At 38.2% G+C, this 144179-nt stretch overlaps 1 non-coding gene and 1 pseudogene across 1 annotated transcript; one reads left to right on the plus strand and one right to left on the minus strand.

Annotated features, from left to right (window-relative positions):
- Nucleotides 1-37757: 37757 nt before the first annotated feature.
- LOC142461086 (lysM and putative peptidoglycan-binding domain-containing protein 2 pseudogene) lies at nt 37758-95494 on the plus strand (annotated as a pseudogene).
- On the minus strand, nt 59447-59507 carry LOC142461965 (U7 small nuclear RNA). Its single transcript, XR_012787124.1, has one exon. It is a non-coding gene; the product is annotated as a U7 small nuclear RNA (small nuclear RNA).
- Nucleotides 95495-144179: the final 48685 nt, after the last annotated feature.

The raw sequence follows: 144179 nt of genomic DNA on the forward strand, positions 1-144179 counted from the left end.
CTGGGATTGAAAGTCTTCCTATATATATATATATATATATATATATATATATATATATATATATATATATATATATATACACTAGGGTGAATAAAACACTAGTTTTCTTTTGTTTCCAGATAAATTGGTAGTTAATTTACCCATTTCCAAAACGAAAACTGGATCTTACCTTTAACAGAGTGAAACAGGGGCCATATCTCACACTATGCACAAACATGAACTCAAGATGGAAAAAGTATCTAAATATAAATCACATAGTTATAAATATCAATTAAAAATATGGACAATTTTACGACCCTTATACAAGTATTTATATTTTGGGTATTTTTTGTTATTTTTTTTGTACATTTGGTACTACTATAAGAGTCTGTAAATACATTACAGAACACAATGGAAAATAGCCACTGTATTGACGACACACTAAAGGACTTGAAGCACTTGCTGATTGAGATCAAAGGCTGCAGCCTCCAGTGTGGATTACAATTCAATGTAAAGACTACAATGTTTAGTCTGCCTATCCGGGAACATGGCAGCTTGTTCCACCTGTTTCTTTAGGCTTCTCAAATGAATGTATTAGTGTTTACCTAGTATAATTCTATTGTTTCTCTGGTGAAATTGATTCCTTAATAGTTTATCAAAAATTACCGATTTATATACCATTCTCTGTATCTCCTTTCTCACGTGTATTATCATTTCATGTGCTTATTCAATATGTACCTTTCTTCTTAGCAGTGTATTTTACTTTGGCCAGTGTACTGAGTCATAGTAAGCAAATGCTTCATAATTGCTTACATGTCTAGGCTTGTCTCTTCTTACATACCTATTTTTTAGTCAGGAGAAATCCTTGCCTTAATTATCTACTGGTAAAAAGATGTGAGTGGCATGTAGAACAGATATGATACCCAAACTTGGAACTAATTCCTAAGAAGTTTAGACAATATGAAATGAGTACCTGACCACAGACTGGAAATAAAGAAAATATTACTGCCATTGATTTCCATGGTGAATTCATTTGAAGTAATTGAAGCAGCTATTAATTTGCTTTCTGTGTAAGGACTGTGAGTTCTTGTGTGCCTTCAAGTCAGCTCCCATAGTTACCCTATGTACCCCAACAAACAAACAAACACTGTCTTATACTTATGGGTGGTAGTTACATAATCTATTGTCAATTTGAGACTTCAGAGTGAAGATTGACTTAAGGGTCAATCAGGTCACAGTTTGATTATCTCATTTGAAGGTGCCACGGAGATAAATAGGTCTCTGGATGTGGGACACAGGCACACTCCCTGGGAGTTATTCCAACTGATAAGATACATAAAGCTACACTAGTGTCCTGAGCTGCAGGAGCCACATGGAGACCCCTGGCAGCGCTGAGATGCTTACAACACCACTGGATCCACAAGACTTCCCACCCACTGGCCTGTGATCTTCTTGCATCTGGAGTCATTTTGTGCGTTTCATGAGTCTGAAGAGGACTTTATAGATTGGTATCAGACATATGGGCTAATATCGGACTTATGAGCTTGATCTGGACTGGTCTGGGATCTTTGCTCAATATTCAATTGATCTTGTATATAAAGTTCTTTCTTATACGCATATGCGTGTCTCCATGAACTTGATTCTCTAGTCTACCCAGACTAATACAGCCTCTGTCCTTACAACTATTATGTTTCTGTCCATTAAGACCTTCACTATGTCAATCCATAGTGTTTAGGATCTTCCTCGTTTCCTCTGACCCTCACCTTTTCCCAGCAAGATATCCTTTTCCAGGACCTGGTTTCTCCTGATAATGTGTGCTGATTAGCACAGTTTAAAAGATACAATTGCAGTTATACCTCAGATATATTGAGGATTTAATTCCAGATCTTGTAAATAGTTGAATAGAGCTAATTAAATGTATTTTTTCTCGTGCATATAAAATTGTTAATTTCTCTATACTATCGTCTATTAAATGGGCAAAGCTTGAAAATTTATGATAACTTCCAAAATGTGATATAGAGAGGAAATGGGGACATGCTACTTGGAAAATGGGAGACAGTGAAACTGGCAAGACCCAGTGAGACAGGTGTATGGTAGTCAGAGCCTTGGAGCTGAAGGATCCACTTTAGACCCCTGTCAGTGCTGAGATGCCCCTACTGCCCCTTCATCCACAATACTTTCCAACCACTGGTCTGTGATTGCCCTGCATTTGGCATCATTGCATGTGTTTCGTAAGTCTGAAGAGGAATTTATAGATTGGTATGAGATATATGAGCTTATACCGGATTTATGGACTTGATCTGGACTGGCCTAGGATGTTTTCTCAATATTCAATTGCTGTTGCACATAATGCTCTTTCTAATACACATGTGAGTGTCTACGAATTTGTTTCTCTAGCTAACACAGACTAACACAGAGGGTATATGTATACATTTTTACTTATTCAAACATTCACTATTTCTAGGCTAGTTATCCATTATTCCACCTGAACAGTCAAATACTATGACATCATGAGACCCAATCAGGTTATTTCTTTAAACCCAGGACTAGAAATAGTTCTAAGCGTAGAATCCATCACTGATTATCAGTTGTTAAATGATAGTTTTTGTTTGAATAATTAACTCGAATTATTTTTACTTTGCCAGAGTAATTTCTCTGCTGGTGTTGGGCTTTTGGAGATTTTTGCCAATATTTAACTCTTTGGGAGAACTCATGTGTTCTTGGGGACATTTTCATATTAGCTAGTTAGAGATAGCGCTGTCCAATTTCTGTCTATTTTGATGTGGATGACATGCAATAAAGAAAATGAGACTGAAAAGCAAATGAAAATGATAGTAAAAAGTGAAATGATAAGGAAAACAGTAGTTCCCGAGGAGATTGAGATTAAAGCTCACAGTTGTGTTTTAAGAAAATTACATTAAATATTTATATTCTTCATTATATTGAATGACAAATCCTTCTCAGGAACACACATGAAAATAATAAACCATTAAAATATCTTCAATGAGTTAAAAATGGTTCCTTTATCTTCCGTTGTAATGGTAACTAGGTAGGGTGAGCATAATTGCTATGAAAACATTTTTGTGACTATGTTGAAGGATTGAAAATGACACAAACTTCCATTTGTAAGACATTCTTTCTTACCTGAGGAAATGCACTTTGTGGTATTAGTTTACTTGAAAGAGCTACAATATACTTTTAATTATATTACCTTATCTTTTATATTTGTCTCAGATTTAACAAATGATAGATTAAATGTGATAATTGAAGAATACTCACTACATGCATATTTTAAATTAAATAATTGTTCCATTTTATTTGACTTGGTTTATGGTAACCGATATACCGTTTATCATTAAGTGAATATGCATTAGTTTATATGACTTTACAAAATGTCGCACGTGGATTCATTAGCTCCGAATAAATTAAATTGAGTGTGAACAACTAGCAACATTTTGTAGATTGTCCTTTGAAATACAAATGGTATATTTATCTCTTCGCTCTACATGCTATTTTTTTTCTTGATAATCAAAGTGAAGTCCAGTCATCAAAGTGCAGCTTGTTTATACATAAATTCATGCTATTTACGGACAGTATGACTTGCTTTGATATCACACCCCGCAAAAGCAATCTATTTAAATGTAATGTTCTTTCAATACTGTTAAAATAATTGCTTTTTGCACAAAATTAAATTTAAGTATTTTAGGAAGAGATAAAGACATTATTGAGGACTTGCACATATGATTAAAGGGAATTAAATAGCAAATGAAGCAGATAGTACACTATACACATGTGACTGAATTGAGTAATAAAGTGTCCACTTTTAAAGAAATGTTAACCTAAATTTTCATTCTATTCAAAAGATTTATCTGAAATTCTTCAATATGAAACAGCATGTGGCCTTGAAAGGAAAGCCAGATCTCGGGGAGCTTAGATCTCTGTAAAACATATCATGGGCTAGCTAGATCCAATTAAATTGAAGCCTTTGAGAACAAGTTACCCCAGCCTCAAAGGAACAGTATGCCCTACATACAGCTAGTTTTGTTTTTTTTTTAACGAGAAGAAAAGTAGGAAAATGTTTAGAAATGTAAAGCAGATTAGGAAGTGTATAAAATAATTAAATAGGAATTTGAAGCATTTACCAAGTATTGCAATATTTTTCAAATATGCGTTGTGTTCCTCAGATGTCCATTAATTATTTGATATTTTGGTGCATTGAAAAATACACTTACATTGCTGATGATTAGGAGCTGATGGCAGGCTGGTAAAATACTATTTACACGTAGAAAATGCATACAATTGCTGCGCTAATAAATAAGCACGGCAAAACCAGAATCACAGGAAAACTCACAAATGAGGATCTAGCTGCAGGGAAAAAAAACACGTAAGAGATGAATGCCCCTGTTAGGCTGACAGAATGCTAACGAAAATGAACTTCTTTGAAAGCCTGTCTCCTATGGAGGAGATACGGATTTTATAATTCAGTGTGAGTGGCATTCATCTGAGACTTCTCAGGACCCATTGTAGTGTATACCTGCGCCGTTGCCTCACTGCATGGAGTGTATGTAACAATTTTATCGTCGAGTGTAAGTAACTTTATAAGGAGATGTCTTTTTTGCTGTAAGTTTTAATATTTTTATTAATATAGGGAAGAATTCCCCTTCTCATTCACAGTTCATAAGTACTATGATTGAGATGAACAATAATTTTTATTTTGGATACTGATTACCCTTGTCCCTTTGTAGTTAACTTTTCCCTCGCTATTTTATTGATATCTATAAATTTGTTTGTGGACCAATATTTTTCTCTTTGGAAGGCTATCCTATACAAATTCCATGTGGAACTATTGAATATGACCACTGGCACATATATGTGACATATTGTTGTTGTTAGGTGCCATCCACACTGACTCTATGTACAACAGAAGACAACACTGCCCAGTCCTGCCTCATCCTCACAACTGTTGCTATGCAGAAGCCCGTGGTTGCAGCCCCTGTGTCAATCTAATTTGTCAAGGACCTCCCTCTTTTTCTCCACCTCTCCACTGGACAAAAAGTGATTAGTTTCCTCTGACAATGTGTCCAAAGTGTAAGGCAAAATCTTGCTGTCCTTGCCTTTAAGGAGCAATGTGGCCTTACTTCTTGCAATAGGGATCTGTTTGTCCTTTAGCAGTGGTCCTTTCAATGTTACCCTACACTGAAATTCAAGTGCATTCACTCTTCTATGGTAGTTCTTATTCAATGCCCAACTTTCATATGCATACGATGCAGTAGAGAGTACCATGGCTTGGGTCAGGCACACTTTAGTCCTCAAAGTAACATCTTGCCCTTCAATATGCTGAAGAGGTGTTGTGCAGCAGATTTACCTAATGAAAGATATATTTTGATCTATTGATTTTGATCTATTGATTGGATGAGCATTGATTGTGTATCCAAGCAAGGGAAAATCCCTGACAACTTCCATTTTTTTCTCGATTTAGCATATTACCCATTGGTCCAATTGTGAGGATACGGTTTTCATTATAAGGCATTTTACTCCATAGAGAAGGCTATAATCCTTGATCTTTGCAACCAAGTGCATGAATTCCTCCTCATCTTCAGCAAGCAAGGTTGGGTAAACTGTCTATCACAAGTTGTTTATTAACTTTCCTGACACTGCACTCGTCTTCATATAATCCAGCTGTGATAGTTACATCATTTCATTTCAACATGATAAATAAGTGCAGGGTTAGGGGATAGCCTGTCAATCAGGTCACAAACTGATGAAGCCTCCTGGTGGGTGTGGAATTCTCATGAACTCTGGGACCTTCCACCCTTTCTACCTGGATGTGGGCCACACTCTCTGCTTTACCTTCCTGTGGAGGAGCCACACCCAGAGAGCTGGGGGAGGGAACCACATGGAGACCTGCACCAGCGCTGAGATGCTTGCACTGCTACTGGATCCAAAAGACTTCACCCATCATTCTATGGTCTTTCTGTATTCGGCATCGTTGGATGTGCTGTGTGAGTCTGAAGAGGAATTTATAGACGAGATTGGACATAGGGGCTAATATTGGACTACGGAGTTGACCTAGACTGGGCTGGGATGTTTTCTCAATATGCAATTGCTCTTTGATATAAAGCTGTCTCTTACACATATATGAGTGTCTCTGAATTTTTCTCTAGTCAACACAGACTAACACACCAGCTTCTCTGATACTTTGCTAAGCATATAGATTGAACAAATATACTGAAAATATACTACCATGGCATTCACCTTTCATGATATTAAACTATGCAATAAGACCTTGCTCTGTTCTTACAACTGCCTCTTTTCCATGTACATATTCTATGTGGAAATTACCTAATCTGTTGTCTATCTGAGAGGATTCAGAATAAAGGGGTGGAGTCTAGCATGTCCATCAGGTCACAGCTTGATCACCTCATTTGGAGGCATTCAGAGATAAATAGCTTGCTTTCGGAGGGGGGGGGGGCTCACAGGTTCTCTGCACAAGAAATACTTGCTGGAAAGACACATGGAGCTAAGCTAGAACTCTGGAGCCAGAGGAGCCATGTGAAGACCCCTGCCATCGTGGGGCTGCTTCCACCATCACTGGATCCACAAGACTTCCACCCACTGGCCCGTGATCTTCCTGCATTGGGAGTCGTTGTATGTGTTTAGTGAATCTGAATAGGGCTTTACAGATTGGTATTGGATATATGGGCCAAGATCAAACTTATGGACTTTTTCTGGACGGGGCTGAGATGTTTTCGCAATGTTAAACTGCTCTTGTATAGCAAGCTCTTTCATAAACACATATGAGTGTCTATGAGTTTGTTTATCTAGTGTACTCAGACTAACACATTCCACATGAGTACAATGAATTGTTCTGGAATTCTTATTCTTCTCATTGTTTTCCACAGCTTATTAGGGCCCACAAAATAACATTCCTTTTCATAAAAATGAAATATAAGAACATTGTTCTGGTAATCTCTGCCCCGAAGTAGGATCCATCTGACATTGGCAATGATTTCTCTTATTTTACTTCCTCTTCTCAATCTGGCCTGCACTTCTGGCAGTTGCCTGTCAGTGTGTTGTTGCAACCATTGTTAGATGACCTTGAGCAAGCTTGTCCTTGTGTGAGATATTTTGAGCATCATTCTGTTGGGTTACCTATCTTTGGAATGGACACAAATATGGCTACCTTCCAGTATGTTGGCCAAGCAACTGTCTCCCAAATTTTCTGGAATATAGGAGTTAGTGCTTCCAGGCTTCTTCAGCTTGCTGAAACATTTCAATGGGATTTCATTCATTCCTGGGGTTTTGCTTTTCGGCTAATGCATTCAGTGCAATTTGAACTTCTTTCAGCCATTGGCTCTTACACATATGCTGCCTCCTGCATAGTGGACTCTCAACTAATTATTTCCGGTACAGTAACTCTGTGCATTGGTTCCATCTCCTCTTGATGGTTCCTGTATCACTCAATATTTTGCCTATCGAGGATTTCCAAAATGTTAACTAGAGGCTTGAAATTTTCTTAGTTCTTCTTTTTTTAAACATTTTATTAGGGGCTCCTACGTCTCTTATCACAAACAATACATACATCAATTGTGTAAAGCATCTGTACATTCTTTGCCCTCATCATTTTCAAAGCATTTGCTCTCCACTTAAGCCCTTTGCATCAGGTCCTCTTTTTTTCCCCCTCCCTCCCCATTCCCTCCTCCTTCATGAGCCCTTGATAATTTATAAATCATTATTTTGTCATATCTTGCCCTGTCCAACATCTCCCTTCACCCCCTTTTCTGTTGTCCATCCCCCTGGGCGGAAGTCACGTGTAGATCCTTGTAATTGGTTTCCTCTTTCCAACCCACTCACCCTCTACCCTCCCAGTATCACCACTCACACCCCTGTTCCTGAAGGTATCATCCGCCCTGGATTCCCTGTGCCTCCAGCTCCTATCTGCACCAGTGTACATACCTCTGCTCTATCCAGACATGCAAGGTAAAATTTGTATCATCATAGTGGGTGGGGGAGGAAGCATTTAGGAACTGGAGGAAAGTTGTATTCTTCACCAGTGCTACATAGCACCCCAACTGACTCATCTCCTCCTCTAGACCCCTCTGCAAGGGGATCTCCAGTGGCCGACAAATGGGCTTTGGTTCTCCGCTCTGCACTTCCCCCTTCATTCACTCCGGTAAGATGTTTTTTTGTTCTGAAGATGCCTTATATCTGATCCTTTCATCACCTCGTGATCACACAGGTTGGTGTGTTTCTTCCATGTGGGCTTTGTTGCTTCTGAGCTAGATGATTGCTTGTTTATCTTCAAGCCTTTAGGACCCCAGACGCTATCTCTTTTGATAGCTGGCAGAAATGCTGAGCATGCTCTTCCTTTTTGGTTTTCTATTTCTTGGTCCTTGCACATTCTGGTATAATATTTATTGGGCTTTGGCTTCTGAAGCTGCCCTTTGAAATTTTCTATTCATCCTTTTTTCCCAGTTGCTTTAGCTACTCTATGATTGATATGATTCCGAGTATCTTCTGACATCCCTTTTCATCTTCTCTTTCTTTCCTGTCGTTTCCATGGCATTTTGCTTTCTGTGTGAATGATGGTCTTAATGTCCTCTGGCAGCTTATCACGTCTGCTGTCATTAGTGCCCAATGTCTCAATTCTGTTCTTGAGATGTTCTCAAAAGATGAGTGGAACAGACTCAAGGTCGTATGTTGGCTCCTGTGGACTTGTTTCTATTTCCTTCACCTTTATCCTGAACTTGCATGCGAGGCGTTTATTGTCTGTTCCACAGTTGGCCCATGCTCTGTTTGAACTGCTGCTACGGAGCTTCTCTATTCTGTCTTCCCACCGATGTAGTCAATTCGATTTCTGGGGAAATCCACGTGTATAATTGCCTTTCCTGTGTTGAAAAAATGTTACTACTATGAACAAATCATTGGTTTTGCAAAATTCTATCATGAGATCTCCAGCTTCATTTCTATCACCGAGTTCATATTTTCCATCTACTTCTCCTTTTTCCTTGTTTATAAACTTTTACATTCAAGTCACCAATAGTTTTTAATGCATCTCGATTGCATAATGGATCCATTTCTGACTGAAGTCCTTGGTAGAATTCTTCAATTTCTTCCTCAATAGCTTTTGTGGCTGGCCTATAAAGTTGAATTATAGTTGTGTTATAAATTGGATTTCCTGGAAGCAAATAGATATAATCGGATCATAGATAGCATTGTACTTCATGATGTATTTTGCAAGATTCTTTCTGACAATGAATGCCACGCCATTCCTCTCGATCCCAGCATAGTAAATCATATGACACTGTGATTCAAAATAGCCAGTAGCTGTCACTTTCAGATCAATAATGCCTAGGAAAGCCATCTTCATGTGTTCCATTTCATTTTCACCAATTCTGATTTTTGTAAATCAATAATTTATGCATTCAAGTTCCAATCACTAGAATATTTTTTCCCATCTGTTTTTCTGTCCCTTGATTTCTTCCCATCAGCAAACAAAGATTCCAAAGGCTCCGCTCCCACAGGCTTTGCCTGACTCGTGTCACGATGGCCAACTGCCCTCCAGGAAATCAGCTTTCCTCAGTCATTTTTTGAGTGGCCTCCAAGATGAAGGGCCCATATTTCTGCAATATCTCCAAAAGCGTTTTGTCTCCTTTCTTGAGGCATTTAGTATTTGAAAATGCTTCAAACTATGCATAACATTTTAAGTGGCTTCTTCCCCTGAAACGGGAGCTGAGTATTTCTTCTTTGTCTGCTCTTTGTCTGGATGCTCCACGGAAAGCACTTCACTTTGGGTGACCCTGCTGCCATTTGAAATACCAGTGACTTAGCTTTTAGCAATAGAGCGACACAAAAGCCACCACGATACATTAAAATATTGCACATTCTTATTTAAATGTTAATAATTTTTACTCAATGAGAAAGGGGCGTAGTGACTGCCGATGAGGAAACGATTCCTTGCACCTATTCATTTAGTATGTATCAACCTTATTTTGATGTACTCTCTCTAAACCTTATTTTTCCCCACACAGCCTTTTCACCCCTTCCTAAATCTTAAGATATAGAAATAGCTTCGCGCATGAAATCTCTCTTCATAAAGATAATTACGAAAATTTATAGTTGTTTCATCTTCTGGAGTACTAGGGCCAATTTGCCTTTTCTCTTGACCATTGTTTTTAAGTCCTTTCTTGTCCTAAGTATGTGATAATTATTTTCTACTTCAAGATTAGATCACTGTGATGGGTTTATAGTGCCAACTAGGCTTCCATAGGAACATGTGGATTGATTCAATCAGGTCGCAACTTGATTCCAGGGCAACTAGATAAATGGCTTTCGAGGGCTAGACCCCTGGTCTTCTTTCTCCCTGGGGATTGGACCAGTGTGCTGCTGCTTGAGCACCTGTGCTTGATTACCTATGGACTGAACCAACCTGCGGATCGTGTTGCCTTGCTGTGCATCCCTAGGGCTTGTGGCTCCTTCCAGGCCTGCTTCACCAGTGGTGGATCGCATCATCTGTTTAGCTAAGCTCCCTTGATACTGACTGTTGCTTCTCCACTCTGTTGTCTGCTATCTGGGGGCCAGCTCCAATGGTCTTGCCTGAGGACGGACTCCACTGTCTACCTCTTTGACCTTGGACCACAAGAATGACTTGATGGTTACCAGATAAAGGGAAGTCAAGGGATGAAGGGAAAAACATGGACTAGAGGGTATGCAGGTCTGAATTTGGGTGAAAGGAAAGGCAATGTACAGAGGGGGGTTGGCAAAATTATAATGGAAGCAGGGGAAGATACTTGGTAATTTGAAAGAGGTAAAAGCAACAGAGGCAAATGCTGTAAATAACAGCTTGCACTAGTGCTGATAAACAAGAAGATGCTTGAGCATGCATGCAGGCTGAACAAGGAGAGTGATAATTATATATATATATATATATATATATATATTCTGACAAAGTGTCCTTGTATATGTTCTTCAAGCATATTCCTGTATATGATGGAGCATTCAGAGGTCACAATTACAAAAATTTCTTAGACATAATCAAAGTTTGACAGCAGTCACCTAAAATACTATTATTAGTCTCTTCCTGCTCAAAGCAAAGATGTGTGATGAAACCGTCAAAAATTAGTGCAGTGCACTGATGGATCATGCATACATGGATCACCGCGACACTGAGACTAAAAGAACTAGATGTTTCCTGGCTACTACTACCAAGTTCTCTGAAAAGAATCACATGAGAAGGCCCTGGGTAGAGTGGGAGAAGAGTGTGTCACACCATCCTAAATCATACAAGCGAGGAGGCTCATAGGTCTGACGGAAAACTGTGGTACTTCTGAGACGATGGCCTTCAGTCACCTTTCAATTTGGGGAATGAATTCAGCAAGTGTTAGAATAATCAATATAAAATAAAAAAGAAAGCCCTTACACAAGCGAAGTATTTGATGAGAATCTCTTCTGTATATTTTCTCCAAATTCAAAATAAAAATTTTAAACAGGAAAAGAATGGTGAGGCAAGATATAAGCATGGGAAAATAGATAGAGAGCATGTACCGGGCTCTCTCGGGTTTAAAATGATAATTAGTTGTTTTTCAGCCTTCCTGGTCACAGTTTGTTCTATTTGTCTCATTTCACCATCAGGGGGAGGGTCCCTGGTCTTCTCTGTTTGAGGTCCTTGTTCAGATCCCAAGACAGAGAGCAGTAAAGGAGGAATGGCACACAACATCATCCTAGGCCGACCTCTGTATAGCAGTCAATTTAAATGGCTTGATGTGGAAATATAAAGATTTTATTTTTTTAATATGATGTTGACCAATATGCAGTAAAATTAATGTGGCATGCAGTGTTTTAAACTAATTGTTCTATATCCCAGCAAAATGATTTTCTTTCCTTTAGCTGAAATAAGTCACAAGAGAAATCAAATTTCTACTTGAACAATTTGTGTCTGTACTGAAATATTAATTAAAACCGAGATAAATAATCATCCATCCAAAATTTCTCTCCCTTTGTTTAAAGTTTAAATTGTTAAGCTACATATAAGGTCACAAAACTAGTTAAATAGGGTTCTTTTACAGTTTAATAATTAAAATTACAAGTGCAACCTTTCAGATTAAACTTTAACTCAAATCCATTTCAATGACGAATTATGGAGTTATAATTCTGAATAAGAATATGCACTATCAAACAATTTGACCTTCCACAGTTTCAATATATATATTCAAAATATTTTTGAGGTGTCAATATAACATAGAAATATAATGAGGATTATTAAGAAAGTGTTGTTCATCAGTGGTGGAAACTTATAAAGTAATTTAATCTGTTATTTACAAGTTATTTCATTTTATTGATGCAACAAATGCTTGTATGAGAAACAATATACTAGAAATTAGGCAAAAAATATAAAGCACAATCTTTATACACAAAACTTCGCAAGCAAGTGGGGAAAATAGATATTAAGATAACAATCTATTGAGTGAAATAAGATTAATGTATAAGGCATACAATCCTATTTCTTTAATTTGAATAAATTTTCTTAACATCTGCCCCCTCAAAAAAATATGCACTATCAAGATCATTAAACTTTAATAGGTCTGTGTGTAACTCTACTATATATTATTATTCCTGTTGTAGTTCTTAAGGCTTAGCGGGGTAAGAAAAGAAAGGAAATAAACATAAAATTTGATATGCGGCAGACTTTTTGATTTGGCACAGTGATAAAATAGGTACTGTTATAAATACCTAACATTTGCTTAGAAAGTCAGGTAAATTACTATCTAAACTTTTATTTTAGAAAATGTAAAGACAATTATGTATGTGTATTTACAGTAAGTGTAAATGCTTAGTGTTCTATAACTATATTCTACCAAATTTAAAGTAACATGGCAAATTATATATCTTTCTTGCAGTTCTATGTAGTAAGCATTGCTAAGCTCAATTATTTGGAAATTATCAAGTTTGAGACCTTCCATTTGAAAATAGAACACTGGTTTCATACTATCATTCATCGCCTTTCATTTGCACCACTGGCTCCTGAAGTGGACAATACTGCCCCCTGGAGTAATCCTCTTGGGCAATGGTACACAATTTTTAGTTGCCAGGGTGGCGCTGAGCGATTCTTTCCTTACAAAGGGAGTGGTAGGTCAAATAAGTCAGTGAATCAATACTGTACATTATTGAGTTCTAAAAGGAGTGGAGTGAGACAAGGAAACAAAATTAAAAAGAAGAATGAAAATATGATAAAACCATAAAAAGTAAAAAAAATACTTTAACAACTTTATGTATTGAAAGTCAAAAATGTCTAGGTGTTTCTAATTATTTGAGCAGGTAAGAGGGACAGGGGCAAGGGAAGGAGAAGAGAGTATTGGTCATTAGATATTGTGGCAACTACACACTCTTGGTGTGGGTCCTGAGTTCATCCAGTCGATCAAGTAGAAACTTGAAGCCACCTCCTTGGAAGTGTGGCCTTTTGTGAAAGAGCAAGATCAAATGGAGACTGTTATTGTCTGCCACTGCACCTTTCGAACTTCACTCACTGAAACTCGGTGTGGCTTCCAGGGTGCCCATTGGAGCCACCCACATCTGAGAGCAGCCAGTGTCCTACCGACTTTCCACCAACCTTGATTCACTTGTGTGCACTCACTGTCTTGTGAGATCCCTGCTTCCTGTTTCACCTTTAGGAGCCATCTGTCTGTAGCTATGGGAGTATGAAGACGGTCTTGGCTAGCATTGGCCCTGAGGACTTGAATGGAACTGGGCTAGGGTCCACCTGAAGTGTCCATCTTCTTGATGCGCACTTGCTTCTTGATATCAAGCTCTTTGTTGTACATAGCTGACTGTCACTAGTCTGTTTTTCTCCCATCCAGCTTAGCAGGAGAGCCATGTGGAGTTTTTAGATAGTAACAGCATATTTCCTCAGAATAGGTATTTTTTTTATTTGATTGAATACTGGCCAAATGTTTCTTGCTGAGGCAGCAGCATTCTATAATAGAAAGCTTTTTTAAAAAGAGCAAATATTATCTTGTAAGACATTAGTGTGCAGTTGGTATCACACTGAGTCATAAAAAATTTGTGGAGAATACTTGACCTTTGAATGTATGAATACTTGACCTTTGACCTAAATGTACATCCTATTACTTACTGGCATTATTTTGTATTCTATACTTTCAGTAGCAAAAATAATTTTGATTCAAAAAATGTTATATCCCTAATGTTGTCTTATTTGCTATGTTCCAAATAGATAGTCTCTTGAGAAATGAATAAATTCAATTCAGCAATGAATGCAATGCTTGTAGGATCAGTAAGATCTGCTTCTTTGCTGGCATGCCATTTGCTCATAGACGTAAGTTATACTCTTCTCTTTAGCTCTAGATATGATTCCTGTTTTACAAAGTTAATTATAATATTAGAGGGACTTTTGTTCCTTAAACAGCCTCAAATTTTGATTTATTCAAAAGATAAATTAAATTATATTTTGAGTATATATTTGGTTCTATTTTGAGAGTAATTTGAAAGTAGAAAGTGATCTTATTGAGAGACAGATACGTAGATATAAGTGGTCAAGTGATAGATGATACCCCTATGATACGTAGATGAACCACCACGTATATTGTAGCAAGTGAATCACTCTTTATTGCCAATGAACATATTGAAAATTTTAAAAGTTGCTTTCCATATTGTATACCTTGGCAATACGTGGTTTAGGAGACTATCCATCTGAGATGTTTGGAGGGTGAGCACATGGAACATTGTATGTACACGTTAGCACTTACCTGTGTAGTTCTCTCCGTACTATCATACTGAGAGAGTAAGAGTCTCCAGGTGAATTTCTTCTGATTCTAGTTCTCTATTTAAACAATATATATATATATATTTTTTTTTAACAAGCTAGCATATATATATATATATATATATATATATATATATATATATATATATATATATATATATATATACAGAGAGAGAGAGAGAGAGAGAAAGAGAGAGAGAGAGGGAAGCTACCCTGTAAAATAAAACTAATATTTATTACCCATAAGGGAACAAAATATGGCAACTGATTGAAATTCAATATTAAAGATTACAAAAACTCACTTGGAATGAGGTCAAGAAAGTAAGGAGCCTAGGATAAGGGATGCATGCTGTTTGTTTGTTTTTTGTTGTTGTTTTATCGCCCAGAACTGGCTCACTGAGTGAGCAGGTACATTGCTTTGGTGGCAAAACCAGTCCGGGGTCTGCCACAAACCACGACGTTTTTTGTAGCACACGATTACACAATCTTTTCAGAACCTCTAAATTGAAAGCGTGATGAAGAGTCTGACCTGGTGGAATGAACTGCACATGCACCACCAGTCAACATTTTCATCCATTTGGGAAGTTAACAGACATCCAGAACGAGGTTTATCATCAAATATTTCACCCTTTTTGAAATGAGAACACCCACTCATACACTTGTGTTTTTCCCATAGCGCTGTCCTTGTAAACGCTGTTCAACATCAACACGGATTCGGTGGTATTTTTCTTGAGAGTGAATCAAATTTTATAGCTGCGCGCTTTTCTCTTAAACTGGTCCGAATGAAAAAAGAGGTTTGAGCGAAACTGCTTTGTATGAAAAAATGCACTGTGACCAGAGAGCACTTTCCCAGGCGACACGACTGGGTGCGCTAATTCTGCGGGAGTTGCTGGATACAGGCCTAGAGGGGAAAATGCATACAATGAAAACTCTGCTCCTTCTGGGGTTTTTTAGGGGTAGCCCCTCGTAGTTCATTGCGGTGTCACTGTAGATCAACTCACAAGGGGAAAATTGAGCTCTTCCCCATCGTTCAGCATTAAAGAATACCACAGAGATAAATTAAACCTATGCCCATGCCAGTTCATACTTGTAGAAATACAGGAAATGTCTCTTAGACACTGTCTGTTTGTTTTTAATTAGCTTGGGGAAATGCGATTTCCCATTGGCATAGCCTTTAATGGTCTTTTAAAATGATTTTATGGTCACGGGTCTATTTAAATAAAGGGATCTTCACTGATCCAGGGTCTCTGATCTTCTCACAGACTATTAATAACTATGTAATGTGTCTGATTTATGTCTGACATTTCTCCACAAATTTAATGTTCAAGGACCAATTAAAAATATTCACCACCATTTTAATATTACTAAGATTCTACATAGTATGTACCAATTCATCATTGCTCTCTAGCTTACTCTACTCTCTGACACACACACGCGCGCGCGCACACGCGCGCACACACACGCGCGCACACACACGTGCACACACACATTGATTTTTCAGATTGAATAGTTATGTTCCATTTATTAGACCAAGGGTCAATAATGACCAAGGGTTTTATAAATTTAGGACTAAGTGAAATGGCATTCTTCCTAAGAAATTAACGTTTTCAGCTTAAATGTAACATTTTAAAATACATTTTATGTTTCTCCATGTTCACTTTTCAAGTGAAGTCTAAATCGGGTGGTGATAAAGCTCGTTTGTTTTTAGTTACATAACTGGACACTTGTACTATTAAATAATACATTCTCAAACATGCCTTTGCATATTTACTTGTTTTGCATATTGTTATTTTCCTGAGACGATCTGCCTGCTGCATTCATTCCTAAATATTATATGTTAAATACCTAAAGTGAACAAATTACGTTACACCAACTTTCAATGGCAGGAGCAGTGGTGGTATACTAGGTTATTTAGCATATTAATTAATTAATTGATTGACTGATTGATTAATTTCCAGGCCAGTAATTCAGAACCACCACAAAGAAAGAGGAGGCTTGCTGCTTCAGTCAAAAACTGGAGACTTGGAAGTCCTCAGGGGAGTGGCCCTGGGGGAGGGGTGCTAATCTGTCCTCCATGGTCACTGTGAGTTAGAATGGACTCAGTAACAATACAGGAGAATTGTCAGGCACTGTGACAAATGCAGAAGGCATTCCATGTAAGCTTAGCTCACAACTTAGCCACACAAAGGCTTTTCTATTGAGAGAGAAGTGCCTGTGTGTCTTCCCAATGTATCCCATAGGATAGTAAAAGGCAGTTTGCTCAGTATCTAGGACACACACACACACACACACACACACACGCACGCACGCACACACACACATATACACACATATATGCATACATATTTTAAGGACACTTTTAAGTGAAACTGCCATTCTCCTTCTGGGATGCTTAACGAATACGAGTAGACTTATTTGGTGATACTCTCTCGCTACATACTGCTAGAACTTTTGCCTATCCCTGTTTTGGCAGCTCCCGTGCAAATGTGGAAAGATACAAATGTTATTAAGACTTTATAAGGAAAACGGAGTTGAGCAAGAACCCTGGGGAATGTCTTCCAGGCAGCTGTGCATTTCCGGACGCCATGATAAGACCCCTTCTGCAGGCCTGTGATGCTTGACTGCTGTGTACCTGTGCTTTCTCAGGACCTCTTTCCTTCCCAGTCAGTGTATCCTCTCTGGCAGCCATGCGCTTTCACTCCTTGAATTCCCCAGGTGTTTTAAGTTCATCATCCGCTCTCTAATCACCTGGTAGCATCCTTCTGATTGTTTCCTTACACTAGGATCCGTCTTTGGTAACCGTGTCACAATCTCAGTGGAATAAGAAAAAGAGACCTACTTCTTGCAAAAACCCAGTTTCTTTAATAGTACCTGCCACTCCAGGGTCATTGCCCTCCGTGTGAAGAGTCATTGTTTCTGGCTGCTTTCTGGTGTTGCAGTGCCTGTCAGTGTTGGCTGGGGAGACTGATGGGGGAAGGAAAGAAAGTGGCAGATTTTGCACGGACCAGTAAGGCTCTTAGACTAGAGTCCCTTTCATTATTCCTACCACTTACCCATTAGGTGGAGTTGATCTGAATTTATCTCAGAGTTAAATGCCATGTACTCATAGAAGGCAAGGAGGATTTTAAGGACACCAGGTGATTTTATCACATCAGCATTTGCTCATGATTACATGTTTTTTAAATTCTTGTACGTACCGGACGGACATTTATTTACTTATGACTTAAATATTTGTGATAACTGATTTAAAAAATCCTTATCTTCGCTCCATCAAGGAGATAGAAATGATGAGTCATATCATCAAATACGCTGACGGCTGCAAGGTCTGCACCCGGGTGACCGATGGTCCTGAGATGCTGTGCTGGGAGAGGTGAACATGTTCACTGCCATCACTTGGGGGAAGTCCCTAGCCTTCGCAGCGCAATCTCGGGGGAGCCAGGTGATTAAGTCAAATTCTGGTGCTATAAAGAGCTTGGGAAATGCATAAAGAGCGTATAATTACAGAGTCCTTTTAATGAAGTTGGGGGATACTTTAAAGATTTTTCTCAAGGAAAACCAAGATTCCTAAGGCACCGCGTTTGAAAGGATGAGAGGGTGGGCATGGCAGAAAGTAACTAAAATGCCAACAAAATAAAGGCTGCTTTCCCTTTGTTGGTCATTGTCATTTTTGGTGGAATGCCAGTTTCCAGATACTAAAGAAATTATTTATTTAGAATGAAAGGCTTTCTCCCTATTCAGTGTAGGGTAAGTATGCTGAACATGAACCTGAATGTCAAATCCCTGGTTTACTTTGATCATGGAAGGGGCATTGTTTGGCAAAGCAATTTGAAGTTTCAACTCTCAGCAGAGCTCCCTGCTGAAAGAAGAGGTGTATGGTCTCCCTTCAGGCAAACAACAGGGGAGTTTTTGTGTAAGGCCACATAAGCATAAAAATGGCAGGTGCCCTCACTTTAAGCAGCTTAAAGTGTTCCCTCAGAACAAAGCCTTCATCATTAAGCTCACAAAGAAGACTTCTAGATGTCAAAGGAAGAGATGGCTGGATGATTAGGGTGTCCTTTCATCAAACTATTAACTAGCTTTATTCCCTTGCAGTATAATTGTCCTTTTTTCCCTTACATGTTCAAGAGCCTATCTTCATTTTCAAAAAAACAAAGAATAAAGCCTTTGACTTTAAGTACCACATCTATTCATTATACAAAAGGAGAAAATAAATAAGCTCATAAATAGTTCGTTAAAATGATACCAATAAATAAAGGTTACTTTTACTTTGCTATTAAAGAGAATTTTATAAGTGAAAGTATCTTTATTGGAGTTATGTGTAAATATTTTTAATATAACCTTGTCCAATATTACAGAGTAATGGCTGTATGCGATTTGACAATCCCCCCAAAAAAGAACACATATACACAGATAACAATTGACATGGCTCAACTATGATATCATAAATCCCTTTATATAAGTACCTGTTTTTAAAAATCCAAATGTTTATGTGTGGATAGATTTTTATAGACTTTCATTTCAGTAGAATGAGAATTTATGCATTTATTTTCTGTGACCCCTTCAAGGGTGGGGGGGGCATGGGGGGGGGAGTGGGGATGATGGAAGAAATCACTCATGATTTAAATTGATGGGGACTGACTTTTTTATTATTTCTGAAGAATAGTAACTACTTATATAGCTATAGCCATTGTTCAGTTTGTCTTTGATCTCAAATGTCATGAAACTCATTCTATATGATGATTTTTCAACCAAGTTATTACATAATATTGAGGCTTAAATTATGTCTGTCCATATATGCTCCAACTTGCTGGGATATGGTGTTTCCATGGTTTGGCAGTTATGTAATGTAATCAGATGAAAACTAACTAATGAAAGCATCCTCCTGTGATGTGATCTGATGTGGTCAATTGTCACGTTACAATTCTGATATAAGTGGAGTTTCCTTGTTGTGTAATCAGCATTTCTTTTTATCTTAATGAGACTAAAAGAAAGATCAGCTATCAAAGAGGAAGGGTACTGGCTACCACCAATCAAGAAGGGCCCATAGTTCAGCACATGTCTTGAGACCCCCATAGCTCCACAGGAAGGTTGATACCAAGATATATGCATTTAGAATTCCAAGGTAAACATGGTTCACAAATACTGACAAGAGACAAAGACCTCCCAGCACCCACTAAGCGTTCTTTGAAAACAGGCATGATGAATTTAAAATGATGATTTCCCAGAATGTCAGCTTCTGAGTGCCTGCCTGTTAAACCATCTACTTGTGATATTTCTATTACAGCAGCACTTGACAAGAAAGACAACTGGTAAAGTACCGAATCAGCAAAAAAATGCAAAATCTTTTTTGCTCAATACGATTGATTAGAAAAATGACTTTAACGATGAACTCAAATATATGAATAGTTTGATGGTATCTATAAACCAACAGACAACATCATGATAAATGGAGACAACATCATGATAAACATCATGATAAATGGAGAAAAGATTGAACTTTTCAAGATTTTAATTTTCCTTGGATCCACCATTATTGCTTAGGGAAGTGGAAGTAGCAGTCAAAATATCAAATTGCATAGCTCTTTCAGCAAATCTGCTGCATGAAAACCCTATAATGCTTTGAATAACAAAGATGCACTTTGGGGACTAAGGCATGCCTGACCCAAGCTATTGTTTCTTCTATCACCTCATTGGAATGTAAACGTTTGAAAATGAATTAGGAAGGGCTAAGAAAAATTGATGAATTTGAGTTATGGTGCTGTTAAAATATTGAAAATACCATAGGTTCCCAGATGTATGAACAAATCTATCACAGAAGTACATTGAGAATCCTCCTTAGAAGAAAGGATGGAGAGACTTTGTCTCACACGCGTGGACATGCTATCAGGAGGCACCAGTCCCTTGAAAAGGATGTCATGGTTTGTAGACTAGAAGGTCCATGAAAAACACGACTGTGAAGGAGATGGATCGATATAGAGCCTGTAACAGTGGGCTCAAGTATAAAAATTGCAAGGACGATGGTTTCCTTTTGCTGTACCCAAGGTACAGCAGACTCAAAGACAACAACAACAATACGCTATTTCATAAAAAAAATATTTTGAGTACAGATTGAACAAAACATGCCCCCCCCAGATATATCAGATAGATATGATAGATGACAGATAGATAGATATGATGGATAGATAGATAAGCTAGATGGATGGATAGGTATGATAGATGGATGGATGGATAGATATGTGCAGTTGCTTTAGTTTAAGGTGACCAGATTTTAACATTGGTAAAGCAAGACACCATTGACGAGGGGTGGACAGTGGGGGGGTTTCTTGATTAACAATTTGGTTTATATGGAGCAACAAAAAATTTCATAGAACACAAAAATAGCATTGTAATATATATTTTTTTAATTTCAAGGCAAGTACAATTTACAAATATAAAACATTATAAAATTATGTATAGCATTTTATTCTTTGGCATATTTCTCATTTGAGTGATGTTTTTAGTAGATTGCTGTCGTTGTTTAAGAGGTCATGAAATTTTTCACAAGAATTTGTTTAATTATATTTCACACAGAAAATGGCTTTCAAAGTCTCAACACTTAATTGTTATTTTTCTGATGTCCACACTTTATTTACCATAGAAAAAACTTGTTCAGATGCAGCATTAATTCCTGGTAAGGACAGTGCGTATTCCACAATTTTTAGTGCATTATTGTATGGAACATGGTTTGTTTCAAAATGATGAAATATTTCTAACCATTTGTTCTCTATTGTGATTTTTGCTGATCCCCAAGATTTAATCTTTTCCTATCAATATATATATTTTAATAATGATACCAATGAAAAAGATCATTTTCAGAAATATTACTATATGGGAAATTTTGAGTGATATGATCGAGTGATATTTGCACATCATTCCGATAAGTTCTTGTTTTAATGTAACCCAATGAAAATGTTCAATATCATTGTAATGTACCGTCCACTCTTCTAAATAATCTATGCAGTTACTACAGAACTTTTTAATGTACTTCATGATATCTACACGATGTATTGCACCTTGTTCTTCTAGCTGGCTTATACTATTATGAATAGTTAATGGAAGAAAATTATTTTCTAACAGCTCTTGACTCTGAAATTTTAAATTATTAACTTCATTTGCTACTTTGATTATCGAAATGCTGTCACCTTCAATAAGTTTTATAGCCTTTTGGAAAAGAGCTGCTTGATTGTGTACAAACTCTAGCCAAATTTTTAAAGATTCTTTTCCAAAAAACTCCTCTAAAATTCTAGGATATTGATCCTGTGATAGAAAGTAGCATTTCAAAGGATTGTATATTTTAAAAATTCTTTCTACAGCTGGCAAAAGAGCTAACCAGCGTGTTTTACTGTATCCTAAAAATATATCTTAATAGCAATATTTTCCACATCTATGGGCAACAAATCAGCAGCTGTTTGAATGGCGTTATATATTATGTATATTCCCTTCTCGTTCTCCCGCCGTTCCCTAGCTTGTTGTGCATTCTTTGCAAAAATCGGGACTTTTTAAAAAACGCCTTGGGATGTAGGACAAATTGTTAAAAATCAGAACTGTCCCGCCAAAAGCCGGACGTCTGGTCACCTTATTTTAGTTGCCAGTTGGATCTGACTCATAGCGACCCTGAGTAACCAGAACAAAACACCACTTGGCCTAACAATGGCTGCCATGTTCGAGGTCGTTGCTGCAGCCACTGTGTGGATCCATCGCATAGAGGGCTTTCCACTGTCACTGCCCTTCCGCTTCTCCAAGTGTGATGTCTCACCATCCTTATCTCAAAGGAGCATCCTGAGCATATTGCTTCCAAAACAGCATATGTGTGTATGCATGTGTGTGCACAGCTGTATGAAGAAACAGGAGGATTTCTACTTCTGCAGAGTTGAAGTAGTATTGGAAACTCACTGGGGTAGTTGGACTGTGTCCATAGAATCACTATGAGTCATAAATGGTTCCATGGTTGTGAGTTCTTTGATTTTGAGTGCATATATATCTTTGATTTTTTTTAAGTGCTAATACAGAATTATGCCTTGACTCACCATTGCTTCTTGTGTTATTTTAGAAATTTGCATGGTGATATCACTCTAATTGCACAGATGTGTATTCATATTCTGAATGTTATACTTACTAATTTGGAATAAATTATGTAATTTTATATAAAAAGTATTCTTTTAAAAAAATTGTATTGGGGCTCGTACAATTATTATCACAATCCATACATACAACCATTGTGTCAAGCACATTTGTACATTTGTTGCCATCATCATTCTCAAAACATTTGCCTTCTACTTGAGCCCTTGATATCAGCTTCTTATTTGCCCCCCTTCCTCCCTGCTCCCCCTTCCCTCATTAACCCTTCCTAATTTATAAAGTATTATTATTTTGTCATATCTTACACTGTGTGGCATCTCCCTTCACTCACTTTTCTCTTGTCCATCCCCCAGGGAGGAGGTTATATGTAGTTCCTTGTAATCGGTTGCCTCTTTCTACCCCACGTTTCCTCCACCCTCCCGGTATGGCCACTCTCACCACTGTTGCTGCAGAGATCATCTATCCTACATTCTCTGTGTTTCCAGTTCCTATCTGTACCAGTGTACATCCTCTGGTCTAGCCAGATTTGTAAGGTAGAATTGGGATCATGATAGGGGATGTGGGGGGGAGGAAGCATTTAAGAACTAGAGGTAAGTTGTATGTTTCATCTTTGCTACACTGCACCCTGACTGGCTTGTCTCTTCCCTGTGACCCTCCTGTAAGGGGATGCCCAGTTGCCTACAAATGGGTTTGGGGTCTCCAATCTGCATTTCTCCTCATTCACAATGATATGATTTTGTGTTCTTTGATGACTGATACCTGATCCCTTAGACAACTCATGATCACATAGGATGGTGTGCTTATATATTTGCATATGTACATGTATTTATATAGACCTTTATAAATTCCCTTTGCCTCCCAGTTCTTTTCTCTATTTCCCTTGACTTTCCTCCTGTCCCACTATTATGCTCAGTCCCCACCTGGGTTTCAGCAATTCCTCTTGGTTACATTATCCTTGATCATGCCCCTACCATGCCTCCCACACCCTCCTCACCACCGATTTGGATCACTTGTTCCCTTGTCCCTGGGTTTGTTAAGACCATTACCTTTCCTCCCACCTCCCCATCTCCCATGTTCCCCGGAACTATCAGTCCAGTTGTTTTCTCGTCCAGATTGTTCATCCAGTCTATATTATTTAGATAGACCTGTGGAGATAATAACATGCACAAAAATAAGACAGAGCAAAACCAAGCAACAATATACAACAAAACAGCAACAACAAACCAATGGCAACAAAACAAAACACAATAAGAAAGAAAAGCTTGTAGTTAGTTCAAGGATTGTTTGTTGCCCTTTAGGAGTGTTTTCCACTCCAGTCTGTTGGGGCACCACGCCCTGGCCCCAAAATCCACCGTCAGCATTCCCTGGGGATCTCGCCGCTCCATGCCCTTGCTGTTCTGTTGCACCCTTTTAGTGTTTTGCCTTGGCATGGAGGGTACAGATCGGGTGCAATTCCCACACTGTGTCTCCGGTGTTGTCCCCTGTAGGGCTATGGGTCAGTGAGGAGTGTCGTGTCTCATAGTGGGGCTGGCCATTTGGTCCTCTCTGTGGACTGTCTGCTCTAATTGGGAAGATCATCCTCATGGCCTGGTGGGCCAGGGGGTGCTCCACTCTCTCATCTTCCCCCTTCATCTGTACCCATGTGCACCAATCAGATATGTCCCTCTCCTGGAGCTTCAGATTCAATGCCTTCCTTTAAATGAATTATTCTTGGGGGAGGGGTCAAAATCTCCTTATAGCCCCAACTGTCTTTGCAATTGTGTTAGGCTGAGTTGACCAGAGAAACAAATCCAGTGATACTCATGTGTGTAATAAGAGAGCTTTATATCAAAGAGCAGCTATATATTGAAAAAAGATCCCAGCCCAGACCAGATCAAGCACATAAGTCTGATATTAGCCCATATGCCCAATACTAATCCATTAATTCCTCCTTGCACTTATGCAGCATATGCAACGATGCTGAATGCAGGAAGATCACAGGCCATTGAGGGAGCCAGTGGTGGTGGAAGCTTCTCACCCTAGGGGCGGGTCTCCACAGGGCTCCTCCATCTCCAGTGCTCTGCCTGTCCTCAGTATGGCTCCATGTGGCTTGTCTACAGGAATTTGAAGCAGAGAGCGAGTATGTGTCCTGCCTCCAGGGAGAAAGAGAGGAAAACTCCCAGCATCCTCAGGAGAAGGCCATGCCCACAAGTAGGCATCAATCAGGCTGTGACCTGATTGACAGGCTCGGCTCCACCCCTGTAGCATAACAAGTTGACTTGAGATTATGTAACTACCACAGCCATGGAGTAGATGCTGTCTTATAGTGACCTTATCGTGACTCTGGTGAACAGATTTAAACTCCCTGTGTGTGTTTCTGAAACTTTACTTCTTTACTGGAGTAGCCTGCCTCCTCTTTGTCCTAGAGAGTAGAAAGAGTGTTTGAACTGCTGTCCATATCATTAGCAGCTCACTGTACAGCCTATTCCATATTGACTGCCCAGATTCCAAATGCATATGAGACAGTGAAAGATACTAGTATTTACATGTGGAACACTCTCACCTTCAAAATGACATCTTTTTATTTACTATTTTAACGAGATCTTTTGCAGCAGATTTGTGAAATAAAATGCACCTTGACATTCCTTAAATGTTGATTGTGGATACAAACTAAAGGAATTCCTTAGCAACGTTAATTTGCTTTTTTCTGTTTACCGTGATAGAGTTTCTAGGTCCAGTGGTGAGGATGTTTGCTTCACACTGAGGTTTAACCCATTCGGAAAGCTAGAGCCCTCCATCTGCATGGCCAAGTGCTTCAAGTCCTCCCCCCATTCCAGAAACAAGAGTGTGTCATCTGTATGTTGCAAGTTTTCACTGAGTCTTCTTCCAATCCTCATGCCAGATTCTTCTTCACATAGTCCCTCTTCTCTGATTCTCAGATGCTGCTACATTTTCTTCAGACAGTTTTTTCTACCCTTTAAAAATATTCAGGTACAATTTTTGAGAAGGGAAAAAAATTCTCTATGCATTTTTATGACCTTTTTGCTCTAATGTAATTTTCAATTTTCTTAAATATCTTCATATTAAACTGTAAATGTAACTGGCCAAACAAATCTCATTGGAAGCCAGTTTTGAATATAAGCACGTTAGGGAGCTGAAATCAAGGGAATGTGTACGAACCTGATTTGATTACAAAGTCATGTTCCAACTTTTTTTATTTGGAATAAAACCATGCACTGGTAAAATGATTTCAATAATTGGCAATGATTTTTATTTACCCTCATGTGTTTCTAACAAATATTTGAAAAGAATATTACATTCTTTTTAATGTAAGTGCTATTATATATTTAAACATGTAAATTTAATTTTAACAATCTTATTCTGCTAAATGTATCATAACTATCTACAAAATACATGTATTCAGGTCAAACTTTGCTATAAAAACTCTTATGTCTCATATACCATTTTTGAAGACCATTCCTAAACAGGACAGAATTTCTTTTCTTTGAAAAAATCATCCGAATTTATTCTTGCTAGAAAAGTATTTATTACATAGTAGAAGGCATATACTTTTGAACTGCATTGTGACATCTGAAATTCTATATGACATTGAATTATAGAAATGAAAGCATTTTTTCAGTAACCTGTTATGGTACCGATAGCCATATTAAAGACAGATATCCTAATTTTCTTTTTCTGATAAAATCCAGACTTATTTTTTTAGATGATAAAATTCAGACTATAATAGTGTGATGCTATCTCAGTCATCAAGAAGGGAAGTCCTTTCAGAAATATAATGAGGCATAGCTCTCATTTTCAGACTAGTTCTATTTTGGGGGGAAAATGTTGTTCTCACTGTACTTTTAAAATGTAAAGGCTTCTATTGTGAAATGTATCACCAAACTCTGTAAGTTTGTATCCTCCATGTACAGCTCCAACATCTCTAAAAACAACCATAAATAAAAAGAATAATAATAGCTACATGGTGACCATCAGTTTCAAGCTGTACAATTCTACTTTTTAACTAACATATCAGCAATGGCAAACAAATGAAAACAGATGGAATATGATTCTATATAAGCATGCATAAAGCTAGTATAACTAAGGCTTATCAGCCTGAAATCCTCAAGCACATTGTATAAATGAACCTTAGACAAATTAATTTAATGTAGGATTTCATGCATAGTATATTATTTATGACTTTACTATTGGGTTGATAGCGTTCATTGAATTTCAGTAGGTTAAAGCCTTACTGAAATCATAGCGTACAATAAAACAGCATTTTTTCTTAACATTTTGATAAATCAAACCAAACCAGTTGGCCTAGAGTCCATTCCAATTCATAGCTGACATCCTTATTTTCTAGAATTGTGCCGCACGGGGTTCAAATAGCTGACTTTTAAGAAGTAGATGACCGTTCATTCTCTCTCTCTCTCTCTCTCTCTCTCTCTCTCTCTCTCTCTCTCTCTCTCTCTCTCTCTTTTTCTCTCTCCTTTTTCTTAACCAATTCTGGATGAATTCAAATCATCCACCTTTTACTTAGTAGTGGATGCCCTACGGCGCCGCTCAGGTTTCCTAGCTTTTACAAATACATGGTTTAAACTTGAACTACAAAAGCCATCTTGCTGCTCTTGAGTCTTTAGACCAGTCTTTACAGACAGGCCAGTTAGAGCACACTATAAAGTTTATGAGAAAGGGCTGCTGCTCTGTTTCTGAAAACTAGCCCACATGTTCCACATTATAACGTGCAACCGCTGCATTTCCGTTGGTGTAAGTGGGTCACCATGATCTGGGCTGACTTGAGGACAGAAAACAACAATGTCTTAATGTTATGACAAGAAAGCACAGTTGGAGCACACCTGGGTACGGTTCATCCAGAAGAGGAACACACTTGAAGTGTCTGATGTTTTTTGCCTGCAAGGTAGCTTGATATGAAATCATGATTTAGGTAAACGTTTCCTAACTGTTCATTGATCCAAATGTTCAGATGAAGAAAGGAAATGGGATTTTCGAATACTTGAACAAGTAGAATGAACTGCCATGGCTGTGGCTTCCATCTGCTGAGCACGTGGTCTGACCTTTCGGTACATTACCAAGGCATCTTTCAAAATGCTAGGAACTGCTATTTCACAACTCATTCACCAAGGGTTGTTTTTGAAGAAAGTAAAATTTATCTCTTGGAATTAGACATCATAATATGATTATGATTTGTAAGCAAATGGGATGAGTCCTGGTGCTGTTGGACGGCCAACTGCAAGGTCAGCAATTAGAGGAAGCTTCTCTGCAGGAGAGAGATGAAGTGCTCTGCTCACATAAAGATTCACAACGACAGAGCCTCAAAGAGGCAGCTCTACCCTGTCTTACAGGGTCACCATAAGCCAGAATGGACTCGATGACAATGTGTTTGAGACAAAAAAAAATCAGCCTAGAGAAGTATCAGTTATATGAACCAGTTGTAACAGCAAATTCACAAAGGTGCTCAATTGCTTTGAACGCACACGCCAATTCTCCCCTTTTGTTCATAAGCACTAGATACACACAATTAATTATACGCACACTAAAATAACTATAGCGTACTGCCACGAGTCAGGTCCAGAGCATAGTGACCCTATCAGATAGAATAGAACTGTCCCTGGGAAAATGTAGCCACTCATAAGAAGTTATTCTTTAAAATTATGGTCTTGTGTACTTTTTCTATTTGGGATAAGCATTAGTATTACCATCTGTGCATACAATTATCTAAATGAGTTCCCACATTAATCTATTTGTTGTCATAATTCTTCTGGTGTAAAGGTGTGCTATCATTTTTGTTTAATAATTCTAGGGACATTGTCAAAGTACAACACATAAATAAAACTGAATTTGAAAACAAAGTATCTTATTGTTAGCTTCTTTGATAATCTATGCATTTTGCTTTGTTAATTAATGCAGAATATATATATATATAAATAAATTTTAAAACTAGTGAGCATTAATAGTTAACTTTGAAAGCTTTATTAAATTCAAGATCCATCCTCGCCTTCAGGGACCTTTGAACTTAAAGGAAATTCAATTAAGATCTGTGCCATGAGTTTATTCTGACTCATAGCTAACATTGAGGAAGGGTGAAACTCTATGGGAGTGTTTCCAAGACAGTACTGTTCACAGAGCAGAGAGCCACGTTGGTTCAATGCCTCGGACCTTTCAGTTAAGCAATCAAGCACTTCACTGCTGCGCCACCTGAACATTGTGTATACCCCGGATAGTCGTCATTGTGTGGTTCTGTGCTGTTGAGCCAGCTCCCACTCACAGGGACCCTCTGCCCAACAGAACCAATCACAGCCTCACGATTGCTGCAGCCAGTCTCAATCTTCCGCTGACAGTCTTCCTCCTTTTTACTGACCTTCCTCTTTGCTAGGCATCGTGCTCTTTTCCGTGCACTCATTTCTCCTGACAACAAGTCCAAGGGATGCCTGGAAGGGTAGAGATATAGCTGGATCTTCACTTATTAGTTGATGACTTATAGAATAACTGTGATAGAATGTTATAAATATAATATTCATGTTTTCCTAGAAGAGTGGTCTGGTTGTTCCCAGTATATATACGAAGCAAGTTACTATGTATGCTATCCAAATTGTTCTCCAAAACATAAACCAGAGGTTCTGTTGGGTATATATTTAGTAGTAGAAATGAAAGCTCATAAATTTAGTGGATTAACTAATCAACACAAAAAGATAATGCTATTTATTCTGATGTAATTCCATGAATTTGAAAATTCATCAGAAATGTATAAGATATTCCTATTGACTCTCCAAAACTTAGTATTGTGAACTATGTTTTACAATTCTATTTCAAAAACTTAGCAGTGTGAATTTTATCTAGTTCATTTCCATAGTCAGAAAACTAATTTGTATATAAATGCAGAGACAAACAAATTTATAGGCCAAGTTGCATAAAAATATGTACAGCAGTTATATATGAAAAACAACACATTATAAAATGTCATGTACTTATATTCCTTTAAAAAATCATTTTATTAGGGGACCATACAACTCCTATCACAATCCACACATACAACAATTGTGTAAAGCACATCTGTACAGTCATTGCCCTCACTATTCTCAAAACATCCGCTCTCCACCCAAGCCCTTGGCATCAGCTCCTCATTTTTCCCCTCCCCTCTCCCCGCTCCCCCTTCTCGCATAAACCCTTGATAATTTACAAATCATTATTTTGTCATGTCTTACACTGTCCGACGTCTCCCTTCATCCACTTTTCTGTTGTCCGTCCCCAGGGAGGAGGCTATATGTAGATCCTTATAATTGGTTCCCTCTTTCCAGCCCATCCTCCCTCGATCCTCCCAGTATCGCCACTGGTCCTAAAGAGATAATCTGCCCTGGATTCCCTGTTTCCAGTTCCTATCTGTACCAGTGCATGGATATTATTTCATATAAAATAACTAGGCAACAATTGTTGGCATTAAAATTCAGTTTGCCTGGATAGATTTTGAAGAGGAGCTAATAAGAAGGTAGTTTTATTTGTCCTCATTGATTACATGTTTAATATTATCAAATATCTGTAAATTTCGAACTTAAAACAGTCAAAAGAAAAAATAAATTTAGGGTGCATATTATATTCTAATATGCCTATATTACATATAGACATACAACTCCCCTGCCATTGAATCTATTTGGATGCACAGTGAGCCTCTTGGGGAGGGTAGAGCTGCCTCCGTGAGTTTCTAATATCATATATCTGTATTGGAGCTGCAAGCTCCCTGTTTCTCCACGGAGCAGCTGGTGGAGTTTAGTTACTGACTCTGGTTTGCAGTCCACCCTGGGAGTCACCACTCTACTGGGCTCCCTCGAGGACATGCCCTGCAACGTACTTAAACCTCTGCCAACCGAATGTGATTCTTTGAAGTGCATTCAATGATGCCACTTTTAGTTCAGGGCCCAGTAAAAGAGAAAATAAAAAGAAGTCCTTTTTAAAAACTAAGTTCCAAGTAATTATTGTGCTAAAATTAGATAAATTACATTATAGATCAATCTTAAAGTCTCACTGAATGTCAAATGAGATCATACAATCCATTTGGGATAGCTAAATGTGCGTTATGCTACAAACTACTGAGGCTAAAAGTTCACATTAGTTCAGAGTCAATTATTCATTCTTTTCCTTGACTAGAATTTCATTTCGTATATGTTTCATAGTAGATTATGATAAATTAATTTATTTGTTGGGTTATTTTCAGAGAATAAAACTAAATATGTAATTAAAATATTAAATATATTTATCTTTTACACATATTTATTTTATTATATTAAGCAAAATTTTTGAGTATTTTGTTAAAATTGCTCATCTTATTTTAAATGCCAACATTGCTAAGAAAAATGGAACTTAAGAAATATTTTAGAATTATAATCTATTCAGTTAGTCTACATGTACTATAGTCCAGAAAATTATCTGATACCCTTTGATGTGTGTGCTAGAAGTCTTAAGTTATCCAGATTCACTTAACACAACATCTGGTTTTCTTATAGTGTCCTAATTGTGCACACACTACTGTAATTGATTATGCTCAGGTCGAAAATATACCAAGGATTATTTTTATAGTTGAGCATTTCAACCTTTTAATTATACAGTTTCCCTTCATAATAAAGGGAAAATACAATAAAATTGAGTTTCTGTTAAAAACATTTTAAGAAGATGACTTCAGTGAGTTTATTCTGAGGCAGTCTTTTGTTACATTTGCGAGCAATGAATCAGATTGTGGTTTGTTGATTGGCTGAAAATGCAAAAATAGGTTCAGAGAAGGTAATGTTATGACCGTGTTAAAAATAGATAGCTTTCAAAAAAGGAATACTTAAATCACAGCACAAGTTTTACTGCTGAAATGAATCAAACATTATTCCAACACTTACTCTCCTCTAAATATGTAGTGTAGAAACTGTACTCTCAGTGAAAGTTGACATTAAAATTTCAAATGATATGTAGTGTTATTACAAGCTATATAAGATGAACTATTTTACTTTTTTCACCATGTATTTATATAATATGGGTATTTTTACTTTGCCCTTTCTCTATTCAGTTTGGAGGGAATCTGATTTTATGGTCTCAAAAAGTGATGACATGGGAAAAATAAAGAAGAAACTCATTTGCAAAGGAGTCAATTCATAGAGACGATATTTGTAAGCCTCTACTGGTGAATGTGGCAAAGTCTGGAAGCCCAAGAACCCAGAATATAATTTCTTCCTGAAACTGAATAGAAAAAAGGGAATAGTTAATGGGAAATACAAAGGAGGTCCCCAATAAGGAATTCATCCTGGACAAAAGCAAGTCGAGACAAAGCCTGGCTCTTACCATCAAAGTAGGCAGCCTGGTGGTGTCCTGGCTGGGAGTTGGCTGTGACCTGCATGCTGGCAGTTCAAAACCACCAGCAGCTCCACAAGAGAAACTCCAGGCTTTCTACTCCCATAAACAGTTCAGTCCCCCAAATTCCTAGGAGGCATCACTGTGCGGTAGCCTTGACTGGAGGGCAGTGTGTTTTGTTTTGATTTTTAATCATCATCAAGATTCTCATTATGCATTATGCAAAGCCATGTAGAAACTAAGTGCCCACGTGGTCTCTATTCTAAGGCCTGTTGTTTACCATTTGTCCTAAAATTTTACCTTCATTGCCTTCCACTTACACCCTCCTTTCACAGTAACCAGTAAATCATCACTTGCCCAAACAGGAGCCACGTGCATCCAGGCACACAAATTCTGTGCCTTTGGTAAACAACAACAACAACAACAACAAAACCCTCTGTCTTCAAGTCAGTGCTGACTCAAAAGGACACCATAGGGCAGGATAGAATTCCCCTTGTGGATTTCAACGAGCCTTTACAAGCATCGAAAGCCACCTATTGCTCTGGCAGAGCCAGTCACTGGTGGCTTCAAACTACTGACCATGAAGATCCCAGCCAAACTCGTAATGATGATACCACCAGAGCCCTTTGTGCCTTTGACAGATTATGAAAAATGCTGTCTTACTCAGCTCTGCAGTCTAAAATACCATCGCAGAATGCTTCACTTAGTGGCCTGATGGTTTAAAAGAGAAATCCCTGATTTCCTATTTTTGAGTCTAGGGTCAATAAAAACTGTACATCGCCATCTTTCCATGATACACTTCCTACAATGTGAAGTGTACTCCAATCAATGAGTGCTCAGCATTGGCTCTTTAAGATGAATGTACATAACAATTACCTGATCAGTTTCTTTGCACAATAATGTTCTCAGGCTTTGCTTCTAAAGCTTTTGACTCAGTAAATTAGGCATCATCTTTGGTATCTAGTGGTGCTATAATGGAAATACCACTGATTGATGGTTTTATCACACAGCAATTTGATCAGAACAAAATGGCACGAATTCCCATGCGTTATGGGAGTGGCAATGTTGCTGGAACACCTAACCTGCAGCTAGTCTTCTTGATCAGCCAGCCCACTTAGATATAGAAGAAGTCCAATCTACCAAAATAGATTCCAAACTAGGACACCCTGTTCACACTCCTAACTAGATAGATTAAAATAAAGAGTCCAGTTTTCATAAATCAATATATAATCAACCAATAAATTCAATAGCTTCAAACTGTGTCAGACAACAGACAACTTCACATCAAACAAATAGAATAAAGTGGTAGAGCAAGTGGCCAAAATAGAGAAATTTAAAATTTCCCAGGGAAAGACAGATGCTGTAGCTAGCAAAACAAAGTGAAGAAAAGCATAAACAAGCCCAGAGATATTTGGAAAGCAGTACATGAGCAAATGAACAAAATAAATGTAGATTTAGAAACCATATGTCAGCAATTAGAAATTCATATGATTAACCCTAAATTTCCAGAGAAGGATAATGCCCTGGAAGGACAAAAGAATAGGATACAATCAACTAAAGAACAGAGTGGTGAATGGGAAAATTACAAAATGAAAAAAAACAAACAAAAGAAAGCACCAAAATTACATCAAACTGCATCCACAGGAAGAAATTCTGTGTGATCGGGATTCTAAACAAGAGGAGGCAAGCTTGTGTGGTCAGACAAGACAACATTGTAAAGTCAATTATGGTAGCTGGAGTTAAGTCAAAATATAGTACATTATCATTTGATCTCCCTTTTGATGCATTTTAAAGCTATATCAGTTAAAAAAATGAAGGGAAAATACATTTTATAAAGCCCCTTGTGAATTCCTTTTGACTATACAACAGAGAGGTGAGCAGTCGTACTATCATGCACAATGTATTGGAAAGTGGATTATTACAGATGTAAAGTTAAAATCCAATCCCCCTCATAGTCCACTTAATTTTTTCTAGTTTTAAGTATTTTCTGTTTTATTTTTGATGGCATTTTTATGTCTACTTTGTTATTCTTGATAGTTTTTTTTAATGATTTTCTGTATATGTAATTCAGGATAGGTAAATCTATAGAAACAGCAACTGGATCGGTGTTTTCTTGGGTTTCGGCACGGAAGGTTGTGAGCAGGGATGGGCACTAATAAAGGTGAGTACAAATGAAGAAAATATTCTAAAACTGACTGTGGTGATGATTATGCAATTCTGCCTGATGTTATTAAACTATTGAAAAGTATGATGTGTGAATCATATGTCAATAAAACTGTTGAAGAAAAGAAGGAAAAATAACTTTATATATAGTTATTTGTATATATTAAACTCAGAAAATTGTAGATGATTTTGTAGCAGAAAATTTCCCCAATAGCATGAGACAAAAAGTATTCTAGCCCAAAATTTTAATGAAAACCATAAAGACAGACCTCAAATAAAGTCATTAAGATATATTAAGTTATATATTAAGATACAACTTCATATTCAAAGATAAAGAATCTTGAGAACAGCTTGAAAAAATGAATTGCTTTTTGCAAATTGTAAGCAATAAGGCTGTTTTATTTTCTCAGCAGAAATTATGCTTTGACGGAAATGCTGTGATATACATAAAAAACTAGACAGAAAAACATATATATATATATATATAAAATAAAGTTTAGAAGGTTAAAAGTAGAGAACCAAAGGAATAAATCTTAAATTACAACTTCAAAGAAAAAGAGGGAATAGTTATATAATTTCAGAACCCCCAATGGATAAGTAAATCAGGACATATCAAAATAGAATATACTATTAAGACTCAAGAGGATGAAAAAAAGTATAGAATAATCATGAAGAAAGATACTACATTTCAATCCAAAATAAAATAGAAAATAATAAAAATGAGTAAATACAAAATCAACAGTAATTAAACATTTGTAAACAAAATCTGATAAAAATAAATTAGCATAGAAAAAATTATTAAACAAAGAAATTATCTCCACAACAGTAAAAACCACAAAAGAATGACAACAATAAAATGTATCTATGTCATTAATTAGTTTGAATATAACCAGGATACATGCCCCTATCAAATAAATGAGTGGTAAAATAGACCAGACAACAGGAGCCATCAATAATCTCCTTATAATAGAGGCCAAAGACAGAAATAAACTGAAAATCAAAGGGTGGAAAGAAATGTGTCAATCACCCTGTACCCAAAACAGAATAGAAGAAACATTAAAATCTCATAAATTAAAGGAAAAGAACACCAAAAGAGATAGACATGTTAATCTTTCAAGATGATGAACCATACTCAATATATAAGCATGGGATAAATGAATCTTAAAGACATAAATAATGCATTAATGTAATTGGTGTATTGAAAAGAAAAATAGACAACTCCATAAAATAGTAGGAGGTTGTTAGCCATCACTGGTGTATAAATACAGAATAACTAGAAAGAAACTCAATAAAGATACCGAAAATCTCAATAACACAATCAATCAACTTGACGTTATAAACATTTGACATCACGAAAGAAATAGTTCCCACAACAAAGACTAAATAAACATTATTTTACAGTATCTGTGGATCAGTCTTCAGAGTAGATCAAGTATTAGATGAAAAAGTGGGTCTCAATACTTTTAACAGCAGTGAAATAATACAAAACATAAACAAAGAATATAGTGCTATAAAATTGAATATCAATAATAGGAAGACCAGCAGGGATAAAAAAAATCAGTTACATAAAAACTTAATATCATCTTCAACAAAAGTTACTGGGTACTACAACCAATGAAATGTGAAATTTTTAAAATTCCAAGAGGAAAAATGAATTAAAGCACAAATTCTAAAACCATGCAACATAGCAAAAGCGGTGCTCAGAGGCCACTTTATAGCAATAATCATTTAATTTAAAAAGTAGAAAGAAGTCAAATCTATACAGTAGCTCAACAATTCCAAACTGAGAAAAAGGACAAGGGAAAAAAATGGAATTATCAAGGTGAAAGAAAATAATAGTGGGGGGAGCAGAAGTAAATGAAACAGAAAACTGGTAAATAACAGCAAGAATAAAGAAGTTGGTTCTTCGATAAGATTAATAATATTGACAAACCATGGACAAATTTATTATTGGGAGTAGGAATTCTTTTTCCTTTCTGCTGACATTTAAGCACTTTAAAGGGTAAAATAGAATCAAGAATGACTGCTACAGAAGGAAGATATCCAACCTGCAAAAAACAAGCCGCCTATAATTGACAGAGTAGAATTTGAAAAAGAGAGTGAAATTTTTCCACATCACGATGATGCCCTGAGAGCAACCACGCACCTGCCAAGACATCTGGAAGTGGTCGATATTTGTATCCATCCCAAAGAAAGGTGAACCGATATGACGTGGAAATTATTACACAATGTGATATGCCAGGAAATTTTTACTGAAGCGCATTCGATGATGATTGCAGCCATTTTAAAAGAACCTGCCAGAAATGCAAGTCTGATTCGGAAGACGACATGGAACAACGGATATCACTGCTGCTGTCAGATGCGTCTTGGCTTAAAGCAGATGATACCAGAAAGATGTTTAGTTGTGTTTTGTTGTTTATGCAAAAACATGCAATTGTGTGTGGATCATCATAAACGGAATATTACTGAGAAGCATTGGAATTCCAGAACACTTCACTGTGTTCACGAGACACTTGTACATGGATTAAGAATCAATTCTCCAAATAGAAAAAGGAAATACTGCATCATTTAAAATTAGGAAAGGCAAGCCACCAGGGTTATAGTCTTTCACCATATTTATTCAAATTGTTTGTTGAGCAAATAAATGAAAACTTGGATTACATGAAGAAGATTGAGGCATCCAAATAGGTCTTCTGCACACTTTGTGGTATGCAGATGACACAATCTTGCTTGTTGAAGACATGCAGGACGTGAAGCACTTACAACAGCACTGCAGGCTTCCATGTGTTCTGTGATGCAGTGTAAACAAAAAATAAATTTCACATCTGGACCAATAGTCTATGTTATAGTCGAAGGAGAATACATGAAACTTCTCAGGGATTTCCACTTGCTTGACTCCACAGTCAATGTTCACAGAAGCAGCAGTCAGGAAATAAACGTTTCAAAAAAGCACTGCACTGGTCAAATATACTTTACAAGTCCTCTTTAAAATGTTTAGGAGCGAAGACATATCGCTCTGAGGACTAAGGAGCACTTGACACACAACCATGGTATTTAAATCACCTCGCAGGCATAAGAATTTGGACTTTGAATAAGGAAGATTGCAGAAGAATCATTATATTTGAATTATAGTGCTGGCAGAGAGTACTGAACATGATAAGAACTGACTGAAGAATTAACACATCCATCTTGGGTGAAGTACAGCCAGAATGTTCCTTGAAAGCATGGACTTTGGTCATGTTATTAGGAGAAACGGGTCTCTGGAGAAAGGCAGCATATGTGGTACAGTGGAGGGGCATTGAAAAAGAGGAATGTCCTCCACAAACTGGAACCACAGTGTATGCCAATATTGAAGGGGCACCATATGCCCCGGGTAAAAACTCAGAAGGCAAAAATGGATAGAGAAGATCAAATGGAAATGTTAGATGTGGAGCAAATGGAGATTGAAGAACATGCGCAGAGTGACATCGCATTGCGGGGACTAGAACCTCAGTGTCATGAAATCACAATGTATATGAATTAACGAGTGAAAAACTAAGTTCACATTACCAAACAAAGCTTTAAAATCCCTCAAACGAGAATTAATCTCTCACAGTTTTGATACTCCAAATCTGAATTCAGAGTGACTGACTCTCAGAGAACACTTTCTCTGTGTGACAGCTCTGGAGGAAACCCCCTGTCTCTTGCGAAATCTGTGTATCTACTGCTCTCTGAAGATGTCCATGTTTCTTCCTAAAATAATTCCAAGCTGTGACCTGAGAAAGGGGGGGTCATCCCTATTCATCCTGTCTCATTAACATAGTGAACACAAACTGAACATGCCTCTCTATCACCTCACAAAACAGGCAGAGATGAGAATTTACAACACATTACACCTGCAATTTAAATACTGAATTTCAAAACCAAATAACTAACTAAATAAATGCATATTTGGGAACACAACCAAGCCAATTTGACACATCTTTTTTTGGGGGGTGGCACAATTTAATTCCTGACAGGTTATTGTAATCATTGTGTCCATAATATGGGTCCTAACCACTATATTTATAATATTCTACTGTGCTATATACATTACATACAATTAGAATTTCAGGTTAAATTTACTCTAAAATGTGCTGCCCTTTCAGAATATCTGAGTCAGGGACTGCTCAACAATTCAGGAGTCAAATTACCAAACTAAGTAAAACTGTGGCACATATACATAATTACAAGTTTAAAGAAAAACAAAATTCTTTTGAGACAAGGCAAGCAACAATTTTCTGTGACTTGCTGGCGAGCACCTGATGAATTTCCACCCTGCTGTGTCCTTGGCAAAGTTTACTTTCAAAGTTGTCTTCAAGAAAATGACAGAGAGGAGAGGAATCCAAAGCCAAGTTCAGCTTCAAGAATGCTGAAATAATATAGACAAGTACATTTGATCATAAAAATCCTTCTAAAGCCTTATTGTAACGGTCATTCTTACCTTTGCACGGAGTCTGAATGCCCCCTTTAACTGCTGCAGGGCCCAATTACCATTTGTGTATAGTTTTAGGAAATTTTTTTCAGGAAAAATAATTTTTGTTTGTTATGCTTCACCTCTTAAATAAATAAATGTTCCTTCATTGTTTATTTTAAGAACAGAGAATTTTTAAAAAATTCACACACTATAAAATAGAACAAGAGTCCTGGGGTACTGGGCTACACTCTGGGTTGCTGACTACAAGGTCAATAATGAACTAGGAAAATAGTAAACAAGATCTCTGGATAATTTCCACACATTTTATAATAGTCTGCTTACAAATTTGATTTTCGGCATAGATTTTGGTCAAGCTTCAGAGGTTCAGCTATGCCACAATAACCACTACAGAAAGGCACACGCAGAATGAGGTCAAAGAAAAACCTAGATATGAATTGGATCACTGAAAGTTGGCTACCCAATGTGTAAGAGCACAGCTACTTAATAGGATTTTCTTGACCATAATTTTTGGAGGCAATTACCAGGTCTTTCTTCTTCAGAGCCCAGATGGGTTCCTAGCACCAACCATTTAGTTAAGCGGCAGTGTAACAATTAGCTGTGCCATCAAGGTTTCTTAAAAGGAACTATCTGTTGTTATGTCTGCATATGCATTTGTAACTATATTTTGGATATATGCATGTGTATGCATTAACTATGTTTACACAAACAAGTGTATGTATTTGTAGATATAAATATACATGGTGCACAGATGCTTTACTTTTGGATCCAGCTACAAAATTTGTTTGCATGGATTTCTTAATAAAGTTCATAACATTTTTTAAACATTTTATTAGGGGCTCATACAACTCTTATCACAATCCCATTCATATACACACACCAATTGCATAAAGCACATCCATACATTCTCTGCCCTAATCACTCTCAAAGCATTTGCTCTCCACTTAAGCCCTCTGCATCAGGTCCTCTTTTTTCCCTCCTCCCTCCCTGCTCCCCCCTCCTCATGAGCCCTTGATAATCCACAGACTGTTATTTTGTCATATCTTTCCCTATCCGGAGTTTCCCTTCCCCCCCTTCTCTGCCGTCCATCTCCCAGGGAGGAGGTCACATGTGGATCCTTTTAATCAGTTCCCCCTTTCCAACCCACTCACCCTCCACTCTCCCAGCCTCATCCCTCACACCCCTGGTCCTAAAGGTATCGTCGACCCTGGTTTCCCTGTGCCTCCAGCTCCAATATGCACCAATGTACAATCTCTGCCCTATCGAGTCCTGCAAGGTAGAATTTGTATCATGGTAGTTGTGGGGAGGAAGCATCCAGGATCTGGGGGAAAGCTGTGTTCATCGGTACTACCTCGCACCCTGACTGACCCATCTCCTCTCCTAAACCCCTCTATGAGGGGATCTCCAGTGGCCGACACTTGGGCCCTGGGTCTCCACTCTGCACTTCCCCCTTCATTCACTATGGTGTGTGTGTGTGTGTACACACACACACACACACACACACACACACATATACATATATGCATATATATATATTCTTTTTTTGCATGATGCATTGAAACAAATAAAACTCCGAATGGGAAAAAAGTTCATAACATTTTACTAACACTTTAAAATAAATTAGGCCTATACTTGAACAGATCCATGACATAATCTATATATATGGAAAGATTTATGATGAGTAATGCAGTGTAGAAATGAAGCATTTATACAAGATTAAAAAGTATGTGTGTGTACTACTCAAAGCTAAAGAAAGTTATTTTAAAATAAAATTTATCCATAAGTGTTTAAGATTGACATCCACATGGTTAAGATAAAGTTAACAACTGTTGTAGTTCTGTGCCCTAATATCACTGTGCAAATATGCCACTTAATTGTTAGTATGTGTCAAATATATAAGGATATTTAAACCCAAAGCCAGTGGTTCAAAGCCACAAGTCTCTGTAGGACAAAGATGAGACAGTGGGCTTCCAAAATGATTTAATTAAAGAATGGCATGGGGGTGGCATGGGGAGCATCTTGCCTTCTTCTATGACATAAGGGGGAAGGAGAATCCAACTCTTCAACCCAAAACTAATTTCTGTGTCAAACATCTTTCCGCACTCCGACTTATTTTTTTAACCATTTCTTACACTATCTGACCTTCCCACAACATACTCTTATTTCTCTTCTGGGCCTAATACTTTGTTGCAAAGGGCATACAAAAATCAGACAGAACAAATGCGTATGGGATTTATCATGAAAGTTAATAAGTTACAATTCAGAATCAGCAACGCTCACTAAACATTTTCCTTGCAATCAGGACAATTATTTTCAGGTCTCTCGGTGGTCCTCAGCTTCAGTCAGTGGCCCTTTGGTGTCTACTATGCTCAGGAAGTGTTATGAGACTATAGCAAAGTACATGCCTTTCTATTATAGGTTTCAACCCAAAGACGGACAGCTCTCATTCTGTGGGTCAGACCATTTAGCAACTCCAGCAAAGTGCCTGGAGGCACCTACTTCACTACAAGCTTCCGGTAAAGACACTCATCTCTACTTACATGAGGAACCAAGAAGCCGGCCACCTGTCTCCTGCGCTGCCTCCTTATTTCCTGCTGTTCACATTCTTCTATTACTCTTCGCTAGTCCTCGGGAGTTACAACTGTCTGACTCCAGGGCTGAGTCTGTGCACCGCACGGTTCTCATGGTCCAAAGAATGAGCTTTTCGCATGGCTCCTTTTTCTGTCCAGTAGAGAGATCTTCTACTTATTTGTAAAGTTGCTAGGAACCTGAATGGTTTGTGTTAGTTTAGATGGTGCAGAATGGAAGAACATATTTGTGTTGATATAAGGTCCATAACTCACTATAGATTTAGAACCGACAGGCAAGATAACCCTTTATCTGATTACATGAAAGGTTAACTCAGAAGGGATACCAGCCTGGTGAATTGGATGGAATTTTTAGCGATCCGGTCAGCCTGAAGAAGGAAACTGTCCCTCTTCACCTCTGAATACCTAATGGAGCATGCAGGAGGAAGCAGTTAGTGTGCTGCCTCTGGAAACAATGTTGGAATGGATTTCTGATGTCAGGATGTTTATCTAATGAGCATGTCTTTTGTACAGGTAATGGAAAATCTATTAATAAATGGATCCTCATTAATCAAGGGCAACCCATGTAACCTTATGTAAAACAAATCACAATCTCAGAAGACACGTCAGATTTGGAGGCACACCTTCCAAAAATGGGTTTTATAGATGACAAAACACTTCAGGATAATTCATAGAATACCGTGAAGAATCAATTAGTTAAAACAAACAAAAAGCATATCCCAGCGGGACAGCAAATGTTTTGCATGTTTACCAAGTATTGAGATCAATATAATGATCCTTGGCAGAGTTGATGCAAAGGTTCTAATGCAGTCCTGTGTGAGGTCTGGCGGCACAGTGAAAACTTCTGCTAGTTCCCCAAATGTAAAAGAGAAGATATTTTTTTAATTCTATTTTTTCCACCAAGTGATGAGAATTCTTGCCCAACACCTATGATGCGAAGAGTGGCAGCTATTGAATCAAGATGAAGACTGATTTTTTGGCTCAGAGACTAATAGAGGACATGGTGCCATATGCATGAGTGTGGATACAATGGCCAGGGGTGGGGAAGAAAATTTCTTGGGGTTCATGCACACAAAAATTCTAATTTCATAACCTATGATAAAAATGTAAAGGTGCTGCCTATGTTTAAATTGGGGAATTTGGAGCTGAAATGATTGATGCAACTAAAGTGACTATTTAGATAACAATCAGAAGAGCTAAGTACTTATTGCATGAGGCAGTTACATCTTCCTTAAGCATATACTCTATCTAATATTGTAAAATTGAAGGCAGCATTTATTGGTCGCTTTAAAAATGTTGGACCAAAAGAGATGGCTGTTTTTACTGCTTTTATTAAAGACAAACTAAATGCTAAATTCTTGATGCCAACACATTCTCTGTAGAGTCCGTGAAAATGGCAAATGGCTTAAGGAGGTTAGAAGTAGACTATAGAGGCCTAAACGAAGCTTTGTTAACTTGTGACTTCCGCTGTTCCAGATAGAGCATCAATGGTACAGAAAAGACAACAGACTGAAGGAGATAAGCATTCAGTAATTGATCCTGAACATTTATTTTCCTCTATATTGGGGGTGGGGGTGGGGCGCTTCAGTTTGCTTTGACTCTGAAAGAATCATACTTTACTCTCCGTATGTTGCCAGTTATTAGAATTCACTGGATTTAGGTCATAGTATTAGGAGACACTTGGACTTGATGGAGATCTCAAGGGTAGAGGTACACATGAATAAAACCCTAAAGACTCTCTACAATTGAGTCAAGTCCACCTTATAGCCACCCCAGTGGATAGGTTAGAGCTTTCTCTGTGGGTTTCCAAGATTGTAACTTTTTGTGGGAATAGAAAGCCTCATATTTGTTGTTCTTATCACAACAAACTAAACTATGTATAAAATTTTGAGTAGCTAATATTTCAGAACACTTCATTTTGTTCTTTTTTAGAAAAGTCATTTTATTGGGGGCTTATATAATTCTTATCACAATCCATACATACATCCATTGTGTCAAGCACATGTACATTTGTTGCCATCATCATTCTCAAAATATTTGCTTTCTACTTGAGCCCTTAATATCAGCTGCTCATTTTCCCCCTCCCTCCCCACTTCCTCCACCTCATGAATTCTTCATAATTCACAAATTATTATTATTTTGTCCTTCAGTTTGTTCTTGCAAAATGTGTACACAAACGAAAATACAATCTTTTGAACATAACACAGGTGTACAAAGTCGTTTAAAATCAGGAAAAGTATGTGTCAGGGCTGTGTCCTGTCAACAATTATGTTGAATTTTATGCTGAAATAATCTAATAAATTGGGCTGTATAAAGATGAACCCAGCATCAAGATTGGAGGAAGGCTTACTATCGACGTGTGACACGGAGGACACTAGTGTGCTTGGTAAAGGTAAGTAGTACTGAATTACTTGCTAATGAAGAAAAAGAACCATATGGATTGTAACTCAATGTAAAGAAAACTGAAATCTTCACAGTTAGACCAATATATGACATCGTGATAGATGGAGGAAAATATTGAAGTTGTCAAGAATTTAATTTTGCTTGTACCCACAATCAATATTCATGGAAGCAGCAGTCAAGAAATCAAAAGACATATTGTATTGGGTAATGGGGGGCACTAAAACTCAGAAACCAAACTCACTGCCAGGGAATCAATTCCGACTCTTAGCGACCCATAGTACAGGGTAGAACTATTGACACTGTCGGTTTCTGAGATTGTAACTCTTTACAGTAGAACAGTTTAAAAATGTTGAAAAGCAAAGATGTCACTCTGAAGACTAATGTGCTCCTACCTCAAAGCAGGGCATTTTCAATGGCCTCACACGCATTTGAGAGTTGGACCGTGAATAAGGAAGCCCACACAAGAAAGAGGGAAGATGGAGGTCAGTGTGTGGAGAAGAGTAAAGGTGCCGTGGGTTTCCAGAACAAAATACAAACACGTCTTTACTGCTCTTTAGAAGTCAGGATGGGGAGATCCTGTGTCAAGTCCTTTGAACATGGTTCTGGAGAGACCCGCCTAGGAGAAAAACTTCATAGCTGATAATATAGAGCGAGGGTAAGCAAAAAAAAAATTGACGTTGTAGCTGAAACAATGGATTCAAACAAAGTAACACTTGTGAGGATCGTGCATGTGAGGCAGGTAGTTTAAATTTTATTTTTTTCTCTTGTTCTTAGGGTCTCTATGAGTTAGAACTATGTCGAGTGCAACTAACAACAGCAGCAGACTATATATGTTGTACATATGGTACATCAGCCATTCAATTTGGTCATGTTAGACTTCTTGCCAAGTAGCTGCTGAGTGTCCTTAAATAATGAGTGACTTTTTGTGAAGCATGGCCTGAAGTAATCCAGCCTAAAATAATCTAGCTCTTAATTGAAACACATTTTATCATTTCAAATTAAATCTTTATTCTTACAGATTTTTGATTTGGTAATAGTTAAACTTTATTTATTTATTTTTAGGACCTTCAAAGTTTGAACTCTTCATTTTAAAGCAGCTGCAAGCTTGAAGGGGCACTCTCACGGTTAGCAACTGGTTGGCAGGACACACAAAGCTCAGAAAGAAAATTGTTCTTCTTACACTTAACATGGATTAGAGCTACGAAGGTACATTAAAATCAGAACAGTGGTCATGTCCAGAAGAAAGCAAAGTAAGAGCTTCCAGTTGACTTCTTAGGGTAGCCGCTACTTTGTATGGCAATGATGAGGACGTGGCCAATCCAGAAAGATCCCCAGAATCTAGCTGCCCAGTGTGATGTCCAGAATTTTTATTATCACTCATCCACAGAGGCTTCATTTACTGTCTATATGATAGTCTTCAACGTTAGTCTTGATATGAAGTGTCCACACAATAAAAACAAATCACATTCTTGGAAAGACATTGTTAGTTTTGGGCTAATCCATTCTGACATCACCTGAAGCAGTCCTAGCACTCCTGCTAGCCTCATATCGAACAGAACAAAACGTTGGCCTGCCCCGCACATCCTCATGGTGTTGATCTATTAGAACCCAGTGTTGGGATGAAGGTCCTCTGTTGGTTGGTCGTTAGGCATAGGACCGCTAACCACGAGGACAGCAGTTAGAAACCCACCCGCTACGCCAAGGGAGAAGGGAGAAGAGAAGACGTTTTCCATTCCTGTACAGAGTTGCAGTCTCAGAAGCCCACCGAGGCAGCTTGAACCTGACCTACAAAGTCGCGTGTAGTCGGCATCAACTCCAAAACAGAGAGGTTTGATTTCTATTTCTTTTAACTATTTTCTTTTGAGAGGCATTTGAAAAGACAGTTTCATCTTTAGTCTTCAAAGCGATATCTTTTCTTTTAACACTTGGAGAGATGTTGCGTGAAAGATATGCCAAACACACTATGCAGTTATTTAATTTTTTTTCTTCAAGACTTTTTACGTGCATTGATCATTGATCCAAGCTGGATAAAAAAATTGAAATTGTCACTTGCTAGCACATACTACCCCACAGGATCCAGCGCCTTTGGGCACTCTTATCAGGAGGAGAATTGCAGGGGCTTAGAGGTCACCTCCCAAGAGCTGAGGACAAATGGCAAGCTTAACTCTTTCCTGCATAGCAACTATTTGTCTCATTGTATATATAGCTTAAAAAGCAGTAGAAAAAAAAAAGCTTAAAAAGCAGTAGAAAAAACCATCTACTCAGAGGTTGAACTAAAACTAAAGCCATCATTATTTTCCTAAGTGTAATATCAGTAAGGATTGAAAACGACACTATTAGAATATTAAATCTGCTTTTCCCTATCAGTTTATAAATAAAATAGATCACTATAGTAAAATATATGGAATACTGCATGCATATCAAAATTGTATGTCTTTTCACAGTGGCTTTTATGTACCATATGACTTATCACAAACATTTCACTGACCTCTCTGCTTATTAAAGTAAGTGGCAGAGAAAAAGAATGAAACCAAAAATGCAACCTCAATTGAAAAAATTCTACTTTAAGAATTAGATGGAAATTCTTTTCTGGGATTTGTGACCAATTTATTATACGATTTAGGCAAATAACCTTTCAAGAACCCAATTTGCTCCTCTGGAATTAGGGAGTAGATTGTGCTAGATTGATTTTTAAATCCCCTCAGTACCTTTGAAGTTCTGTATAATATACTTCTAACAGAAGAATAATAAATTATCTACATAAGCTTATCTTACCCACATGCCTAACTCATTTTTCAAGTTTTATAAGGCCCAAAGAAATACAAAAAGTGAGTGGATTTTTATTAGCAAAAGCTCTCTTACATCACTCAGAGATAAATTTCAATATGCACGTGTAGAATGATTGCTAAGCAAATTAATTAGATCATTTAAATATATTAATCAGTTAGTTTATTTCAGCCTTGAGGGCCACATAGCACTTCCCTTAATTTGTTTGAAAGTTGTTGATTTTCTCACAGTATTTAGGCTATTGCTATAATTTTGCTTTGTTTATAGTTTCTGTTTAAGTTAACAGAGGAGCCCTGATGGCTCAGTGGTTTAAACGCATGGCCGCCAGTCAAAAGGTCAGCAATTCAAACCCCAAAGCTTCTCTGTGGAGGAAAGAGTTGGTGTTCATGCTCAATCCAGATTTGTAGTCTTGGAAATAGTGTCAATAAATATGGGGAAATTTACCCTGTTTTATAGTGTCAGAATTGACTCAGAGACGACGCACATAACTGAATAAGAAAATAATTGTAATACAACTGAATTGTTTTATTAAATTTTGGCAATTTTTAATATGCTGCTGAAATATATGTTATAATATGAATAATATTTCTATGCAAATGCATACTAGATATTATTTCTCTATTCTTTATGCATTGTATGTTTTTTTGATAATAGGTTTTTTTAATTGTTAAATTTTAAAAATTTATTTTATTAGGGGCTCATACACTCCTATCACAATCCATACATATATCAATTGTGTAAAGCACACTTGTACATTTGTCACCCTCATAATTCTCAAAACATTTGCTCTCCATATAAGCCCGTGCCATCAGCTCCTCATTTTGCCCCTCTCTCCCCACTCTCTACTTCCTCATTAACCCTCGATAATTTATAAATTATTATTTTGTCATATCCTATACTGTTCAATGTCTACTTTCACCCATTTTTCTATTGTACATCCCCCAGCTAGGAGGTTATATGTGGATCCCTGTAATCGGTTCCCCTTTGTACCCCACCTCCCTCCACCCTCCCAGTATCGCCACTCTCACCACTGGTCCTGAAGGGATCCTCTGCCCTGGATTCCCTGTGTTTTCAGTTCCTATCTGTACCAGTGTACATCCTCTGGTCTAACCAGCTTTGTAAGGTAGAATTAAGATCATGATAGTAGGGGGTGTGGTGGGGTGGAGGAAGCATTTAAGAACTAGAGCAAAGTTGTATGTTTCATCATTGCTACAATGCAACCTAACTAGCTTGTCTTTTCCCCACGATCCTTCCGTGAGGGGATGTCCAATTGTCTAGAGACGGACTTTGGGTCTCCACTCTGCATTCCCCTTCATTCACAATGATATGATTTTTTGTTCTGATGATGCCTGATACCTGTGCCTTCGACACCTGGTGATCACACAGGCTGGTGTGCTTCTTCCATGTGGGCATTGTTGTTTCTGAGCTAGACGGCTGCGTTTTTACCTTCAAGCTTTTAAGACCCCAGATGCTATATCTTTTGATAGCCAGGCACCACCAGATTTCTTCACCACATTTGCTTATGTGCACGCTTTGCCTTTAGTGATTGTTTCGGGAAGGTGAGCATCATGGAAAGTCAGTTTAATAGAACTACGTATACTTGCATCAAGGTAGTACTTGAGTGGAGGCCCAATGTCCATCTGCTACCTTAATACTAAACCTATACATATATGCACATAGATCTCTTTCCACATCTTTATATATAAATATATTTACATAGGTACATGCTTTTATTTAGACCTCTATAAATGCCCTTTGCCTCCTAGCTCTTTCCTCTATTTCCTTTTACTTTACTCTTTTCCCTCTATCATGTTCATCCTTCATTTGGGTTTCATTAATTCCTTTCAGTTACATTACCCTTGGTCACGCCTTACCAGGCCTCCTATACCCTCCTCACCACTGATTTGTGTCACCTGATGTTCCCTTGTCCCTGGGTTTGTTAACACCACTTCTTTTCTCCCCAACTCCCCCATGTCCCCCCGGAACTGTCAGTCCCGTTATTTTCTCCTCCAGATAGTTCATCCATTTTATCTTATTTAGACAGACCTGCAGAAATAATAACATGCACAAAATCAAGACAGAGTAAAACCAAGCTTGTAGTTAGTTCAAGGACTGTTTGTTGGCCTTTAGGAGTATTTTCCGGTTGAGTATGATGGGGTTCCAAGCTGTGGCCCCAAAGTCTATTTTTGGTATTTCCTGGGGACTTCGTTGCTCTGTTCCCCTTGCTGTTCTGTTCCACACCCTTAGTGTTTTGCTTCCGTGTGGTGGGATCAGATCGGGTGGAATTCCCACACTGTGTCTCCAGTGTTGTCCCCTTTAGAGCTATGGGTCAATGAGGGATGCCGTGTCTCATAGTGGGCTGGTCATATGGTCTTCTCTGTGGATTGCCTGCTCTGAGAGGGGATATCATCCTCAAGGCTTGGTGGGTCAGGGTGTGCTCCACTGTCTCTTAGCCTCCCTTCATTTGCTCCCGTGTGCTCTGATCAGACATGTCCCTCTCCTGGAGTTGCAGATTCAGTGCTATCCTCTGAAATAAGTTATCCTGGGGGGAGGGCAGGTATCCACAAACCTGGGATGGAGGCTGGCCCCTCAGACCTCTCCACTGGTTCCCTACGTCATGCCAGCATGTTGCATTCACATTTTGGAGCACTGTGTTGAAGTCTGTTTCCTGTTTCTCTGTGGAGATATAAACAATACCCTCCCCTTTGGTGGGTTAATGCCCTGTGCCCCTGCTACCCATTATGTCCCCCCCCCTTTTTACTTGGTTACCATAAGTATCCCTGGATTTGGTCTGGCTCCTTGAAATGGCATGTTATTAAAGTCAATGGCCTTTCCAGAGAAAAATATTTATTTCAGTCAAGAAATGTTTTATTTGAGTGTTTCCTAATAGTTCAAATATTTGTTTAGGTAGCAAACATTCATTCCTCCATAAAATGTGTCCAAAATAGACTTCCATTTTCACAGGTTTTGGCAAATGCTTAGCATGGGCAGTAGTGTTGACCAACTGTTTTTTCATCTGCCAGTTTTGCTTATCTGAATTTTTCTTCCTATTAGATATTTAGATATTCCTGGGACTCCTAAGGGAAAAATATTTAGACAGTTATCCCATTAAGTTTCATAAAGCATTTACAACAATCTGTGGTTAATACTAGAAGATATGATTATTTTTTAAAAGAATGCAAAAATATTTTTTAAGTTAGTAAACATTTTGTAATGTTTTCTTTTACCTTTCTAAGAATATAGTTTTCCTAAAAATAATCCACTGGAATAAGACTAAAATAATTAGAGAGAAAATTAGTTTCTTAAGAATATAATACTTATATTAGAAATTGAAAGGTAGAAAGCCACTGATTGAATTCCTTATTATGATTATAAAGTAGTTGATACTTATTAATAGAACATATTTACATTCATTTAGTCTTTCAAAATCACCAAGTTGGATAAACTAAATTAAAGCAGCATTTTATTTTAAAGATCTCATCAGTCTTCCACCATTTTGAAAATACAAAGTAATGAAGAAAACAATATTCCGGAGCACATCTTGGCGTTCTCAGGTCCGGCATTAGTGAAGTTTTCCTCATTCACCAGAGGGGGGCAGTTTGAACCCACTGGATGCTCCACAAGAGTAAACACTTGGTCCCTTGAATACTGCAGAGCTCCTAGAAAGAACTGTGTCCTTAAACTTGTCTAGGAAAACTTGTGGAACAATTTGGTTTTGTCACTTTGAATTTTCCTTAGTCTAAATTCGCATGACAACATGTTACCACAACAGCATACATCTGTTATATAGGCATACACCATGCTACATATTTTATGTATTAATATATTATTATATTTATAGATTTCATATATTATATATTGATATAATAGTAATGCATTATTGTACACATTATATACTATGTATTATGTTCATATATGTGATATATGTAATTTTATTAAGGCTCTACTTGCATATATTAATTTTGAAGTCAACATTTAATAACATAATCATTTAGGCCTAGCAAATGATCTAAGTACGAGATGGAGATAAAGAGAATGAGAAAGCTATGATCTGTATGTCCATCCAAGAGAAAGGTGCTAATGCTGAATGGAGAAGGAGTTATTGCTCCCTTGTTCTTCTGGCTCATTAACAGCAAAACAAAAACAATCACCTCTTTCAGAAAATTTTACTTCTGTCCCAGCTTCAAGTATGTAAATAAAATTGTTCGCATTGTACTTCTCGGTGAACTTCTGTCACGTTGCTTCCCGTTCTTCTACCTCTAGATGCATCATCCAAGGGCTCCGTACTTCTGACCATAAATTCACCTTATCCTTGGTCCTAAAGCAGCTTTACCAGAAAGGAAAACTTTTATTTCCCCCCCACAAACAAAGTTGCCAATGGGTTCAAAGAGCTGACTTTATGGTTAGTCCCCATACATTGCCCACTCTTCCACTGTGGTTCCTGGATTGCATGTTGATCTGTTAAGCAGAATAAATCTTTAAAAGTATCTTTTTAAGGTTGGGTGGTACAGTTTAGGACGCTGGATTAGACTAAAGCATTCAACTTGGCTGTGAGAGAAACTGATTCTCTAACCGCCATGATTTGTCAGCGGGTTAGACCTGGGAAGTCTACTCACGAGGCGCTGCCAGGCACTCCTGTTGAGAAGGACATGACTGCGCCCACAAAGATGTTACTGCCTCAAAAGCTCTATGTCGGCTGTGCTTTCATGTGGGAGAAAGACTGAGCTTGAAGCAGTAGAGAAGCTTCTGGTGCGTGCCTTAAGGCTGACTGGTCCAAGACTTCCCAGTAGATGCAATAGTTTTTTAAATTAATAAATCTTTTTATTGGGGCTCATATAACTCTTATCACAATCCATACATACATCAATTGAGCAAAGCACCCTTATACATTTGTTGCACTCGTCATTCTCATAATTCACCTTCCACTTGGGTTCCTGGAATCAGCTCGGTTTCCCTTTTTTACCCTCGTCCCCCTCCCTCCCCGATCCCACCCCTGGTCCCTTGATAGTTTATAAATAATTATTATATCTTATCTTACACTCCCCAGCGTCTCCCCTCACCCGCCTCCCCATTGCCCATCTCCCAGAGAGGAGGTTACACATCTAGTTTCTTATGATCTATTCATAGGAATTGTTTTTCAATGTTATATCCCAACCTCATAGTCTGATTTACAAATCTTAAATGCAATAAGAACTCTCTTTCAAAATCTATCTGATCTATAGCTAGTGAAGTTTTAAAACTCATTTCATAAATGGAAACTCTTAACCTCATACTGATCTTTTCAATGGTCTCAGTATATTATTGATGCGATGTACACAAACAGAATTTTCATACCATAACTTGAATAAGCAATAAAATGATAAAAGATTCAATTCAGTTAGGTCATTAACAACATACTCAGATAGATGAGCTTTTTTTGGTCTCTAGTTAAGAACAAAAGTTAGTGGTATGTCTTGCCATACTCACCAGAGAAAGAATGAGGTAGCAATAAAGAAATTAGTATTAACAGAATAGAAAAGGAGAAAAGTGTTTTCTACTTGCATGTTGCTTTATCCTGTGAGACTAGTTCTTTAACTCTATGTAGTCTCATTCCTCTTTGTGCTCAGTTTCGGGAGCTTTCTCTTTGTATTGTTTTGTTTTATTTTGGACAATCTTTCTCACCATTTTTGAGTTATTTTGAGTCTTGAGTATAATTATGTTTGTTTCTATACCTGGATCAAAATAGACCTTGATGAGTTTGTGAACAGGTACAGAGTTCCTACAATGTTCCCACAATAGTGTTACTCACACATTTGAGAGCCTACTTGTAGGCTTTATTTAAATGCTTTGTTACTGTATTAATTTTGTTTGTTTTTATCTTCTTTGGGTTGCATCTGAAGTCATGTCATGCATTACCATCCTAAAAATGATCCATCCTCCAATTTGGAAATAGTGACTGGATTCCTATGTTAAAATTCAACTATATTTGAGCTCTTATCTTTCTTAAGATTCTCTTATTGAGAGTCCCATGAGTTGTATCCTTCTTAGTTCTAGGGCACTCGTGAGATCATACAGTAAACGTTATCAAATGGTCTCTATTAAAACACTTGGAATACAAGGTCATTCAATAGAATCTGAGTTTACATAATATCTCTATTTGTGCACCTGAGTCAATTGAAGGGGAACATGTATGTTTTACTTTTAAGTTCACAAGAACTCAGTAGACAGATAAATGTAATTATTTCAAACATCTCATAATTTTTTTCTTTACAAAGCTGCATGCCTACAATTCCAGTGGCATTTATTTTTAATAGAATGAGTAATTCTAGGGAGAATTCATTAGATAAGTAGATTAAGAGGAAGCACAACAAGAGTATACACTGTTACTCCATAATGTGCCTCAATTCACAGATAGTCATCATATATACAAGAAGAGTGGTATACATGACATTGATATCCAGTCAGCGGATTAGCAAAATTCATAAATTTATAATGTGGATAACCCCCATTATATGTTCTCCAACTAGGCCTTTGGATTCTTTAAGGTAAAAACAAAAGTATTTATCATCAATTTCCTAATGTCCCCAAATTTTACCATGTCCTTCTTTGTATAAGTGTACTTTGAATTTTTTCATTAAATTTTCCATCCATACCTCTAGTCTATATCTTGTTTTTCAAAACATCAAGTATAAATTTGCCCCTTATTTTTATCTGTTCTCAGATGAATATTTTTTCTAGAATCAAATCAAATCAATCCGTTGCCTCTAAGTTTGACTGAGAGCAAGCTAGTTGACAGTAGTAATGCATACACATTTTCCAAGGGTGTAAATCTTTAGAGAAGCTGACCATATCTTGTTCTCATAAAGTGTCTTGGCAGTTCAAACTACTGATCTTTAGTTGGGAGTCAATCTCTTAACCACCATGCTACCAGGGTGGGGTGTTTTTTGTTTTGTCTTTTCCAGAAAGTTGTTTTTAAATGCTAGTGAGTCAATTCTGATGCATAGAGACCCCATGTGCAGCAAGAAGTACTCTTTAGGCCTTAACCATCCTCACAATTGCTTCTATACTTGAGTCTGCGGTTTGGATCTCCTGTCAATCCATCCTGTGAAAGGACTCCATCCATGTCACTATCCATCAAGCTTGATGTCTTTCTCCAATGACTAATCTCTTCTAAGAACAGGTTCAAAATAAATGACACAAGTCTTGCCATCCTTGCTTCCAAGGAAAATGCGGCCTGTACTTTTCCCGAGATCGATATGTGTATTCTTCTGACAGTTCATGATGCATTCAGTGTTCCAGTGTTCGGTACTAGCCTGTGATTCAAAGGCATGCATTCTCTCTGATCATTTTAAATCATTTTCCAGCTTTTCTATTCATATGAGGTGATTAAAAATACCATGGCTTGGGTCAAGAGCAATGTCACTTTGATGATTAAATTGCTCTTGACCCAAGCCAATGATGAAACACACACCATTCCTCTACTTCTTGAATGCTTCCTCCCTCCCACTATCATGATCCCAATTCTACCATGCAAGTCTAGCTGGACCAGAGGATGTACACTGGTACAGTTAGGAACTGGAAACACAGGGTATCCAGGACAGATGATCCTCTCAGGACCAGTGGTAAGAGTGGTGATACTGGGAGGGTGGAGGGAAGGTGAGGGAGAAAGGGAGAACCGATTACAAGGATCTACATATAACCTCCTTCCTGGGGGATGGACCGCAGGAAGTGGGTGAAGGGAGACATTGGATAGTATAAGATATGACAAAATAATAATAATTTATAAGTTATCAAGGGTTCATGGGTTGGGGGAAGGGAAGGGAAAATGAGGAGCTGATGATGCCAAGAGCTCAAGTAGAAATCAAATGTTTGGAGAATGATGATGGCAACAAATGTACAAATGTGCTTGACACGATGGACAGATGGATGGATTGTGATAAGAGTTGTAGAGCCCCCAATAAAATGCTTTTTTATAAAAAAGAAGTCTTAGGCCTCAAATAACCCCAGTGAAATACCCCATTCAACTTGTTAGCTCTTGCTTCCAGGAGGACTGCTTGTTGATCTAAGTAAAATGAAATTCCTGACAATGACTTTCTTCTTTAATCATGCTGTTGCTTATCGGTCCAGGTGTGCTTACGTTGAGATGTAATGCATGCTGAAGACTGTTGTGCTTGACTTTCATCAGTAACTACTTCAAAGACTCTTCATTTTCAACAAACAGGGTTGTAGCACCTCCGTTTCACAGGTTGTTTAAGAGTCTTTTGCCAATCTCCTCCATCAAAGTTCCCTATAAATGATATATAATTTAAACACTAGTAACAGATGTGGTGTTTTAACTTTAGATAACTCAAAAGTACACATTATTTAGAAATGGAACCGATTTCCCACTGTGTAAGGGCTAATTACACTGACATGTCTTTCTTCCGTTCATTTCCTATCACGCTAGATAACACTTAGAGTCGCTTTCCCTGTCATTCTTGGGTCTTCACCTGCATATCTATTTCACTGATTGCATAAGGATCTCGATATAAACATCACTGTCCACAGGTGAAGGACCTTGAGTCTCACCTGCCATCATATCAGGTACTTAGAGAGAATATTATCTTCCTACCTTTTTATAAGCAACTACATCTTTACAGTATTGTTCATTGTAGTCGTATAGTTTTCCAGTATGGCAGGCACAAGGGCCCTTTCTGGGGAATCCACACATATTTGGAGAGGAAACTTTACTGTTTTCTCTTGGTTTGCAGTTTTCTCTGAGAGAATTGTTGAATCTCCACCTTAGCTTTTTGTCTCCCATTTTTCCCCATGTGTATTGCCTACTGGTTATATTTTATTTTACTTTTTTTCTCATTAGTTTCATGTTGTTCTAGCAATTCCTAATACTAAATCAGTCTCTCTCACTTTTTCTTTCTCTTTCCCGTGAACATATAGTTTGATTTCTGAAGATGTCAGACTCTTTGAAGATGATCCTCTTCTCTTTTATCAGCAATTACTTCCTGAATTTGTCTTCTGGTGTTTGTAGAGCTAAGGTCCTAGTTTAAACATCAGATATTATTCTGCAGAAAACAAAGAAACAAACAAAAAACTATCTGGTGTTCTTGAAAATTATTCTCTGCTTCTGAAAAGTCAAGTCATTCAAGTTACCATATTTTTAAAATGCTTTTCAATGCCAGATTGTGATTATTTAGTATATTTTCACAGGGTTTGTGTTCAAGTGAATTTTATTCTAATGTAGAAACCATAATTACTTTATGCATATATTAAATTTATACTATCCATCAAAAATCTGTGAGGAAAACTGATTTCTGCTTCCCCCTGAATCATAAAAAATATTAATCCTCCCTGTCATAAAGTTGATACTGATTCATAGTGACACTTTAAGACATAATAGACATATCCTTTTGGACTTCTGAGACTTAAAAACTTTACAAGAATAGACACCTTCATCTTTTTCCTCTACTGCAGAACAGCTAATGTGTTTAAGCACTGACCTTGGATTCAGCAGTTCACTGTTTAGCTGACTACACAAATAAGACTCCTCACATATTTTAGTATAGGTTGCTAAAGTATGGCCACAGAAGGAGCTGATAGAAGACAAGCCACCAGGCTTTCATTTTTAAGACCTGCCATGGCCCTACGTGCACTACAACCTAGGACAAAATATCTTCTAATGGTTCAGATCTTAGACTGAGGTACACAGTATGGGGTCTAAATATAATTAATCTATCAAAGTCTCTTCAAATGATGCAGAAATTGTGATAACAGCGACATTTCCAAAATCAAGGAGCATTCTCCATGTCAGAGAGAATTGCGTCCTGGTTTCCCTGGAGGTTTATCCCTGTGCTCTCTTCTAATGTGTCCTGCAGAGGTGGTGGGCCAATTAGCAGTCGGATCATCTTGCCAAGGTTTTGAACAAACTGAGAGATCGCAGATGCAGAAAGAAAGCACATTCATCACTAATAAATCTAGATTGAATACACCCATTCTCTTGGTGTAACATGGACCTGCTAATGGCTTATGCAGTAAATCTTGTCTTCAAAGTACAAAATTTCAGGGTAAATTACAGAAACATAACTGAAAATGTTAGGGACCTTATTCCACTCCATTGGATACAGTGGAAAAGCAGGCAAGAGAAGGCAGATTTCTAATTCACAGGATGTTTAATGAATTTTTATTGTTCGTTGTTGTGATGTGCCATTCACATAATTACCATATAGAGCAGGATAGATTGTTCTCAGCTGTACATCTTTGGGGCACAGATTACCAGGACTGTATGCCCAGGAAGCTGCTGGTGGGGTCCAATTGCCCACCTTTGGTTAGCCACCCAGAGTTTGACCCTTGTGCTCCCAGGGCTGTTTGTGAGAAACAAAACCCACACAGCTAAGTGCGATCCGAATTGGAATGAGTATTACACATCATACAAGACAGACACATGTGGAACGAAGCAGAAAAAGAATCAGATTGCTCAGGAAAAAGGCATCTGTATGAAAATTTCCCAATCTACCAAACTTTTGGTAAGAAACAATTAAACCTTGTATTTAAAGTACAGTGTGATAAAAGCATATGCAATGTTTTATTTGAGAAAAGTTCATACCTGAAGCAGTGACTCTGCTGAGAAGAACTTTTACAGACTCTTTATAAATATAGTGGAGGCGCAGTGCTTCAAGTGCTAGATGCTAGCGGAAAGATGGGTGGATGAAAGTTGCCAAGCGTTCCCATTAGATTAGAAAATTAGAAAGCCTGTAAGATAGTTCTATTTCGGATGGAGGATATCATTGAATATGCCATCCAATGGCAAGGAAGTCCTCGACAAGATGGATTGACACACTGACTGCAGCCATGGACTCAAATACAAGAACAATTATGAGGATGCGGTTATTTTATGTAAACTAATATGTCTATGACATTAAGCAAACAAATTAGGCTGGACAATATAAAATTAACATTTTTGTAGGTCAAAAAGAGTAAATATCAACATTTTCAAAATAGAAAGATCTCTGAAAGTAAATAAGGAAAGATGTTAACGAGTTTATTTGCTATCTGTGGAAGCTCTGGTAGTATAAAGCTTTTGTATTGGACAGCTAACCCAAAGGCCAGCAGTTCAAAGCCACCAGTTGCTCTTTGGGAGAAAGACCGGGCTTTCTATTCCTGTAAAAAGCTATGGTCTCAGACACCCATGGGGTTCTGAGTTGTACCCTGTAGAACTCGGGCAGTTCTACCCTGTCCGGTAAGAGTCAAAATCGATTCAATGGCATTGAGATTTTCAAGGAGAGGGGTCATCAGCTATATCCATTCTTTATCCTTTACTGCTTCTTCCAATTCTCAACAATGTGTTGTATATATAAAGTATATATCTATGAAAGTCATATATATTATATATAACTTTTACAATAAAAACATGATCATCAAAATGAATACCAAGGAAGAAATACATTTTTTTGAAAGAAGTACAACTAGAATGCTGTGAAATCCAATTCCAACACCAACCCAAGTGAAAACCAAACCCAAAAGCCAAACGCACTGCCATAGAATGGATTCTGATGCATAGTTCTAGAAGATTTTCAAGACCGCAAATATTTCTGAGAGCAGAGAGGCCCGTCTTTCTTCCAAGGAGAAGCTGCTAGGTTCAAACCACCAACCACAAGGCCAGCATGCAATGCTTACCCTACAGTAAAACCAGGACTCGGTGTTAACGAGGGACCCGGGGAAACTTGTCTTCTGTACTTTGAAAATGTTACCAGAATGAAGGAGTTACTGAAGACGGACATCCTGCTGAGTAAAATAGAGGGTCAGACAAAAGATGAAGCCCCTCAATGAGATGGATTGACAAGTGGCTGCAGCAATGGCTCAGCCATAGAAATGAGGCTACGGATGGTGCAGGTCTTCACCTTCCCTCATTCTATGAGTTGTCTTTGTCCCAACAGCATAACCATGTGTTCGTTGTTATATAATCCAGTACCTTGGTACTGGGAGAGACTCAAAAAGCTTTTGCTAAAACCGTAGAAATGAACCACACTACTTTGTCATTATGGTCTCTGAAAGTAACAGTGACCTAGTATGTAACCTTTCTTCTCTCTTTTCAACAGCTATTGTAGGAACTTTAGATGTGCTGTTGAGAAGGTGGACGTCTTTGAAAGTGTGCATGTGCACACATTTAGAAATGAGAACGTATTACAAATCATGCTTTCTTCTTATTATTGGCATTGGATTACCAAGAGCTTGTTATAGTCAAGACACATATTAGAAATGCTATTTGAGAGGAAAAATCTGAGGTTTTCTTAAGCACTTTTTTTTTTCACCATTTACCAGGAAAAAAATTCACCAGTTTATCCATACGCCAGATCACCTCCTTCGAGGATCTCAACTTACACGGGTTTTGTTTGTTTTTTCTTTTTTTGATTCTGATTTAAAAAGTGTATTAATGCTTAGATTTTTTATTTAGATAGCTTTTTTTCCCCGCCTCCCTACCTCACCCCACCCCCCAAATCCTATGATTTCTCTTCAAGAATCCCTTGGCCAATGTTGCTCTATTCTTTGGTGTTGATCCCCCTTAATGTACAATCATTATGTAAAATGTTTTTCTCTGAAAGAAATTGGGAGTAATTAGTAATAGCAGTGTTTGCATTGTTGTGTTTTGTTAGGTACATGCTGTCAGATCCCACTTAAGCAAACCCGTGTGCAACAGTAGAAAACATCACCCAGGCCTTTGTCGGCCTCACGATTGTTCAGATGTTGGAACCTATTGTTGGAGCCTGTGCCACAACCCCTCTTGTTGAAGGGCTTCAGTTCTTTACCAGGAACGATGTTCTTTCCCATGTAATTATCTCTCCATGCAGCTTGTCCAAAGTATAGGAGACAAATCTATTTTTTAGGGGTTTCCCTGAAAAACCAGAAAACCTGCGAGCCAAATTCGAAAAGAGCTGTAACACTTAGGAGACAAATCTTGCTGCCCTTGATTCTAAGACAGCCTTGCTTTCAGGAGCATTCTGGTTGTACTTGTTCCAAGACAGATTTTGTTCGTTATTTTGGCAGTTCATGGTACTTTTGAAATTCTTTTGAAATTCCAGCACCATAATTCAAATGCATTGGTTATTGGTTCTTTTTTAATCTTCCTCATTCAGTGTCCAAATTTTACATGCGTGTGAGGTGATTGAAAGCACTATGGCTTAGGTTTGGCACACCTTAGTGCTCATAGTGAAATCCTTGATATTCTGAACATTGAAGAGCTCTGGGTAGCAGATTGACTCAGTTCAATGCATTGTTTGCTCTCCTGCCTAGTGTTCCCACGAGCATTTATGTTATCAGTACTTCATAAATTATAAAGTTTGATAAATTTACTATAAACTTTGACTTATTCATATCCATATGAAAACTGGACAATGAGAAGGGAACTTCAAAGAAGAATTTATTCTTTTGAATTTCCATGCTGGCCCAAAATATCACATATATCAGGAATATCCAGAAGCAGGAATAAATTTATCTTGAAAAAAGTACAGCAGAATACATCTTAGGAAACAGGTATTTTCAATAGTATTTATTTTTAAATGCTATGATATGTTTAACTTAATTTGATTTGTTTGTCATTTTTTTTTATTTTAAAAGTTATTTTACTTATAAGAGCCCTGTGTTCTCCATTTATATACTAAGTATATTCAAGGACCATAAATGTATTATGTAACAGAACACTTAGGAAATAATTTTTGACATTGACCCCAATTAAATATTTAAGTTTTTTAACCTTTGGGATAGCTGGAATTCAAACTGTCGTCTTCACTCCATTTTTCTCTTGATTTATAATATTGAGTTAGCTTGGGACCTATCCAGAATATATTTGGAACAATAAAAATATTCCATTGGTTGGGGGCCATTATTTCTTTGCATGTTGGAAAATAAAATTTTCTAGAAGAATAAAAACTGTTACTCATTTTGCCTTAAAATTAAAATATCACAAGTGGATTTTTTGCTCCATTTGGTTCTAGGCGGTGCCTAAATATTTAAAGTCTAAATGTAAACTTCAAATTCATTTCAAGAAAACCTCGTAAGTTGAACAAATAAATATATAGAAATTATTTTTGATCTGCCATAGGCTAGAGATATAGAATTTTTACTCCTATTTTAGGAACTCTGTTCTTACATTGTTCCCATGCACAACAGAACATAACATGGCCCATTCTTCCACACCTTCATAGCCCATATTGCAGGGGAGGGTTGAGGGAAAGGGGGAGCTACTAACAATGAGTACAGAATGAAGAAAATGTCCTTTAAAGAAAGAGAACCCTATGGCCACCCTCTATATGGGAGGGCAATTTGCCTCTGGGAGTTTCCAAGACTGTAACTCTTTATGGGAATAGAAATCCTAGTCTTCTAATGTGTGCAGTTGGCGACCCATTGTGCTTTAATATATGATTTCTTAAGGTTCTATTATTTTGACCATCATTTCATAATCTTACATGCCAATGTTTTTCTTACATGATAAGTTATTGGTTCAACCTCTTGCTCACTTTTTAATTGGGTCATTTACTTTTATTGTTGAGTCTTAAGAGTACCATGCTAAATATGTATTTTAAGATATTTTTTCTCAATCTGCATCTTGTCCTTTTTATCTTAGTAGTACAATTTGAAAAACAAATTCTAATGATTTCCAACTTAACATATTCTTACCTATTTGTATTTTACATTTCATGTATGCACAAACTATTAATAGACCGCATATCACCCTGATTTCCTTCCAGGTTTTCATCGAGAAGCTTTGTAATTTTATATTTTCCATTGAGACCCGTGCCACAGTAAGCAAACTTTGTGACAAGGGGGGGGGGTCTTGTGTCTATATGCTCTTTTGTGCACATAGACATGCTTGCCGAGGGAGGCTATAATTATTGTTTGCTTACGGATGAAAGCTTATGTTCTAAAATTCTAAATGAACAATCTATACATTGGTTTGATCATTCCTCTGAGTTTACCCTCAAAGAAGTTCCAAAGGATACATGGGGCGGGTACACTACTTTTAATATACTTAAGTTCCTAATATTAATCTTCCAATATATTTTATTTCTTAAGATTTATCTCCATCAAATTTATAGCTTATTATTTTAGTTTATGTTTTGCCTTTAAATACTACTTAAATAATACTTTCTGATAGGAATACCACAAAACAAATACCAAGTATCTCTAATTTTTCTATTTACCATATTTTCTGAGAATATTTTGTTGAATGTTTGTGCAATCTTAAATTTCATATTTTAAATTCCTTTTTAAATCTTCCAAAATTCTGTGGTGTGGGTTTCTGGGAAAATGCTTTCAGACATGATGTTTTTACTTTTATGTGGAAGCGGCCAATAAAATAATTCCATCAGACATGAAATTATTTATATGCAAGTTTGGGCCCTAATAATTTTGTTATTGCTGTTTCTGTTATTCATGGACATTCCGGAAGGATTCATTGCAAAGACAGTTCTTTATCACTCACCAGCTACATCATGGGAAAAATATAGTACAGTCTCAAAAAGCCTGCATAGCATTTCCACTTTATCCTTGTGTGTCACGATGAGTAATAGTTCACTTAGATGTCCAAACAAGGACTGAGAAGTCACAGGAGACAGAGGCAAGGCTTGGTGGGTATGGATTTCTCATGTCCTGTACTAATTATTTAGTGTGTATTGTTTGTTTCTTGATCTCTCTCTTCCCATGACTGAGAGAACTGTACTTCAAAATGTGATCTATATTTGGGAACCTCAGTTCGAGCCAGCTGTCCAAGCCCAAAGTCTTATTTTCTGTCCAATGTTGGAACCAAAGCCTTAGCCTCTTATGAGCCAAAGCCTTAGCCTCTTATGAGTCAAAACCTTGTAGGCACACATTCATACTTTTATTATTCATTTCCCTCTGAAAACAAAGATAGTTGATATATTATTTTAGATCTAAGGTTTTCATTTGGATTTTTTTTTGCTTTTGAACCTCATTTGTGCTATTATATAAGGTGGTAGAAGATTCTTTTGTCGTAAAAACACAAAGTGGCACTTGGACTGCTGGACTGCCCCCCCCCTTTTTTTTTTTTTGGAAAAAAAGGTTAAAATAAGATTTTCAGAAAAGAAAAAAGCTAAAAGTGTTCCACTCCAGAACAAACTGAAATAGGGAGGGGGGATCAACTGTGCCAATAATTAGTGAAAAATAAAGAAATATAAAAAATGAACAGTGAATATGGACATGAAATCCTTGGGAACCTTGAGAAATTAGTTCATTGTAAGAAGAATGGAATAAATGTGAATATAAGTAAAATTTTATTAAGACTTGACTGAGGAGGACACATGACTTTCTTTTTTTATACTTTTTATGGTTTGGTTTTTAAGTTTCAGTAAAAGAAGGGTTGAAATGATCAAAAAGTGAGAAATGGAGTTGAGCAGGGGAAGAAACGAATATTCAAGGCTGGATGGAGAAACTGTTTAAATTTGTATTTTGAAAATTTCAAATGAGCTCTTCAAAACAGGCTTCGTAAGTTTCACTCCAACTATACTGTGTTATTGAAGAGTTTGCAGAAGAGTAGTTACCTTTCAACATCTACAAGTTTTGTGTGAATATAGAGTTGCCTTGGAATAACAGGCTCACATTTACATTTTGAGAATGTTTACAGCTCCTGAAAATGGGTACTACGATGAAGCATGTGGTAAATAAACATATTAGGAGGGTGATGGAATATAAATATAGCAAAATTAATATGTTGTAGGATATATATATATATATATATATATATATGCCAAGGTACTACTACTTCTAATAATAATAAAAAACAGGGATAAATGTTTTTAAAAATAAATTTAAAATAAATTTCCCATTGACTGAAATACATCGGCCCAATTCTAACAGAAAGGAAGAGAGAAATAGCTTGGTAGTAAGAGTAGGAGGCTTTAAGATACCATGCTCAATGAATGAGAGATCATCAGTAAATAAACGAAACAAAGAAACAAGAGATTCTCCACCCATTGGACCTCCTAAAAATATAGTGAGCATTCACCAGCCAACAGTGCAGTAGGGATCCTTCACCAGTGCACATGATATATACTCTTGTTAGGCCACCAAGCAAGTCATAATATATATATACATATACACATATATATATTCCACAATCCATTTTTACAAACCATACCATAAAAACTCACAATAAGCAATAAAAAGAACAAGCACATAATACTGGAAGGCATGGAGACTAAACAATATACTACTGAAAAACGACTAGGTAACAGATCAAGAAAGGGATAGAATCAAGACATTACGTCAAACAAAGAAGAATGATAGGACAACCTACCAAACCCTTAAAGATATTGCAAAAGTAGTTATCAGGAGGCAATTACAGCAATCAGTGCACACATGCAAAAAAGAGGCGCAATCCAAAATCAACACCTTATACATCTTCAACAACTAGAACAAAAGCAACAGTGTAAACCCTCAACCAACAAGATAGAATGAAGATTAATGGAGACATAAATGAACCAAAAAGAAAACAATGGGGAAAAAATCTCCCTAACTGGGAGAATGCAATCTTATGATGTTCTTAATGGGACACTTCTGACCCAGTTTCTCTGCAGCTCTATGTGATGCAGGCACAGTTCTATAGAGAACTGGGACAGTCGACTCTGTTTTTTTTAGGCACACAGCAACTTTTACAGGGAAGGCCAGAAGGATCAGAGTTAGAAACCCCACTAAGCAAACTTGAGTTCCATAACCAAACACACCTGTGGCAGATTAAAGGGATTTAATCCCTTGCCTGCGTGAATCAAGCAGTGTAAATAATAAGATCCAAGATCTGAGGAAGGAACTATTGTTGTCGTTAGGTTCTGTCAAGTGGATGATGACCCATAGGCGCCCTAAGCACCGCAGAAAGAAAGCTGCATGGTCCTGCACCATCCTTAAAATTGTACCCATGGCTGAGTCCATTTTCTGCACCCCAGTGTCAGTCTATCTCATTGCGGGGCGTCGCTGTCACTGCCCCTCCACCTGACCAAGGATGATGTATTAGACTTTACATTCTGAACACCCAGTTTTCCGAGTTCAGCTGCACGAGGTCAACATTTCCAAACCAGCAGCCACTCCTCAGGAAAGACAGGGATTTCTATTCCCATCGAGAGTGATAGTGTGGGGAATTTTCAGGTGTAGTTCTATCTTGTCCCACAGGGTCCCCAGGAGTCAGAACTGAGTTGCTGGCAGTGACTGTAACTTTCACAGCAGTAGGTAGTCCCATGATTCTCCCTCAGACCACCTGACAGGTTTGAACTACCAACATTGTGGCTACAGCTTAACACTTCTCTGATGGTGGTAACATTATGAAAGATCCCTGGCATGCCTTACCACAATCCTTTGAGCTAGGTAATTCTACATGACATCATTAACCATAATAGTACCTGCGATCAACTATTTATTTGAAAGTAGATACTCCTTAAGGAACCCTGGTAGAGGAAAGGTTAAGTGTTTAACAGTGGAAAGTTTGCCCTTTGCACCCACTCAGCAGTTCTGCTCCAGGAAAAAAGATGACAGCTTTTGGGACAATTATGCACTGCAGACGGGATTGCCGAGTAGAAAATGAACGCAGTGACCCATAGCCATAGCAGCCCACGATCCTTGATGAAGACAGAAACATGCATTGTGAGCACATGCATTTTGACTGTGACCTTTTGTACATGTTCTGATTAAGAGAATAGAGCACCACGTATTCAAAGAATGCATGCTAAAAAGAAAAATGTGTATTAAGTATTTACATATGTCTCTTTCTTCCTACTCCCCTCTCTTCTAAACTCTTTCCCTCTTCTCTTTGGTTCTTTGTTCCTGAGTGCTAGTCAATCTCCGTAACAAGCCAGGAATGATGGCTGACATGTGGTGCTGGAAGGAATTATGGGAGAACTGTGGAGAAATACCCATGCCTCCATTTTCTCCTACTTCCGCTTTTTTCTATCTTTAAGCCTTCAAAACGAAAAAGGAGAGAGAGACGGTTTTTAAGTAGATGCAAAACAATTTGATGGGTGTTTCTAGTGGCTGAATCTAGTGCCTAAATCTAAGCAAAGACAGTAGTAGAACATCTGCGATGCGATAAGAAGAAGGAAAGAGTTGATTTATAAAATTAGCATGGGCAGATTGGGTGATCACTGAAGGCCAAGAATACAGCATTCCTTTTGCTTGCTGTGTATTGAGTGGAGCACTGCATATGACACTGCATGTGATCATGCATATTATTGACAGCATCGTTCCATGAGTAGATCTTTCTGAATTTTTCCAATACACAACTTGTACAATTGTACAGACTTACAGAGGCCATATTCTGTTACTCTCAGGAATGTGAGTTTCATCTTTTTTTCCTCCACTAGAATAGTCAAAATCCTTCTCATTTCAAACCAAAATCTCCCTAACATTGATCCGAAGCAGCCCTGTAGGACCGGATAGTCTTTATGCAGCAGGAAGCCTCTCTTTCTCCCTAACTGTGGATAGGGCATTTGCATGACTGATCTTGTCTTTGGTGGCCCCACAAGGTCTCCTTGCTTATCACTAGGAAGTTTTAATTGTACATTTTGAGTCAGGACTGTTAAATATATATCAAAGATCAGCTTCGAATGATGCTCTGAGGTGGTAATTACCATGCCTGCATATGATGAGCAGATTGATGGACATGGTGTCTGTCCCCTCGACCTTGCCATTCCTTGCTGCTTCCTTTCCCCAGGCTCTTGTTGTCCTCAAGTTTTAGACAAAGATTGCACATTACATCTATTTATTTAAACTCATTTTAGGTAAGTCTCCCATCAACTGATTTACATCAGGGTGTGTACTTTCATGTTCAATGAACAACAGAAAAAGTCATATTTGTAGAAAAGACAACATCTGTGCAGGCAGATGTGGAAATTATGCCTAAATTCAACTTTCCTTGGCATCCAACTAGATGCAAAGGTAGTGCACATTTGAGAAGCCATCAGATGAAAGGCAGGGCCTTTGACTGCCCAGAAGCACCTTAGAACCAAGGCCCGGTGACTTATTTCAGTCACTGACAACCTGATGGAGCTCAGTTCCACTCTGACACATGCGATCGCCGTGATTTCAAGACAACGCAACCGCAGCTTAAAATCTCCTCTGACAGGCGGAGTCTTAGACTACAGGGGAGACTTTTTCTGTAGGAATAGATAAAGCAAAGATACATGGATGTATAGTGCAGTTAAGTGCAACATTAAAATGAGGCAGACAGAACTTTGTATTTTGAGTAAATATTTTTGTCCTATAAACTTCTTCAACAATAAACTAGATGTCACTGAGCTGAACCTCATTAACGGTGACTCTACGGGTAAGGAAAGAGCTACACTCTCAAGAATTTTTAAGTACTGTAATTTTAGAAGCAGATAGCAAGCCATTCTTCCACATCCTCTTGGTGAGCTTCCATGGATAGTTTCTAGCTTACAGCTAAGTGTATTATTTATTTATTTTTGTGGTACCACTCATAGACTAATGGTACCTAAATTTAGAATTTCACAACTTATCAAGTATATTAGACTTGGTTCTCTAGAGAAACTATACACACACACACACACACACATTCTTTCTTGGTCTTGTCAAGTCAGTTCGAATTCATAGTAACCTTATAGACAACAGAACAAAGTACTACCCTGCCCTGTAACTTATATGGAGGACTTTATATTAAGCAAACAGTCCACACAATTGTAGACATGGGCAATTTCAAAGTGCGTGGATAAGCTGGGAGGCTGAAGGCATCTCCTGACAGGACTAGCAGCAGGGATTGATTCATGGGAAATTGTGTGGAAGGTGACAGGCTTGTGGTTGCAGAGGGGAATGATTCACAGGTTGGCAGTTAAGGAGGAATGCCACAGATGACTCCCAGCATCCTCAAAAAATATGACAGGCTATTGGATGAAGTCCAAGGAACTCAAGATTAATGAACCAGGGGCAGGATCTAGACCCAGTAAAAAGCAAGCAAGTTTTCCCAAGGGGGTCTACCTATCCTAGAAGGAGGCCGTACCTTTGAAGAGATCACATTAGGGGATCACATTATGGAGGATTACTAGGCTTAACTGCCAGATCAAGAATCATGACCCAGCCAAGTTGATACAAAACTTTAACTGTCATGGGGAGTACCCTGTGTTTGTGTCCATGCTTTTGTGTCCTGTCATGTGCATCCTTTTATGTAGATCAGAGCGTCTCCAAATTACTTGTCCCACCACGTCTTCTTCAGGAAACAATGACGCAGGCCCTTCTGGCGCGTTTTCCAGGCTAATATAGGTATATCTGCTTGTTCTGTTCCACTGGATCATTCCATATATATGGAACTGCCAGTTTGGGGAAACACTGTACTAGGCATTTATGTTAGGTACCAAGCATAACACTATGACTAAACTTGCTTAAGCAGGATGTGCCGTCAAATATGAATTCCAATTTATAATTCTAGAAAATTGTATTTCTACCACAGTGTTTTCAAGATTAGCAACTATTAAGTGAACACAATGACTTCGTTCTGTCTACTTAAATTTAAAACTTTATTTCCCTATGTTGCCTAGCAAATTATAAAGGTGAAGAGTTTTTTTAATAACTTCCCGTCTTTTCATATTTAAAAGGGTAGGACTTTTATGAAAGTATTTTATGTTTCATTGATAAGACAAGATTTCAGCATTTTAACAATACATCATATGCATGTGATCTCTAACATTATAATGTTAAAGCTCTCATTCATTCTGTTCATATTAGACATTATTGTTTAAGCACTCATTTATTGAGTAGAATAAAATGTTTATAAAGCTATAGGTAACATTTTATTGAGTGCTTTTATAGCTCTTATAGCAATCCATACATCAATTGTATCAAGCTATCATCATTTTCAAAACATTTTCTTTCTAGTTGAGCCCTTGGTATCAGCTCCTTTCCCCCCCTCCTTATCCCACCCTCCCATCCTCGTGAATCCTTGGTAAATTATATATGGTTGTTATTATTTTTCATATTTTACACCATCCTCTGTCTCCCTTGAAAAGGTAAAAACTTTATGTTAAATTTTTGTATCTGGCATTCTGTGGAGACAATTGACTAAATTAATATCAACACAAGCATTTCTCTTGCAGAAGGCCAGAAAGAGACAACACAAGGGCCTGAATTGTCAGTTATGCCTCCATTTGGAACACCCTCATATTTTTGAATACTTATATGATTTACAGTTTTAGTGAAAAATAATTTTATGTTCAATGCCACTGAGATGTGTATATGATGATAAAAAAGTCTTAGAATAATAAAAGTTGAGTTGAAATTATATTTTTCTCACACCATTATTGTTCTTAAAGAAAACCATCCATCACAAAGATAAAGAAATGTCCTCAGAAGATTTAATTTAGGGAAAACAAACATACCCTGAATCACATTGTGATCAGACTAGGGGGCTGATAGGAAGATTGGGACTAGCAGACAAAAGCTGTACACAAAAATCTTGGTTTTCTTTGCATTTTCTAACTGTATTTTAGACTTATGAGGTAATAAATGACTGTTGAACTGTAAGCACACGCATGTACTTTGGGGAAGAAAATAACATCATTGTCACACTTAAAAAAAACAGCAACCAAAAAACTGTTATTTGTAATATGTAACTCGAGGAAGTAGGTAGAATGTTGGCAAAAGTGAATAAGATTCCCAGTGAGAGAGATTGACACGGTGACTTCCACACTGGGCTCCAATATAGGAGTGATTAAACGGTGGCCTGGGGAATGCCTACTATTTCATTCTATTGTAAATGGGATCTTAAGGATTCGGGGCATACGATATCTGTGCCATTGTCAGTTCTGACATACGGGAACCCAATTGACAACAGAGTAAACCATTGCCCGGTCCTCCAGTACCTCACAACTGTTGAGGTGTTTCAGGCCAATGCTGTGGCCACTGTGTCATTCCATCCTGTCAAGCACCTCCCACTTTTTCACTGACTCTCTGTTAAGTGTCCGTCTTTTCCAGGGATTGGCTTTACCTGAGGAACATGATGGCCATACTTCCTCTAAGACAGATTTGTTTACTTCTGGTAGTCAATGGGAATTATGCATCCATTTCTTCTCCATTTTTCCATATTCATTATCTAGTTTTCACACGTAATTGAAAGTACCTTGACTTTGTCATGCACATCTTAGTTTTAACAGTGATGTCTTTGCTTTTAGCACAAATCAATTTTCCACTTAAAAACTGCACACAGTTTGTTTCATGTCATTAGTGACAATCCCTATAATGTAATATCACATATGCTACTTCTTTCCTGTGTTCCTAATTTGCATTCATCCGTCCTTTCTAATCTCTCTGAATTTTACCATTGGATATATGTGGCCTTTTATTCTACATGAGAAGAATGATTATTCCAGAACCCTTTATTGTGCTCCAGTGATACTTGCACGTGGATCTGGAGACAGTAGAGCAAACAGAACAAGGGGATGTTTAAAAATCAGAAAAAGTGTTCATCAAGGATTATATCTTCTCACCATACTTATTTAATCTGTCTATGGAGAAAATTATCAAAGAATCTGGGCTATATGGAGAAGGATACAGCATCAAAATCGGAGGAAGTCTTATTAGCAACCAGCAATATGCAGATACCAGAACTTTGCTGAAAGTCAGAAGGACTTGAATCATTTGCTGATGGTGGTCCAGGGTTGCAGCTATCGGTATGGATTGCAACTCAATGGAAAGAAGATGAAAATCCTCGCAAAAGGACTGCTAAGTAACCTAATGATTAATGTAGAAATGATTGAAGTTGTCAACCATGTTGTCTTGCTTGGGTGCAGGAGATCAAAATGTGTGCTGCATTGGATAATTCTGGCACACAAGACCCCTTTAGAGTGCTGGAAAGGAGTGATTTACTTTGAGGACTAAAGTGCTCCTGACTCAAGCCATAGTATTCAATTACCTCCTATACATGTGAAAGTTGAACAGTGAATAAAGAACACGAAGAAGAACGGATACATTTCAATATGGTGCTGGCAAAGGATACTGAACGGACTGTGGCTGCCAACAGGCCACATGACGCTGTCTTGGAAGAAGTATGGCCAGAAGGCTCCTCAGAGGCCAGGATGATGAGATTTGTCCTATGTACTTTGAACATATTGTCTGAAGAGACCTGTCCTTGGAGAAGAAAACCCTGCTTGGGAAAAATAATAGGGAATGAGAGAGGAAGATGATGAAGGCGGTGGATGCACACACTGGCTGCTACAATGGGATCAAGCATAGGAACAATTGTTAGGAAGTCACAGGACAAGGCAGTATTTTGTTCTGTTATACACAGGATTTCTATGAGCTGCAACTGGCTTGCTAGTACCTACCACCAACAACTGAAATGGAGAAAATTAAGGTAATTGGTGTTAGGTTGGTGCTCAGTGGGGAAAATCCCCTCTTGGAATTCACTGAGTCACGATCGTTGCTGCTTTTTCTAATGACTGGCAGCAAGTCTGGCCCTGCTTTGATCTTTTCAGTGGTCTGAGGTCATATTGCATATTAATACAATAGTCTAGATAAAAAAGGACTAAATTTGAGAGTATTAAAAAGAATTGTGTTTAGGATTTGACTCTGTTAAGATAATGCTTATTTATCTCATGTTCTGTTTTTGACATAATGTGTTTTAGAAATTAATATTGGGAATTATTATCTGAGAGCTGGTAAGCCTATGATCTCCAGCCTTTGTAATTAGATATGCTAAAATGGTATTATGAATTGCAGGCAAGGAAGATCTTTCGGTTTGAAGCAAAGACAGAAGGCCTAAAAAGGTAAGCCGTATGCAGTGCTTTGAGTGACAGGACATTGGCATTGAAAATGACATGCCATTAGAACTGAAATTGACAGACAGAAGGGGTAAAAAAGTTGATTTGGGCATGTTGGGATTTTGAGCAAGCCACTGGTACCTGTGCTGGGGAAGTCTGGGCCCATGAGAGAAATGTCCTCGTCAGAAATGAACATGCCTGAAAGGCTCCCTAGATCCACTTGTTAAGTGGGATTGGGGGACATTCAGCAATGGAGAGATGGGCTGAGTCCGGCCACTGATACCAGCAGACTTGGTTCACAGGGACTAGAGGAGAGGTGAGAATGGTCTGATTGTTCTGAAGTTTAATACGAGCTGAGAAAAAGCTGAGCCTATGCCATGCCCTAGCCCAAAGGAATTAGAGTCGTTGAGAATTTAAGAAGGGGTCAGTCTGAAGCAGAAGTTGTGTGGAATGGGGCATCCGGGGCTTGCTGTAGTGCCCACTGACCTAGCCTGGAATGGATAGGACTGAGTTGACCAGAATCCAAGCAGATGAAGTGGAATATGCCTTTCCCCTTTGTAGGAGCTGTTGGGTTCACACTGCCAGTCATGTGGTTAACAGATGGGCACTTCACCACCGTGCCTCTGCGATTCCTGTCGTATTAGTGACATAATACAAATCAACATTTCACTACATTCCGGAAATGTATGAGTCTGGCATTATCTAAATGCATTGGTTTTGTTTTGGTTCAGAATAATTTTATATAATACATTTGTTGCAAGAATCTATTGTTATTTGCTCCTGAATTTTAATATTTCTAAATTTTAATAAATCATTTTATTGGGGGCTTATACATCTCTTATCACAATCAATACACCCATCCATTGTGTCAAGCACACTTGTACATTTGTTGCCATCATCATTCTCAAAACATTTTCTTTCTATTTGAGCCCTTGGTATCAGGTCCTCATCACTCCCCTCCTTCCCCTATCTGCCCTCCCTCATAAATCCTTCATAATTTATAATTTTTTTATGTCTTACACTGAACGATGTCTCCTTTTACCCACTTTTCTGCTGTCCATTCTCCTGGGAGGGGGTTACAGGTAGATCGTTGTGATCAGTTCCCCCTTTCTCCCCCTACCTTCCCCTAACCCTCCTGGTATCACTACTCACAATATTGGTCCCTAGGGATTTATGTGTCCTGGATTCCCTGTGTTTTCAGCTCTTATCTGTACCCATCTATGTGTTCTGCTGTAGCTGGATTTGTAAGGGAAAATTGAGTTATAATACTGGGGGGGGGCATTAAAGAACTAGAAGAAAGCTGTATGTTTCACCAGTGCTCTACTGTACCCTGGGATGTCCAGGTGCCTACAGATGGGCTTTGTGTCTCCACTCCACACTCCACCCCCTTCACAGTGACATGGTACTCCTGAATTTTGTATATATTTTTTCCATTTTATGACTCCTGGTTTTCATCCACAAAGTAAAAGTTGATAATTTAAAGCATGCTTGTTAATTTTCCAAGTTAAACTGACCTAGTATCTTAGTTGTTTATGCATATTTACCAAAATCTGACTAATCAAAACATTTGCAAGTTTAACTAATTTTCCATAAAGCAATGAAATCCCTGAGGTTTATAAAATGATCTCAGAAAAGTGGAGAGAATAACAGGAAGGCCACATATCTTCTATTCTAAATAGTGCCGAGTCGGTGACAGCGCCTTCAGACCCATGTTGTAAACCACTGTTAACAAAAACCACAACACAATTAACATGTCTAACAGATCTGAATCTTGAGCAGAACCTTACTTAAGATTTATTTTCTTCCTTCAGGCAAAAAAAAATATTTGAATCTTATACCATGCAATAGTTAAATACTCCTCTATAAGAAGATCTATAGAAGTGTTTTTGCTTTCCCTCATCTTAATTATATGAGGCTTAGAAAATAATATCAATTTTCTTTTAATGGGAAGAGAAAAAAATCATATAAATTCTTTTTTGTGAATTGTTCTAAATATAGGATAGGAATCAGTCACATTTATTGTCATGCAATACTCAAATGAAATTGTATTTCTAAATATAAGTGTAGAACTGTAGAAACATAGAATTTTCTTTAAAATCACCTGCCAATACTGTTTCAGAAAAGGTGGTTTAAGAATTTAAAACAATTAAAATGTTCTGTTTCACTTTTGACAATATTATTTATTATTATTTCATGTAATTACTATTATATCTCAGGAAAACATTCATTGCATATTATACAAGGTGATAATTATTCAGATGATCACTTCGTTTAAGCTGTTTAGTTCTTAAACCAAGCAAACCAGTTTCAATAATTACGTGAAGGAAGTTTCATATATAAAACAGGGATTTAAAAAATCAATGGACAATCTCCATTATCTTTTAATTCCATTCCCCCCCCCCTACTTTTTGAAGTTCTCTCATGTGTATCAGGTGTGTGTGGACTGAGATTATAGGTTCCTTGGTGGGTCTAGTACATCGATAGTGGTGTGTGGACAATCCACTCATCAGAAACACTGAGACAATTTAGAAGGGAGAAGAAATTTATGAATGACGCTAATGATAACACTGACAAAAAGGGAACTGAAAACAAGATGACTAAGAGTGATCTAATATTTATCCCATTTCCTTTTGATGTTTTTGTTGCATGCAGAAAGCTCGTGTTGAAGTTGGAATTAAACAAAGCAGAATCCAAGTGCTCAAGATGTTAAATTTTATTTTTGCTTTATGCAATTTCTTTCACAGATTCTCACCTTCGTTTAAAACGTTTTCATAAAAGTATAATATAGGAATTGACATGCCACACCACTCATTTCATAACTTCTGTTTTGTAGTATATTACATGTAAACCATTAGTTTATATATTTCTTTACATGTGAAACACATACCTCGATATCTGTATCTATGTAATTCAGAATGTCATATACACAAGACTTTATAATATATAGGAGTGGTTTTATACATAATATAATTAATTACAAATTATATAAAACTTACATCAAAATAATATTTACATTGTAAATAATTTCTATGAGCACGTTGTGTATATCGAGATGATTAAATTCATAATTAACAGGAGCTTTGGTGACAGGATAAATTCTGCTTTGCTAATTCCCAGCTCAGCAGTTCAAACTCACCAGAAGCTCTGAGGAAGAAAAATCAGTATGTGAGGTTCAGAAAGTGTTCACAGCCTTGGCAACCATAAGGAGAAGTTTCACTCACTCTCTCCTCCCTGATGGCTGTGCTTTGGAATTAACTCAACAACAATGGGTTTCTGTAATCTATCTATTATATCTACAGCAGATAATGAAATAATGTATCCCAATTCATTTACTGTGTTTCTTCCTCCTTCAGTTGAGTCAATACTTAGATGCAATTTTGTTTATCCACAGATTCACTGTCTTTTAGACCACTGAAACTATGCAGTGCCCTGGGGAACTTGAAGACACACACTAAGTTCACATAATTTCAAACTAAATTTTGTTGAGCTTCATTCAAACACATCAATTATATTCCTATACTTAGATTCATGAAATCATCTATAGTATAAAATAATATTTGTACAGGTAAACAGGCAAGTGTTAGGTAAAATCAATATTCTCTGTTAATGCTTGTGATCAATAATAGAGCTGAATGTTTTCCACAACATGTATGCATTATGAATAGGATAGGATATATTTTGGCTTTATCACTTCCTAAATATACTTAACAGACTAGTTTTATTTATTATTTTTGATTCCTCAAATATATATTAATTGTTAGTTACACAATCATAATTCATTTTCCAGGTGATTATTATTCTCTTTCCTGGAGTCTTCTATGTAAAAGAGGGGTTATATCCTAACATCACTTATGTTTTACATACATGCAAATAGGAGCCTAATTAGCACAGTACTTAAAGGACTCAGCTACTAGCAGAAAGCTTTGAACCCACTAATCACTCAGTGAGATCCATGGGTCTTTCTGAGCAGCTACAATAAATCTGTGTTATATTTAACATGAGCAGATATGCGTGACTACCACATCCACCTCTATCTTCATTTTATAGAATGAACCCAGGGATATGAATCCATCCATGTCAAAGCATGTTTAATATGGAAAGCTATTTTCTTTGAAAAATACATTGGCTCTTCTCATTGAAATCTCTATAGGTTAGTTTTGATTAACAGGCTATTTTGGAACACTAAATTAGAGTTCTGCACCAACAGAGATAATAGGATCAATTCATATTATTCTTTTTATTATGAATACAATTTTTTAATATTTCAAGATCTGAAAATGATTCCTTCTGGAATTTAGCTTTAAGAAAAACTTCAAAAATTTGACACATAGGCAACATTTCTAGACAAAATTATAAAAATGCCTATCTTAAACTATTTATCCATTAATAGTCATTGAGAATCAGTCATTAACTGAATCATGTGTTAACCTGTGTCTGAAGCAGGAGTATTGACATAGTTATCTTGGCTCTAAATTGACCTAAGTGAGTTTAACAATTTGAAAAGCATGGTACGCCCTGCAATTAAAAAACTGCATCTCTGTTACGGGACAGGGTCATTCGGTAATTTTAACTGATGCCTATTGATAGATTACGCCACTCAAGTGTCAGTGGTTGGCCCTCGGTGGCTAATGCATTGCAGCAAATCTAGAAACTATATTTGTTCTATTTCACCTGCCAGCAGAGAATTCATAGTGGAACGCTTTTACCAGAGCTTTGAGAATCGTTTGCTTCTGAGAATCAGTCAATGAAAACCATATGTATGGCAACAGCACCTTCTCTAATATAGGGAAGGAAAAGGATGACACTGGAACAAAAAAATAGACACGAGGGAAAATCAAAAAGGTTTACTTCAGAAGCATGTCGTTGTTGTTGTTGGGCATCCTGGAGTCAGCCCTAGGTCACCATGACCTTGTGTACAACAGGAGAAAGCACTTGTTGATCCTCATACATCCTCACAATTGCTATGTACTTCTCTTACAACTGCACTAAATAAAACAACGAATAACACAATACCTCACTTGCCATGTCTAGAACATTCATTTCTCCATAGTTAGAGATGTTATATTCAGCAATTTGTATTGGAATTATGATTGTCTGCAAACTTTTAGACCTCTATGTGATGGACATTTCATATATATTTGTTGTTATACATATTTGTTTCTCAATTTGCAAGTTTAGATTTCCATCTAATTATTTTAGTTAGACAAGGACAGACTTTAGGTCATTTTAATAGCAAATCAAGTCAATATTGGATTATTTAAATGTTTGGCAACGTTTCTTGGCATTTGAATGGGCCAGTGTCAGCTAAATGTCAAGCTGAACCAGACCAAAAGAGAAATATAATTGTGCGTAGCCATGCGATGGCTGTGGCTTCCTTCTCATATGCAAGACAAAGCTAGTGGGAATCCTCTTCTAATGCAGGCCTCAAAAACCTCCTTTTGGATATTATAGTACATTTTTAGGCTAAAATTCGTTTTTATTTATATATATCTGGCATCATATTTGAATCAGATGAATAGAAGCAACTATCTACTAATTAAAGAAAAACCTTTTATGTTTAAATCAAATGATTGTGCACTTTGGATCTGAATAATAAATGTTAAGAAAAATATAAAATTAACTGATCTCAGTGTAAAGTTATTTTGGTCAGACACACTGACATTTAAAAATAATTTTAAAACATTAAGAATATACTATAGGAAACCCAGCATTTTGCATAAGCTTCTTTTATTACCTCATGTAAAGTGAAAAATTAAAATTTTAAAATAAATTTGTTATATTTTTCAGTCCTTATCATATGTCAGTTTTAGAACATTTTCATCACCCCAACAAATATCTCCTGTTACTGTTCACTGTTATGTTACTCTTAATTCCTAACCCCGCCCACTGGCTCACACCAGGGACCCGCTAGACTACAGCAAACCACACACTCACTACCTTCTTGTCGATTTTGACTCATAGCGACCCTGAAGGACAGGGAAGAAATGCCCCTGTGGGTTTCTGAGACTAACTCTTTAGAGAAGAAAAAAAGCCAATTCCTTCTTCTGTGGAGATTTCAAAGTGCCGACTGTGTGTTTAGGAGCTAGATAAATAAATACTACAGAGAAGGGCGGGCTCAGTAAATCTGTCTCATGGCAACTCCCTTGTGTGTGAGAAAAGAACTGGGTTTCGTGGAGTATTTCAATAGACTGAGAGTTTGTGAAATAGGTTTTCAGGTCACTTTCTGCCCCATCCTACACCCTGCATCCATACTACTGGCGAACACGAGGAATGTTAACTGTATTATTCCAAGATTTTCTGTAACTCTCCCTTTGCTTCTTGAGACATTTTTATGCATGCAACAATGTGGTAGGTGGTTCTTGTGTCCGCTTTATTTATTTGGTGCCATCGAGTTGGTTTCGACCCATAGCAACCCTGTGCAGGACACACATAAACGTGGCCCAGTATTGCACCATCCTCACAATTGTTCTTATGCCTGATCCCATTGCTGCAGCCAGAAGGGCCATCTATCTTGTTGAGGATCCTCCTCTTTCACTGCTCCTCCACTTTAGCAAGCTGGATGCCCTTCTCTAGGGACAGATCTTTCTGAAAATATGTCCCCCGTAGGACAGACCGAGTCTCATCATCTCTGTCTCCGTGGAACCCTCTGAGAATACTTCTTCGAAGACAGATGTGATTGCCCTTCTGGCAGTCCAGGGTACTTTCAATATTTCTTTTTTTTTTGCCAGTACTGCAATTCAAGCACATCAGTTCTTCTGCTGCCTTCTTTACTCAGTATTGAACTTTCATGTGCATACGAGGCAAGTGAACATGCCATGGCTTGGGTCCTCAAAGTAGTATCTTTGCTTTTCAATACGCTGAAGAGGACTTGCCCAACAGATTTGTACAATGTAGCGCATCCTTTGTTCTCTTAGCTTCTGCTTCCATGAGTGCTGATGGTGGATTCAGGCAAGAGGAAATGCTTGATAACTTCAACCTTTGCTCCACTGATCATGAAGAGACCTACTGGTCTACTTGTGAGGATTTCAGTCTTCTTTGCATTGAGTTGCAATCCGATTGATTGCACGGTTGTGCCATCTGCATATTACAGGTTGTTGATAAGCCTACCTCCAATCCTGACCCCCTATTCTTCTCCATATCATCCAAATTCTCTGATAATTTGCTCCATATACAGATTGAATCCACGTGATGAGAAGATGCAACCCTGACACGCACCTTTTCTGCTTGTAAACCTAGAAGTCTTTTCTTGTTCTGTACACACAGCTGCCTCTTGGTCCACGTACAAATTCCACATGAGCATAATGAAGTACAATTAAAGCCTCATTCATATCCTAGCTCATTAAGAGCCACAGTTGAATGCCTTTGTACAATCCAGGAAACACAAGTAAACATCTTTCGGTTATTCTCTCCTTTGAGCCCAGCACCATCTGACGTCAGCAATGATGTTCCATATGCATGTCTTCTCCTGAATCACACTGAACCTGTGGCAGCTTCCTGTCAATGTACCGCAGCAACTTTTATTGGATGAAATTTACTTTAGCATAATGTTTTTAAGGCTCATGAAGAGCCGGCATGAATAACGGCGCTTAAACTATCAGTCAGAAAGACATTGTGTTAATTTAGGTTTTCAATGTCTTGTGTATAAACTTAAGAGTTGAATTTCTGAGTCATGTGGTAAATATGTGTTTAACTTTTCAAAGAAACTTACAAAGTCTTTTCCAGAATATCTTCAACATTAAATTTTTTACAAGAAAGGAATGAAGTTCCCTGTTTCTCGATACCCTAATTAACATTTACTACCATGTGTCTTTATAGTAATGGTCATTTTCCACAATCAAAACAAAGTCACTGCTAGAGAGTTGATTCTGTGTCATAGCGGCCTCTAAGGCAGGTTAGTTTTGAAACTGTATCTCTTAGTGGGAGTAGACAGCACAGTGCGTCTTCTGAGCATCGGCCGGTGGTTTAGAACTGCTGATCTTGGGATTGGCAGCCCCACATGTAGCAAGTATGCCCTCACGGGCTCCTTAGTGGATAGAAAATGACACTTCATTTTTTTGCATCCCCCCCACAAAATACTACTAAGTATCTTTTCATAGAAGTAGTAACCATTATTACAATTTTAGTAGTATTAGTGAGACTATTTTATCTTAGAATATCTAATGAACACTACCCATAAAAAGCATTTTATGGAATCATGTACTAAGAATATTTTGAATAAAGACTATATTTGAATTCATATATCATAAATAGTATTGAGAGGCAGGTAAAAATGCAAAGGTATAAAATACCAAACATTTGGGACACAACAAAAACAGTTATCAGAGGGACAGTTAAAACATAAAAAAGTCTAGGTGATGTAGGAAAGAGGTGTCCTGTGACACCAAAATTCTCTGCCATATTCTGTCTCCCGCAAACTCTCCTGAGAAACATAGGAACTTACCGAGTGTTGATCCTCCCTTTGTCCCCTTCATTTCCCCTTCATGAGAACACACTTCCAAAGGCATGATAATCTGCTCCTCATAACTGATACTGCCAGCCTCCTGAGGAGACATGACTAAAATGGATTGTTGTGAGAGTAACTAATTCCGGGCCAATGTCTTCACTTTTGAATGAAACCGAAGAGAAGAGTATGGTTGGGTTGATGCAATAGTATAGTATGGGAATCCTGGGTCTGCACCCAGGGCTACTCCAGAAGAGACGGCCAACCTGGTGGACTGAACAAAATTTGCCATGACACTTGTTTATTCTGAGAAGTGAAACGGCTCCTCTCCCGCCTGGAACATTCCAGAGGAAACAGGTAATGCCTTGCTTATGACGTCCATGTTAGAGTACCTCTATGGTGATAGTCTTTCCCAGAAGGAAAGAGAGTTTTAGATGGCTAGTACGAAAGGTTGTGGATACAGAAGACATTGATGGAGTTGATAGGAAGGTTCAAATTCATCTCTGCAGTAGGCTGGGTGCCAATAGAAACCTCTGTTGTCTCCCAATGTCAAGGAGGTTTAAAGATGTCTGTTCTATTCATCCCAGCCAAGGGTATTGAATGATTCAAATTCCCACCAGGGATCATACGACGCAAAGACTACCTAGTTCATGAAGATAGGGATTGACTAGGGCCCAGGATTTTCTGGTGAAACCTCCCACAGGAGCTGACGCAGGTCATATGCGAATGTGTGGGTACAATGGCCTGTTGGAAAAGAAGAGAGCTCCTGGGGGCTCCTCCACAGAAGATTCCCATGCCATTTGTGTCTACAAAGCAGAACAACTCCTTCGCCCTGCTCTCTTCCTCACCTCCCTTCTTCATGACCAGTGGACCTAGGACTCGTTCCTGTTTTTCTTGCACACATTCCCCTTCCTGAATTGGCTTAGGGTTATAACTGTGACTGAACTGGTTCAGGAAATGACTCAGTGCTACAATTCACCCCTCCATTCTTTTTTTTCTCTGAAATAAGGTTTTAAACAGAAACCAAGGAATTAGGATTTTTTCACTTGCCCTATCACCTGCATTTCCATATGCATCCAGTGACCCAGTTCCTCAGGAATTAGATAGATACCCATCAACCCTATATACCAGGAATAACTGTCCCCTTCGGTCATGAAACATTGCATAATAGCTGTTTTAATCAATGGGTGTTCTCTATTCCACTCCACAACCAAAAGTTTATCCTTTTCCCTTTTATTCTTTTTCCCCCAAAATTATATTTTCTAAGTGAATCAGGGAGGTCACATGAAGCCCCAGCATTCTGAAATCAATTGTGGTAACAATCTCTTTTAGACAACTTAATATTCAACTAGTCTCAAGGAGTTCAAGATTAATGATGTCACCGGTACCCAACTCTCCCATGATGCTATTCAGCTTCACTCTTCCAATTCCCCACTGGCCACTCTTCCTGGAGTATATTCCCTCACATTTCCTGGGTTCTGTTCATCTCTGCAAGTTCCCATAGAAATTTGTGAATCTTGGAGGAATTGTCTCATTTGGTGGTTGGTGTTGTTCAGTCCAAAATTTGAAGGTCAGTCAGGGGTGAGCCAAACCCAAGATCCAGAGCCAGGCATCAAAAATGTCCAGAAGTCACAGCACAAATGCTTGCTTCTACCGAGTCTCAGTAAGGACGTAGAGGTCCAGCTTTCCAGAGGAGGTGATGAATTTACAGAATTATATGATGGCACAATTATATATTCATTAAAAACAAAGAGTGTGGCCGAGTTCATGCCAGGTTCTAAGGTGGAATCTTAAAGGTCTCCTCAAGGAAACAAAGATTGTGGCCTGATTCACACTATTAAAGTCAGGTCTTAATTCCCTCCTATCCCTGTTTGCTAAGAATGTCCTCCAGAAGTGGAAAGTCCAAAATGACAATATTTCACATGGGGCATTATGGCTAGAAGACCCATATTAATTGCCCATAACTCAATACAGTAGACAACAAAATTGACTATTGGAAACTACTAAAAATTAGACCCATAATTGTAGCCATCAAAATGAGCCCTGGTGGCAAAGTGGTTATGTGTTGGCTGTGATCTGAAAAGTCAGCAGTTTGAAACCACCAGCCAGCTCTACTGGTGAAAGAAGGGCTTCCTTCTCCCATAAACAGTTGCAGTCTTAGAGGCTCATATGGGCGGTTCCACCCTGTCATAAGCCACTGTGAATCAGCATCAATGCAATGGCAGTGAGGGACCGAGTGAGTGAGTGTGTCCATCAAAGGACTTCATTTAAAGAATAGAAAGGATTTAAGGACCAGGACCAAAAATAGTTAGCACAGAAAAGGCACTATTCTAAAAAAACTATACAGAACTGCAATAAATCAAAACTTAATCCAACATAAATGTAGAGAAAGGACACGAACATTTTGCCACAAATGACATCCAAATGACTAAAATCCATGAAAAATGCTCAACATCATTAGCCATCATGGAAATGCAAATCAAAATAATGATATCAACTTATACTGGCAATGCCAGCCTAACTAAGGAAAACAACAACAACAGCAACAACAAATGCAACACATGAAATGCTGGAGAGGTTGCAGAGAGACTGGACCCCTCATACAGTTCTTATTGGTCTATAAATATATGCAACTGTTATGGAAACAGTATGGTGCTTCCTCAACTAACTGTGAAGGAATCCCATAGTGTCAGTAATACTTTGGTTGGGTATATAACTAGAAAAGTAAGAGCCTTAATATGGGCAGGCAAGCACTCCTGTGTTCAATGCAGCAGTGTTCACAACAGCAAGAAGCTGGAAACAGCCTAAATTCCTACCAATAGAAGTTTGATAGTAATTGACTAGGGTGAAAGAGAAACTGGGGATTCATAAAACGAGAAGGAAATTCCGGGGAGTTGGGAAGTATAGTACACAGCAGACTGTGATGTGTGGTTTGAACTGCTGAATGCAGAGTTCATGATCTGCCTCCCTAATACCTTTGGTCTCCCTTTGGATCTATTTATAAATTGTTTCTATTTTTAATATTTCGTGCTTTCTTTTGGATTGAGAATTTTATATGCTTTTCCTGGTCATTTTGCTTTTTGCTTGCTTGCTTCCGGTTTGTGTTCCATATGATTTCATGCTTATGAAATCCAGAAGTGCTATGTCTCTAGAGAGTGGTAGGATTGGTGAATTGCCTACTGGCAGGGGACGAGATGGGGAATGGGGAGGTAACAATAATGTGTAAGAGAATGAACTATTGTGAAATTGATAGTGGTAATGTTTGTACAAATATTCTTGATATGACAGAATGATTAAATGGTTTAATATGGAAGTTTATGACAATAAAACAATTTAAAAAAACAACAAACCATACCGGGCAATTCTACTCACTGTTTACAAAATACTACTGCCAACAGGTTGAGCAGCAAATTAAACGTGACCTGGTCGAGACAACAAAAACAAAGTTACATTACTTAACACAACATCAAATTAAAGTATTAAATATATGAAATAAAATACTTAAAATATCCCCAACATAAAATATGGGATTAAAGTGATCTAAATAAATTATTAAGAAGAGCAGCCATTTTAAGAATGAATCAAACAGAAATTCTTACTGCCACTCAAAATTAACACCTATGTCTTCAAATGGTCCCAAAGTTTTAGACTGCTCTGGATTCCATCTTTGATTACCAATCAATTTTTGTTCATTTTCTTACTTCTTTGCTTTACTGAAAGGATGTGAAGTTATGGTAGAATCTCTGACTCCCCTATCAGAGATTGGTTACTTGTATAAAGCTTCGTTTTTTTTTTAAATGTTCATACAGAGCTTAGATAATATAGCAAGATGATTTTTTATCCTACTTTATTCACTATATTTCTTGTAATGAAAACATCACATTTTTCTAACACATGCATTATTATATATGAGTGGTTACCTTTCTTTTGAATGTAGAGAAATAAAGTCAATTCATTGATGGTCTTGACTATGGTGTTGTTAGGTGTCACGAGGAAGATCCCGACTCATAGCTGCCCTATTTGGATCAGAACAAAGCCATGTCTGGTCCCGTGCCCCCATCATAAGGGTTCTGTCATTGATGGTTGCAGCCGCTGTGCCAATCCTGCAATATGGTAAATTTTAAAATGCTGTCTTCACTCACTTTCCCTAAGTAGGGAGTTTGGGAGTGTCTACAGCTCTTACATGGGTTCTACTATGATGTGAAAAATATCCATTTTGTGACACTCTCTCTACCAGTTTCTATTTTATTCTCCTCACCAATTGGTTCAATGCTACAAAAACAAATAACGCCCCCCCAAAGTGAATAAATAAGTGAAAGAAGGTATCAAGAGTTTACTGTGGAGTTGGCCAACTGGAAGCTCCGCCCCTTGTGGATGGGAAGGAAACAATTACAATTACTTTACAAAATGTATCTATTGAAATTGGATCTATGTATGTATACCCTACAATTCTATTACAAATATAGACCAAATGACCAAGAAAAAGAAAATAAAAAAACTCAGGGCTATCAAGTGGATTCCCATTCAGAGCAGCCCCAGAGGACCGCTTTGTTGTCATTGTTGAATGGGCTCCCGACCCATTGTGACTCCATGCACAACAGAGCAAAGCATGCCTGGTAGGTCCTGCTCCAGCCTCACACTTGTTTCTGTGCCTGAGCCCATGGCTGCAGCCAAGGTGTCACCCGTGTCGGCGAGGGCCTTCCTCTTTTCCCTTGCCCCAAGGCTTTACTGAGCATGATGTCCTTCACTAGGTATCTCCTGACAACATGTACAAAGCATGTAAAACAGTCTTGCCATCCTTGTCTCTACGGAGTACTCTGGCCATACTTCCTCCAAGACTGACCGACTTGTGCTTTTGGTGGTGCATGGTACGTGGAATATTCTTCTCCAGCACCACCGTTCAAATGCACTTAGTCTTCCTGGATCTTCGTTCCCATTGAATAAGACAGGGTAGAACTGCTCTGATGCGTGCACAACGTTCGCTAATGCAAGAGAAGAGAATCGTACATAATTGGTTTAGATATCAATAACAAAGGGTTAAAGTTCTGTTAGCATTCTGCTGGTGGATAAAAACGCACTTTTATAAAACATTGACATTGTTCTAGCATTTACTTGAAAACCATGTTCTTTGAGCTAAGCATGGCACTTGGGAGCCGAGTAAAATAATTGTGAATTGTGTAAAATGTGATGCATTAGATTAAAAATGGTTCTGACCTGCTTGTTGTTCATATTCTAAAAATCCTTTTTATTGTACACTTTCAAAGTGTGTGCTTTTTTTACTTTATATTTAGCTTCCATTATAAACTCTAAAAACGATGCTAAAATCTCCAACAGTTAACAATATAAAATATCCAAGAGTATATCTAACAGAAGATGTGATATACATATATATATATATATATAAATTAAGAGCTAGAGTATAAGCATGAGTGAAAATCAAGACACCTTTCTATGGAACCTTAGCAATTTACTTTAACATTTATATGGAAAGGAAAAGCATTGAAACCAGCAAACTATAACTGAAGAAGACACTGACGAGAAGGAATTGCCCTCTGGATACATATAAGCACTAAAACGTAGAGATAAAGAAAGAATCTTATCAGTAACTAGAAACATGTCCACACATATATTAAATGGTTGATAAATTGCACAGATATATCAGTAGGGACGAGAATGCCTACTCAAACTTGTCAGTGATCATTTATATATGAAAATTATTTTAACTCATTTACATCTTATGAAAGGACTCAAGTGGAGAGAAGAGAGCATTAAGAGTTACAGGGTGAAAATTAAGACAATAAATTCATTCTTTCAGCAACAAGATTTTTAAAGCTATAAATCAAGCTAGGCCATAAATAGAAATTATCATAAAATACTCTATTTTAATGTTAATTTTTATATTAACCCAATGTTACCCCACCTAAAGAAGATATAGAAATGAGCACTTTATCATATGTGAATTATGATAGTGAGGGCCAGACAGTAGGAACAAATCATCAACATTCAGAAGGCAAATCTATTGCAAATTGTATTTCTCATGTGTTGTGTCCTTTTTTTTCTTTCATGTGTTGTGTTCTAAGGTCAATGGCTTTGATGGGTATTAGTAGTGAATATATGCCTGAGACAGGGAATAAAAAAAAGGTGGGCTAAGGTGAGTCTATAATGGACATTGTTCATACAATTATTCTGCAAAACAAACAAACCATGTTCTCCAAGATTGAACACAGGTTTTCATTTCCATCTTCAGAAAAGAAGCCCATAAATGAGGCACATGTACCACTGATTCTATGGATATGGTATGTTCACAACACTTTCCATTGAGAAGAACTCCATAACCTACTACACTTAATTGCAGGTGAAGCCAAGAAAGGTAAGCAAGCATGTACCAGGACAAGAACAGCCTACACTTTGGTAAACAGCTAGTAAATCCTTCAAGGATACACAATGATTCATATAATTACCAGGAAATAACACACAAAAAATTAATGAAAGGCTTTAATGACACGGCAAAGACAGGAAATTGAATCATAAATAAACACACAGAAGAAAGGTCAATATCATAAACAATTATGGCGTCAGTGCTGTTGTTCCATGCTGGCCAGTTCCTTTGATGGAGAGCACCCCCGGGTGATAGGGTGAATGGCCAGCTTTATGAGAGCAACCTGCCAACCTTGCTCGCTGAGCGCACCTGGGAAGATCATCAACAGCCATTGGGTTAGCAGCCTTGCACAAAGATGAAAAGGCTTCCTACATTATTTTAATATATTAAAAGGAATGTAACAGCAAATTAATTGAGAATATGTTGAAGAGTAAGTTGTTAAATATTCACAGATGGGTAAAATCATCTGTGACTTGGTTCAGATAATAATTTGGTGATATTTATTAAATGCAAACTCCTTTTGACCTAAAAACATCTATCCTTTATGTGTTTGTCTGGGTACATTAGAGAAGCAATTCCACAGAAATCCATAGGTTAAGTGCACATCAAGAAATCACCTCAAGCCAGTGCTTCCCAAGCTCACAAGTCCATCATTAGCCCATATGTCCGACAACAATCCGCAAAGTCCTCCTCCATCTCATAAAACACACACTATGATGCTGACTGCAGGAGGAAAGCTGAATCAGAGAAACATGTAAGCATCTCAGTGCTGACAGGGTTCCACACAAGTGCTCCTGCACCGAGGGCTACCTTGGGGTAGGTTCATGTGGCTTCTCCTCAGGGATTTCTTGCAGGAAGTGAGCCTTGCCAGCTGAAGCAGGGAACTGTCTAAGGCAGCTATATCCTGGACCGACCATCAGAAAGCCAGAAACGCGAGAACTATAAAGGCCATGTATCCCTGTGCCCTTCAATTAACCTCATGTGTGTTTATCGGCCAGGTTGGCACAATACACTAACTACCTCACCCTACATGTTATATAATAAAAATTACTGAGTTTGCACAGTAAGACATAAAAGAATGCTCCTAGTAAGCATCTGTATAGAAGTAATTAATTAGAATTTGCACAACTGCACATTAATGGAAGAGTAGCAGATAATTATCACACATTCAGATGCTAAAGTAGCACAGAAAAGTTAAATAAAAGATTTCTACCCAAAAAATTAATTAATTAATTAAAAATATTTCTACAGACAACAACATATATGAAATTAGAAAGATAAAAGTGAATAAAACTATAAATTACAATGTACTGCTCACCGTAGGATTCTATGTCTATAAAATTTAAAATTCAAATTAAACAGAAATTTAGAAATTCTATGCACATATGTAAAACTAAAATTAAATCTTATGAATGTTGGAGACAGAAATCAAAATATGTGGCTATCCACATAAAATAAATCGTTGCAATATATTTTTTAAAACTACAATATTCAGATCTTAATAGTGTGCGTGTATTTTTTTAAACTGGTTTTAAAGTTACCACATGCTTCTTTTCCCTTCAATTCCACACTCACATGTATGCAATATAATGTATATCATGTATAATGTAAATGAAATAAAAAATAAATTTTAAAACGTATTACCTAAAATTTCTGGTATAGGGGGAAGTGAAATCAACTTTCTTTAATTTTCAAAATCAAAATAAAATCAGATTGAGAGCTAGGTATATGTAGGTTTTTATATTCTAAGCAAAATTTCTTATTCTCTTTGACTAGCTGTTTTGTTTCTAAAAAAACGTGCATTTATAAAATGCAGAAGTGTCATATACTCCCTTATTCACACGATCTGTTTGTACTTGACTATTTACCAAAGGCTGGAGGTTGAACATATTTATTGGCACTGTATACAATAGCTCTAGAAATCTAAATCTGCAAAATGCATAGCCATTGATATTCCTATGGAGTGTATTTCTGCTCTGAAATATTGGGTCACCAGAGATTTAATCACTTTGACAACAAATTTTCATTTGTTTTTTAGTATGACAACAAATGTTGTGTTAGAAATTTTGATTCCATTTTTGTGGGAAATATTTCCTTTTAAAATATTTTATTAGGGATTCTTACAGCTCATAACAATCCATACATCAATTATATCAAGAATATTTGTACATATGTTGCCATCATCATTCTCTAAATATTACGTTCTATTTGAGGCCTTGGAATTAGCTCCTCTTTTTACCTTCTTTCCCCTCGCCTACCCTAGTGACCTCTTGCTAAATTATAAATTATGATTAATTTCATATCTTTCACTGACTGCTGTCTCCCTTCCCTTGTGATCCCTCCCCCCACCTCCACTCCCCATCTTCCCCCTACCCTCCTGGTATTGCTACTCCAATTTCTGTTAATGAGGGGTTTATGTGACCTGGATTCTGAGTGTCCTGAGCACTTATCTGTACCGGTGTACATGCTCCGGTCTAACTCGCAGATGATGGGAACAACGAGGAAATTAAAATTAACAATGAGGACGACTTAGAGATCCAGGTGTTGTTGGAGCAACAGGAATCTAACTGAAAGGAATTACTAAGAGGCAGAAGAAGGGTGAGTGTGATAGTGGGAAAGGAGGAAGGTAAAAGGAAACAAGAAAGATCTAGGAAGGAAAGCTATGAATAGAGGTATAAACATAGGTATGTACTTATGTAAATATATTAATTCATAAAAATAGAGGTATTGGCATAGGTACATATATTTATATGGTAATACATTGAGAAAGTGGATGGATTTGGGGCCTCTCCTCAAGACCTCCCTCAATGCAAGAACACTTTAACAACCTGGCATTCCATGATGCTTACCCTCCCAGCAAAATTGCTGAAGACAAAATGGGTGCACAAGCCAATGTGGTGAAGAGAAATAATGGTGCCAGGCTACCAAAAGATATAGCATCTGGGGTCTCAAAACTTGACATTAAACCAGTAGCCATCTAGCAGAGAAGCAACATGCCCACATTGAAGAAGCACACCAGCTTGTGCAATCATGAGGTGTCGACAGGATCAGGTAATGGGCATCAGAAAACCCAAAACAAACATATTGTTGGGAACATAGGGGTCAGATCAGAGACCTCAAAACACATCTGTAGACACTGGAATATCACTTCATAGTAGGATTGCAAGGAACGGATGTGTCAACCAGACTGCGGTATAGCACGGATGAAACACACACTGTTCCTCTGGCTCCTTGAGCCTTCCTCACCCCCCACTATTATGACCCTAATCCTTTCAGAAATTTTTATTTCATTTTCAAGCAATGTGCTAACTCTGTGTGATGTAGCCATTTACTTGCTATGGCTACTTTAGCTATAATACTGTTGACACCTATCATATGACTGGATAGGCACATGTAAAAAATATATATGGAACTGTGATGTTGGGGTTGGTCAATAGCGGCTCTAAAACAAATAAATAAATAAATAAATAACTCTCTCTCTCTCTCTCTCTGTATATATATATATATCACATTGCCAGAGCAAGGCAGGGACCAAGGTGATATGTTGCTGAGAACTCAGGAACAAGGTACAGGCCTAGCTGCAGGCCTGGTTAAGAATAAGTTCTCTTGACCGGAAAAAACTATACGTAAGCATTTCTGACCCTGAATGATACCTGTTACTTTCCCTGGTAAACCTCGCAACCATGACTATTGCTTGTGAGTTCCGTGTGTCCATTGCAGTGGAGTCTAGGAGCTGACAGTGATGTAGAGAGCATCCAGAAGGATAAAAGTCAGTGCTGCCAGAATAAGGACAGAGATGTACATGGTTGAGCAATGGCTGGCTTCCAACTAGTATGACTTTGTCTTGACCTAATATTGAGCTTGATTCTCCTTTTCACTTATGAAGTCAGAGCATATCAGTCCACACCCACAAACTATCTTAACATACTGACATATTGCTTAGCAATATTTTATGTTTCACATACATATGCATATATAATTTATTGGTGGGTATTATCCTATGTTGCCTATGTTTAGAATGTCTACATACTTCAAAAATTCTATAGCATGGAGACTCTATGAGTTGGAACCAACTTGATGGCTCTGAAGAACAACAAAATTCTACATGTACTTCATCCATGTAGTTGCTCTGAAAAATATGACAATGACAAAGTAGTCTAATTTTATCATAATTTTTAAGCATTGTGATTTTAACTTCAAAAATCAGTTTCATAAAATGTATTATTTGAAATAATTAAGATAATCAGTGGAAGTTAATATTTTGAATTAAATTAAATAATTTAGAATTTAATATTTTATATTAAATTATTGGTACTAACCCATAGTAGAAGAACAAAAGCAGCAGAAGCAGGAGCATTAGACAGAGTGCTTGCTTCCCAGCCTAGGGAGCGAGAAAGCAGAGTGCCTTTGGGTGGCAGGGGACTTAGATGGAGTAGACTGCATAGTCATGTAGGCAGGTCATGTTGACAACTACTCTATGAATTGATTTCACATATTTTCTCATATCTTAAAACTTTGTTGTAAAGATTAATTTTAGACCCCAACTTACATGGGCCATTGTGGCAATTATTTAGCCAAACAAAAATATGACTAAATGTTGCTGTGGAAGTATTTAATAGATGTGATTAATGCATATGATCAGTTGGCTTTAAAAAGTGAGATGATTCTCAGTAAGATGGATAGTCCGCATATACTGTGTCAAAGGCCATAAAACAAAACGGGTACTAAAAGAAAAAAAGATTTTTTCTCAAGACTGTAATATGAATTACCGTCCACACTAAATATTTTGACGGTAAGATGTCCATGAATAATCTGCCTGTTAATCTTCCCTAAGAATTTCAGACACGCTAACACTAATGGCTGCCTTTAGTAGCTTACTAAAGTATCTGCCTCTTGCCCTGTCCATACATTTTAAGGTATTCAAGAAGTCTCAGTATCCTCCCTACAGATCCCTATGCCTTCAGGAAGGCAGTGGCAGCAGGCCAACCCAAGCACAGATTCAGGCTCACTGAGGTTTTCTGAGGTTTTTCTGCTGGAAAACCATGAGGCTTTCAATTTCTGTTACAGTCTTGGGAATGCCTTGGGACAATTCTCCCCTGTCCTACAGAAGCACTGTGAATGAGAATCAACTCAATGGCAATGAGGTTCGTGTTCTGGTTTTTCTCTACTATGACTGCTTCCTCTTAAGCTGTCTTGTCTCCCTGCAGATTCCCAGGCCTCTGAGGCAGACTCAGGAAGCAGGCTAACACCATTATAGATCCAGGCACCTTGTTTGCTTGTTTGCTTTTCATTCTACCTCTTCCTTCCTCCTCCTCTATTGCCCTGTCTCAATCCACCACTAGCGGCTGCACTGCAATGCCACAGAGAATGCAGGCCAATGAACTACACCCCAAACATCAAGAAAAACAAGCACAGACAAAGGGATAGCATGCAGATGTAATGCAATGCCCTGAAAAGTGGTCATGGAGTTACCAGAATTCATAAGAATGGTGTGTAGATGCCTTCAAGAAATGAGGGAAATCCTCCTGATAACAATGGAAAGGGTAGAAAAAATCAAAACTCTACAACAAAAGGCATACAACACGATAAACAATAAGATGACAGAATTCAATAACACATGAAAAGACCTGAATAAGAGGACTGGATAAAAGGACAATGGAATCTGTGAGCTGAAAGACAGTTTTTCTAACCTAAACCAGTAAGACAAACAACAACAACAACAAAAGTAAAGGGGTCCTAAGAAGTTCTGAGAATTATGTGGGTCACTACTAAAGGAAATAAACTACAACTTATCCAGATCATTGAGAAATAAGAAACAATTGAACAACAACAACAAAAAAAACTAGTGTGAAAATAGTATGAGAAATCCAGGAAGAAAATTTGACATGCATCATAAAGAAGGAGAAAATAGATATTTACAGCTGAGAGATTTCAAACAAGATAAATTCCAAAATAAAAATACGAAGACGTACCATAGTAAAACTCTCCAATTCCAAGGAAAAGACAGGAAACTGTTCAATCAAGAAGGCGATGTGTTCTTAGGTAATACGTGGTGTCACATAAGAACATATTGTTTTATTGCTTGAACTATTTCTGCTAACAAATTTGAGCTTACCTTTATTCATTTTCCTTTGAAGGAGACTGCTGTTTTTACTCTATTTGCCTTTGGGATTCTCATTTTTTTTGACAAAATTATGGACAAATTCATTGCCAATAGAATGCAACAACATATCAAAATAATGATCTTGATAATAATAATTTCACCGCCATTCATACCAGGTTAGACTCATACCAGTCACACAATATGATTCAACATCAGAAAAGCAATCATTGCCATCCATTACAAAATCAAGACAAGGAATAGGAATCAAATGATCGTAGATACAGAAAAGGCATTGGGAAATATCCAACACCAATTTCTGATAAAAATAATCAAGACAATAAGTATAAGTCAGGAAATGTCTCAACACAATACTATAGATGAAAAACTTAGCAGCATCAGGCTTATGAGAGTAAAGCTGAAAACTTTTCCCCTGGGGATGGAAATCAAATGTGAATGTCCTGTGTCACCACTTCTATTCAGCTTCATGCTGGAAGTCTTAGCCATAACCTGTAGGCAACAAAAAGCAATGAAGGGAAGGCAATTGAGCAAACAAGAAGAGAAACATGCTCTACTAGCAGTTTATGTCATTTTATATGCAGAAAATCAAAGAACCTTCTCCAAAAGACTGTTGGAAACAATGGAAGAATTTGGTAAAATAGCAGGATACAAGTTAACTGCTGTTTGGTACCATAAAGCTCTGTTACACCCTGAGCAACCTTGTGCCAATCCTGTGCCATCTTCATAATTGTTGCTATGCTTGAGATGGTGTCAATCCATCTTGTTACGTGAGCTTCCTTGCTTCTGTTACCCTTCCACGTTAGAAAGCATGGTGTCCATCCCTAGAGACTGTTCTGTCTTGAAAATATACCCAATATGTGTAAGAAAAAGCCCTGCAGTGCTGGCTGCTAAGGAGCACTCTGCCCTTAATACTTCCAAGACAGATTGTGGTCTGTTTGGCAGTCCATAGTACTTTCAATATTCTCCAGCACCACAATTCAAATGCATCCATTTTTCACTCGCCTTTCTTCTTTAATGTCCAAAATTCACATGTAAATGAAGCAATTGAAAATGCCATGTCTTGGGTCAGGGGCACTTTAGTCCTCAAAACAGCACCGTTGCTTTTCAATACTCTAAAGAGGTCTTGCACAGTAGATTAACCCAATGCCGTACATTCCTTGATGAGAAAATCGGGACAAACTTAAAGGCCCTATTGCAAAGCGTTGATATACTAGCGAGTACAATAAAAGAAGCACACATAGTGGAAGACAAATGCATGACAGGACCGGCTAAAAAGAAGGCACTTATGCATAGCAAAAAGATTCATAGAAAGAGTAAAATGGGAGACATAAAGATGTTCAGCAATAACAGAGTAGACAGGAAACTAATTACTAAAATCTGTAAAATTCTGCAACACCTCAAAAAGGAAAAAATAAAACACAATTAAAAAGTGGGCAAAAAGAATGAACAGATCATTCACCAAAAATGATGTTTAAATGACTACCAAACACATGAAATAATGCTCACAATTACTAACTATCCAGGAGTTGCAAGTAAAATCAATTATGAGAGATTATCTTTCACTCCCAGCAATATTCCCATCAAAAAACAAACAAACCAACACAGGGACAACAAACCAACCAACAAAGGGACAACAAAACCGAAAAAATATAAAATGTTGAAGCTGTGAAGAAAGAGAACTCTCATAGGTGTTTGGTGGGCTTGTAACCGTGTAGAAGACTGCTGAGAACAATAGGGCATGATAAAACACCAGGGAAGAATTCCCATGTGACGCTGCAGTACATATCTGCTGGGTAGATACCCCACTGAAGTAGAGACAAAACACAAAAGGATGGATGAACTCTTGTGTTCAATGCAGCACCATTCACAACAGGAAGAAGCTGGCAACAGCCCAAACTCTCTTCAGCAGTAGAATGGATAAAGAATTCAGCCCTGAAAAACAGCGATGAAACTACCAAACACCTCATCCTATGCCTGGGCCAAGAAGCCATTATGCTACGTAAGATTAGTCATTCACAAAAGGGTCATTATTGTTTATCCATTATTAGAAGGATAAACAGTTTATCCTTATAGTCCAAGACAAAGGCAAGCATTCGTTCTCAGGCCACATCATCTTCTAGTACAGTCTCCCAACCCAGTCTAATGCTGATGATTCATCTCGGACTTCCTACCGCTTGCATGCAATGTTGTCACTGGGGCCTCGTCTCCGCGGGGGTCAGTTTCACATGTTTGGGGAGAGGCAGAAAACCAATCAGTTCCTGCCATATAGCATTATTCTGTGGTCACCTCAATTGAACAAATACTTCTACTGCAGGGTGTTTAATGAATATTAAAACAAATTCACATCCAGATGTGAATGAATGGTGTCTACCTCAGAGGAGGTTAAACCACTGGGTAAAGCATTGACTATTATTTACATAGTTCTCCTGTTTGGATTACTTTATATACACCCGTAGCAGATTAGAGAACTGGAAAACGCCCTAATTTAAGGTTGAAACAGCCTAGTGTGAGAAGAATCAGATTATTATTATTATTCTAATGTTATGGAATTAGAAGTCACTGTGTTTGGGTTTAATTCCCTTGCTTTCAGGGTACCCAATAATTGACCACAAAAGACTACCATCTGTTTGCCAGTTTCCTACTCGGCTTGCTTTGTTATGCCATGTCTTAGTCTAACTGGCATAGTTCTGCCTTAGTATATGAGTGTTATTGAGAGTTTTGCCCAGGAGTTGTGACTGAGTCCAGCCTGCACAGACACCTGCTCAGGGGCCGCAGGGCCAGCAGTGGGGCCCAGGTGTCTGGGGCGCCACGTGGAGCACTGCGGTGTCTGCACTGGGGACAGGCTGCAGGGTATCGCGCTCTACTGAGCCATGATGGAACAGATTTAAAAGAGTAAACAAACGATTTACCAATGATTGCATGTTTCTGAAGAAAACTCTGAACATTCCAGTTATATCAGAGGACCTTTGTTGTTTAACGGACGTGGCTCTATTTATTCTGCCCCCAAATGAAGCTATTGATAGTCTTTCTCATGGTCTCCTGCAGACCTGTCCCCTCCCAGGCTGCAGGAAGCTGATGCACAGCCGGTGCAGTTTAAGGAATTGTCTGGCAGAGATTTACTGCAGAGACCGGAATTTCAGATTAAGTTATCAACACGGGGAATGGAGAAAATAAAGAAGAAAGCAGAGAGGAAGACCGTCTGTATGCAACTTCCCTCTTACACATTTAGATGATGAGTGAGCCTGCTTCTCACATGGATTACGAAATGGCTGGGCCATTGGGGAAACCAAGAACTGAAGGTTCAAAAGCATGTATTTAGAATTTCCAAAGAAAAATACCTTAAACTCACAATTTAGTAGTTTTGCCGCATGCTATTGCTCTGAAGAGACTAGCTCAGTCTGGCTTCCTAAATTTAAGTCCTAGTCAGGCATGAGATTATAAAGTGTCCTTAAAGGTTATCACTTCTGTAGGTGGTGGTATTTTTCAGACTAGCCTTTGTAAAATACAGGTTGACAGAAAGCATCAAAGACGTATTTGCATATTCAAGATCCAAACAATTTATCTCCTGATGAAATCCTATGTGAAAAAATAATGTGGCTGTTTATGTGAAGCTGAATTTGCTGTGTGTTTATAACTAAAATGTGACCTATACATTTCTATATGTATGACAGATTCCATGATAATAGAGAACCAAATTTTGTAAAAATGAAATACAAAAGTTTGAATGAGAAAAAAATTTAAGTTTTTCCCTAATCCCAAGCCCTCTTTGTTTGCAAAAATAGTGACCATTTACTTGAGATTTTAATCTATACAACCAAAAACATATATTTCAGTATTAAAAACTAATGTACATGTATACATTAGTTTTCTAAGTAGTGTTTTAAATTCTATGCCATTCACTAAATAAGGAGGATTGGGGAGAAACATATTCACAGTGTCTACCTAGGAACATAAAATTGTAATCCCAGCATTTTTTAGAAGTGTGCTCATAACTTTTAAATACAGCCTGGATGATTGTGTCTCAGGATTGGAGGAACCAAGCGGAGGCAATTTTTCCCCAAAGCAAGTTTGGCATTACTACTGGAATGCACAGCTAAGCCAAAACACTAGTAAGAATAATCTGACTCAAACAGATCTATGAAGCGTACTAATAGATAGGAGATCTACTAAATATTTACTTGATCAGTTTACACAGAAAAGTTTTAGGTTAAGTAAGCAGAAGCCTCTTTGTAAAGAACCACTCTCTTCAATAAATTCCTAATGTTGAGCCAGTTAACAACTTCTTGAGTGAAGGAAAGGATGGATACCCATGGCAAAATAACCAATTGCAAAAATGTATACTCTTAAATAGTTTCTAGTCTCCCCTCCAAAAAAACTAGAACCTTCTACTAGGTTGACATTTTAGGGATTAGTGGGCACTAATTTCAAGAGACACAAAACATTATTTTGGCTTATCAGATGCAGCTGGGACATCTGGAAGTCAGATGATCGATAACATTTGAGCTCAGATTCCTTTCTCTGTGTGTTCAGGGTATGCATAAACCCATCTTATGATTATTTCTGTAGTTCCAAGATGCACAATCGGAACGCCGTATACTGAACAAGTGACAGAAATACCACATTGAAATGAGGCTTATTATGATTTAAAGGAATGTTGAGAAGAAGCCACCAGGACTGCCGAGAAAATATGGGAATTATTCTAAATCACTGTATTCCTAGAGGAATTGAAATGATTAATGCTACCCTCAATAAGTCAAAGCATGCATTTTCAGGAAGTTTAACCACGTTTCCTGGGTTTAACAAAGGGATATATTGAATAACAGTATGTTGTTATAAACTTAGACAAGTGATGATTTTGATTGAAGCTGCTCTTCCAGAAGTAGTTTCACTGCTTAAGCAAATTAACACATCACTTGATATATGGTACAGAGCTATTGATCTGGCTTACCCATATCCTCATCCCCAGACAGGTTTTAGTAAAGAAAACCAGAAGTAGCTGATAAGGCCAACAATAAGCCAAATCCTGATGGCACAAGAGTTAGATGTTTGACTGCTGAATGGAAGGTTAGCTGTTCAGACCAAAGTCCATCCTCTGACTCGAAAGGAAAAACAAGACCTTTCAATCTACCCTTATAAAGACGACAACACAGAAACCCTACTGAGCAGCTCTATGCTATCCCATATGATCCACCTGAATCAATATTAACTGGGCATTATACAATAATATAGATTCTCAGTAATGGCAGCACTCCAGGCCTATGTTCTATTGTAGTCTGCAGCATCCTTGATGATCTTTCTTCATTACCAAAAATATACTGGTTTATTATTAAATTGATGATATGATGCTGGCTGGATACAGTATACAAGGAATACTTAATTGCCCGACATTTGCATCTCAGAGAATAGAAATTAAATTCAACAAAAATCTCAAAAATTCCCATTTCAGTTAAATTTCTCAAACCCCTGTGATGTGCCGATGTCAAGATACATGTGAGTCTCAATTGTTACATGTGGGTCCTCTGATAAGTGGAGAAGTAGAACAAAGCCAAGTGGCCCACTGCACTTTTAAGACAAGAAATGTCTCACTTGGGTATATTCAACACCTTTGTTTACCAAAATTTTGATCCCCAACTTTACAAGTTTGGGGTGGGTCCCAGAGAGAGAGCAGGCCCTAGGAAAGGTAAGAGCAGCTGAGCAAGGTCTCTTTTGGCCATAGGATCAAAAAGATCCAACAGTGTTTGAAATACAAGTGGCAAATAAACATGCTGTGTGGAAATCTTGGCAGACTCCTATAAGATCAGAATACAGGCCCTTGGGAATTTGGAGCCAACCCCTTTCTTCCTTTGAAAATGTGTACTTTCCCTTGTGAAATAGCTTTTGACTTGCTAAAAACTGAATAGCGTTTAGTCCAAAAGGGAACTCTAGCGGCTGAACACATAACCATGAGTAGTCAGGTTGAAGTTATAGCTAAGCTATTTGTCAGGAAATGAGTGTTGTCTGACCAACAAAGGATGAAAATTATTTTGTGCTGTACTCAGGTATCAAGTGCAAACAGTATATATAATATTGGTATAGAGCTTGCCTGTTATGTGAGAGTAAATTACGTGAAGAAATAACCATAAAGTTCATTGACCAACTCTGGCTACAACGCTTACTCTCACTCACACCTATGACACGGTAGAAACATTTTTATAAATAACATTTTTTAGAGTCAATTAAAACATCATTTCTGGTTTATACATGCTTCTAATTGACTCACCCCAAAGTGACTGCCATCACACTGCAATCACCTTCTGGGCTATACGTACAAAACCTTGGTGATGAAAAAATCTTCTAGAAGTAGAAGTGACAAGAAGTGTGCTAACAAAGCACTTCTTGGATTGTTGATAATCATGCGTCTGAGTGATCATGTACTTATAAGAAACATCAGTAGAACGTGTGACAATGATGTCTGAGATTGGGTATGTAGATAGTTCTTTTGAACTCTGAGATTGGGTATATAGATAGACATCTTTGAATGAGCAAAATATATGAAGATGCTTGCACTCCATAAGAAATCTCATCAAAGGATGATGTAAGGAGTGAGGCATTTTAATAATCAAATGTATATAATAGCATATTTCATAATAGCAAACGGTCCTTTCCTTCAGTCTCTCTGTCACTGCCCAATAAAGTAATCATGATATCAAAGTTGGAGATCATTCATGGGCTCATTAGCATGGACCCCCAGTTTCCAAGTCCAGGATAATAACACATGTTGCTAAGTTAACAATCTTCAATCAACAGTGATCAACAATAAATTCCCAGAATATTACTATTCATTGGGATTATCACCCAACAGCTTTCAGTCACTTCTGTCATGGAAGAAGGGTTTGGTTTTTATTGTAATAGACACTTAATCTGGATATAATTTGACTTTGTGACATATGATGCTTCTCTAAAATCTACCATTTATGAACTTGCAGATTGTGCTGTCCACCGATATGATATTCAACATAGTATTATTGTTGATGCACTTTCTACAAAATCAAGTTCATGGCATGTCATGGCAAGTTCAAAGAGACTATCACAGCACCGGTTAGGCAAAAATAATACCGTGGGGATGTGGGTTAATGGTATCGTGCTTCAAATCAGTATCTAATATAGCTTCTTTTTTCTCCCATCGTCAGATTTCTTGGGTTTATTAAAGAAGAATTTGAATAAAAGTGGCCCCCTCACTACATCTAATGATCTTACAAGCATCTGCCCTGATACCCCTTCCCCCAAAAAACCTATATTGTAGATGTCTGGATATCTTAGTCCCAAAAGCATGAGGAATTCCACCAGGAGAAAGAACACTGATTCTATTGAACTAAAATGTCTGATCCCACATGGTCATTATGTTTCTTTATACCTCTCCAGCAATAGGGAAACTATCCCATAAGATTTATTCTACTGGTTGGTGAGGGTAAAGGTCATGAATTCTTATTACCAGTGAAGGTAAATAATTGTGCCTAGAGTAAAGCAGGTCCCTAAGGGTGATTCGCTTCTATCATGTGCTGTGATTTAAAGCGATAGGAACTGTAACTCAATTCTGACTGGGTTACTAATGGCCCAGAATTTCAGGAATCAAAGTTTAGATCAAACCAGGAAAAGAACTAGAGCAGTTTAGGTGACCGCTGAGTGAAAGAGGAATATATAAACTGTAGTGGAAGAAGGTAAGTAAAAAACTAGAAACACCTGCATGACCAGTTACGGAAGTTGACAGAAATAGTACATATATCCCTTTTGTTTTATTACAACTATGTGTGCATGGAAGTATATGCGCATATATTAAGCAAATATATTTGTACTGTTTCCTCCCTTATCCTGTCTCATACAACATAAGATATATTAACTTTATGTGATAGAATTAAATAGTTAACTTTTTAATACATTTATATATGAGGATGGGGAAATAGATCTATGTGCATATATTCATAGGTTTATTATTAAGGCAGGAGATGGACATTGGGCCTCCACTCAAATACTCCCTCAAAATGCAAGAATACTTTGTTCTATTAAGCTGGCATTCCATGATGCACACCTTTCTGACATGATCACTGAAGACAAAATGGGTAAAAGCAAATGTAGTGAAGAGAGCTGATACTAACTGGCTATCAAAATATATAGTGTCTGGGGTCTTAAAGGCTTGAAGGTAAACAAGTGGCCATCTAATTCAGAAGCAACAAAGCCCATGGAAGAAGAATGCCAGCCTGCATGATCATGAGGTGCCAAAGAGATCAGGTATCAGGTATCAAAGAACAAAAAATCAAATCATTGTGAATGAGGGGGAGTACTGATTGGGGACCCAAGACCCATCTTTAGGCAACTAGACATCACCTTACAGAAGGGTGGCAGGGAGGAGACGAGCCAGTCAGGGTGCAAGGTAGCAATGATGAAACATACAACTTTCCTCTAGTTCCTAAATGCTTCCTCCCCCCCCCCCACCCTCCACTGTCATGATCCCAATTCTACCTTACAAATCTGGCTAGATCAGAGGATGTACACTGGTACAGATAGGAACCGGAAACACGGGGAATCCAGGACAGATGATCACTTCAGGACCAGTGGTGAAAGTGACGATACAGGGAAAGTGGAAGGAGGTTGGGGTGGGAAGGGGGAACCAATTACAAGGATTTGCATATTACCCCCCACCCTGGGAAATGGGCAACAGAAAAGTGGGTGAAAGGAGATGTCAGACAGTGCAAGATATGACAAAATAATAACAATTTATAAATTATCAAGGCTTCATTAAGGCAGGGGGAGCAGGGAGGGAGGGGGAAAATGAGGAGCTGATACCAAGGACTCAAGTAGAAAGTAAATGTTTTGAGAATGATGATAGCAACATATGTCCTTGGCACAGTGGATGGGTGTATGGATTGTAATGATAGTTGTACGAGTCCCCAATAAAATGATTACAATAAATGAATAAGGAAGAAAGGATAAAACAAGTTATAAGATAGCAAGGCATGAGTGAAATACACTGAAGGAATCTATATACTATTATGATGAATAGGTTATTACAATTTTGGTTTAAGAAGGGTATTTATATGATTTTAATTAAAATATGATTATGTTATTGAATTTACTTGGACATTTAATATGGCTTAAGGAGATGTATATATATGATAAGTCAACGTTAGATGGACCATGCTGTTGGTTGAGTCTGTATGTAACAAAGTCTGTGGCTTCTGTTTTGAATGATACGATGCAGTGGCATCAAGGACATTCAGCATCCCTGCCACTATCAGTTCTATCCATGTCAAGAGTGCTGCTATGACTACATGTCCTTATGTAGATCAGCAGATCAATGGGAGAATTTGAAGGCACTTATTTTTGCTTCTAATGTTTGTGATATAATTCAATATGTTTCACTATAGGAATTATAAACATGATGTTCTACTCTAAGAATTTACCATAGCTGTAGGATCAAAAAAACTTTTTAAAGAAATGAGATCAAAGGAAGTTCTAAAACACCTTAGATCAAACAAAATAATTGTCTGCATTATAACCTAATTTTTAAAACAATGACTTTTTTACTCTTGGATTTTTTATGAAAATTTAGAAAATTACATTCAATGTCTGTGTCCACTTCTGTAGAGTTGATTTGACTCACACAAGGTTCGCAAGGCTCCAAATCTTCAGAGTCAGATAGCCTCATCTCTCTCTGTTGGCATAGCTGCTGGGATTGAACTTATGACATTGTTAGCAGCCCAACTGCTGATTCCACAGTGCCACCAAGGCTCATGTAAAGAATAAAACAATCCTAAATAAATCCACTCTATTTATATTTGGAATGATATGTTGACAAATTACTTATGCCTTGAGGATCATTAAACTAGCAGCATTCTTCACCACCTATTAATGATGAGAAATAAATTGATACTATCAACTTTCTCACACTGCTATTGAGATAATCCCAACTCATCATGACACACACACCCCTGTGGATTTAAGAGACTGTAACTATTTATTAGAATAGAAACTCCTCTTTTTCCCTCAGCGGCTAGTGATTTTGAACTGCTGGCCATGCTGATGGCAGCTCAATGCATAACCACTAAAGTTCCAAGACTTCCTTACTACCAGCTACAAAAGGGGGAACGAAAAAAAGTGTGTTTGTGTGTGTCTGTGTGTGTGTGTGTGTTAGTCCGGGTTGAAACAAATTCATAGGCACTCATGTATGTAAGGTAGAACTCCATATCAAAGAGCAAGTGTACATTAAGAAAACTCCCCAGCTCAGACCAGATTAAGTGCATAAATCTGATATTAGCCCCTATGTCTGATACCAGTCTGTAATTCCTCTTCAGACTCCACACAACACATGCAGTGATGCAGAATGCAAGATCACAGGCCAGTGGGTTGAAAGTCTTGTGGATCTGGTGGTGGCAGAAGCATCTTAGCACTGATGTAGGTTTCCACATGGCTCCTCCTGCTCCAGGATTCTGGCTCTGTCAGTCTCCATGTGGTTTATCAAAAGGAATGTCTAGCAGAGAGTGTGAAAAGAGAGAGAGTGTATCTGGCCTCCAGTGAGCTAGTTATCTCTATAGTGCCTCCAAATGAGATCATCAAGCTGCTACCTGATTGACAGAGTAAACTCCACCCCTTTACTAGTTGACAGGAGATAATGTAACTGCCACAGTATATGAGGAAAGTTTTTGATTATCTAAATTGTCTTGTAGGAGAAAGATCGGACTTTCTATTCCCATAAGGAGTAGAAATACACATGGACAGTTCTATCCTGTCTTATAGGGTCACAATGAACCAGGATGAATTCAGTACAAGTCAGTTCAATTTATTTTAATTAATGTTCTTTAATTTAGAAGCCCTTGTGTTGTAATGGTTGTGCATTAGGCTGTGATCCTTAAGTTCTGCAGTTCAAAGCTACCAGCTGCTGCTCAGGAGAAGACAGAAATTTCTACTCCCATAAAGAATTATAGTCTTGGAAACTTAATTGTGGAAGGGAAATATTTATATGACTTCAAGCTACAAAAAGAAAAGAAATAGTAAAACTATTTTCTATTATCTGAATTGTCTTTAAGGAGAAGGTTTAGTCTTTCTACCTTCTCAAAGAGTTATTGTGCCCACCTTCCCAACACAATCACTGAAGACCAACTGGGTGCATAAGCAAACGTGGCATAGAAAGAAGATGGTGTCAGGCTATTAAAAGATATAGCATCTGGGGTCTTAAAAGCTTGAAGTCAAACAAGCAGCCATCTACCAGGCAATCAACAAAGCCCACATGGAAGAAGCACGCCAGCCTGTGTGATCATGAGGGATTGATGGGAACAGGCATCAGAAGTTCAAAAATAAATGACTTCATCAAGGGAAAGGAGAGGGATCGAGTTAGAAACCCAGAGCCCATCTGGGGATAATTGGACTTTCAACACAGAGGGGCCAGACGGAAGAGAAGATACATCCAGGGCACAGTATAGCACGGATGAAACACAGAACACTTCTCTAGGTCCTTAATTTTTCCTCCCCCCACTATTATGATCTCAGTCCTACCTCGAAAACCCAGCTAGCCCAGCATACATATATTGGTATAGACAAGAGCTTTCAATTTATGGAATTCGGGATAAACAAAACCCTCAGAAACAGTAACAGGAGTAATGACTTCTGGAGGGTGGGGTAGGAAAGGAGTGGGGAGAGAAATCAGGAAAGGGGAACTGATAGGAATGATGGCAAAATAACCTCTCCCTCAAGGGATGAATACCAGGATTGTAGGTAAAGGGACAGAAGGGGAGGTCTAAGATATGTATAAGTAACAATACATAATATATTAAGGGATCTTGAGGGTGACAGGTGGGGAGGGAGGGGGAAAAAGAGGAACTAATAGCAAGGGGCTCAAGAAAAAAATGTTTTGAAATTGCTGATGGAAATATTTGTACATATCTGCTTAATACAATGAATGTATGGACAGTTATACTATATGTAATAGCCCCCAATAAAGTGATTTATTAATAAATACATTTTTTAAAGAGTTATAATTTTGGAAACCCACAGGGACAGTTCTACCATGTCTTATAAGGTCACTATGAGTCTGCAGTAAGGGTTGGAGTACTTTTGTTTTGCTTTTTTTTAGTGACATGGAATGTCATAGTACTATACTGTACAGAGAGGGCAATGTCTCTCAAATACACTTATTAGTTTTACTCTGATTTCCACAAAACCAAACTCACCACCCTTAAGGCAATGAAGACTGATAGTGATCTTTTAAGGCAGGGTAGAATTACCCCTGTGAGTTTCTGAAACTTTAACTGTTTATTTTATTTTTATTATTTAAAGATCATTTTATTGGGGGTTCTTACACCCTCATAACAAGTCATGCATCACTGTATCAAGCTTATCTGTACATATGTTGCCATCATTATTTTTCTAAACATTTACTCTCTATTGAGCCCTTGGTATCAGTTCCTCTTCTCCACCCACCCCCACACTCATGACCCCTTGATAAATGATAAATTATTATTATTTTCATATCTTATACCGACAACTATCACCTTTCCCCCATGGTTTCTGTTGTTCATCCCCAGGGGTGGGAGGGGGTGTAGGGGATATTTATGGATCATAGCAATCTGCTCCCCCTTCCTCCCCTCCTCTCTCCACCTTCCCCCTGTCCTTCTGGGATCCCTACTCCCATTCTTGTTCCTAGATTCCATGTGTCATGAGCTCTTATCTCTTATCTGTACTGTGTACATGCTCCAGTTTAGCACGCAGTACAAGGCAGGACTGAGGTCATGATACTGTAGGGTGAAGAAACCTCAAGAAACCAGAGGGATTTTGTGTTTCATCAGTGCTATACTGTGCCCTGGTCGACATTTTACCTCTTTATAGGAGTAAAAAGCCCATCTCTATCTTTGGGAGCATCTAATTCAGGGCTGCTCACACTTTTTCTGCATGTGAGCTACTTATAAAATGATCAAGTCAAAATGATCTACCAACTACAAAAATGCAAAACATATATTTATTTTATTCATTTATTTATTGTATTAATTCATAAATGCATTGAGAATTCTTTACATGAACAATGTATGTTTATGTATCTTGCATAACCACGAGTCCATATTGCACAACACAACTTAGTTAACTATGTACATATTTTGTCATTACTTGAGTTGACTCTGATGACTTGCACTGAATGGAGTGAGCCAGGGATGCATAGTCCAGACATACGGTAGCTGCTGCCAGCCAGCCTCAAGCACATTCCAAATGATCATCAGTCATGGTGGAATGATACTTGGACTTAATGATTGTTATGTGGGAATAGGCTGACTCACATAAATAAGTAGAGCCAAATAATGCAGTCAAGGGGGTAGCACACTTTCTCATGTTTGGGTACTTTCCCCCTGTGAGTAAGTTCCAGAAGGGTTCATGCGCTGTGGACTTCAGCTGAATGTCGGCTTGTAGGGTCAAAATCTCCCATTCCGTATGAACATGATACGTCGTTGTCTTCTTACTTGGTCCAGGTCCCCCACTCATTTTAATACCCTTTCTTACGTTTAAGAGAAAAGAAACCAAGGTCTAAAAATGGGTGATAACTTAGCTTGTCAGTTTTGCTGCACTTAGCTGCAGTTGTTTCTGCATGCGTTTGACACCTAAGATTGCATCTGATTGGCTGTGCTGTTTATCAATGAAGTGACCGGATTGATGATAGGTTTACATCTATGTTTTCAATGCCATGTGATCTACCCACACTACATTTGCGATTGCCTCGTAGATCACGATCGCCTTATTGAGCACCCCTGATCTTGTGTTTTCGAATTGGTGACCTTGAGGATAACATCCCAGGTAACGACCTTGCCACTAGGGCTCCCTGCCTTTTCTCTTAGTCATCTCTAAACCCAGTGGAACTGTGCTGTGTACACTATAGCACTGGGCTGTGTGGACGATTCATGTTCGTATTGCTCTATAACATAAAATACTGCATGTAAACTGTCCACCATAAAATAGCTACTTCCCCTAGATTTCTGGGTTTTGCCCCCTTTCTTCTTAATCTGTTTCCCTTTTGTTGTTATACATTTCCTTTCTAAGATTTTATTTTATATCTAGAGGCAATGATTTTTCTCATCTGTACTTCCAACCAAAATCTCATTTGAATCTCTCAAATTGTTTGCACAAGTGCTTGCTGACTATTTCTACTTGGATATCTTAGAGGAGCATGAATTTGCTTTAAATGCAAGTTGATTATTTTCCTGTATTTTCTACTTTGTTAAATACATTACTAGTCACTAGATTCCAAAATCCAGAGGCTATTTATTTTTTAACGATAATGGGTGGAATTTCTTTTTATAGCAGAAATTATTTTAAGTTAATATAGTACACTTTTCACAGTTGACAACTTATGGTTGATGGATTTAATTACACTGTGCAATTTACCTTTGGGTTTGTTCCTTGTCCTATGGGTTTTTAAAATTTTACAATAAAATATATCTCCAGCTACAGATGAGTTGCAACCATATTGAATACTGCAGGATTGCAGCTCAGTGTAAGGAAAACCAAAATTCTCACAACTGAACCAGGGAACAACAAAATAAAAGAAATAAAATTTGAGTTGCCAAGCAACTTATTTCACTTGAATCCATAATCAGCACTCCTGAAAGTAGCAGTCAAGAAATGCAGCCACATATTGCACTGGGTAAACCAGCTGCATGAGATCTCTTTCTTGTGGTAAAGGGTATATAGGTCACTTTCAAAACAAAGGTGAACTTCACCCAAGAGCCATGGTATTACCAGTTACCATATGCACGTATGAAAGATGGACGCTGAATCAGAAGAAGTATAGTATTGATAAAGAATGAACAGGAAAGCTCTCTTGTAACAAATACAGCCAGAATGCGCCTTTACAAGCAAGAATAGTACAACTCAACCTGAGGTACTTTGCATATGTTACCAGGAGGAACCGGTCCACGGAAAGGGACATCATGCTTGGTAAAGTAGAGGGTCAACATGAAGGAGGAAAGTCCTCAGTGATATGCACAGACAAGGTGGCTGCAAGAATGAACACAAATATAACAGTTTTGAAGATTGTGCAGCACCCAGTAGCGCTTCGTTGAGTTGGATGGAGGATTGCTAGGTTGAATTAAGGAAAGTAAGAGACTGTAATCATCAAGCATGTACACTCAAAAATAGCGATTCAACCTATGTGAGTGTCAGAGAGGCTGCAGGTGGGGATGATGTGTCATGAGGTTAAGGATGTGGCCTGGAACTTGATAGTGATGAGCTTATGTGCTAAGGAAGAGAACATGTTCATTCCATTGTGAAGGCAGCTGGTCGTTTCTTGACAACATGTCAAAAACTGGCATGTTTTTCAAATACACTTAAATATATCCCTGAGCAAGCGGGAGCTCCGAAAGAGAGAAATCATGCTCAGGTTAGGATCCTGCTGGATTCGCTGGCAGAGAGTAGGATATTGCAGGCACTTCAGGCAGCAAATACAGTTTATTAAATTCTGCCTCTAGGGTTCCTGAAACGGTGTCTAAAGAAGCTAACCCAACACAGGCTGCCAGAGCAAATGATGAATTCCGTTTTACTCAATGTAGTCCACATTTTAAAATGCCAAAATGTTATCAGAGTCAGTGAGAGTAACTCTTAAATTAATGAATGTTAATTATATTAATAATAGCAATAATAACAACAAATAGGGTTGTACTTATAGGCACATACAGTGAGCTTTCTTGTATAAATTTGAATAAATTCCTTCAACTTTGTTGAAATGAGTCCATTTTCAGAATTGACTCAACGGAAATGGGTTTGGTTGGTTTGTTTGTGAACTTAAAAAAAATGATTGTATCATTAAATGAAACCATGTCTGTTTAAAATGTACTATACTAATAAATAAATACAAAGAAAACTTTCTATATTCGTATTAGTTGCCATAAAGTAGACTCCGGCTATGGTGAATTTATGTACTACTGGATGAAAGTTTCTTCTTTTTGGCCACTAGGGTTTTTGGCTAGGGTTACAAATCTTTGCTGTTGTTGTTGTTGGTGTTGTTGGGCGCAGTCGAGTCTGTTCTGACACCTTCTACACACAGAATGAAGCACCACCATGTCTGCCCCACAAGTGTTCCGATGCTTGAGCACACTATTGCAGCTACTCTGCTCATCCGTCTCCTTGATGGTCTACCTCTTATGTCTGTTCCCGTACTTTTCCCAACATGATGTCCACCTCCGGGACCGGGTCTCTTTTCAGATGACCAACGAAAGATAAAATCTTGCCACTCTTGCCTAGAGTCTATGGAGCACTCTGTCCATACTCCTTCCAAGACACATTACTTTGTCCTATTGGCGGTCCATTATTCTCTCCATATTCTTCACCAACACTAAAATTACAATGCATCAACTCCTCGTCAGTCTGTCTTATTCAATGCATAATGTCCACATGCTTATGAAGTGATTGAAAATACTTTGGCTTGGTTTTGGTACACTTTTGTCCTCAAATAACGTCCTTACTTTTCAATCCTCTAAAGAGGCAGCAGATTTTAACAGTGGAAAGCATCTTTTGCTCTTTTGAACACTGCTTCAGTGACCAAAGGTTTGGGAGCAAAAACAAAATCTTTGACAACTTCAATCTTTTATATATTTATCATGATGTTGCGTATTGGTCTAGTTGTGAGGATTTTTGAATTCATTGCATTGAGTTGTAACCCATACTGAAGGCTCAAATCCTTGATCTTCATCAGCAAGTGCTTCAAGACCTCCTGCATTGCACTTCAGCAAGGAAGGTTGCTTCGGCTACATGTGGCAGGTTGTTAATTCGCCTTCCTCACATCTTGAAGCTACACTCTTTTTCCTATAAGCCAGCATCTCTGTTGATTGACTGTACCAACAAATTGAATAGGTATAGTGAGAGAATACAAACCTGTAGCACAACTTCCTTTATTCCTTTTTCTAAAGCCATGCAGTATGTTCTTGCTCTGTTTGCACGATTGCCTTTTGATCCCTGTACAAATTCCCCAGGAACATAATGAAGTATTCTGGAATTGTCGTTTTTCCCAAGGTTCTCCACATTTTTTTTAAAAACTGATCCACACAGTTAAAAGCTTTGGCAAAGGCAATAAAATACAAGTGAATTATTTCTGGTATTCTCTGCTTTTGAGCAAGATTCATCTGACATCACTAATGGGATAGCTAGTTCCAAATTCTCAGTTTCTGGCAGCTGCCAATTTACTGCTACAACCATTATTATGATCTTTAGCAGTATTTTACATGCATGTAATATCAAAGACATTGTTGTATAATTTTAGTATTATACTGGGCCACCTTTTTGTAGAATGGGTGCAAGTATTGATCTCTTCCAATCAGTTGCCCAGATAGCTGTGTTCCAAATTTCATGACATCAGCGAATGAGTGATTCTAGTGTTTACTCGGATAGTAGAAATATTTCAGTTGGTGTTCCATTGATTCCTGGAACTTTGTTTTTGGAGAATGCTTTCATTGCAGATTGAACTTCTTCCTTCTGCACCATTAATTCTTGCTCATATGGTACCTCTTGAAACATTGACTGGATCTTTTTGGTATAATGACTCTGTATTCTTTGTTTTTTAAAACATTTTATTAGGGGATCATACAACTCTTATCACAATCCATACATACATCAATTGTGTAAAGCATATCTGTACATTCTTTGCCCTCATCTTTTTCAAAGCATTTACTCTCCACTTAAGCCCTTGGCATCAGGTCCTCTTTTTTCCCCCCTCCCTCCCTGCTTCTCCTTCCCTCACGAGCCCTGGATAATTTACAAATTATTATTTTGTCATATCTTGTCCTGTCCGACGTCTCCCTTCACCCCCTTTTCTGTTGTCTGTCCCCCAGGGAGGAGGTCACATGTAGACTCTTGTAATCGGTTTCCTCTTTCCAACCCACTCTCCCTCTACCCTCCCAGTATCACCATTCACACCCCTGAAGGGATCATCTGCCCTGGATTCCCTGTGCCTCCAGCTCCTATCTGCACCAGTGTACATTCTCTGCTCTATCCAGATTGGTAAGAAAGAATTCAGATCATGATAGTGGGGTGGGGGTTGGGGGAGGAAGCATTTAGAAACTAGAGGAAAGCTGTATTCTTCATTGGTGCTACATTGCACCCTAACTGACTCATCTCTTCCCCTAGATGCCTCTGCAAGGGGATCTCCAGTGGCTGACAAATGGGCTTTGGGTCTCCACTCTGCACTTCACCCTTTATTCACTATGATAAGATATTTTTTGTTCTGATGATGCCTTATACCTGGTCCCTTCGACCCCTCATGATCGCACAGGCTAATGTGCTTCTTCCATGTGGGCTTTGTTGCTTCTGAGCTAGATGGCTGCTTGTTTACCTTCAAGCTTTAAGACCCCAGATGCTATCTCTTTTGATAGCTGGGCACCATCAGCTTTCTTCACCACATTTGCTTATGCACCCATTTGTCCTCAGTGATGATATCATGGAGGTGTGCACCCAATGATATGATTTTTTTGTTCTTTGATGCCGGGTAACTGATCCCTTCAGAACCACGTGATCACACAGGCTGGTGTGTTCTTCCATGTGGGTTTTGTTGCTTCTGAGCTAGATGGCCGCTAGTTTATCTTCAAGTCTTTAAGACCTCAGACTCTATATCTTTTGATAGCCGGGCACTATCAGCTTTCCTCGCCACATTTGCTTATTCACCCACTTTGTCTTCAGCTGTTGTGTCGGGAGGGTAGGCATCATAGAATGCCAATTTAATAGAAGAAATTATTCTTGCAATGATTGAGTACTTGAGTAGAGGTCCAATGTCCTTCCGACACCTTAATATTAAACCTATAAATATAGGCACATAGATCTATTTCCCATTCTCTAATTAGGGTCATCTTCCTCTGTATTATTTTCATATTCTTTGATACTTCCTGCAACATTCAATATTTTGTAAGTAGAATCTTTCAGTACGGCAACTCAAGTTTTGAAATGTTTTCTCCAGTTCTTTCAGCTTATGTTATGCTGAGGGTGTGTTTCCATCTTGACTATAGGTCTTTGCACATTTTGCTAGAGTATTTTACTTTGTCTTCTAGAGCTGTCATTTGAAATATTCTATTCACCTCTTCCACTTCTATGTTTAAGAGCAAGTTTCAGAGTCTCTTTTGACATCTAATTTTTGCTTTATTTCCCTTTCTGTCTTTAAAGTAATCTTTTGAATTTTTAATGAATGATATTCTTAATATCTTCCTACAGTTCATCAGGCCTTCTGCCATTGGTATGCAGTGTTCCATATCCGTCTTGCAATATTCTCGAAATTCATGTGGGATAGACTCAAGGTCATATTTTGACTCTTATGGACTTGTTTAAATGTTCAACTTTGACCTGCACATATACATGAGAAATTGATGTTAAGTTCTGCAGTACTACCTTGCCTGGTATTAGTGCTCTCTGCAAATGTCCAGATGGCCTGCCACTTTACCATAAGTCCTATGTCAAAACTTCTCCCACTGTGGCTCATCAGACCTCATTTCCCTTAAGTGCCGAGGGGCATCCAACTCCACAGAACAACCTTTTTTTCTGGAAGACACTCAGATTTACTCATCCCATGAACTGATAAAACTCCAACAGTGTTCTGTCTTGTGCTTCTGGTTTACTGCTTCTCCTTCCACAATATTCCCATACCATCACTATACCACCTCATCACTTATAGCTTACTTCTCTATCTTCTCAATTGAAGAGCTACAGTGCAAGAATTTAAGAGCACAAAAGATTGACTTCATTCCTACATCTTTTATTCTGATCATGAGACCCTTTATTTCTGCTTCTGAAATGGCCTATTTTATGGTCAGTAAAACTGATTAATTATCACACTAGAGTCCTATGCACATTATTTTAAAGTCTCATTTAATTATTTTGTAGGAATTGAAAAGACTATGAAGAATTGTGTCAAACAAATTCTCTCTATCACAGATACATAATATTGTATTATCATTATCTATAAAATAAAGGACAGTTAATATTATAACTATTCCCATTTGGGCAAGTTGATTCTGACTTCTAGTGACTGTATTTATTTCTTTTGAAACTGTAAATATTTAAGGAAAAGGCAGTCTTATCATTCTCCCAAAGAGTGATTGTTGGGTTTAATTGTTGACTTCAAAGCTAGCAGCTCAATGACACCAGGACTCATACTAATATATATACTAAGAGGAATTTACCATTTGGACCATATTTGATTGCTTATGTTTAATTTATGCTTCTACATTTTTCTTTTGCCCTTGGCACAGAACAATATGCAGATTATTGTGGAATTACAAAAGCCAGATAGTTAGAACCAAAGTTAGTACATTTATTAATGTTTGAGACAGAAAACAAAGATGATATAGTGTCTGAGGTAAATAAACAATTTGCTTAATTAAACTGAGTACTAAGCATTTTACCATAAGCAACGTGAAAATTCTTTACAAAATAAAAATACTTTTATTGTATAATTATTGTTATACATTCATGGTTATTTATGTTTCTTATGTTCTCTCAGTACATCTCACTTTTACTGTAAATTCGGAACCACTGAAAACGGGTCTATATGAACAGAACTACTTGAATTGTGCTCATATCATGCACTCACACGGTTTTTAGTATTCCTTCCTAGCATACTTACCGAGAACTAGTTTTTTCTGGGTCAAAATATCACGAAAAGTTAAAATCTGCTTCAGTGAACAAAACCCAAATGATTTTCTTCTTCAGAACGTGTTCTGTGAGTAGGTCATTATGCCGCAGTGACAACTTGCTGGGACGTTTAAAGCAACAGTAGTACAGGAGATGTTCCATCTCTCACCGAAGCTAATCCGTGCTGTTTCTTGGAGATGACCAAGTTCGTGCGTTTGGAATCATACTCTGAGCTCACTTCATTCTGTTACATATTACCTCCAGATGAAACCCACACATGCAGGATCGATATTTCCCATAAAAGTTTGCTTTCCACTGTATGGTGGTGGGAGAATGTGAGATAATACATACAATAACAATTAAAAAAGGAACGTGCACATTTTCCCAAAATGAACTTAATTACTAATGGAATGGGTATGAAACAATATGAAATATTTCTCAATTACACGTAGCTAATGCCAATAGAACATTGTGGAATGGGATTTGCTTCTTCTGCGATGTCAGGCATACGTAGGTAAAATGCTCCTGGTGAGCTGCTGCTTCCTCCCAAGGCCCTTTTACTGTATTTCCCAGCCATGTCACACTGTTTCTCTGCCAGCAGAATGTCAAAAGCAGGATTCGCTTCACTGCCCCAGAACGCTTCACTGCAGACCTGTCACAGGAGTGTCTGCCGAACTTCTCGTAGCTTGTGGATGCCCTGCATTACAATACAGGACTCTAAATGGGGAGAAGGTTCTCTTTCACGTTGTTCAAATCGGGGCCGAGGTCTCGGTGTTTTGATGGCTGACACGTGCTCTATAAGCAAGCCATTTCTATCCCTGTCTCGTTATGCTTAATTTGGAAATTAAACAAGACATCACTGTTTCTCCTTTAAGAAAGAAGAACACACATATTGAATATAAAAAGGAGCTTCTGACACCTATCCTTAGTGGTAAGCCATAACCCCCAAAGAATTCTTTTCCTTTATTTTTGTAAATAATATCTACCATAGTATTCATCACTTTGTTTCATTATACAAACTTCAAATTATTTACTTCGAATAAAAACTTTGCATAAATCCCAAAACAATAAATGATGTGAAATATTTTGGTGTATAAGCATAATTATGTTTTTAAAATATTTAAAAATAAACATGCCTAAAATGAAGGACGTTGGGGAAAGAAAAAACATTACCTTTCCCCTATTTATTTCAGCAGTAAATCACTGAGAATTCCATTTCTAAAAAAATACATGCCTAGAAGGAGAGATTAATGGAGTTTGACGGAAGCTTAAGAAATCATCTCTGCAGCACCATGTCTTTAGGCAGCACATGTCCAAAGCATCTAGGACAGCTCATTGTCTAAGCACTCCTAGAATATTTCAGTGCACACGTACCATAACCAAGAGTGTGACGTTCTCACTAAGGCTGTCCAAAGTTTTCCCGTCACCCCAAAGGAATCTGTTAAATATTCTAAGACTTTTAACCCATTCTTTCTACTTTTGAATCGTTGAATCCATAATAAAACACAGACACATAATTGTGTACGCAACATGTGGAGACACAGAGATGCTGGGTATGAATTATTCGGAAGTAGGTCATATCGCTAAATAGCATTTGGTTTTGTCATTTAGCTAGGACACTTTTAGACAATTTGATAATAGATTGTGGCATTTATCTTGAGATATTCAAGTCTTAAGTACAGCCCATCTTTCTATAATGGTTTGAAATGCGATTGAATTGAAACCTCTAAAGTTGTTTCATTGCTTCATATTTTACAGATATGCTGAATACATGTTTGTGTACTCTACAGTGCAACTTTTCAAATAAAGTAAATTTCATTTCACACCACTAAGAAAATGTAATTACAATAATCAGTAGAAAATAGTTATTGTTATACCATTATCTTTTTCTTAAAGTGCCATAAGAAAACTTGTAAATTAGTTGACTTTTTGTATTAGCTCATCTGACACAAGGTAATGATTTTATTTCTGATCTGTAAAGGATGCATTCTCAATAAATTTTTTCTCTGGTGAAAATGAATTTGGCAAACAAGAACTTCCTTGCCAGTTATTACCATTTAATTGGCAATTTGGGTGCTTTACTACAATTTGTGAAAGAGCTTTGCACTGTCCATTCAAGATCATTCAGACTATTTTGAGATGAAATAATTGTAGACTGAAACAGATTTTATTTTCCATTATGCTGTTTAGGGTTCAGCTGCCATTATCCTGAATGACGATCATGAGGATATTTGAAAATAAGGTAATGTTTATTACTGCAGATCTTTTAAGGCAAATTGATGTAATAGAATGGAAATAGTATTGTACCAATCTTGTAATTATTTCCTAAAATTACCACAATCGAAGAATCTTTTTAGTATTTCCCCTTCTAGGGAGAAACAAGAGGTAAAATAAGTACATCTATATTTGTTAATCATTAATCAATTATTTTCACAATTGTCTTGTGAGCAAGTTTCAAAAATAATTTGACTTGTAAATGTATTTTAAAAACCTGTTAATGACTATAAATCTGAGTAACATTATAATATAGTTATTTTTTATATAATATACTTCTTTTCAAACTGGAGTGTACTGAAAACTGGGGAACATGGTCACCAGGTAATTGGTAACAAGCTCAGAAAGACCTCCACAATGAAGAAGGAAATCCCAGTGGGAAGAAAATATTATTTTCCCTGGAGGCTAGACAGATAAGTTAAACGCTACGTAGAGCAAGGTTTCTAAAATTTGGTGCTTGTGGGTCAGAGAGAGCAAAGAGAGCATGCAGCACAGCCAACCTCACAGAGCTGGGTAGCACCTGTTGGCTGCCACTGGCAGGACTGTGTGCTTCTCAGCTGGGAGCTGACACCACCACTGCTATGCTTCTTCTTCACCACTGACTAGCAGCCTGAACTGCTCCTCTTCCCTCCTTCACCCCTGCACAAATGCAACATTGCATCTACTGATGCCCATCACGGTTTTCTCCCTCCGTGTTCCTTCTGCCCCAGCCCAGCCCAGCTGCGTCTTTCACAGCAGCGGCCTGGTGGCCCAGTACAGATAATAGGCTGTGTGGGTTACTCCATGCCAATGCCTTCAATAGCTGTACTGAGCACTATCTAAAAGTAGTGAGGATTTTTTGTTATTTATTGTTTTAATTTTATTCTTTATTTCTCCTACTGTACCTCAACCCTGCCCTGAGAATACAAACACTGTCCTAACAGAATTTTGTATCTCCACTCAAGCAAAGGTCATCTCCTTTGCCTTCTCTTTTTGCCTCCTCTTCTTTGTCTCCTCCTCCTACTTCTTCTACATCTTGTCTGCATCTTCCTCTCCTTCCACCCTCCCTCTCCTTCTTCTGTTTCTTCTCATCTGATTCTTTCCCTCTTTTCTATTTTTTAAAAATAATTATTTACACACATACATATCCATGTTTCCTGATTTTATGGTTATATCAACTATCTTTCTGCTCCCTCTCTCATTTACCTAGTGAAGCAGATTTTCAGTGTACCTGCTAAGTTTTCTATCACTCTATAAGTGCATTTCCATTATTTTAATAAATCTCTTGGTGCATTCCTATAGCCTCTCCCCCCTTTTTTTTCTCTCCTTCTCCCATACTTTCTACACTAACTTATATCCATCTTGTTGCTCCATTTCTTTTTGTTTTTTTCTTTTTTTCCCGTATTCTATATAATTTCTTATCTGGTTCCTATTAGTCTTCTCCTTAGCATCTGCTAGAACCAACCATGTCTACTTGACCCAACACCTCACTCAGCACTAGTACCCCCACTGCATTACCAAGTGAATATCAGTCCATCTAAGTACACCCAAAAAAATCAAGAAAAGCAATGAGAAACAAGTGGAAACCATACAAATCAAATGAAGTGCTCTGAAGAAGAGAGCCTAGCATGCTCAGAAAGAGAATCCACAGGAATGGTGTTTCAGAGCCTTTACCAGATGGCGACTGTATTTTCCCTGAGAAAGAAGGAAAGAAGCGAATGGCACTAATAATGCTTATAAAACTAGAAATAAACAACCGAAAACAGGGGCATGCAATCAAACATATGATAACGGAAACATACTACTTTAAAACAAATGGATAATAGAACACAGAAGGAATGAAATTTGTAAAATTTTCCTTGAAAAATATTGAGAACAATAACACAGCATGCTAAAATATTTGAGATACAAAAAAAAGCATTTATCAAAGGGCAATTTAAATCCACACACATGCAAAAAAGAGGAGTAATCCAAACCAACAACTTAACACACTTTCAACTGGAACAAGAGCAGCAAGATAAACCTTTGACGAAGCAGTGAACCGAAATTATAAAGATCAGAGGAGAAACTGCAGGGTCAGCAATTTGAAACCACCAATCAATTCCACAGGAGAAAGATGAGGCTTTCGAATCTTGTAAATATTTACAGTGTCAGAAATTCACAGAGGCAGTTCTACCTTTCTTTAGGGTTGCTATGGGTCAGCATTGATTCAATGGCAGCGGAAGCAATGGCTTTGGCGGATGATTGATAATTTTATCTCACACAAAAGTACAATGATATCTCTAAAGTGAACCACGTAAATATGTAAGCCATAGATATATAAATGCATTTTGTGGTCCCATTTAATTCTAACCCCCATCTAAGATGAATTCTTATGCCATGCCCCTACTTGATGCTCACATTCATGAAGAGATTGCTGAAGTCCTACATGCTACTATCAAAAGAAATAGCGACTGGAGTCTTAAAGGCTTGACTTCAAACAATCATTTAAGTGAGGCATCAACTAAGACCACATGGAAGAAGCATACCAGCCTGTGAGATCCAATGACTATAATCCAAGGATTGTAAGTGCTATGAGCCAAATTTGAAAATGTGAATGGCATCAGAGATTAAATTGTCAACACCTGGGTTGCAGAAGGCTGGGGATGAGAGTGGAAGCTCAAAGTCCATTTGCCGGGTACCCACATTGGTTAAGCCTTCAGCGAGTCATAGACGAAAGATGTGAAAAGCCTCATTATCAAACAGAAAGCATTGTAAAGTCTATTATGGCAGATGTAGTTAGGTCAAGGGGTAATGTCTTATTATTCATCTGCATTTTGACTCATTTTAATGTTGTTTCAGTGTTAAAAAACATATGGCTAGATAGGAGAACACACATTGGTACAGATAAGAGCTCTGGACACATGGAATTCAGGACAGGGACAGATAAACCCTTCAGGAACTGTAGTGGGAGTAGCAATATCATGAGGGTAGGGGGATGCCTGGGGAGGGAGAAGAGGGAGAAAGGGGGAGCCCATCACAAAGTTGTATATATAGCAGCCCCCCCAAGGAGATGAAAAACAGAATTCTGGATGAAGGGAGACAACAGACAGTGTAAGATGTGAAATAATAATAACAATATATAATGATCAAGGATTCACAAGGGAGGCAGGGTGGGGGAGGGAGGGAAAAAGAGGGAGGGGGAAAAACAAGGGCTCAAGCAGAAAATGTTTTGGAAATGATGATGGCAACATACGTACAAATTTGCTTGATTCAATTGATGTATGTTGAATGTATCTTGATCATGAATGTTATAAGAGCTGTAAGAGAACCCAATAAAATTTTTTTTTAAAGTGAAGGGGCAATAAAAATGGATAAAACCTGTGGTGAATCCCCATTGACCACAGAATAAGAATATAAACATGAAAAACCCTACGATCGTGCAGACTGCATTAGAAATTGGATTATTGCGATGAAGTTAAGTTAAAAGGCAACATTCTTATCATTTTATTCTCCTTTTGATTCATTTAAAGGTTGTTCTGGATTTTAATATTTGCTGCTTTCTTTTAGGGTGAGGTTTTTTCATCTGTTTAACTTTGTTCTTGTTGTTAGGGTTTTGTTTGTTTTTTTTTTTTAATGATTTCCATTATATGAAATCCAGCACAGGTAAACCTATCTAGATAGAAAGTGAATGAATCATTTCTTGGTGGTATGACAGGGGTTGGCTATAGAGAAATGGGGAACTTGTTACAATGAGTATAAGAATGAAGAAATATTCTAAAATTGATTGTGGTGATGATTGTACAATTCTCTTTAATATTAATGAACTATTGAATTGTATGATGTGTAAACTATATATGAATGAAACTTTTAAAATATTATAGGAGAAATAAACGAATTGGAAAACAAAAATATTTGACTCATAGTGACCATAAAGAACAGGGTAGAATGGCCCCTATGAGTTCCTGAGACTGTAACCTTTTATGGGAATTGAAAGTCCCCTGTCATGGTCTTGATCAATGCTTGCCCTTATTAAGGGTTCACTGAGGATGTAACTGTTATTACAAAGTGTGGTGAATAAATCAGATGGTGTGTTTTTCTCAGAATGAATTATGCCTGCTCTCTTAAAGAATGTCTTAATACAAGCAGCCTTCCAAGTGAGAGGTCACCTAAATTCACATGGAGGAAGCACACTAGCCAGTGTGATCAAAAGTTTATTAATAACTAACTCTAAGATCAAACTAGAGACTGCATTAGAGCTTAAATTCTGAGCACCAGATTTTCAGAAGTCTATGGATGACCGTGAAAGCTCAAAATCCATTTACAGAGTAGCTGCATGGACTTCATCTTCTATGAATTCCCTTGGTCCACTGACAAAAGTGTGACTAGTCTTGTATCTGGATCAGACAGAATGCATTGGAAAATGGGCCACTTCATATATAGTTAGGTTAACATTTAAACTTCTTACCGATTAATCCCCACTTTGATCTAGTTTTGACATGTTTTTTGTTTTTATGACTTGCTGCTATCTTTTCAGATATCTTTCTAATATCATAGCTGGTGTCAGATGGAATTTAATTGGTAGCAGGGAATGCCAGAAATATGTTGACTTGTGTCTATTTATGTTTCATTTAAAATTTAAAGGAATTTGACTGTGTGAACCATAAAAAAACTGTGGTTAACCTTGTGAATTCCAGAACACTTCGCCGAGCTCATGAGGAATTTGTAAAAGGATTGAAAGGAAATTGTGTAATAGAGCAAGTACATACTGCATGATTTAAAATAAGGAAATGTGTGCATTAAGCAGCCACTCGGCATAGTTACTTAATCTATCCATGCAGAAGCAAATCATCAAATAAATTGGATTATATGAAGAAGAGTGTGGAGTCAGGCTTGGAGGAAGGCCTACCATATGCCAATGACCGCCTTGTTTGATAAAGTTGAGGAGGATTTGAAGTACTGACTGATGAAGATCAAACGTTTTAGTTTACAGTGTGGATTACAACTCAATGTAAAGAAGACCAAAACCTTCACAAGTGGACCAATAAGTGACATCAAGGTTGAAGTTGTCAAGAATTTGGTCTTGCTTGGATCTACAACACTGTTCATGGAATCAGCATTCAGGAGCTCAAAAGATGATACAGGTCAAAAAGAAAGAAAGAAAGAAAAAGATGTAGCACATTAGGTAGACCTAATAAGGATGTTACTTTGAGGACTAAGGTGTTCCTGACCCAAATGCTTTTAGTCTGCATTGTCCCACATGCATGTGAAAGTGGGCTATTGAATGTGGAAGAGTGAAAAAAAGAATCTATGCATTTGAATTGTAGTGCTGCAGAAGAAGATTGAAAGCGCCATGTTGTTGTTCTTGTTGGGTGCCATCAAGATGGGTCTGACCCATAGCAACCCTGTGTGCAACAGAATGAAACACTGCAAAGGCCTGCACCATCCTCACAATTGATTGTATGCCCAAAGCCATAGGTGCAGCCACTGTGCCCATCCAAGGATGCAAGGTCATTCCTCTTTTTCACCGCCATTGTACTTACCAAGCATGATGGCCTTCTCTGGGGACAAGTTTCTCCTGACAATATGTCCAAAGCATGTAAGATGAACTCTTTCCATCCTGGCTTCTAAGGAGCACTCTGGCCTTCTTTCTTCAAATGCAGATGGATTTTTCCTTTTAGCAGTCCTTAGTACTTTCAGTATTCTTTTCCAGTGCTGCAATTCAATTGCTTCACTTCTTCTTTATTAAATGTCCAACTTTCACCTCTATATGATGAAATGGAGACGATCATGGCTTAAGTCAGGCATGCCTTAGTTCTCAAAGTAACATCATTGCTCTTTACAACACTAAAGAGGACTCGCGCAGCAGAATTACCCAGGGAAATACATCTTTTTATCTCTTGACTGCTGCTTCCAGAGCATTGCTTGTGGATGCAAGAAAGACAAAATCCTTGACAGCTTCAACCTTTTCTCCATTTATTGTGATGTTACCTATTGGTTCAGAGGTGGGGATTTTGGACTTCTTTACATTGAGTTTTTATATACACTAAAGGCTACAATCCTTGTTCTTCATTAGTTAGGCGTCAAGTCCTCCACACTTCCAGCAAACAAGGTTGTGTCATCTGCATATGGAAGGTGGCTGCTAAGTCTTCATCCAATGTTAAGAACACACTCTTCTTTATATTATTCAACGTATCTGATGATTTGGTGTGCATAGAGATTGAACTAGTATGGTGACAGTACACAACCCTGATGCACACCTTTTCTTATTTTAAACGATGCAGTGTGCCCTTGTTCGGTTAGCACAACTGCCTCTTGACCCTTGGACAATTTCCTTGTGAGCACAATGAAGTGTTCTGGAATTACCATTTCTCATAGGTTTTTTTTTTATGTTCCACACAGTTGAATGCCTTTGCATTGTCAATGAAACACAAGTAAGCATCTTTCTAGCATTATCTGTTTTAAGCCAAGATCAATCTGACATCAACAGAGATACCCTTTTTAACTGTTTTGATTCCAGCTTGAACTTCCGGTAGTACCCTGCCAGTGTATTTTTTCTGCCATATTAATGATATTCTTCTATCATTTGAACATTCTTCAGATTCACCTTTCTTTTGAGTGGGCACAAATATGGCTCTCTTCCAGTCACTTGACAAAGCAACTGTCTTTCAAATGTCCTAGCATAGAAGACTGAGGGCTCCCAGTGCTTCCTTGGCTTGCTGAAACATTTCAATTGGTGTTCCATCTATTACTGGGCATTGATTTGGGCTAATGTATTCAATGCAGCTTAAACTTCTTCCTTCAGCCCCACTGGTTCTTCCTCCTTTGCTACCTCCTGAAATAGTGGATTGTCAAATAGTTCCGCTGGTAGAGTGAATCATTTTATTCTTTTCTTATTCTCTCAATATTCCCTGGGCCGTTCAATATTTTACCTAAAGAATCTTTCAAACTCTCAGCTTGAGGCTTCGATTTTTTCTTGAAGTTGTTCAGTTTCAGATTTGCTGAGTGTGTTCTTCCATTTGGCTTTCAATTTTTCGTCCCTTACACATTCTGATATAATATTTGACTTTGTCTTTTGGAAAGTGCCTTTGAAATTTTTGTTATTCAGTTCCTTGTCATTATTCTTTCTTTCACTTACATTAGTGACTTACTGTATGATTCGGAGCAAGGTTCACAGTCTGTGCTGACAATCACTTTGATATTTTATTTCCTGTCTTTTTAATTACCTTTTGCTTTCTTCGTGAAGGATGGTCTTGATGCTCTTTCAAAGCTCAACAGGTCTTCTGCCATAAATGTTCAATACATTAAATTTGTCTTTGAGATTTTATCAAAATTTAAGTAGGATACACTCAAGGGTGCTTTTACTTCAGTGGATTTGTTTTGATTTCTTTCTGTTTTAATTTCTTGAACTTGCAGATGAGAACAAATGATTGTCTGTTCCACGGTCAATCCCTGACCTAGGTTTAGCTGCTAGTATTGACTTTCTCCATCATGTCTCCCCCTAGATATTGTCAGTGTTATTTTTGTGTATGCCATCTGAGGTAATCGATGAGTATTGGTACCTTCTGTGTTGTTGAAAACAGGCATTTACCTAAATAAGTCATTTGTTTTTCAAAATTATATCATTCTGTCCACAGATTCTTTCTATCACCAAATCCGTATTTTTCAACTACTGTTTCTTCCTCTTTGTTTCCAACTTTTGCATTCCAATAACTAATAAATATCAATGTATCTTTATTGCATATTTGATCGATTTATGACTGAAATCACTGGTAGAATTCATCAATTTCATCACTCGATTTTGTGCTCAGATATCATTATACTTTGTGATGAATTTAGCAAAATTCTTTCGGACTATGGATGTCAGACCATTTTTCTTCATTATGTAATCCCCAGCATGGTAAATCATATAACTTTCTGATTCAAAGTAGTCCAAACCAGTCCATGTCAGTTCACCAATGCCTAGGATATCATTCTTCGTGTGTTACATTTTATTTTTGACCATGAATTTTCCTAAATTCATACATTGCCCATTCCAAGACAGACGTTTGCACAATCATTAGACGCTTCCTGCAGCGGTCTCTCTTTCCAATTATGCCTCGTCAACAAGTGGGGATTTCCGAAGGCTTCAATCTCACAGGTTTTATCCCACTCCCATCATCACGGCTGACTCCCCTGGCACAAACTCTCTTCTTCTGCGTGCCCTCAGAGCCGAGGGGCCCATCCTCTGGCAGGGTCACTGACAGCGTCCTGCTTCCTTTGCTTAGGCTTTCAGGACTTGACAGTGCCTTCAAACTGTGCATCCGATCTTCCTCTGAAGTGTGGAGCTGAGTCCTTCTCATGTACTAAGGAGTGCTCAAAGGACAAGCTGATATGTACTTGAAGACGTAAGGCCAGAGTGTTCCTTAGAAGCAAGCATGCAGGGCTCATTTTACATACTTTGGATCTATTTTCAGGGGAAACGAGTCTCTGCAGAAAGGCATCCTTCCTGGTAAAATGGAGGGGCATAGAGAAAGAGGAAGGTGCTCAAGGAGATGGACTGGCACAGTGGCTACATCAATAGATTCGGGTATTGGAACAATTGTGATGATGGATCAGGGGCGGTAAGGTTTCGGACTGTTGTTCATGTGGTGGCTAAGGGTCAGAGTCACATTCCAGGCACCTAACTATAACTAGCCATCTTTCAGATTGTGATTTTTTTGTTTTTCTTTTAAAATGATTTTCATTATAGGAAATTCAGGATGGGCTTATAGAGAGATGATAGATATATAATAGATAGATAGATAGATAGATAGATAGATAGATAGATAGATAGATAGATAGATAGATAGATAGATACAGCAACTAGATTAATAGTTTCTTAGGAAATGACAACTTAGACTGGGAGGGGAAAGGCAGACCTAGTAATAATGGACATTGAATGAAGAAAATGTTCTAAAAAGTACTGTGATGATAAATTCCCAGCACTCTTTAATATATTTAAATCATTGAGTTGTATGATATATGAATAAAACTATTAAAATGCAAACCTTCAAAAAATGTGGAACTGTACTGTGCAAGCACAGACCAAGTTTCTATCTTGCGTAGATATAAAAACAAATGTAAAGCACTTTCATTTTGAATGCTATTAATTCAGATTAAAGATAAATGTGAATTTCCTCTAAATGTGTATTAAAATAAAATGTTAGGCAGTAAGTCCATTAAACTGCCTTGGAAGATATTTTGACAGGTATATAGCTGAACAGAAATTCACACATTAACCTCTAGCACAGGACTGCTTCTAACTTTTTACTGTGCTTTTAATGAAAACTTAAAATTACTAAAATTGTGTATTTGCACAAAGATTTTACATATATATACACTATGGAAAACAATACAAACATGTGCTCCATAATTTCACTCTATGGGAAATAATATACAAACAATATTGTCTCTTGATAATATGTCCAAATTACATAAGATAAAATCTTGCCATTCTTACCTCTAAGGAGGACTCTGGCCTTACTTCTTCTGATATGTTAGGGTTGCCTCCTAGCACTCCGTGGTACTTCCAATATTCTTCTCCAGAACCACAATGCAAATGCATGGACTCTTCTTACTTCCTCCTCATTCAATCTCCAACTCTCACATGCATATGAAGCAATGGAGAATACCATGACTTGGGTCAGATGCAGCTTTGTCCTCAAAGTAACAAATAAGTGATTCTTTCCACATATACTATTTACCAAATAACACATAGAAATAGTTTTTCACATCACAGCTATCTCATCCTAAACCTTTAACCTTCTTAATATCGTGTTATGCAAATGTGCATGTCCTGGTCACTGTGATAATATTTACCTAAAGCTTCTAAATTTTCAGAATGATACTTAATAGAAATCCCATTATGTAACATTTTTTCAGCTCTAGTTACATATAAAAAAGATGGGCTATTAGAAATAAAGAGTCCTTGATATCATTTGCGATAGTGCTTCTTAATGAGTGATCTATAGACTAGTTTTATTAGAATAAGCTAATAAATTTGTTTAGAAATGGTGCCCATTGTCTTGATCAATAAGAATTGCTATGGGTATGATTCTACATTTTAATTGTTTCCTAAGTTAATGTACATCTTTATTAAAATCACATATGATCACAGATTACTTACGGAGATTCTAAAAAACATATATTTTCATAGTTTCTAAAACTCAAAGATTATTAAGGTTAATTTATAAGGTTAACCAAAATGAGAACCAACCTAAGTGTGATGGCAAGTGACAAAGAAAATTAGCAACAGCATGCTTCCAACACAAAGTGTTGGGAGTGGAGACAATAGAGAGGCATCAAAGAAAAGCTCTCTGGGGGCAGGAGACAACCTTGTTAAAAGTTGGAGTAGTGAAGACAATGTAGGAAGGTAAGTTAAAATAATGATAAAAATCATGAATAAAGAAGCTTCTAAATATTTGGTGTAAGAAGTGATAGCCTTCCAACAGTCTGTGTAATTAAGAGTACTCTACCCTCAAAGGAAGTTCCTTTAATTGCATCAGGATTATGATCTGCATAGAGAGGCTCTCCCCCTCTCTAATCTTCTTTTAACTGGTTTGCTGCCCACACCAGATCTCATCATGTGACGACCAATGCATCCTTTATTCCTCTTTACACCCACCTAGGAGCCATAGAGGCATAGGGCATTAAGTGTTGGGTGTGAGACAGTTAATGTTTAGTGTGCCAACATTGCCAATGAACACATAGGGGATTAATTGAGGGGCAGAGAGATAAATGGCTCAGCGAGCCTCACCTCTCTTGTCTCTTGCTCTTTGATCATTGGACCAGTGTGCAGCTGCCTTGCATTTTCTGTGCCTCAGTTTGCAAGCTGCCTTACCTGTGGGATATCTAACCTATAGACTGTGTCTCTATAATTTGAGGTTCCTTCAAGACCTGCTTCGTCACACTATTGGAATACACATGTCTTGATCTGGAGACTGTCAGACCCTGTCCTCTGGTTGACTCTTGGTGACCTGCCTGCTTTTCCATTTGCTGCTTGTGGTCAGATAGCCTGAATTGCTCTCCAGAGGACTACCCTATGACTCACAACTTGAAGGACTGCCAGTGTGCTAGCTGTCTCATGGGAGTGAGTTTCACTGAGCCATTTGTATTGCTTTATAGATTAATTAACTTTTTGTTTCTTATGTTATCTATTTATCTATCTACATATCTCTATCTATCTATCTACCTATCTATCTAAACTTTTAGCATTCTGGTTTTGTTACTCTAGAGAACCCTGTTTAACATAATTGGTACAAGAGTGGAGTATGAACCCACACGAACATATGTCCTGAGCTAATTTACAGACCCACAACCCCTTCAATGAGCTGGAGGCCAGGTTCCTTTGAAGGAGGACCCTGCTACATCACCAAAGGTCTATACTGTTAGTCTGTCTTCCAGCCTTCCCCCAAAGGGACCTGCGGCCTTTCACAAGAGTGACTGTTCATTGGGGGAAAGGAAATAATCAGACTTTGGGGGGATTACTGGACACTGACTCTGAACTGACACTAATTCCAGGAGATCCAAAGTATTTTGAAGGCCTGCCAGTCAGAGTGGGGGCTTATGGAGGTCAAGTTATCAATGGAGTTTTAGCTCAGGTATGCCTCACTGTGGGTCCAGTGGGCCCCCAAACCCATCCTGTGGTTATTTCCCCAGTTCCAGAATGCATCATTAGAATAGACATATTTAGTAACTGGAAGAACCCCCATGTTGGATTCCTGAAATGTGGAATAAAGGCTATCATGGTAGAAAAGGCCAAGTGGACACCATTAGAACTGCAATTGCCTATGAATAATAGTGAGCGGTGCCACTCCAGCTTCCACCCCATGGTTCCTTGACCCTTGAATTCTGGCTATTGGAGACACAGCACCATATATTGCCCTCTGGTTTGGAGCATATGCAGCTTCCTGGAGGGATTGGAGAGATGAGTGCCACCATCAAAGACTTGAAGGATGATTCTTACCACATCCCCGTTTAACTCACTTATTTGACCTTTAAAGAAGAAAGATGGATCCTGGAGAATGACAGTGGATTATCGTAAACTTAACCAGGTGGTGACTCCAATTGCAGCTGCTGTCCCAAATGTGATTACATTGCTTGAGCAAATTAATACTTCTCCTGGTACTTGGTATGCAGCTATTGATCTGGCCAATGCATTCTTCTCAACATCAGTCGCAAAGGACCACCAGAAACAGTTTGCCTTCAGCTGGCAGGGGCAACAATACACTTTCACAACTCTCCTGAATGGGTACATCAATCTTTCCACGCTGCGCCATAATTTAGTCCGAAGGGACCTTGACCACCTGTCTATTCCACAAAATGTCACACTGGTCCATTATATTGATGACATTATACTGACTGGATCCACTAAAGGGGATGTATCAAAGCCTCTAGATTCATTGGTACAACATCTGCATATAAGAGGTTAGAAAATTAACCAATTGAAGACTTGGGTACCGTCCACCTTAATAAAATTTCTAGGGGTCCAGTGGTGTGGGGCATGTCGAGATATTCATACTAAAATGAAGAATTAGCTATTGTATCTTCCCCCTCCCCAACAACTAAATAGGAGGCACAATGCCTAGTGGGCCTCTTCAGATTTTGGAGGCAACATATCGTTCACTTGGTTGTTCTACTTTGATCTATTTATCAAGTGACACAAAAGGCCTACAATTTTGAGTGGGGCCCAGAACCAGAAAAGGCTCTTCAACAGGTTCAGGCTGCCGTGCAAGCTGCTTTGCCACTGGGACCATATGATCCAGCTGACCCAGTGGTGCTAGAGGTTTCAGTTGTAGATAAAGATGCAGTGTGGAGTCTTTGGAAGACCCCTATTGGTGAATCACAGCATAGACCATTGGGATTTTGGAGTAAAGCCCTGCCATCCTCTGCAGACTACTACCCCTTTGAAAAACAGCTGTTGGCCTGTTACTGGGCCTTGGTAGAGACTGAACGACTCACTATGGGCCACCAAGTCACCATGAGGCCTGAACTACCTATCATGAACTGGGTACTGTCTGACCCACAGAATCATAAAGTTGGACATGCGCAGCAACACTCCATTGTTAAATAGAAGTGTTATATATGAGATCAGGCCAAAGCAGGACTTGAAAGTAAACATAAGCTGCATGAAGAAGTGGCCAAAATGCCCACCGTCTCCACTCCTGTCACATTGCCTCCTTTCTCCCAGTCTTTACCTATGGCCTCCTGGGGAGTTCCTTAACATACTTTAAATGAAGACCAAAAAAGTCATGCTTGGTTTACGGATGACTCTGCACGATATGCAGGTGCCACTCGTAAGGGGACAGCAGCAGCACTACAGCCCCTTTCTGGGATCTCCCTGAAGGACAGTGGTGACAGAAAATCTTCCCAATGGGCAGAATTTCAAGCAGTGCACCTGGCTGTTCAGTTTGCACATTAGGAAAAATGGTCAAATGTGAGGCTGTATACTGATTCATGGGCTGTGGCTAATGGCTTGGATGGATGGTCAGGGAATTGGAAGGACCATGATTGGAAATTTGGTGACAAGGAGGTGTGGGAAGAGGTATGTGGACAGACTTCTCTGAATGGGCCAAGAAAGTAAAGGTAATTGTATCTCATGTGAACATTCACCAAAGGATTACCTCTGAAGAGGAGGACTTTAATAATCAAGTGGATAGGATGACATGCGATGTGGAGACTGGTCCTCTTTCTTCTGCCATTCCTGCTATCGCCCAATGGGCACATGAACAAAGTGGACATGGTGGCAGGGATGGAGGGTATGCATGGGCGCAGAAACATGGACTTCCACTCACCAAGGCTGACTTGACCACTGCCACTGCTGTATGCCCCATTTGCCAGCAGCAGAAACCAACATTAAGTCCAAGCTATGGGACCATTCCTTGGGGAGATCAACCGGCAACTTGGTGGCAGGTTGGTTACATAGGACCCCTTCTGTCATGGAGGTAGCAGCCTTTTGTTCATACTGGAATAGACACCTACTGTGGATATGGACCTGCCTTCCTGCCACGCATGCTCTGCCAAAACTACCATTCTTGGACTTACAGAATGCTTCATCCACCAGCTTGGCATCCCACATAGCATTGCTTCAGATCAAGGAACTCACTTTACAGCAAATACATTGCGGCAATGGGCCTATGCCCATAGAATCCACTGGTCATATCATGTTCCTCATCATCCTGAAGCAGCTGGCTTGATAGAACAATGAAATGGGTTCCTAAAGACACAATGATGTCACCAACTAGTGTGGGATTATAAAAAGACTTTTCTCCCGCTTTCTCTCCCCCAAAGATATGTCAAAACATCAGGGGATTTTTGCTAGCATGTGGAGGGAGGTCAGTTGCTTACAGACATCCTCCCTTAAGACAATCAGTCACCAGACTAAGGTAGGCCCCACTCTCTGCTGTTAAGCACAATGGGCTAATCTCCCTGAGGTTTGTGACCCTTAGCTTGGTTCCCATAGGTGGAGTTCACACCACACTGATAATGGTGCCAGGGTACAAATCCAATTGGTTCCTGGTTCCATAACATCCAAAGTTAAGCTGCCATCCTGAATCTAGGGTCTGCCCATCTTGTCAAATGTATACCCCAATCACTCCTCTTCCTATTGCACATATACCCCTAGATTGTCCCCTCTCATTGCTGTATAACCTATAGTACTACCCCTTCCTGTGACGTCTTTACCTGTAATTAGTGAGCTTGCACACTCCTCCAGATGTATATTGGCCGGGGTTAATAAAGAACGCTCTCTCTCGGCTCCTCCCTTGATCTCTCGTCAGCTCCCCCTCTCCAATCCCGTCTTCACTCCCATGTTCCCTTTCCCCTTGTACTCCTCCCTTGCCTCCTCTCCACATGGACAACCCAGCGGGGCTGAGGTGAGCATTGCTACCACGAAATGTGTCAGACTGCATTATTTCAATCTCTCTTTTATCTCTCATGCTCTCAATGACTTTACTGTTTATATACCTCCACAGTACAACTGGGCCTATTGAACCCATGATTAGTGGTTGGGGGCTGGCAACCCTTCCAACTACAAACTAGGTGGCAACAACTTGCGGGGCTGGGGCAATGTTCTCCAGGACGCTGTATATGTGCTAAACCAGCAGCCAATATATGGTGCTGTGTCTCCAATAGCCAGAATTCATGGCTCCAGGAACCAAGGGGTGGAAGCTGGAGTGGCACTACTCACTATTACTCCTAGTGATCCACTTGCAGCATTTTTGTACCCTGTCTCAGCAACCCTGTGTTCCTCAGGCCTGGAGGTCCTGGTCCCGAAGGAAGGAGCTCTACCAACTGGAAACACAGCACGGATTTCACTGAACTGGCAGCTGAGAATGCCCCCTGGTCACTTTGGGCTTCTCATGCTTTTGGATCAACAAGTCAGGAAGGGTCTCACTGTATTGATCGGCGTTATTGATCCTGATTACCAAGGAGAAATTGGACTGGTGCTAGACTATGAAGGTAAAGAATATGTCTAGAATCAAGAAGATCCCATAGGCCGACTCTTAGTGTTACCATGCCCTGTGATTAAAGTTAATGGTAAGGACTTATAATGACCCAGACTCCTCAGGAATGAAGGGCTGGGTCACCCACCAGGCAAAAAACCACAGCCAGCTGAGGTGCTTGCTGAGGGCAAAGATATTACAGAATGGGTAGTAGAAGCCGGTAATTTTACCTGTCACTTCAGACCACGTGATCAATTGCAAAAGCAAGGTTTGTGATTAAAGGTGCATTTTCCTTATATGTGCTTATTGAATATCTTTCCTTTTTTCATATATGATATAGCAGATACATTTTGACTCAATGTGTTTTCACTTATACATATGATACATTTTTGATGTTAAGTATAAGTGTGATTTTGTTAATGTCTTAAATTATATATGGCTAAAGAATTATTTACAGGTGCAAAGTTGGCAAGGGGTGGATGGAGATAGTCAACGTTTATTGTGTCAACATGGCCAATGAACACATGTAGGTTTAATTGAAAGGCGGAGAGATACATGACTCGGTGAGCCTTGCCTTTCTTGTCTCTTGCTCTTTGATCATCTGAACAGTGTGAGGCTGCCTTAGCTTGTTCTCTGCCTCTCTGGTGAGCTAAACTAGCTGTGGGATACCTAACCCATGGACTGTGTTCCTGTAATTTGAGGTTCCCTCAAGCCCTTCTTCACCACACTATTGGAATACACATCTCTTGAGTGGGGGACTGCTGGAGCCTGTCTGCTGGCTGACTGTTGGTGACCAACCTGCCTTGCTGTTTGCTGCCTGTGCCCAGATAGCCTGAATTTCTCTACAGAAGACAACTCACTGTCCCTTAAACTTGAAGGACTGCCAGTGTATAAGCTGTCTCATGGGAGTGAGTTGCACTGAGCCATTTGTACTGTTTTATAGATTAATTAACTCTGTATTTTTTATGTTATCGATAAATTGATATAATTATTAGTGTTCTGGATTTGTTTCTCTAGAGAACCCTGTCTAATCTAGGCTGCTAACCACAGGGTCAGCAGTTGGAAGCCACCAGCCGCTCCTGGGAGAAAGACAAGGCTTTCTGCTCTCATAAATGTAGCCTCTGAAACACGTGGGGGCAGTTTTACTTTGTCCTCTAGATTCTCTGTGAGTTGGACTTGACTCGGTGGCAGTGAGGTTGTTCAAGGTTATAAATCAACCCATGCTTTGAAGTTGATGGTTTTTTTTCCTTTTGCTCCCCATGCCCCATCATTCCCCTTAATTGTTTCTTACTGCTAAGTCAGAGATGCCATATAGTTATGATAGTTTTTTTCAGAGTACTCAAGTTTATTTATTTTTTCATCATTTTATTGGGAGCTCATACAACTCTTATCACAATCCATACATACATCAATTTTGTAAAGCGCATCTGTACATTCATTGCCTTCATTATTCTCAAAATATTTGCTCTCCACTTATGCCCCTGGCATCAGGTCCTCATTTTCCTCCTCCTTCCCCACTCCCCCCTCCCTCATGAAGCCTTGATAACTTATAAATTATTATTTTGTCATACCTTGATCTGTCTGACATCTCCCTTCAACCACTTTTCTTTTGTCCATACCCCAGTAAGGAGTCATATGTAGATCCTTGTAATCGGTTCCCCCTTTCCAACCTACCCTTCATCTACCCTCCCAGTATGGCCACTCATAGCACTGGTCCTGAAGGGTTCATCTTTCCTGGGTTCCCTGTGTTTCCAGTTCCTATCTGTACCAGTGAACATCCTCTGGTTTAGGCAGACTTGCAAGGTAGAAATGGGATCATGATCATGGGGGGAGGGGCATTTAGGAACTAGAGGAAAGTTGTATTTTTCATCATTGCTACATCGCACCCTGACTGGCTCATCTCCCTGAGACCCTTCTGTAAGGGGATATGCAGTGGCCTACAAATGGGCTTTGGGTCTCCACTCCATACTCCCCACCTCTCCACTATGCTATGATTTTTTGTTCTGATGATGCATGATACCTGATCCCTTTGACACCTCGTGATTGCACAGGCTGGTGTGCCTCTTCCATGTGGGCTTTGTTGCTTCTGACCTAGATGGTCGCATGTTTACCTTTGAGCCTTTAAGACCCAGATGCTATATATTTTGATAGCCGTGCACCATCAGCTTTCTTCAACACATTTGCTTATTCACCTGCTTTGTCTTCAGCGGCTGTGTAAGGAAGGTGAGCATTATAGAATTCCAATTTAATAGAAGAAAATATTTTTGCATTGAGGGAGTACTTGAGTGGACGCCAATGTCCTTCTGTTACCTTAATACTGAACCTAAAAATATATGCACATAGATCTATTTTCCCATCCTCATTTATAAATATGTTTGCATATTGTCTGTAAGTATTTTCAGTATTTTGTACCCCTTCCCCAAACTGACTGGAATATTTTTCCAAATTTTCTGGTGGAATTTTGCTGTACCTTCTTTCAGTCCTGGAGAAGTGAAGCTTTAGTGTGTCTAGATGAAAAAGGTTCACATAATAGGCAGCAAGGGAAATCTGATGAAGTCCATTGAGATAGTTAAGGTTTATATTGCCAACCTGGCTGATAAACACACGTGGGGTTAATTGAAGTGCGGAGGGATAAATGGGTCAGTGAGCCTCACCTTTCAAGTTCTCGGGTCTGGTGCTTTCTGATGGTCGGACCAGTGTGCAGCTGCCCTATTCAGTTCCCTGTTTCAGCTTGCAAGGCTTACTTCCTGAAAGACATCCCTGTGGAGAATCCACATGGACCTAACCCAAAGTCCTGGAAGCTGGAGCAGCAGTGTGGAGACTCCTGCCAGTGCTGAGATGCTTACACATTCACTGACTCAGATTTCCTCCTGCAGTAGGCATCATAGTGTGTGTTTTGTGAGATGGAGGAGGACTTTGTGGACTGGTGTCGGACAAATGGGTTAATGTTGAACTTGTGGGCTTGGGATCCTTTCTTAATGTACACTCACTCTTTATATAAAACTCTCTCTTATATACCTGTGAGTTTCTGTGGATTCGTTTTCTCTAGTCTACCCAAACTAACACAGTCTGATTATACTTACAAATTATTGATAAAATCATTAAGATTTCTTATTTATGTCTTGTTGGTAGTGACTGTAAAGGAATAAACAAGAAAGGCAAGACCATGATAATAAACAAGACCATACAAAAATATAAGCAACATATTAGATAGCTGTCCTAACTCTCCCGCTTTACACTCCCTAGCAGTTGTTTAAAAGTAAAACTAAATTGTTCCTTTGAAAAAATAAATAACAATAAAAATTGTGTTCAGGTAAGGGTTGGTCAGTTAGCCACCAGAGCTATGGTTCAAGCACACCAGTCACTCTTCATGACATCAATGAGAATATTGTTCCTTGTAATGGTTTCCAGCCCTAGAAACAGTTTAAATCAGGAATGGAGAACCTTATGTATGCCAACGGCTATTTGCATACTTATAATATCACTCGCAGGTCATACTGGTCAAACATTCAATCCACTCACATCTCTTACGATGACTGGAGTTGCTTCTCTTTGGTGAGGAATTATTTTTGCTACTGATTATATTTATGAATATTTTATGAGGGCTAAAACTTTCCTATCCTGCTTTTAAGGGTCATTATGAGTCAGAATCGACTCAATGGCAGTGGGTATTAAATAAAACTGTCCTTCGCTATGAGCAAGAGGTTACTTCTAAAATTACACACATTTATGTAACAATTTCTAATACAGCTCTCAAGTTAAAAATATTATAATGCCAGTGTTACATGGCTCCTTTTAAATTTCCCTTGAATAATATTAGGGAAAATTTAAAACCTGAAGGAAATTGAAAGTGGAATTATATGCCAATTTGTGAGTTGTTTGTGTCTTTATTTCCCTTAAGGACTACCATCCAAATATCTTCATGTATTAGAATAGATATGGACATTTTAATACCATGGTGATCGCTCTTTGGGGGTTTAATGTTTTATTAGTAATGTTAGAAATTCCCTCAGAAAAAATCCTATCGAGAGTGGTTATGGTTTTTCAATGATTTGCCTCAACTTTTAAAGATCAGCATCTCAGTGAAATATTTGAATTATATATAGAGAAATAATACATGTATTTCTAAAGTATACATATTTAATAAATTCTCATATATGTTAAAGAATCTTCCCTAAGGCATATTTTCATATAACCTTGAACATGTGCAGGTCTTGATACACAGAAAATAGCCTCACACAGGAAACCAAATTAGCAGGTACAAAGATCTAGATTGCCACTGGCAGGTAAGACCTAGTGTTCTTTCTAAGACCTTTAACAGTCAGGCAGGAAACCAATATTAATCAAAGTGTCTCTGATAAATAAGAAAGAAATCAGGTTACATGGAGCGAAAACGATGTTTTTGCCTGAACTCAGGCCAACACACTGTCATTGGATAATTGGGCCAATTCAGAAATTACCAAGTGATGCCTTTTCTGTCTCATATGAGTAAGTTGTGATTTTTTTTACAAAGCACGGCTTTAGTTTCACTCTGTCATTTCTATATTCCATAATATTTTACAAGACGTCTTATCACAGTATTCTCCATTTCCAGCCTATGTGCAATTTAGAGAACACTCCATTTCCTTAAGACTCTCCAGCATTATATAAAACAATAACCCCAACTCCTACCACGTGTCTTTCTAACCCCTTTGGGCTGAGATGGCAAAACCACCTTGTGTGACTATGACCCATCACCACAAGGGATTCCAAAACAGATGTAACCCCGATGAAAGACCCGTCAGAACACAACACTAACGTCTCCATTAATTCTCATTCCCAATGCTCCTCTTTAATGCTCTAGTCCAGGAATCAGTCTGTTCAAGCTAATACTAAGGTGTTAGTTTGACACATCAGTAAATGTCTGTTTAAAAGGTTTCTATTTTGACAGTTTTGAAAGTGAGGTGTTAATAGTATAGCATGACATTATCAACTGAATTTTGTTTCTTGCCCTATTGCTAGACATCCTTTAATTTATGGTCACATTAAGCCATGATAAAAATATGTACATTTAAAATGATCAGTACATAAAATATATGTGTGTCTAACCTCTGTAGAAATTAATATTTACTTGGTTCACACTCCATTTTATTTAAAAATTTTACCATCGTTAAATCATTTTTAAAATCTTTTCCCTTCTTTCTTACGTCAGTAAGCAATTCCTGTGGTTTGTGTATATACAAAACAGAATGGATATAAAACATATGTTTTAGCCAATTTTCATAACTTGAATAAATTTAATTTTTGTTTTACAATAAATTACCTACAGATGAAATGTATCTAATGTAACAATGTCAGCTTAACCACGTCCTAAATCATTTACCTCAGATGTTCATGAAAAAAAAAAAAACACATAGTAGTTAAACCAGACTTTATTTTTTCCTTTGAGTTATAAACAAGTTTGGGTTTCATTAATAAGTATATTAATTCAGAACAGCATCATACCATTCTTGCAGAGAAAAGGGTGCTTTCTTCAGGGTATCGGTCAGGTACTTACAGAGGTTGCAGAAGTAGAAAAACTCTGGGCACCCAAGTGAGCACTTGCCAATAGCACACTGGTGATTGACAAAATGAAAGCCTGGGTCCAAAGTGTGTGTGTGTGTGTTTGTGTTTAGTCTTGCTTGATGTACAATTAGAGTGCTCCTTGGAAGGAAGCAGGGTGAGATGTCATGTCATGTACTGTAGATATGTTATCAAGAGAGGCCAGTCCCTCGAGGAAAACCTACAGATTGGTGAAGTAGAATGGCACCAGATACGAAGACCCTAGACAAGATGAGTTGGCACGGTGGTTTACGAAATCAGGCTCAAACATAAAGACATTTTCATAGAGATATCTGGGATGATAATGAGACTCTGTCTCCCCCAAAGACATGCCAAGCACTAAGGGCTGTTTGCCAGCATATGGTGGGAGGTCAGATGCTTAGAGACATCCTCCCTGAAGGCAGTCAGTTGCCAGACTACTGTCTGGTCCCACCAAGGTAGGGCCTGCTCCCTGCTGTTAAGGACAATGGGCTACTTCTCCTTAAAGGCTTGTGACCAGTAGCTTGGTTCCTGTAGGTGGGGTTGGCACCCTACTGATAATGGTTTATATGGAGATCCAGAGAACAGTTCAAACAGGCTCAGTGACATCCAAAGAGTGGCTGCCATCCTGAATCTAGGATCCACCGTCTTGTCACATGTATACCCCCAATCCCTCCTATTCCCATTATCCCTAGATTGTCCCCTTCTCACTGCTGTATAACCTATAGTACAACACCTTCCTGTGATGTATGTCTTTATCTATAATTAGTGGACTTGCAGTCGCCCCAAAAGTATATAGGCCTGGACTCACAATAAGACTCACAGACTACCTTCTTGGCCTCTCATTGGTTCCCTCTCTCATCTCCAGTCCTCGCCCCTCTGTTCCCTTTCCCCTTGCCCTCCTTCCCTTCCCCCTCTCTCCACATGGACCACCAAGCGGGGCTAAGGTGAGCATTGCTCCCATGAAATGTGCCTGACTCCATTATTTCAATCAATCTCTCTTCTATCTCTCGTGTATCTCAACTGTACAATTGTGCCTATCCAACCCGTAATTTGTGATGGGGACTGGCCTCTCCCCCACAGCAATATTATGTTTGAATTATATATAAAATGGTGAAATGATTACTTTTGTAATAAATTGCAATCTCTTGTTTGACTATTTTATCCTTAAGTAGAAATTGTATTGTTTCATGAAACACCTAGCGTGTGGTTCTAAGGTGCTGCTGAGTTGGTGCTTGCTGATAGCAACCTGATGTGGCCCCGAATTGTACTACATAAGTGAAGCGGTTGGGTGGAGGGCCTCACCAGCTACTCAAGAAGTGCAACGAACCAGTCCCTGGCCATTGCAGTAACCTCTGTCACGACAGCCTGCCAAGGCAATGGTGTTGCAGTCACTACTCCACAATAAAAATAGAATCCAGGGTGGATGATACCTTCAGGACCAGGGGTGTGAGGGGCCATACTGGGAGAGCAGAGGGTGAGTGGTTTGGAAAGGGGGAACCGATTATAAGGATCTGCATGTGACCTCCTCCCTGGGAGAGGGACAGCAGAGAAGGGGGGGAAGGGAGACTCCGGATAGGGCAAGATATGACAAAATAACAATCTATAAATTATCAAGGGCTAATGAGGGAGGGGGAGCGGGGAGGGAGGGGGAAAAAGAGGACCTGATGCAAAGGGCTTAAGTGAAGAGCAAATGCTTTGAAAATGATTAGGGCAAAGAATGTACGGATGTGCTTTATACAATTGATGTATGTATATGTATGGATTGTGATAAGAGTTGTATGAGCCCCTAATAAAATGTTTAAAAAATAGAATCTATATCTTATTTAAGTCCATTTGCAAATGTAAAATTACTGAGGCATAAGCTGCTCATCTTTCCCCAGTATTGTGCTCTATTCTTGCCTTAGGAATATAACTCTTACCTTTAATCTGATCTTATAACCTTGCAGAATAAAGGATACTTTTTTTTCTACTCTCAGAAAAGATGAGACAAAGCTTTGACAAAGTGAACAGAAGTGATATGTGAGATTCAGAGTCCTCTCCTTGAAGGAACTAACAGATATCATTGTGAGATCGAAAAGGTTACCTTAGAGTGAAATATAGAAATTATGTGTTGAGCTGCTACCTGCAAGGGCAGTAGTTTGAAACTGCAAGCTGCTCCGTGTGTACATGTGTGTGTGTATGTGTGTATGTGTGTGTATGTGTGTATATGTGTGTATGTGTGTTTGTATGTGTGTGTGTTTGTATATGTGTGTATGTGTGTGTATGCATATGTGTGTGTGTAAATGAGGCTTTTACTCCCATAATAGTTCCAGTCTCAGAAGCCCAGAAAGACAGAAGATATGAGTCAGAATAAATTAGATGGTACTATGTATGTGTTGAACAATTTTAAACAACTAGGTGAAAGGGTCATCAACAAAATACACAAAATTCCAGCATCCATGTACCATTCATTTAAAGAAGTACTCACAGAAGAAAACACATGTAGCACAAAACCTCACTGTCTTATAATTATACAAATTATTGAAGAGGAAGAATGCCAACCATGAGAATGAGGTTCAATTGGTAATGTCTTCAATAATTTTTATTACTGCACATTGAGCCTGACTTAGTATATTACTTCCTAGTATGATTTCTAAACTAGGGAACAATTATAAGAGATGAACATCTCCCCTCCACTATATTGTTTGTGTCAATATATTTGATTAATCACAGTCTCTATAATGAAATATCAACACTCACTATGTACCACAAAAAAAATATTGGTAATGTATGGATCTCCAAAATCACTCAAGATAAGAAAACTCTCGACATCTATCTTGTTTCTAGCATAAGAGACTTGCATTGTGAACACTATGGAAAAGCGAACTAAACTTGTATACCATGCTGTTTAATCTTGAGTCACAGTAGTCAGACGATAAGTAAATACAAGTTTATGCCAATCATTTAGCTATCTGAAACTATCACATTTAGCTGCACTTACACTCAAAACTGTCAGTAAAATGTTGCAACTGCTAACCACAAGGTCAAAACCAAACCGACAGATGTTCAAAACCACCAGCCACTCAATGAAAGTAAGATGAGGCTACGGATATCCTACATAAGGTCTCTTTGAGTAGGTCTTGCCTCTATGACCGTAGGTTTAGGCTTTTATACATATCATTTAACAAACCCTACTGACAATGATTAAGTGCTCAGCAACTAGCTGAAAGGTTGGTGATTTCAACCCACTAGAGCTGTTGGAGAAAAGATGTGGAAATCTGTTGTGTTAATATCATAACCTATACGACAGTTCTCCTTTGTCTTATGGGACAGTCAAAAAAAGAATCAATTTGACAACAAAAGTATATACACTTCAGTTGTATGTGCATTTATGCTCATATTCCAATAATATAGAATGCTTACAACTTTATTGTAGAAACTAGTTCTATTTTTAATGCAGTTAATGGCATTTGAAAACATATGTTTCAAAGATGGTATATATTATTATGAATGGGTACTTCATTCTAAAATAAATGCCATACGTTAAAGCTGACTAGTTTTGTGACTGTTATTTTGTGTATATTAAAAAAAAGAATAAATACATATTTCCCCAAATAACTAAAATTTAAATCTTATAATTTGTTACATTTTAAAAAATCTGTCTCATTGAAATTCAATGGATATGTGTATCTACACATTTAAAAGAAGGAAAATACTGATTAATGAAAACATCAGACTTTATATTGATGATCACATGTATGTCTGAATATTATAACTTTATTTATCTAGAATTCTTTGCTTCACCAACTTAATTATATCTTTGGTGAGCATTTTGGAAAACCACATAGAGTGTAAATCAAATTGGGATAGGCTGGTGAGCTTCTTCCATGTGGACTTTGTTGTTTCTCAGCTAGATGGCTGTCTGTTTGTCTTCAAGCCTTTAAGACCCCAGATGTTATAGCTTTTAAAACCGGGCACCATCAACTTTCTTCACCACATTTTCTTGCTCACCTATTGTCTTCAGTGATCATGCCAGCAAGTTGAGCATCTCAGACTGCCAGATTGTTAGAGCAAAATGTTCTGTGTTGAAGAAGTACTTGAGTAGGGGCCCAATGTCCATCTGTTTCCTTAATATTAAACCTATAAATATATGTAAATAGATCTATTTCTCCCTAGTCATTTATAAATATATTTACATCTATATATGCCTGTATTTAGATCTCTGTAAATGACCTTTGCCTCCTAGTTCTTTCCTCTATTTCTTTGTACTTTCCTCTTGTCCCACTATCATGTTCAGCCTTCATTTGAGTTTCAGGAATTCCTCTCAGTTACATTGTTCTTGATCCAGATTTGTAAGGTACAATAGGGATTATGATAGTGGTGGGAAGAAAGCATTCAAAAACTAGAGGAAAACTGTATGTTTCATCATTGCCACATCACACCCTGACTGGCTCGTCTCCTCCTCATGGCCCTTCTGCAAGGGGATATTTAATTTCCCACAGATGGGTCCTGGGTCCCACTCACACTCCCCCTCCCTCACAATGCTATGATTTTTTTATTTTTTTATTTTTTGATCTTTGATGCCTGACACTTGATCACTTCGATTCCTTGTGATCTCACAAGCTGGTGTGCTTATTCCATGTGGGCTTTGTTGTTTCTGTTAGATGGCTGCTGTTTATCTTCACGCCTACAGGACCCCAGACTCTATATCTTTGGACAGCCGGGTACCATCACCTTTCTTCACCAGATTTGCTTATACACATGCTGTGTCTTCAGATACACATACCATTTTTCCTCTAGTTCCTAAATGCTTCCTCCCCCTACCCCCCACCACCACTATCATGATCCCAGTTTGACCTTACAAATCTGACTGGACCGGAGGATGTACACTGGTAGAGATAGGAACTGGAAACACAGGGAATCCAGGACAGGTGAACCCCTCAGGATCACCGGTGAGAGTGGTGAACCAGGAGGGTGGAGGGAAGGTGAGGGAGAAAGGGGGAACAGATTACAAGTTTGTACATATAACTTCCTCCCTGGGGGGTGGACAGCGGGGAAGTGGGTGAAGGGCAATGTCGATGGTGCAAGATATGACAAAATAATAATAATTTATAAATTATCAAGGGTTCATGGGGAGGGGGGAGGGGAGAGTGAGGGGGGAAATGAGGAGCCCTTTCTACCAAGGGCTCAAGTAGAAAATGTTTTGAAAATGATGATGGCAACAAATGTACAAAAGTACTTGACACAATGGATAGACAGATGGATGTGATAAGAGTTGTACGAGCCCCCAGTAAAATTATTTTTAAAATTTTAATTTAAAAAAGAGTGTAAATCATGGTCAGAGCTCAGAGAATGATAAAACATGAAGAAAGTGTTTATCTTTATTTTTATTATTGCTCTATATTATTAGCTTTTCTTCTGAATATGCTGATAGAAATATTTAGACATTAAAAATAAATCACCCATCTCTCCATAGGAGAGTCAGCTTCTTTGTTGTTGTTGAGTTGAAATGAGGAAAGGAAAAATCCCATTGCAGATTGGAATTTACTTCATTGTGAAATACATTGGTGTCTACGTTAAAATAATGAGGATTATATTTATTTAGAAAGTGTGTGTTTTACTTTGAATCTGTTACTCAGTTCTCCAATGACACCATAAGTGGAGCAATGCCATCAGTGCCCTGGCTTACATGAAGATACCAGGTATGAAATATCATAGTTAAGCAATTTTCACAATGTCGCTCATTCTAATCTCAAATAATATGACCCCAGGATTGTGATTGGTAAAAAGCAAAACGTATTAATAGCCTAAAAACAGCAAGTGTTTGATATTACCAGATGAATAAATGAGGAAAGATTATTGGTGTTAAAAGGGCACTGAAGTACAAAACTCTTGCCATCTAATGCCATTTAAAATGTATTGCTCTTGTAGTTAGGTGTCCTCGCGCAAAGTTCATGTGCCAATCTCCCCGTTGTTCTTAGGTGTGAGCCCCCTGTTGAAACCACTCAGTCAATCCATCCTGTCTTCCTTTATTCACCACGTTACCTATCTACATTAATTTAAATATCATTATTTTAAGTTTCATTACTTTGTGCAAATGGCCAAAAGAGTAGAGGTTTAGATCCATCTAGAGGAAATGTATCTCAAAAGAAAAGTCTGACAATCTATGTTTAGAAGAGCATAGCCATTGAAAATCCTACAAAATACATGTGATTGCCAGAAATTGACATCAATTTGATACAAACATTATAAAATATTTTAGTTAATAATATGTTGAAACACTTTCCAAAATATCCTGTTTCTTTTGACCTTGAAACAATGTTGGTAAAAAAACAATGTCATAAGCTACCACTGATTTTGTATTAAAAGCATACATGTGATCTTTTAACTTATTTATACTAGATCATAGTCTGCATTCATTCTGATATTTTTCTTACCCTAGCATTCTGGAGTATTCAATATCTCATCCACCAAAGCATCATATAATCTGCATGAATTCTGAGATTCTGAGCTCTAAACACACTGTAATCTCTATATAATGCCTCAGGGCCCACCCGCTTCTTCCTTCCCTATTACGGACTACATAGTAAGTGTGTTGGCATTGTAGGTTGTCTTTCCAGGGTTCTCTAGAAGAGAAAAAAAAAGTGACATTTATATACAGAGAGAATGGTTTACATCAAGGAAACATTTCACTTAGTTGTAGAACCAGGTAACCTCCAAATCTGTGGTCAGATGTCAGACTGGAGGATTTTACTGACTCACAGAGCTCCAGGGGCTGGTAAATCCAAGATCAGCTAGTCCGATGGTGGGTTTACAACTCTAGAGGCAAATAAATCTAAGGTTGGCAGATGCCATTGTTAGGTTTTATATTGACTTGGCTGGACCTGGATTTTTGGTAGTTGTCCTCCAGGATGTGACTAATGTAATGTATGAAAACCTGCTTAATTAACTCTGCTGTCAGCAATTAAGTGGTTGTCAGAAAATTAGAGTGGAGTACATCTATAGTTCTCATGTCACAGCCCTGATGCCACTGGAAGGAAGTTTCCTTGGGAGTGTGGCCTAGTGCCGATATACATTAACATTATGGAAAAACTAGCTTGCTTCTTTATAAATCTACCTTCGTTCTGTGGCTTATTCACCTTCAGTGCTTTAAGCCTGAGTCAACAGTCTACTATATTACCTACTGGCCCTGGGAGATATCACCAGCCTACTATCTGACCTACCATCTGTCTTGCTGAGTTTGATTTTACCAGCCTACAGCAAGAAAAAAAACTAATAGCTCTCTGAGAAGGTGGGCAAAGGACATGAACAGACCTTTCACAAAGGATGACACATGAATGGCTAATAAACACATGAGTAAATGCTACAATCATTAGCCATCCAGGAAATACAAGTCAAAAAAGCAATGAGATCCCACCTAACGCCCATAACTGTCGCACAACTAAAAGAAAAACAAATAAACGTTGCACAGCAAATGCTGGAGAAGGGCTGATGAGATAGTAGCTCTTATCCACTGCTCATGAACTTGTAAATACATACAGCCACTGTGGAATGCAATATGGTGATACCTAAAACCAAGAGAAATTAAACTACCATATGACCAATAATACAATTAGGGGGCATATACCCAAAAGAAATGAGAAACAGATCATGAACAGACGTTTACTCCCCCATGTTCATTGCAACACAGTTCACAATAGCAAGAAGCCAAAAAAAAAAAAAAAGAGCCTACACTCCCATCAATAGAAGGGTAGATTAAAAAAAAAATCAAAACTCTGCTATGTGTACACAATGGAATACCACACATTCCTAAAAAATAGCAATGAAACACCTCAACTCACAGAGGGATCTGGAAGACATTATACTGAGTGAACTTTGTCGAGCACAGAAGACCCAGTACCGTATGAGACCTGCGGCAGGAACAAAGGGCAGAGCAAGCACAAACTCAAGTTTGCAGAGCATCCAGGCTGGGTTCCTGATAGGCTGGTAAAGAGCAGGACCAGTGCCAATGAACCACACATCGTCGGCTCCAGGGAAGTATAATCTAGGTCACTTGAC

The sequence above is a fragment of the Tenrec ecaudatus genome, chromosome 11 (assembly GCF_050624435.1).
Source record: "Tenrec ecaudatus isolate mTenEca1 chromosome 11, mTenEca1.hap1, whole genome shotgun sequence".
Lineage (NCBI taxonomy): Eukaryota > Metazoa > Chordata > Mammalia > Afrosoricida > Tenrecidae > Tenrec > Tenrec ecaudatus.